We start from the raw sequence: 135181 nt of genomic DNA on the forward strand, positions 1-135181 counted from the left end.
ATTTTTAGCTAAGATGTTGTTTGGGGCAATTATTTGTATCCATGTTTCCACGCCCTGCATGCTTCTTGCACTCTGCAAGAGGAAAACCTGGTCTTAGTGTGGTCCAAAGCTAGTGCAAATTTAGACAATACATGATTTGGCCATGTTATGGAAACAGCACCTTTAGGTAGAGCATCAGAAGTAGAAATGTCCTAATCTTGCATTTCACTCATCCAACTCAGCCTTCTAAAATTTTGGGGACTTTCAGGGGAAGAGTTTTGAATTGAGTGGCATTCCAGTTCCATGGTTTCAGTTCACTGGGAGCAAAAGCATCGATACATCAGAGTTTAAGACTAATTCCTCAGATTTCTTCTTGAAAATAGTTTTTATCTCTTATTTTACTGAAAGATGCAATTGTTACTCTGGGTAAGAATGACTCTGTTATTTAAATCGCAGAATATGAGTAAGGGTTTATTTACATCCAGGCAATTCCTTAAATGGAAAACAATGCACTGATGTTTGTTCTAACGCATTATTAATTTCAGTCTGCTGGATTTCTATTCTAGAGTATGAACCTATTGTCGAGAAACAGCAGAATTTTGTATACATTTAAATATATACAGATTCCCTAAGTTTGAAACGATATGATTTGTGCTCTTTGCAATATATTTACCCAGAAAGGTTTGGCTCAGATGGAGCAGTTGGTTCTCAGTGTGTTCCTAGTTTTAAACTCAGTTTTGGTTTTGACATAAGACCAAGTGACAGAAGGTCACATATTGAGCCTCTGACTCAGCTGGAGTGGAGAACCAAGATCTTTCTGTCTGCGAGTCTGTTGCTCAACGTGCTGCAGAGCAACTTGAGTGCCCATAGAGAAGAGGATGCCTGTACAGGTCACCCCACGGACATCAGCACAGGAGCATATGAAGTGAGTGATGGAGACATGGCAGTCTTTGTGACCTTTCTATATAGAAAAGGCCATATATTAATGGTTAGAAAAATCATTGGGAGTCTCTAGGAGTTTTGTAGAGTGAACTTAAGTGTGCATATGGGTATGGTGCAGGGAGAGGGAAGACTTCACGGGTCTAGTCTGTTGTCTGTAAACTAGATCCGAAGAGCTGCCCATGGGGTTGTAAGAAAATCTAAGTACAGATGATTGAATCAAATACGGTAACTGCTTTTTTATTTCAGTTTTAAAGGGGAGACCAGGACGCTGGGACAGCTCTTCAGCTCTGTAAGTGCAGCTTCCCTTCACATGAATGCAAATGTACAGATTTAAGCAAGTTTGGGCTCTGAGCATTTATTTTTTAGCTATGTTTCAGTTAGAATTTTGTATAGTAAAATCATACTACTTTCCCAGAACAAGCCATATTGCTTCGGTGCTATATCTGCAAACAATTAGTCAAAAAAGGTACTTATGTGAGCTGTAATCGTCTTAATCTTCCTATGCTGGAGAATTCCTAAACCTTGAGCCAATATTGTGACAGTTTATTATTTGATAACACAGGCATTCTGTGTTACAACATTGTTCTGGATGTGGAGTGTCTTTTATTAAAGTGCAGGGCTAGAAACAGAAATTGCAGATGCATCAGCCTCATAAATGATAGGAAGTCATCAACACTGATCTGCTCTGCAGAAAGCACATAGTGAATCTAAAGTGTCTCTTTTTTTCCTCTAAAAACTACCTAGAGTGCTTGTACCAGCACTTGCCCTGCCACTTCCTTTCTCACCTTCTTTCCCTGTCTGAATTGGAGCAGATTTCCATAGTGCCTGATTAAGGTAAGGTTTACAATTGCATCTAGAATTACTAGAAACAGAGATGGTCCTTTAGGAAATACACGTGTGGATGTGACAGCTATGTGTTACTTTTTGGTGCAGACCATGAAGTAAATCTGGCATGTCTCTAAAATAAAGCACAATCATTGGACAAATTAGCTGCTTCTCCACTATTTTGTTTTCCCTAAAATTTGTTCTAACCTCCCAGCCACTGAGGAGTTTTAGGTAGATGCTGTTTCTTGACTATGGCACTGATGATGTTCATTTCTTAGCTAACAGCCTTGCTCTACCTAAAGGTGTTAAATCTTGCAAGACTGATGACCTGTCCTCCTGCGGCAAATTGAATCCCCACATACCTCAGAGTGTGACCATCTGAGCCTAAAAATGGCTGTAGTGTGAATGTGGTCCAGCTTTTGCAGTCATTAACAGCTTTGTAAGCTGGTTGAAGCTGTTGTAGGTTTGCTTTTCTTCTTTTAAAAAACAGTAAGTATTTAATGCACAGCATCATTGATGCAAATTCTACCAAGGGCATGTCAACACATTCAGTACTGTCCTCTAATGATACCTCATGGTGTGTGATATGCTTGACATTTATTGAATTTATCAACAACACATCTCCAGGCTTTGCACTGATGGGTGCAGGAGCTCTGATGATCACTCTCAGGGAACAAGAGGAAACCAAGACCTGAATGAATGCCACCTTGCTTCTGCAGGACTCAGCTGTGACTATGTTACTGTCAGCTTCTCAGCTTCTCACAGGGAACCCGAGGTGCTGGCTGGTGTTTCTCATCAGCAGCTGGAGCCAGCAGTGATGCTGAGCATGTCCATACTTTTTTCTCTGTTCTTCCTCTTCATTTTGGCATGCGTTTCTCAGCTCTTTTCCCTTTTGGGTGGACACAGTCATATCTTTGCAGGGGAGATTGGCCCTGTGGTGCCTGGGAGCTGTGCAGGGCAGGACCGTGCTGATCCTCTGGATCTTCACTGACCTAGCCAGGGGAAGGTGTCTTCTGGTTTAAGCTGTGTCTGAAATGGCCTTGAGCTTTGTCAGAAGTGCTCAGGCTGTGGCTGAACTGACTGGTGTGCTCAGCCAGCAAAGATCTTGTGTATGTGAGCTGGTGCGAGAGCTGGTGTGAGAGCTATCCGCTGGGGTTTGGCAGAACTATTCAGGGTGTAAAATGACTTGCTGAGGTTGGATTTTTTTTTTTTTGTCAAAGGCCTTAGGGTTAAAAAAATTCAGCAAACAAGTGCTAAGAGAAGAGAAGCACAAATATAGTCTTAATCACCCTTTCTTGAAGTCTGGTATCAAATCTGGTACTGCAACTAATATAGCATGCTGGAAATCCTTAAATGTTGGTTATGAACACTGATGGTCCAAGCAAGCATCATCAACCCTAATGTTTGCAGCCTTTGGGATGTGCACAGCATTTCTGCACATCCTGAGCTGGGTTAGCATGGAGAAGGTGGGACTGGCACATGGTGATTCCAGGTGGAGCAGTAGTGTACTGACATGGAAATGTCATTTGCTTTTTACAGACCTGGAAATTCCTGCTGATGGATTAAGTTTTGGGACTGCACAGGACATACCTCCACAGACACATTCTCTATTAACAGACAACTAACACACAGTATTTTATACTAATTTGGAAACTTATGTGGTTTTCACAGCGGCATCTAAAAAAATTATTCTCTGCTAACATACCTCATAAATTTCTATAGCACATTTATGTTCCAAATCTGCATTTAATTTAGGTTTAATAAGACATTTACAGCATAGCATATTCACTAAATACTAAATGATTATTAAAACCTGTGGAGGATTAACAACTTCATAACTCATACTGGAGATACCTACATCAGCTGTTAACTTGCTTGTAGACACACCACTGCTGCTGAGCTGGGCTGAGACCCTTAAACCAAAATCTTCCCTTCCAAAAGAGGGGCCCTGCACCATGCACATGATTTCCCTTTGTACCCCAGACCAGAAGAGCTGATGTGATGTCCAACCTTCACAGGAACAATGCAAGTTTTACCACTCAGTTGCAGAGAGCCAAGATTTCATCCCTCAGAGTCCCTCATTTTTCAAGGCACATTGCAGGAGTGTTTTAGTTTTAAAGGAGATAGCCCGGACTGGTGCTATAATACTGATATGATTGTGATTGATAGTTCTTTAAGAAACATGTTCTGCGTTTTGAATCCCTGTAAGCTCTGGAGGACGGGCAGAGCAGGGCAGAAATATCAGGGATTGTGTGGACCTCTGAACTGCAGCATGGTCTCTGTGGTGAGAGCTAGCTGGGCAGCTTCAGACACTTCTCCAATCTATGACATTACATATATTTATAAATAACATTAATATTGGAAATCTGTAAAATGAGGTAGTAAACAACTGTAGATGTTTCAAACCAATGACCCATTCTGCTCTTTGTTTCTCCTTGTGCTTAGTGAAAAACTGATGGACTTGCTTTGCTTCTGCCAGAAGGTGCTCAAGGGTCTGGAAGGGCCCTTGGTATCTTAAGACAAGCAAAATTATTACAGGTAAATTGCATGGATCTGCCAGATCGGGCACGGATATGTCAGGCAGGGTCTTCTGTCCCTGTGGGCAAACAGGACAAACACAGGGCAGTGCTGGACTTCCCTGGGGAGGGTGGGTGATCAAGAGGAGGACCAGGAGCACCCTGCTGGCAGGTGGCCACGTTTTTCCATGATAACAGGAGGATGCATATGGCCTAGTCCTTCAGCAAGGGGGAACTTAATCATTCTTAGAGCCCCTAACTGAAAGGTTTATAACACCAGGCTGAGCTGGTTCTCCTAACTGAGGGTCAGCAGGCATAACTGTAGGGTCAGTGTCAAGGCTGTGGCTGAAATATGCACGTCTGGTGTTAAAACTTCCTTCTTTAAGGGTTTGCATTGAAACATGAGAATATTTTCCTAAGTTGGAGTATATTTCTTCAATGCGCAAGTATTGTTTAACAGAAAAATGAAGTGCACAGTACGTTTTTGTCTCCATATTTTGCACGCTGTCACATGGGCTGCACTCCTGTTTGAACCAATCTGCAATACAATAGACAAAACATGAGAAGTATTAGACAAAATAACAGAGTGAAAACTTAAATTTCCTTGTCAAAATATCTGTTTATGCAACTCTGACAATGTCTCCTGGCGTGTGGCATGAAAAATGGGGATTATTTCTCTGGGTGCTGAAGAGGGGACACTGTGTCAGTCTATCAGATCTGTCCGGACAAGCCGAACTCTGCCCCGCAGCCCGATAACATCAGGTCATTTAATCCTGCAAAATACCTGCTAACAAGTCAGCAACAGGAAGCCGTTGAAGTGTGGAAGAAAGAGCAATATAGTCATCTCACACTGTTCATAAAATAACAACAGCTTTTTTTTTTTTTTTTTTTTTTACATTACCTAGGCACTAAGTAGCATTTCGCTAGCCAAGCTGGAAGAGAAGCTTTTGTTTAACAGCTGGAAAAAGTGCTTATATCACTCATAAAATATTACCGGGGTTTGACAAGTTTATCTAGTAGTACAATTGATATCCTCAGCAACAGTGTTTCTGCAGTGAAAAAAGAGCATTTGATACGAGGGTGGATATATAATTTTTTAAAGCATTAGTAGTAGCTCAATGTGATACTCCCATGCTGTCTGTCCTGAACTCTTAACCACATCTGTGATTACTGAGTTACTAAAGCTCCTGTCTTACCTGGGAGTGCAGGTTGTAATGAGCCAGACACGTATTTCCGAGGTTGTGGCTCGGCTGGAATTAACAAACCAGAGGGATGGGCTGTGCTCAAAGCCCCGCACAGAGCAGGGCTGGGGCCACGCAGGAAGCGTGGGGGGGACAGGGACCTGGAGGGAAGAAGGTCATAATCTTTGGGCACAATGGGGCACATACCCCAGCAGCATATGTAACCAGACTGAGTGTCTTGGGCCCATCCACCCCCTCCACAAAGCTGTGCAAGCACCTGCTGCTCGTTATGCTCCAGGGAAGCTGGCACCCTCTGATGAGCACTGAGTAGGTGGCAAGCAGTGAGATTTGTCTCCTGGCTCAGCCATGGGCTCCTGCGATGAGCTTAGCTGAGCTCTTCGTTGTCCTGTCCTTTACTGATACATCCATAAAACGACACTTTATGGTTTTATGAGGATATTGCACTATAAAGGACCAAGTTTGAAGCTAAAAATAACCAGAAGCCAAAAGCCAGGCAGTGCCATACTGGAGCAGGCTCAGTGCATCCGTGTGCGGGAACCTCACAGCTTTTGGTCCTTGCCCAACTGAACGCTTAATGTAAATGCTAAATAGTCAATTAAAATACTACTGTTAGTAGATATGCAACTACTGGTAACGAAGTGGGTACTGGAAAACAGAATTTGAGGTGAAAGCCTGGCACGGATGAGTGATGACTCAGTGCTGTTGCTGACGGGCTGACGTGCAGCGGGCAGTGGGTTGTCAGTTCCCCTGCCTGCTTTGTAGCTGGGTTGACACCCAAAGCACAGAATTTTGTCTACTGTGAATTACGGTTCAAAGTTGCACCTGTAAATAAATTGTAAGCGTGTTTTAATTTCAAACCATTAGAAATATCCTGATCAGCTGTAACTAAAGACTGAGGTCCCTTCCCAGGACAATGAATGTGAGTAATTCAGTAGATGCATTGCCATGAACTTGGTTGAAGAAATAATATTAAAGAAATTCTTTTTGTTATCAAATCTTTCTAGTCCATTAGGATTTATTCAGGCATTCAACTTTCATTACTGTCTATGGTTTCTGAAATTTCATTCTTGGATTTTCTGTCAGATGTTCTCGAACCCCTGGGACAGGGGAAGGAAGGCTCCAAGGAGGCATCTTTTAACCTGTTGAGGTTTTTTTTCTCCTTTAAAGAAACAGAGAATTACCATTGTGTAATATGCCTGAATGAGGAAGTCTGGGGCTCGGGACAAGCCGGTTCAGCCAGTTAACAACAGATTGCTTTCATTGCTTCGGCATGTCAGTGATTACTCTAATGCTGAGCTCTGGTGGGGGCTGGCTGAGGATGGCGAGTCCCTGAAAACTGGCCCCCAATTCATTATTCTCTGCAAGTACAAAGGTCAAGCGCCTGCGCCCCAGTGATTGGGCACCTTACGCAAAGTGCACGTCCTGGGAGGAGCCCCTGACATCTTTGATTTTTCCCACACACAAACTGTTGGCACAAGATGTAATCTGGGAATGAAAGGGCCGTGGACAGGATGATTGGGGACAGCTGCTCCCCAGAGGCCTCCAACAGCAGAGCCCAGCACTAAATACCCTCCACTTTCCATGGCCTCGGGACAGGAGAGGTGTCAGGCTACAAAGAGGCACAGATGGAAGTGAATAGGATTAAGCAGTGCTGATTAACTATAAGTATTTTTTCAGTAATGTAATGGCACTTAAAATAAAAAAAAAGGGAGAGGTGGGGATAAACAGAGGATATGCCCTCAGCAGCTTCTTCCATTCATTGCCTGAGGATGACCAGGTCTGCACTTGAGATGGGTCACTCGTGTCTGCAGGCTCATCCCTGCTGAACCATCACTTGACTTCAAAGAAAATGAGCCTTGAAGCAACCCTCCCTGCCCTGCCTCTGCTACTTCATTGATTAACAGAAGACATGGTCCTTTGTACAGATAGATCTCAAACCCACTTGAGTTAGCAGTGATGACTCTAGCAGGTTTTGGATTGAGTCTATGCAGTCCAAGAGCTTTTCCTTTTTTTTAACTAAAGCACATGTGCATTTTTTCATTTCTTCTGCAGGTAGCGGTGATTCCAGTGAGTGTTCATGGCTTCCCTGCTAGATCTCCTCTGATGGTAAAGGCCATGTATGGGTAAATCCTGCTGACCTCTAAGTGGAAAGACTTTTTGTTGACCACACAGAGTTCTCCCAATTTGATTTCTTTTATCAATCTTAGATATAATAAAGATGGATGAAGAATAAACAGCTTTTTCTTGATTCCCTTCTAATGTAAATGGATGACATGCAGGTTTTTTTATAATCAGTTACTTTGATACTGTAATAGCAACTCTTAAATCTGAGGAGGCAGAAAGGTACATTTGAAAGAATGGTATGAAGAATCGTAACGTTGTGATCAGAGATCTATGGAAGAGATTCCTGATGTGCAGAATAACAGAGCTGGTTTCTGACGATTAATCTGTGTCACATAATGGACTTTGGCTCAGACCAACAGCTAATTTTAACTATCCTAGAATGCATGTTTTCTGTTGGCACGTCTGTGTTATTTGTGTCTCCTCTCAACAGCTTTCTCTGTGCTCATGAGGTTCTGCAATGCTCTGGCTCTCAGCAAAATCTGGTATCGAAGTGGTGATGCCGTATCTTGATAAATTTCCTTTGTTTATGTCAATTCTTCCCACCCCCTTAAATAACTAGTTAGATCAGAATCAGCCTGTAAGTATTTTAATTTTCCTCTGTGCTTTCACACCCGGAGCAACTGGGAGCCCCCGCACTGCAGATCAGCTCTACGCTACCCAGTTGCTTCTGCTGCTGTGAAAACCTTCCTTGCACTTCACCATATACTGAAATGTTGCATAAAGAAGGCTGAGCTAATCTGGAAGAGAAGGAATTTCCAACTCCATAAACTTTACTGTAACCTGAGAAAACTCTTTCCAGATTGTTTGTGGGCAAATTGCTCTTGCTAATGGCTGGAGTGGAGCTGGCAATATTGCCTTTCCAACTGCCGCCAACCCCCTGCCTATTCACAAGCAGCCCTTGCTTTGCAGCCCTTATTCTTTCTAACTGTATGATTAAAAGGAGCCAGAGTAGTGTTGCTAGTGAGATGTTTAAACTTCTACAAGAAATGAGTTGGCTTTAACCAGGATTTTCTGTTTCATTTCTCCTATGCGTGCAGTGTTTCTGTGCCTAGGACAGTGAAGATCTACTTAGCAATAGGATATCTGTAGCTTGATAAAATGTAGTTTGGTTAAAAAAATAATACCAAAACACTGCAAACACACAGATGCTATCAGTGCCACTGAAATACCGGTGAACCAGTGAACCATGGTCTTGGCCATTTTTCCAACACTCCCAACTTGTGCTGATGATTTTGGGGGTGAACTATCTCATCAATGGGAATTAGATTATGAGTACATTTACCCTGGCCTTCACTAGCAAATAGACATCAACCAATAACGGCAGCCCATCTGTTCTCCTCTGTGCAAGAACATGGGGCCCACCAAGGCGCATCGCCGAGCAGCACGCTGGATGCTGCCAGGGCACAGGCAGACAAGCTCCTTCTGCAGCTCCTTTCTGATCATGGCTTAGTTTGTCTGCCTCATGGTCAGAGAAGGTGGGACTTACTATTGCTTTCCAATATTTTTTTTTAATTATTAATATTGTATCGACAAGGAAAGTACAATTTTGTAATCAGGTAATCAACCTTTTTTTTGGGGGGGGGGGGGGGTATATAGAAACAGCTAATCAAGTAAAACTGCAGTATTTTAATTGAGCAAATTCAAATTCATTTGTATCCTGCAGTCATTCCACTGCCAGTGATGTGGTGCTGGCTCTCTGTAAAGGATGACAGGGGTGAGAATCTCCAGCCTCTATTTCCCCATGTGAGACCCTCACATGGGTGACATTTCATTATACTCATTACACAGTAACATTATGGTTTTCAGATAACACGCTTATACAGAAAACGAGTTGCTCCCTAGGGGGCGTGAATGTATGATGAAGGAAACTTTCAAGAGGAGAAGAGTGTTGTTTTCATGAACTCAAGTACTGCACTTGCAAGTGTGTAATAGTGGCTGGTTTGATTCTGCATGCATACACAAAGTTGAAAAGGGAGCAGAACTTTCACCCTGAAATTGTTCAGCCACCATGGGAACTTGGTTTCCTCCAAGTTCTGCTTTGCTAGGTTGCTAAGAAGCAACAGTCTGCTCCTGTAATGATGAAAAACAAGTACAGAAAATCTCAGTTGGCATAATTATCATCAAAGCCTTGGGTATCTGGCTTTGCTGCATTCCAGCTGGAGAGAAGTAAAAATGGGGAGTTTTGTTTAAAATACACGTCATGGATGTAGCATGGAGGGAATGTGCCTGAACAGAAACTTGCAGAAAAACAACTCACGCACACATCTTCTGGGGAGACTGAGCGGTGGTTTCAGACTCAAAGTCAGTAACTTTGATCCCATTCCGTAAATAAACATGACAAACTCAGTGAGGCATCACGATTACAGACCAAAGACCGTTGCAGATGTAGGGGCAGTTGAAGTCATATAAATGTGGAGGCAGGACCTCTGTCACCAAGTACACTGTTGTCCAAAGCAACACAGGATTTCCAAATGACTGTGGTATCAAAGCCGCAGGAAAAATGCAAGACCTCCGTAAAAATCTGGGACTAAAGTACATTCCCACTGTGTAATGGAGTAACTTCCAATTTCTGGTTAAGCCAGGATAAGTTTGCATTTTGCTTCTTTGTACATTCATAAATTCACTGCAGGCAGAATCCCCAAATTACTATGCTATTTCCCAGGAGTTAGCAGCCACTTCACTTGGAAAAAGAAAACATATCAGTTGGATTAGATGATAAGATTTCCATCTGGAATTGTGATCATTTTGTCTTTATTATAAGAGGGCCAATGATCATTTTCCCCTTACTTAAAAAAGGCCAGCAATTTCCATAGCTCTAACTGTCAAAGTATCTTTCACTTTACCTCCTTGTTGGAAATGCCATTCCCTGATCAGGCAGATGATTTTAATGCAGGCTGGATTTTGAAAGGCAGAGTCCAATCACTGGATCCACACAGCATCTGGGCAGGAGTCAGAGCAAGTGGAGGACTAGAGCAGTGTAATTTATTAGGTTTAATAGCATGATTATTTTTATATCATATTACATAATGCTTATTTATTTATAGACAATTTAAGATCATGAAGTCATGTTTAATACAAAATCTGCTACTTCAGCTCTACAAACATACATCTTTTATTTATATAGGTATATATGGTGGACACATGGATGCCTTACTCCAGGGAAGGAAACCTCCCACTATGTCTAATTTATGATAAAGCATTCAACAGTTCATTAACATGTTTAATTTTGCAGTTCAGAAAAAAAAATTCCTAATCAGACAGGTCAGGGACTGTTTGGAGCACAATATTGTAACAATCAGTTATTTCTCTTGTGAATACTGTAAGACCAGTGGTTAAAGACACTTGGAAAACATTGCTTAGCAGTGGATTTCAGTGAAATGTCAGTTTATCTATCTACGAGGACTCTACAGATTTTGGCTTCCCTTTGCTGAAAGGGTGCTGTAGCCAGATCAATATATTGTGGACGTATAACTGCCAAATTTTGAACAAGTCCGGGGTGTGAGTAAGCCTTCAGAAATTTGAGGACTTTTCTATACCATCTTCAAGCCTTTTAAAGATGAAAGGTTTTCTTGAACAAGTATTTTTATAACATATTAGCAGTTATGAAGATAGCAATCAGTCTTCTTGGATTATGTCAGTAAGGAACAGGGAGGTTTGATTTAGTTCCTTCAGTAGCTTTAACTTCTACCTGCAAATGAACAGAAAGACTTGATTGGAAGCAAGTGTTTATTAAGAGGAGCCTGAGTAACATCTATGTATCCACAGTACCATCAGTTTGGATAACTGCAGTACAATCTGGTCCCCAAATTGACATGGTGAAAACAAGAACTTGGAACAAACATGTGCCCATTCTGTCCTTGAGGTGCAAGCAGAGCCGGCTCTGAGGTCTGGCTTTGGCAGTGCTCACAGGACTGCGGTTGCCTAAATACATCGGAGGGGGGAAATGTTAAAAATGGCAATGCTTTATCCACTGTCAAATATTAATACAGAAAAGCTTACTCTCTTTTGACAGTAAAATGTGTTTCTCCTGCCAACAGTTCCCTCTGCTCTGCATGGGTTCATCCCAGCATCACTGAAACTCGACTGGCAGTCAGCATAGACAACAGATTTCATGTAGGTCAGGCCATAAGCTAGGCTAAAGGTAAAAGAGGAAACTTTCCAAGTTGATACAATTCAGCAAAATACATATAGGAAACATGGAGAAAATGGAGGGGAAATAAAAGAAGAAAAAACAGAGGACTATCTCTGAAGTCATCAGGACCCAAGAAGCCCCCTATGGTGTCCCACCTTTGTACATTGCGGCAATGAAATACGGGTTGACAACAGCTCCTAAAGATGAATCCTTACAGATCAGCGATCAGGAATCTGCCATTATGTCTCAAAAGGGGCTTTTACTTTGCAGGTGGGTCCCCTGCATTTCTCTGTAGGTCATGGTGGAGATTACGTTTCAGGTCAGCAGCCTAATGAAGAGTTGCCCTGCCAGGTGAAGGAATGCCATATGGCTTTTTTTCCCTGCTTAACACATTATGAAATCTAAAAGAAACAGCGTTTGGAATTGTCTTGGATTGTTGAGAGTTTGTGGGGTAAACAGGACTATATGTGCGATGCAGTTTGTGAACAAACGCTAGCAAAATTAGTTTTGTACCAAGCAATATTGGTTTTCTGCTCTTAACAGATTCTGACAGTTACTGTTTAGCATAGCTTGGCAGCATATAAAAAGATTTGTTCTCTAAACAAGATCCCACTTAACTGTTTACCAGCATCTCCTTTTCTGTTTAATAAAAGTAGAGGCAGCTTCCACATTTGTTCTGACAAAGGAAGAAGGCATTGAAATAAGCCTGGTAGGTAGGTTGGCCTCCCAGACATTTCCAGGGAAATCAGTCACTCACGTACTGGACGTTCCTTGTCCTGTAAATATATTGTGATCAAAGGGCTACAAATCTGGCACACAGGTGCTGCATATTGTGGCTGCAGGAAGAACTACCTTAAGTTTGAAAGCGACAAGAAACCAGTCTGGGAGAATCAGAGATGTATTTTTGAGACTGCCTTGCGTTCAGCTGGCAAATACTTGGCAAAAATGTTAACAACTAAAAGACTTAAAAAATTAGACTTTATTATTATTTTTAAAAAATTTTACCAAAGCATTTTTTGGGCTCATTCTGTCTGTGAGTCTGTCTGTCTACTTCCCTCACTTTCTCTTTCTGAGTGGAGGGTTGAGAGGTTGGCAAAGGGATAGACTCCAGATGTCAGGGGGGGGAAAAAAAGGAAAAAAAAAAAAAAAAAAAACAACCCAGAACTGATCCCAGAAGAGAATGTTCTGAATCAATGGACTCTATAGTCTAACAGCCCGTGGACCCCAGCTCCATTTAACAAAGGCATTATCTGTGCCAGGAGCGATGCTGCCTCCTGACTGTATTTGTACTACAAGCTTATTCATATTCAGAGGAAGTGCCCTGGGTCGGTGAGTGTTCAGCTAGGTAACCCCAAGGTCAGGTTTAATTGCTCTAAAAGGTGGCACATGGCAATGAATGAGCTCTAATGATTTAGATAGTATCTATTTCACATCAAGAAGTTTCCACTCTGAACAGACCTAATCGAAAGTAATCTGAAAATTAGGGAAAATAAAAACCATGCCCACTATGACCTAAATACCTATTTCCTTGAATTTTATGCCCTAAATAACCTCATTCCTGGGAAGTTTAATTTTTCCCTTCTGCTAAATATACAATTGCCTGGGAGAAATGATTGGCCATAATCAAGCTTTTTAAAGCTGCAACTGTTAAAATATTATTGTTCTACTAAGAATTTTGGAGGGGAAAGCAGCCAGTATAAAGGGAGGGAGTGAATATCCCCAGGCTGTCAGAGTGAATGTCCATGGGAACTCTACTCAGGCAGTACTGCTTTTGCATTTTTATATATGTGTATGTTTATATATTTACATAATATTTGCATATTTATACATGTATGTATTTTTATGTATATGTGTATGTGCATATATACAGACCTGGTGTGTCTATATATGAATGCAGTGTGTGTGTGTTTATATATGTTTAGGTATGAGACATTTAGTATCCTCAGTTTCACCTCCTACTCTCACAAATAAATAATGATTTATCTTTTCAGAGAAAAGTGTGATTCTTCCTCAGCCTCACTTAAAGACGAAGAGTGAAAAAACAAAGGCGAAGCCAGTGTGCACATGCAGACAGTGCCAGTGCGCTGGGATGCAGCATGCCCAGGACTGGCCCAATGTCCCCATCACGAGTGACGTGTTCGTGTCCACCCAGCCGTGAGCCACCATCATCCCGCCACGCGTGTCTCACGCTCGTGCTTTACGCTTCCTCCCCGGCCTCTGCACCTGTGCATCTTTAGGCAAAACACGGATTGCATGATCTGTGTGGTGAGGAGAAGGCTGTCTTATGCCCACAGACAGATGGGGCACGTTTGCTGAAAGGATGCTGAAGACTTCCGAGACGCGTTCAGGTAACCCTGTCAGGATGGGCACCTCCGACCCAAACGTGTGCCAGCAGGGTCAGGACAGCTGCATTTTTTGCCCAGTGCCTTTTTGCACGTCAGATGCAAAGCTGTAGAAATCAGAGGTTTTGCACTGAGTCTGTGCCCTGTGCAGTTGCCCTACGCTATACGTTTGGTCAGGCCTTGCCAGGTAAACGCGTGACGCATCACTGTTCGACCAAGCCATGTCGTCGGATATTTTTGGACTTCCTGTGCCCTGAGTGACTGTGTGGTGCCTACGTTTGGGCTGGGAAATCCCGAGCAGAAACACGTTCACCCTCTTGTCAGGCACACAAACCTACACCCATAACCGAAGAGGTTGTGGGATTTGGTTTGCTAGCAATTAACATATTGAAGTATTTGTTTGGAAAAGCTAGTGATTTCTTTATGACCTTGAGCCATCAAAGACTAAGTATGCAATTAGTTTTAGCTGCAGCAAGGCATTTAAAGTCAAGCATGTGTTTTAGTGCTTTGATAAATCAGGGCATAGCAGAAACAAATTTGAAAATAAAAAATATACAGAGAGTTGAGGGGAAAACCATTTCAACTTGCAGTCATGCCATTTTTACAGGATACTCATGTTACACAGCTCTTTTGCTTGACGACAATATTATGCACTCCAGTGATGTGATTGCCTGTATGTGGATAAAGCTAAATACGCTCTGCCGTATCGCAGCCCAGCCAGAGCCCAAGCTGCACTAATCCCCTGTTGTGCTCAGCCCAGAGCAGTGTAATTCCGCATAGGGAAGCTGAAGGGCTTTGAAGAAGCAGAAACCCGATCTTGTATAAACCTGATCTTGTGTTGCCTTCAGGTACAGATGGAACTCTATCTAGTTTAAATTGTAATATCAATTTCAACAGAGGAAAATTATAACCATAAAGATGGTTATAACTCTATAATCATTATAATCATAAAGATAGTTATAACCATACAACCACTGTAACCATAAATGGCCTTAGGGTTACAAATAGTATCTTAGAACTTTCCTAAGAGAGTTTCATGGCTATTCATCTAGAAATTAACAGGATTTAGAGTTTCAGCAATTTGTCCAGAAGGTCCCGCTGTGGGGACAAAGGTGGTAATGGCTTATGTGCTAAACTAAAGAGACCTTGCAAGTCTCCATGGGAACACTGAAGATCAAGAAATGGAAAACACATAGAGCATTTTGGCTGGCTTCTGGAAGGAAGCAAAAGGGAAGTACACAATGATCGACCCTATGCACAGAAACGTGCTAAGTGCACGATGGGAAACCAAGGTAATCCACTTATTTCAGTGGTAATTAATAATCTTCTTAGAGTCTTTTATCATGTTGAATTTTACACTAGTTTCTGTTTCTCCCCCCCTGTGTAATGTCTTTGTGCTGTTGCTTATTTCTTTATGGCATTCCTAATACAGAGTCTCTCGGGAAGCCACCTCCTTCAGCTCATTCTGGGGTGGTGACGGTGGCACAGCCAGGCAGCGGCTCAGGGTCTGGTGTGGCAGCTGCCACTGAGCTCCAGCCTGCCACAGCCTCCCACTGCTTTAAGGAAACAAAAATGCAAGAACAATGAACACAACCCCAATGGGGGGAAGACATTGTGTTTTCTTTACAAAAAGAAAGAGAAATTTAGGGGACAGAGAGGCAAATGTCCTTGTCTGTCTGAAATCACACTCCTGTGCCTGGATGTCTGTCCTGCAGCCTGTGGACCAGTGATCCCTGGGCGTGGAGGATGCTGCTGGTGTGCAAACCTGTGACACAAAGAGGTGGAAAACAGGGCCATCGAACAGCCTTTCTATGTTAAAGTGTCCCTTTCTTTCTTCCTCTGTTACCATCTAGGCATCTCCTTGCAAAACATGGTCATCTTAAACTATAATTTGCCTTTGCTGAGCTATTGATCCTGATTGTGCCTGAGATTTGGGAGTTTCCCAAATACAATAAGTGTGTTTACATGCAGTAGTCAGAGAGGAAATTACATGTGAAAGCACTCAATAAGGAGATGGTATTTTGTTGCAATTATACATAAGCCTTGTGTTTACATGGGGTTTTTAAGGAGAATTCAAAGCATATCTCCTTTTTGTGATGCATCAACAAGCATATCAAATGATTGTTCAAAAAGCTTGTGCTTTTTGTAAAAATAGAAACCAAATGGCGGAGTAATTTCCAACAGAAAAAACCTGCTATAGCAATTCCATGGTCTATTTAAAACTCCTTTATAAAACCTTTTAAATAATAAAACTCTACACTCCCAATTAAAAAAAAACCTACTGGCTCTGTTGGTTTCGTGTTTCTAAACATTATACATTGTAGGGCCATTATATGAACTGCTTATTTTTCCCCCTCCAAAGATCGCATATTCCACTCTTTCTCTTCTGCAGTTGCTTCTCTGGCCTGACCCTTCCCTGATGTGGTTACGGTCCCACGGGGCACCCCACATCCCACACCCTTGGCACAGCTTTGGAAGTGGCTGAGTGTCTTTGCAGCGATTTTCTTTCATGGCACTTGGGCTGTGCGGTGTTGAGGACACGCTGACTGTCACCGGACGAGTCTCCTGCCCTCAGCTGAGCTGGTGCCTCTTGTAGACGGTCCCATGTGGGAGCGCTCCTTCTGAATCCTAAAGCAATTGCTGGGAACCCTCACTCTGACCTGCTTGTACTGTCTGCTTGAGGAGATTTCACTGACCTAGTGAGACCATCCATAGAAACAACTGCCCGATACACAGATGGTCAAAAAAAAGAAGAGGAGAGGAGAGGAGAGGAGAGGAGAGGAGAGGAGAGGAGAGGAGAGGAGAGGAGAGGAGAGGAGAGGAGAGGAGAGGAGAGGAGAGGAGAGGAGAGGAGAGGAGAGGAGAGGAGAGGAGAGGAGAGGAGAGGAGAGGAGAGGAGAGGAGAGGAGAGGAGAGGAGAGGGGAGGGGACGGGAGGGGAGGAGAGGAGGGGAGGGGAGGGGAGGGGAGGGGAGGGGAGGGGAGGGGAGGGGAGGGGAGGGGAGGCAGGGCGAGGCAGGGCGAGGCAGGGCGAGGCGAGGCGAGGCGAGGCGAGGCGAGGCGAGGCGAGGCGAGGCAAAGGCGAGGCAAAGGCAAAGGCAAGGCAAGGCAAGGCAAGGCAAGGCAAGGCAAGGCAAGGCAAGGCAAGGCAAGGCAAGGCAAGGCAAGGCAAGGCAAGGAAAGGAAAGGAAAGGCAAGGAAAGGCAAGGAAAGGCAAGGAAAGGCAAGGAAAGGCAAGGAAAGGCAAGGAAAGGCAAGGAAAGGCAAGGAAAGGCAAGGAAAGGCAAGGAAAGGCAAGGAAAGGCAAGGAAAGGCAAGGAAAGGCAAGGAAAGGCAAGGAAAGGCAAGGAAAGGCAAGGAAAGGCAAGGAAAGGCAAGGAAAGGCAAGGAAAGGAAAGGAAAGGCAAGGAAAGGCAAGGAAAGGCAAGGAAAGGCAAGGAAAGGCAAGGAAAGGCAAGGAAAGGAAAGGAAAGGAAAGGAAAGGAAAGGAAAGGAAAGGAAAGGAAAGGAAAGGAAAGGAAAGGAAAGGAAAGGAAAGGAAAGGAAAGGAAAGGAAAGGAAAGGAAAGGAAAGGAAAGGAAAGGAAAGGAAAGGAAAGGAAAGGAAAGGAAAGGAAAGGAAAGGAAAGGAAAGGAAAGGAAAGGAAAGGAAAGGAAAGGAAAGGAAAGGAAAGGAAAGGAAAAAGATAGGCTTGGGGTTTGTTGTTTTTTTTTTTTTCTTCTTTATATTTTTCTTTCATGGAGAAATACAAGCTTCCACAGCCACGGGGTCCCACAACAATGCTGCAGTTTCCCCTGATTGTATCCCTCAGCTGTGCTGACTTGCCAGCCTGAAACCGAAGCTTGTCTGTGCAGCCCAAGCCAAGAGCACGAAGTGGGGCTGTTCCTGCCGTACACGTGCAGAGAGGGTGGTGCCCAGAGCATGTGTTTGTGAGCAGTGTAATGAATTAATACCTTTTAATTAAAATCTCCTTAGTCATATTAACTGCCTTTTTGGTGACCACTACGAATTCTTTTTCAAGGATCACACTTGAACCTCAGCTAGTCACAGGCTACGTTCAAAGACACGTCCAACCTTTGGGTTCATATTACAAGAGGCCCCTTAAAAACAATTCTCTTTTTCCCTAACAGAAAGGTCTGTTAATTTAGCCTCAAAACAAACAAGTTAAACACATTACAAACTAAACCCATGATCTTTGCACTCCCATTACAGCAGCAGGCCAGCTAACATCATGAGTAAACAGGCAGATTGGCTAATTCTCTCGCACTGTAAACAGGATATGGTGCGTTGTGCAGCTGCATGGCACCTCTGCTTTTGAATCAGCCCTGTTCAGCAGGCCAGGATGTGGGGCGGGTGGGTGGTGGCATAGGCTCACTGAGAGTAAACAGATGGGATTAGATGCAGTTTAATCACTTACGTGGGGTTAAGTTGGTTGCCAGGTTTGTAGCAGTGCATGTACAAGCTGAGCTTTGAAAACAGCTGCCTGTGCAGTGGTGGATCTGCCCGTGCACCCTCGGGTGTTGGCTCAGGGAGGATGTCTGTGCCTGGCAGGTTGCTGTGCCGAGGTGGCTGCCCTGCGATGGAGCACTCCAAAGCATCGTTGTCTCCTCAGCCTGGCTGGGTGCGCTGCTGATCCCTCTCACGGCCTCCTTCTCACTGACACAGGGAGGTGAGCCGTTACGTCTTGGGGTCTGTTCCTGCTGGATACTTGGACATGGCCCATGGGTAGTAGAGTGTGTTGGACTGGAGCTGTTTTGTAGCAGAAAAGGTGATGAAAGCTTCTGCGGGCAACTCCCCATCAGGACAGCCTGGGCCTGTGCCCCTCCCAGCAGCTGGCAGGCTTTTGCCAGGTTCAGGGGATCTGAGCACCTTTGAGAATGGAAGTGCCCTTCCCACACCCGTCTGACCAGGGTGGGCAGCCCAGGACGTGCTTCTGGCCCTTCAAGCTTTACAAGCATTTTTCTTCCCTTCCAAGTGCTTTTCTAAAACCAACCTTGAGTCCAGACGTACACACAAGCAATCAGCATCAGGCAGAAAACTGAGAAAAAATCCAAGGTGTGTTTACCTGTGTAGGTGCACATTTATTTAAAAAAAAAAGTTTGTATCTTCACCAGATCTTGCACTGACAGCTGCTGCAAGCAAATGAGGAAGTCTCACTGTTACAGGTCTTGTGGTTTTCTCCTGTGATGATGTCTCCTGGTGACTTGGCACAAATTTCTATTTGAACAGTGAAGATCCACAATACTCATTGTAAGTCTCCAAATTTCCAGCCCACCTCTCCTTTTTGACTTCACCTCTTTACTTGTAGATAAGTGTTGCACACGATCAAGGCAAGCAAGGTACCATTCCATACAGCCAGTGCTGGTTGTAGTAATCAAAGGAAACTTTTGTGATTTAAATCTGGCATATGTTTCTATGTTTAATGTTGTTTAATGAAAGCTGCTTTTCTTATGTGCATGTGTACACACACATTTTTAACCATATTTTTCCAATTACTTTCATATAGCAGATCACATTCAAACGGGACTCTGAGTCTGGACTGATGGTAGCTAAAATCACATGGACCTTTTGCACGCACTTGCGATATGCTGAAATCTTTTCATTATTAACACAGCCACGTTGTTGATAATTTTCTTTTGCAAGGGAAGATATTTAGAGGTCTGGCTGTTTAGGTAAAGAGGAACTCCCATGTAGTCTCAGACTCAAAACCATAATATTTCCTTTGCTGTGTATTGGATGATTTCTCCTGGATGGCGCAGTGTTAATGAATGCTAATACCTCTACCTCTACTTGACTGAGGCACAGCTGACAGTGCAGGCCAAGACCTGGAGTGTAGTTTCCAGAGGAGATAGAGGAGACACAGTGCCATCTACTATCTCATTTGAAACTCATGGCAAAGTGCAAGTCACCTGGGTAGTCTTGGAGTGCCGGGCATCTTCTAGGATGGAGCAGTGCTCTTGTTTCTGGAGTCACTTTAGCAACCCTGAGCTCCTGAGAAAGTACCTGATGGTGGTGTCTATCCACATCTAAGTGCCTGCAGAAGATGGCAAAGCAGTGACTCAGGGCAGCTGATGGAAGTAGCAGTTATCTGTGGATGAAGACAACATATTATTTTCCAGATCTGTTATTTTTCCTTTCCTCCCTTCCATCTTTCCTTTTCCCCAGCAGATCCCCAAGTTGTGGAGTATGTCTCCAGCTCAGTATAAGTTACCCACTATGTATTTGATTCTCCTTTTCTCAGCCACCTCTGGACTCACGTTCATTCGCTCAATGTAGAGATACAGCCTATAGGAGACATACTGGGATGGGGCTGGCAAGCATGACCTCATCCATCCTACCCAACCTGCTGGCCCAGCAGCATTTGGATGCTGAGTGCCTGCTTTTCTTTGAACCTGAGATGAAGAGAAATACATATGTGTTCAAAATAGCTGTGCATCTCAAAGGGAGAAACATTTTTCTGATTAGTTTCAGGTTTATAACTTTCAAATTCAATCAGAGAAAGCATTTCTGCTTCTTAAAACCAGACTTTTCTGATCATCCTCTTTGTCCAGTCATGGTCATTTCCAAGCCGCCAGGAGCATGCTGGTGACTGCTGCTGCTATGGAGGAAGGGGCTTAGAAAGTACTGGGCAGTGTGGTCTCTAGAGGAACCTCATGCCAACAGCTTCCACTTGTAATTTTTGTTACCTAAAAGGGTCCTTTCCCTGGCAGTCCTTAGGAATATGTCAGCTTGCCCAGGGGCAGATACTCCCCCCTGCTGGTGGGGCAGGGTGGGTGGCTGCACAGTGGAAGGGCACTAAAAGCTGTCTCCTCCCACAAAAGCCCAGATGAGCTGTGGTCTGGTGTCTGAGTGCTCAGCTGGGGTCCCCTCAGTTTTGGCTCAAGGACCATGCCAGGCACAGCCCAGCCACTCTCCTCATGGAGAAAATGACTCAAGTGTGGTTTCTTGTACAGCAAACGCAAGGAGCACCCTTTTCTGATGGAGTTTTCATGCTCTGGTTGCAGCCGAGATACTCTGGGTAGCTGCAAAGTGCTCTTCTGAGCAGGCACGAGCTGCCGGGAGCCAGCACCGGGGCTGTGAAATAACTGCCCACAGCAGCACTCGCAGCCTTCAGCTCTGCCAGCAGCACTAAGACTCACAAATTCTTCTTTCCCAACCTCCAGCCCCCAAAAAAGGACAGGCACAATGTGTTCCATCCTTTCACATCCCCCACACTCCCCAAAATGGACTGCCACGTGCCAGGCTCAGGTTAATACCCCGATTTTCCATGCTGTTAGAGCTCTGGAAGCATCGTCCGATGGTCAAAGCAAGCTGCTCAGCCCATGCCATGTTTGCCTGCAAGGAAATGGGATGTTTATGTTTATTCAAATTGATACTGATGGATTACACTTTTGTTCCATTTAGCAGCTGTTTGGACCATTTTATACCACAAAAGGAGATTAAGATCCAAAGTACTGTAGGGCTGTGTTATGAATAACAGCCATTTAATAGCAATAACAATGAATAACAATTTGAAGTATGGCTTTTAGCTATTATTATGCCTAAGGCTAGTTTGTTTTTCATATATATAAATACATATATATATAAAATAAAAGGAATTTACCTAAGGGCAAAGCGATGTCTTTCCAGATAAAATCCCCAACTATTCTAGATTTCTCATCCTAGTCACTCATTACGGAAAATAATGTTTAAGAAGCAGTGTAATGTGTCTTGTGAATCTGTAGGTAGATCTGGGCTGGGGATTCCCATGGTGGAGCCGTGCAGAAGGGCTGCAGCCAACTCACACATGGGTCCATCAGTCACAAGCACATTGGCTCATAGCAAAACTAAGCACATTTTTCCATTAGGAATGCTTCTTAAATACTGTGTCCTGCCAGTCTGCCTTCTGCCTTTGGTACACAGGATTAGCTGCTTGTTCCACAGAATTAGCTGCTTGTTCATGGGATGCTGGCAATTACTGCTCTAAGAAACAGCAAATCTTTAACTAGCAGCAGCAATGACACTTCTCTCCACTGGAATTGCTGCATAGACAAATTATTTCTGTCTCTGCTCACCTTTAGGGCTGCACCCAGCCAGACGTGCTGCATGGCCTGTAGGAGATGCTGCTGGGGCTTCTGATCATCTTGCTCATATCTGGTGCCTAAGCCAGGGTCTGCCTTAGGAAAGGGACCTGGGCCAAGGTTTATCTCACCCAGCACAATGTGCAAAGAGGGAAAGACACATGTATTTGAGGACTGCAGCCGCAGAATAGTCTATTTATTTATGCCTATGAAAATCTATACTGTGCACATGATTAATGTGACTTCCCTGGACAGATGTGTACGTATGAAGTGCCTCGCCTGGCCAAGCAGTTACTGACCATCTAGGGCCAGAGTGGAGACAGTTTTCAGAAAGAAATCTCCCTTGACTTCTGCATGAAAATAAATTGCTGCTGACTATATAACTATAACAGAGTCTGGTTCCTTGTCATTATTGACTATGCATTGAAGAAGATAAGAATTGAAAATATGGCTTTAAATGTGAAGCAACCTTTTATTTTGTACAAATACTCTAAAATTAGACCATATAGAAAACAGTAAAACATATGACTATTACATTTTAAATGACTGGTTAAATCCAAACTAAAAACCCCTGGGTTCTTATCCTGTCTGACAGGTGGCTTACTTCTGATCCCACCTCTTAATCTTTGAAGTCATGTTTTCTTTCAAACTCAGTTATTCTGTTTTAAAAGGAGATTGGGTTACGCAGGACAACATATTAGGAAGCATAGGGTGCACTGCTGGCAAATAAAATATTTTTCAAAAAAGAAATTCAGGGTCAATTTTTATACCTGGTGACACTGCAAGACACATTCATTTCAGAGGTTTGCGCGGTTGTGGTTGGATAGTTTTTATTTATTTGCAGTATTTAACATGCATGGAATGGTGCACAAGTGATGAGCTACAAGAGGGTCTGTTGACAACATCCCAAATGTACCTCTGGCTGCTTTCTCTGCAGCAGTGTCCCCGGCAGCGTGTCCCACCCTGCAGGGACATTGTGCTCTGGGTGTGTGCGACTGCGTTCACTGCTGGAGTGGCTCACCTGCAGCACGATGACGAAGGAAGATGATGGTTGGGTGGGAATTTCCTGGGAAGTTCTGTGCTGATCACACAGAGTGCGGTCCTGGGGTTCAGGCTGAAGCTCTGCTCCTTACACAGTCCCTTACTTGCCCATTTAGCATTGCATTTGTCATGTTCCTCCTTGCATGCACAGGGCAGCTCAACCATCTGAAAGGACTCTATGTTGCATGACCTTTCCCTTCTGCTGGTGGGTGCATGCGATGTAGGAATATGTGGCTTCCACTTAACAGGATTAAATGGAAACCAAGAAGAAATTATTTTGACAAGATAGCTTCTGTGAGCTTCTTCCTCCTTGACATGCAGTTATGCTGAACCCTCCCAGTCCCTTCTCCCCTCTGTTGCTGGAAACTGCTGCTGCAAAGCAGCACGTGCTACAGAGGGCCAACCAACACACATTCCCTTTCAGGGGAGGTGCAGCAGTTGGAAGGTGATAGTGGTGGTGGTGGATGTGGCTGGCAGCCCATCCCCAGCTGTGGCTCTGATGGGAGCGATTGCAGTGCGATGCTCTGCCATTACCAGGACAAAAAACCCTGCCAAAACCAACTGGAAGCACATGCTCTTAGGCTCATAGTCAGTCCTCCAAAACCCAAGGATATCCATTTTCAGACACGAAAGAGACATGCTAACAGTTCACCAGCCTTTCTGGCTAGTGCAAGGTAAGCATGAATCAAAAAACCACTGGCTGCCCAAGATTTACAGGTTTATTTCTCCCCCTGCTCCTCATTTAACAAACCAAGATTGTTAAAACTCAGGAAAATATTTCATGAGGCTCTTGTTGGGTAGTGATTGCGTTGGTGTTGCTCTTGAATAAAAGTTACAGAGGAGGGAGGTCAGAAACGGCCTAGGAGGGGTACAGCTGTTTTGCCATTTAGTATTGTGAGTTACAGGTTATCCAACCTTGCCACAGCAGAGGGGATGGGGGAGATTAACTGTGGTCTTTGTCAACAGTCATCTGCTATTAATGTTACTGAGAGATCAGTGGAGGGTTTTGCAGCTCACACTGTACAGAACTACAGTATCAATAGCACAATGCAAACAGTGACTTTTGACAGCAGACACAAAATCTGTGGAAACAAGGGTCTGCTCTTTTTAACTCCTGGCACCAAAATAATGAGGACTTCTGGTTTACTTGCTCATTTGCTTTTATTATAGATGACTTGATGTTCTGCATAACAAGGAACATGCTCAAAGGAACGAGCCATATTTTCAGATATGGAAGAATTATTTGGATAAACGTCATGCTTCCTCTCATCTCTCTGGTCTCCTGCAGGCCCATAGCTCAATAGTTCTGGCCTGCCAGAAGAACTGATGAAGGCACCCAATCCTTTGTCAGACCTTGCAGTGTGCCAACACCCTCCATTGCCAGTAATTTTACTGTATGTAACAGGATCATTTACCTTTGATGACCTGAAAACATGTGTCCTTCCTCACATACCCAATCTTACCCCATAACCACGCCAGCCTCTCGCCTTGTGATCCTATTCTGCAAATGGCAACTCTGTGAATATCCTTTTGTTTGCTTCTCCCAGGCAATCTTTGTTTGTTTTTTTTTTTTCTGCTTTTTTTTTTTTTTTCTTTCTTGCAAGCTCCGTTCTGTACACAGAGTAAAGTTCCTGTGACAGTTACAAGGGTAGTTATGTCCCTCCCTCTAAAAGGTCTGTTTTGACATTCTCAAAATATTGGGCTCTTCATAATAGAAAGGGTAGGAAAGACTTTCGGTAAAACAGGCAGCACACCATCTACTACAGGTGAGATTTGTCAATGTAAGATTTTTATGTGCTTGCTTTGTATCTCTTCCCTCTCCTTACACATGGCAGAAGGTTAGGCAACTGGGATGATGGCACTGGACCCTTGCAATGCATGTGGGTGGTCTCCAGAGAGGTCTGGGTATTGTGGGAAGGCCTGTAACTAATAAGAACTTTTCCGTCACAAGGATGAATTAGGGCAGTGTGAATTGCTATAGGTGGCATTAGCGCTGTGGTACCAGCTGGATAACTCCTGAGATTCTTCCTGTTCTGTGGGGAGATGCACGATGAACCGAGCTGACCTCTGGAGAGCAAGAAGCCGATGGCTGGCAGCTTCCTTGATCCAAAGCCCATTGAGGTTGATGGAAACCCTCAGCACTGTGAGTCTGGCAACGTGGTGTCAATAGTTAACAATGCTGAGAGTTTGGAGAGTGCTTCAGGGAGCGCCCGCTTGGCTTGAGTGTGAAGGGTGACAGTGGAGCTTCTCCTGCCATTTCAGTGGGTTTAGGCAGTTGGTGAGAAGGCAGCCCACACCACCACAGACACACAAGCAATTATCGGAAATGTTTGCCACAACAGCATCTCCAGGAGACATATTTTATTACTTGTGTTCGTATCATGTCCTACGAAAGGTCAGTTTGGGAGTCTGACAATCTGCAGGTACAGCAATTGTCCTTTCGTTTTCATCTAAAGAGCAATGAGAAGGGTCACTTTTACCAAGAGGAGGGCGCTAAACACAGAGCCAGGACAGCTCCAGAATGTGTAGGGTGCTTGGGCTGCCCCAAGAGGACACTTTCACAGCTTTTTCACATGGGAAATGCACTTGGAAAGTGCACAGAAACTGGTCGGAAGGAGAACTCATCATGCTGTGTGTGCTACTACTAGTACGAAGGGTGAGAGTTCATCCAGTGTAGCACAATCAGGACATCTGCTCCAGCCAGTAGCAACACACGCACCACGGGGTCCTACTGCCAACACGTCTGTGCTGTCTAACAGCTGAGATCTGCAGGAATCCAGCTAACCACATTGTTAGTCCCACCTGAAAAATACTCAGCAGGGCTCTGGAAGGAATACAAGTGAAAAGTGATAATCGAGAGCTCGATGGAAAGACGACTGCAATGGGGGGGAGCAAACCACGGTGTTTTGAGAAGCATCGGACATGAGGACTGAGTCGTTTTCAGGAGATAAACTACCATATACCACAGGCCTCGTCTGATGTTGTTGCCTCTTCACACGCTACTGTACTCAGCTAAAACAATGAAAACAAATAGCAGAATTTCTTAATTGTTGTTAATTGTTTTGGCTGGATGTATTTAACTTCCTGTTCAATTTTAAGCATTGGACAAGCAAACTCTAGTGTTAATGTTTTCCTTTTTTTTCAATAGGAAATGTTCCTTTCTGTTCTTCGAACCGTATTTGGGACACTATGCAGAAAATGGGGAATCACAATGTTCTTGGTGATTTACAGGTTTTTTTCCCATTGCACATAGCTGAGAAGGTTATGAGAAGCTGTGACTCTTAAGGTCCCACATTACAAAGCAGAGTTACTTTCTCTTTGGACATTTGTGGCTAGTGCAGGCTTTCACCAGTGCTGGAAGCTGGTGGCCTGAGCAGCAACCAGAACCTTCCTGAAACAGCCCTGGATCAGGCAGAGGATTGTAGATGGAGATTTACAAAAGCATTAATGAGCATCATGGAATAAATCTGCCTGGATGTTAGAGGGGCAAAAAGTCAGTGGTTTTCAAATGGCTCTGTGATAGACAAACTACGATGAAAGTGTCTGGCAGTGAAACAGTATCTTGGAGAAACTGAGGTGTGTAGCTAGAGAAAAAGAAAAGTTTCCTTTGTCTCAAGAGCAGAAAAGTCACCTAATGTGATGAAGGTTTAATCCCTGCAGATGGTCTGAAGCCACAGCATCTTTATTTTCTTCTCACTAGCATCTGTCGAAAAGTTGTCATCACTGCTTATGCCAAACGCTGGACAGGGAACAATTTGTGTAAAACCTGCTCAAGATAACAAGCTTCTTAATAGCTTATATTCTCTGTAAGCGGCCAAGGTACACTTAGCTATGACAGTTTTCTTTCAGTGGGCTGGGGAGCTGTTATCAGCTGTGACAGGGCAGAACGGGTGGAATGTGGGGAACAAAAGCCCCACACAAAGGAAGCACTTTAGGTCTGGAGCGTGTCTGGCTTCCTCTGGCTTCCTAGAGGCCACACAGTGATGGAGTGTATGGTGAGATTCTTTACTCTAATTAATATTTCATTCTCCGAGTGAGTTTCAAGTTATCCCTTGAGAGAAGTTAAAGGTTTGCACATTTTTAGGCAAAGTAACAAGGCTGGTGAGCTTGAATTAAGAAAGTATGTTGAAAGGAGCTATTACAGTCTTTAACCTTGGGCAAGGGACATGTAAACCATACGGTATTAGTGCACTTTTTTATTGTATAACTTGTTCTATGTCCTATTTTATGCTCTCCTCCAATAAATTTATACATAAATGCTGCTAGGAAACATTCACCCCTTCTTCCCTTTCTACCTCCTCTGGACTGGGCATCTGATATTTCATATTCTGTGGAGGTGTTTGTTTTCCAAACCAACCCACTAAATATGTTTTATGCCAGCAATAAAATAAAGTGGCTACGTGGCTGGAATTGCTGAGTTCAGCAAAGAAAGTGAAAAAAATGGCCAGTGGCAGAGAGTTTCTGCTGCCAGCAAGTGCAAGCAGTCTAGATAAAGCGGGCTAGTGGCCATCCAGCCTTCACAGCGAAGAGCTGTGTGACACATGGGTGTAGGGCTGTACAGATGTGGTGTACTGGGCACTGCAGTCACAGAATCACATCAGCCACTACCAGCAAGATTATAACCACCTGAGCAGCTAAAGGATGAAACTGTGTCCCTCATCATGGGACTCATCTTTAGGGTTCTCTGTCCAAGGGAATGGAAAAAGAAAGGCTGTTTACTGGAAAAACAGCCAGAAGTGATTTCTCTGAACTTCTACAGCAAGTCACTGGCCAACCTGGGAATATCACCCGGCTTTCAGCTGCCAGCCCAGGATGAGCCCACGCTGCCAAGCCAGGCAGCATAGCAGCACACTTCCACTCTTTGCCTTGCGTCGGGGCTGGCCAAGGGGATGCGCCGGCTGTGGAGGGAAGTTGCTCCCTGGCGCTGAGCAAGAGGGAGACCCTACAAGCCTCGGTTGGTTGGAGCCATCAGATGGCTACGGCACTGTGTCAAAGCCGAGCAGCTCCATCCAGTGTTTCCTCATTCTCTTCGCCCCAGGTTACTGTTAGGCAGCAGTCTCTTAATCCAGCTGTAATTCCTCAGGATACAGTTTGCCCAAGAGAGCAAAGTAATTAGAGATCTTAGACTTGTAAACTGGAGGTACAGTAAGAAAAATTATGCCACTATGTGTTGAGTGGTTTACCTATGAGCTTATCAGGTACAATTTGAAGAAAGCCCTTCCTGGCTGTGCACAGAGAGAGGGGCACTTAATCCATCTAACGGCTCCCATGACATCGATATACCAGCATTGTTGTGTTAAGGACCTCTCGAGCATTCTGGTCATGCATCACTGGATGATATTATTCCAGTGCCGTAATTATCACCACTGGCACACCTATGTTAAAAAAGATGCTGCGGTGTGCCAGGGAAAACCAGTTAAATTATTATTGTCCATTCACCAAGGCAAAGCCCTGACCTGCCTGAAGAGCCATGCTCACATTATTTGCCCTGTCTACCACAGCGGTGCACTTCACTTGCATGAAGGGTCTCACTTTCACATGCTGTGTAGTGCTGCAGCTTCTGTTTTGAGAAGTTCTGAGGAGCATCTTGCTTGTTCAGCCTGCCATCAAATGATGGGGGTATCGGTCTGCCTGCTGCTGGAGGTACATCATGGCGCCACAAAAGAAAGGGAAAGGGCAGAGAGAAAAGGAAGTTTTGGGGTCAGGGGCTTCTCACTAGGTCTGTGAGTAGCACCATGTTAAAGAGGGATCCAGCTCTGGGAAAGGGACATTTGTTTCACAGCACAAATGCAGGGAAAACAAATCCTGTCCAAGATAAGTAGTCCCTGTAGTGTAAAGTAGACCAAGAATGAAGATGAGTGGGAAGGACTACACAAATGGCCTTGTGCTAAAAGTCATCTGGTGGTGTTGAAGAAACCAACACACAGACTTTGTGCTACCTTGATGCCTGAACCATCACCACTAACAGGCCCTGCACACCCGCGTAGTCCTCACAGACCTCTGCAGCATAAGCGCAGGGTCTTCATGAAGTGACAGCAGGTTTTTCGTGGCCATGAAGCAACAACTGCAAAAGAGCTGTGGCCACAGCAGGGGTCTGGCCCGTGGTGCCCACTGCCCTCTCCCAGCTAACAGCGAGAAATGAGTGATGAACACTGTTATGGTATGGGCACAAGGCTCGTGTGCAGGCTGGCGCGAGGAGCTGAACCAAAGATGCCCTGGTGACCTCAGGAAGAAAGGGTGCATCATGTTTTCCTTGGGCTGCCAAAGAAAGCTTTTTAAACAGTAAATGAAGGAGTAGTGTAAACACAAAGCCTTTTAAGATGTCTCTCCTTGTCACTTAAGTGACTGCTAATTATTAATTTGATGGAGTTGAAGGTGAGAGGAAGACTCATGGTTTGCAAATACTTCCCAGTGTTCAAAGGGGAGAGCCAAGGCGTGAGCCAAGCCCTGCCTGGCAGCTATAGGCTGTTATGTGCCTTTCTCTGAGAAGTGTGCCATGGAGCTAAATGTTTAGTAAATACAGTTAGCTGGGGGAAAAAAGTATGTAAAGTTTGACAGAAGAGTGACCTAAAATTGGACCTCAGAGTGTGCCTTCCCAGCAGACTGGAAACAGAAGGAAATCTAATTAATTATTACACTTTTAAGAGAAGAAGAGAAGCAGACTTTCTCTCATGATATACAGAGAACAACTTCAAAACTGTTTACACAAATCCTGTGAATTCTGTGGGGTGGGTACTACAAATCCATGTCAGATGTTAATGGAAAGAACGGCGTTTGTAGTGTGAGATGGCACCGTGCCACTGTCTTAAGTAACAAACATGCTCTCTGCAGTGCAGTCAGAGTCTGCCCCGAGCAGAGATGAAAGAGGAACGTTGGGTCTGCGAGATTAACGTGGGGCTATGCCAAATGTCCATTTTTGAATGATTCTTGTCAGTTTAAAGACAGAAACAGTAGAAACCCAAATGTTGTTAGTAATCGTTTGCCTGGAGCAGCCAACGGCCTCTCTACATACATGTGTGCAGAAAATACCTCCCTGGCAACGGCATCCTCTGTATATTGAGCAGCAGATTTATGAATTTTCAGTTGCCAGTCACTGTAAATGTAAAATGTAAGGTGCACTTATTGTCCCTCCTGCAGGCAGCTCCACATTGGCAAAAAAAAAGAACTATGAAGTATTTCACCTGAATCTGCAAAAGTGCCCAATACAGCACCCATTAAGCATAGTGAGACTACCAGAGGGTGGTAGATGTCCTCAGCCAACTTATCAGAAGTAAACGTGCAACACTCTGTGGCCTCTTGAAATGCCTGTGGGGAATGTAAAGTGTACCCTTGTTGTGTGTGGAGCCGGGCAGGTGGAAGGCAGCAGGATCTCCACAGAGCTGATCTTGGAACAGAGGTTTGGGGCAGTGTTCACCAAGCACAGTGGCAAGGCAGAGCAGGCTAGGACAGTCCAGGGGGCTGCTAGAGGTATCGCATGCTGACTGCAGGCTGCTGAACACAGGCTGCATTTTCAGTGTGAGATATTGGAAGGAGAAAAAAAGTGACTTTTCTGTCTCACTGGCACCCAAACGTCTTTCACTCATGCTTGCTTGGAGGCCTGCTGGAGAGCCCTGCTGAGGAGCTGGAGAGAGACTGGACCTGGGCCAGGTGCGCTTTGTCTCTGTCGTCAGCACGAGGCTGCTCTGTTGGTGGGACACACCAAGCCAGCCAGAGGGTAAGTTGGGGTGGTCACCCCATTTTCCTGTCTGTGCTCTAGTTTTTATATTACTTTTGTGTAGGATAAGAACTTGTCATATGCAGAGCCCTCTGGAGTTTGTCCAAGAAGGGGTGGAGGAGTTGTCTGGAAATGGTGTTAACTGCACAGGGTCAGCAGCCCACCTGTAGAGACAAAGACACTATTACACTTCTACCAACTGTGCGTGGTGAATGCCAGGATTGAGCTACACATCCTGTCAGCGAGTGCATGAGCAGATGACTGAAAGACACTGACTATTTGGGGGCACAGAGGAAGGGCAAAAACCATGCAGGCAAAGGAAGCAATAACAATTCAGGAAACAGGCAAGAGATTTGAAATGACTGGACAGAATCATGGACTGAGGAATGACTTGCAACAAGCCCTTAGGTGTTCTTCCTGGGGAGAAGACTGAAAAGGCCAAGATAAACCAGGAGTAAAATAGCATGAAGCCTCTAGCAACCCAAGAGGCCAGCAAGGCAGTCCTTTCTGAAATGTCATCATGAAATACCTGAGAAGCAGCACGTGAAGGATGTTTGTAGCACGTGCCTCAAACCTTGTTACTGCCTATGGATAAGGAAGGGTAAGAAATGCTTTTGAGAGTGTCATGACACTGTTCAAACTTCTGATGGCCACGTTGCATGTATTGGAGCCACATTGTCCACCAATTAAAGCTGCCCATCTCGGTGTCGTTTGGTGGTGTGCCTGGCACCCCAGGCCAGGAGGCAGGATGGGCTGAACAGTGTCCCACAGCAGGACAGCACAGGGGGTGCGTTGCCTGGGGACAGCCCTGGGCCTGTGTTGCTGGCAAAACCTCTGTGTGTGTAAATGAGGCCGGGCTGAGTTGCTGGTTAAGATGAAGCATTTGAGCTCTCCTGCCCGTGCTTTCTAAAGGCATCCAAAGGGGATGTTGCGAAAGCTAGGATCCTCCTGGCTGAACCCAGGGACGTGGCCGTCAGGTCTTGTGCTGCATCGTCCCATGCCAGCCCTGGGCTACTGCAAAGTGGAGCTGGAGCAGCAGCTGTTACCTCTTGTCGCTGGATGAGAGCTGCAGCTCTGTAGGGGTTTGCCAGTGCACCGTCTCCTTTGGACTGTAGCAGCTACGCTCTGTCATTGCTTACTTCTGAGGGTGTTTTCTGCACGGACTGAACCGGAGCCTTGCGGTGGCCTCCTCGGGCTGCTGGTAGGTGTACGTTGGAATGAGTCACAGGGCATCCTCAACTGCACTGCAATAAACCTGGTAAACAAAGGCTCTACGTGTCACCGAGTCTTAAGAGGTGCGAGGCGTTTTATTACACAGGTCCTGTTTCATAGGCTGTGATTGTTTCTGAACTGTGAACTCCCCCAGCTGGTGAACGTCTGCTATTACCATCAGCCACCTTCCCTCCAGTCCAAAATGTCTCTGGGAGGGCATATTGCACCACCAACCCCAAAAACTCACCAGCATCCGGAGATCTCCGTTCAGTCAGAAGCCAGAGGGGAAATCCGAGCAACGCGTGTCTGCAGAAGGATGCGCTGCCGTCGCCTGCCAAGACGAGCGGTGCAGTAGCATGACTGCCTCGTCTGTCGTTTGTGAGGGGGAACAGGGTCAGCATGTGGTTACAGATGTCATATGCTTGGTGGGGTTTGTCTGTCTCACAAAGTCTGAGCACCGTGGGATGCTGGATGGGAATGTGGGAAGAGCCAAACCGCCAGCAGCTGTGGGCACAGCAGCTTCTCTGTCAATGCTCAATCAATGTCCATGCGGGAATATCACGCTCAGACTGCTTTGAAGTGTGACTTCAAGAGAACACGGCCACAAAACCTGGCTCATGTCACACATTCCAGGTCACCTGCACATTCTTTTGGGCTTTGTACATAAGAGATAACAGATCACTGACCATCCCTGATGGAGCTTAAAGCCTTTATCCCCAACACATAAAAGTGTCAGGAACACTGCTGCACGGCATAAATGGGAAGGCAGCATGTATCAAAGAACCTGCTGGTCACCTGCTTGGCAGCACAGGCCCTCACATTGTCTTAAAGAAGCTGGCCATGCTGCTGTGGTTCTGCCAGCGTCCAAGCCAAGGCAAGAGTTTGCAGCCAGCAAACATCACACTCCTGATCTACTCCGTGTTCATGTGGGCACCCACCTGCTCTAGTGCTTGTTGGAGATGGAGGTTGCCAGGAGCCAAAACACCTTTCCAACAGGAAAATGAAACACCTATTTTGGCTCTGGGTGAGCTTCTCGCAAGATTGGTGAGTCAATGCCAGATGCTTGGTGGGAAAACACGGGCAGGAGTGGGTGTGAGGATGCAGGCAGTGGTTTCCCCACTCCTGCAGGGAACTCCTGAGTAAAGGCGGGCGCTAGATGTGATTGGGAGCTCATGTAGTGGGAAGCTCTGTCTATCCAAGCACTACCGTTTTGGCTCGTGACTTTTTAATGAGCTAATGGTCAACATTCGATGAAGTTCTCTGCTAGAAGGCAATGGGAGAGGATCAAACTGCTGCCTCTTTTGGTATGACCACCTGTGGCCTGGTGCTCTGCTCCCCACAGGAACATTCCCTGTGCCCCTGTATACACCTGCCATGCTGCCCTTGGCCAAAAGCTTACCCGTGGCTGAAAGTACCTTCTCAGCCTTCCTTCAGAGTCCTCAGTCCAAACGGGTTGTCAGAGCCTTCCCCTGGGGAGCACTGTCTTCATCCACTGACCACGTGTCACCACTGGCTGCCTGCTTTGAAAGCTGACAACATCTAACTGGGGTGAGTTTTGCAATGCCTTGTACTGCACATAATATCAGGCAACCACCTCTCCTGAGCACACAGGGGGTTTGCGTTTGCCTGCTGGGCATCAGAGACCCAGGACAGACACAGAGTGTAGGTATTTCAGAGGCAAAGCCTCCCAAAAAGGAAGCAATCCCTCGACAGCACACCTGGCCTTCTTTCTTAAAGAATTACTTACAATGAAGCTTCATCAAAAGGCAACCTGTTTGAAGAGTCGTGGCCAGTGAAAAGATACATATTATCCCATTGTGTCACTGTCATCTGGTAAGAAAATAGAACATGACCGGGGTTTGAGGCCATATCATGTTACCTCTAGGTAGAGGACTCTGCAAGACTAACCCGGAGCCCGCTGGGGCTGTCAGAAGGGGTAACGGGTAACTATGTGCAGCCTGTAGCTGGCTCATGTATAACGTGGCCAAGCGCTAGGCAGCGGCCTGGGTGTGGGAGATGTGATGGCCGTGTGTTAGAACTGCAGGAGCAGCAGGGGTTGCACATGTCTACGGGCATCATGCTCAGTCTCTCTTGTAATAACCAAGGGGTATTTGAAAAATGGCCCCAGGGACAGGAGGGTCAATCTGGAGAAACAGCTCAAAGTAAATGGTGAGATGTTTCAGTGAGTGAAAAGAAGGGAAAAGCCTGTAGCACCTGGTGACCTCCAAGGCGGAGGGAGGGAGCAGAGGGAATCGAGTGTGTATGCTTGTCAAAGGGAGGTGGGTGATGGAGCAGTGCTGGGCGGTGGGCAGACATGGCTGGGGGGACCACGGGGTATCCTACCAGGACACTCAAGGCCATGCCAAATTAGCCAGGGCTGCTTCTGCTGCTATAGCAAGCAGAGGACTTGGAAAGGGTTTTGGGTAGCAGATGGGGCACTGGCTCAGCACGCCGTGGTGTGCTTGCCGAGGGGCAGCGGAGCCCCCCACCTGCCTGCTCCTGCTGAGGGAGCGGGAAGAGGGCAGAGCACCGTGCTGGGCTGCCTGCCCTCCGCTCCCTGCGGGGGTCCCTGCCCGCTCCTCCTGCCCGCTCGGAGGGACCCCACGGCTGCCTCTGCTCCCCCACCGAGCCCACGCACTGCCCCTCGCCGACCCCACAAAAAGGCCAGGCCCAGGCAGTTGTGTACAAAACCTGAAATAGTTTACTTTGCTTTCTTTTTTTTTTTTTTCCTTTTTTTCTTCTTTTAAACTTTGCTCTAGGTTTACGTAGATTTTGTGAACTCGATACAAGAGCATTTGATATGAATCGGTAAATAAAACACCGTCATAGATAGATAGCCACGATAAACTTTGTTAGAAATGTACATGTCGCGAAAAAATAATAATACTAATAATAATAATCATAATAAAAAAAGCCGGCGTGACGCCCAGGCCGGCGCGGCCCTCGTGGCCCTCGCCCACGGCCGCGGGTGGCTCTGGTTCCCCGCGGGCGCCGCGCCCCGGTAATGTGTGTATATAAACAAAGCCCATAAGAAATGTACAAATATAAAAAGCTACAAACATTAATAAATTACATCGTCACAAAACACGGAAACACTCCACAAGGTGCTAGTAAAATAACTGTCTCCCTCCTCGTACAAGAAGTTACGCAAAGAGCTGGTACCGGCGGGCGGCGCCCCGGAGAGACTTTCCCCTTATAAAAAACCGGTGGTGGTTATTCCAAAAGCTATGTACAAGCTACATTCTAGGAAAAGGATGCCTCGGGAAACGCAGCTACACAGGGCGGCAGGGGGTTGCCTGAGAAACGCGCCCAACGCCTCCCAGCCCAACGCCTCAGCCCGGCGGCCGCCGCCGCCCCACGGCCCCCGCCCCGCCCCACCGGCCCCACCGGCCCCAGCCGGTCCCGCGGCCCCGGCCCGCTCCGCCCGGCAGCGCTGCCCCGCCCGGGCCGCCCCGCGCTGCCCCCCCGCTGCCGCTGCGCCCGAGGGCCGGGGCCGGGACCGGGGCGGGGGGGGGGGGGCCCGGCGCGCTCCTCCGCGGCCGGGATTAGTATTAACTTTTTGCGGCTAGTCACTCTCAGCACTCTGAGAAAGGACATCTATATTAAAAAATATTTATAGCAGGATTCTGTACACTCCGACCGCTGAAAGTTAAAGGGGTTCTTGTGGTGGTGGCCCAGAGGACGCGGCAGCGGCCCCGGGCTGCCCGCCGGCCCGGCCGCTAGAGCAGCAGCTTCCCGTTCCGGTGGATCTTCAGGATCTTGCCGAGCCGCTGCTTGGCCGTGGCCATCCCCTTCTTCGTGCGCTTCCCTGGAAGGAGAGCGGGGAGCGGGGTGAGCGCCCGCCCCGCCCCGCCCCACCGCAACGGCCCCGCACCGGCCGCTCCCTTCCCCCGGGGCCCCCCCGGGCCGGCCCTGCCCCCCCAACCCTCCGGTGCGGGGACCCTCCCGCGGCCCCCGGGCAGGGCTCGGCGGGGAGCACAGCACGGCCGGGGCTCACGGCGCCCCCACGCCCAGGGCACACCCCGCTCGTCTCATCCCCTCTGCTGGGGCTCCTCCTGCCTCCGCAGTGCCAGCCCCGCTGCCCCCTGCCCTCGCTCGCCCTGGCTCACGGCTCATGGGTGCCCCCTCTCCCAGCCCAGCCCCCCCGGAGCCCGTCCCGCTGCTCCCGGGAGAGCCTGCACGCACACACCAGCACCCCGCAGCTCCTGGCACCCGGCAGGCTACTGCCGCGCCCGCCTTCGCTCCCGGGAGCTCCGGGCACCTCTCTGCCATCCTCCAAGGGCAACCTGCGGCACAGGGATGCTGAGCTCACGTGCCACCATGAGTCCTGGCCCAGCACTGCCCCAGGGATGCCCGGTCCCCTGCCCGCCGCCCTGAGACCAACGCACGTACCATCGCAGCTCCACATGTCTCCTTGCCCTCTCTCCCCCTAGCACTAGAGAGACCACCTGCCTCCAGCCTTGCCAGCAGGACACTAAAAAGATGCACACACAGACACTCACACACACACACACACACACTTCCTACAGAGTCAGGCTAGGTCCAAGGCACTACAACACGCCCAAAGTGGACAACATTCCCTGTCCCCATATCGACGAGAGGACACTACCACCACGAGCCCAAGCCCCTGCTGCTGAGCTGCGTGGTTCAGTGAGGTCTGTGCTCCCTGTGTACTGGCCCCGGGACTGGTGCAGCTGCCCCACCGCTCGCCAGCTACCACGTTATGGCCAGGAACTCCCCGGGTCACCAAGGCACCCGGGACTGCCAGGAACAACACAAAGCCACGCAGCATCTTCTCTTCCCATCATGCTGCCATGGGTGCACTCGTGTGCACCACCTGCAGAGGCTTCGCTCCTCTCCACTTTTGCCACCTGCATTAATTGTCCCAGCCTTAAAGACCACGACAGTGTGGGTGACACTTTCCATGGGAAGTTCCCTCATGCCTCATCCTTTCGCCTCACTCTTTAAGACTGAGAGACCTTCCCTGAGGAGGTCCTAGAGTTCCCTAATTCTGCTTCATCCCACCATCTCCTTCAAAGTTCCTTCATTCCTAGTGATGCCCAGTCTGGTAGCCTCCAGGCTCAGGACTCTCCTGTGCTCCATGCAGAGATGCCCCGAAGTCCCCTTGGTGCCCCAGCTGTCCCAAGACCCTGCACAGGAGGCCCTGAAAGTGCTCTGCTCCCTGTGAGGTCAGCCACTCACTTTCTTGGGACATGGCTCCTTCCCTCCTTTGAGGACTGAGCTATACCATGGGCAAGGTGTGATCCACATGCCTACACAGGCTGCCTTCACAATGCCCTGACTGGGTCACCCAGCTCACCGGCCAGGCTGGGGTTCAGCTCCATTCAGGACTCCTCTTCCCATCACATCTTCCACTGGCTTGGACCTACTTCACTAATGCCACCATTTCACCACAAAGATGCAATTCCAGGCAAATACGTTCATTCCACTCCGGTTCTGCAGACAGGCACAGGTATGACCAGCTCCTGGCAGGACCCTAGCACCTACCACGGGCTATGCATGTCCTCTTGTATGGCCCATTCAAGCTGCTCTGACGTTTTACTCTTTGCCAGGACACCATGCACTACCTCTAATTTGCTTCACTCAAATATAGGGCAACTCAGGAAACATCTGCCATGTTGCCCTGCTTTTTATATCAGGGCCTCTCCCAGTGGGAGAAATTCCAGAAATTCCCACTTAGTCTTCACACTACACGGTGCCTGTCCCACACACCTGCCTCTGTCACGCTTTCGAAGCAAAGTTCAAGCAGAGAATAGGAGGTTCTAGCCCAGACTCCAGGACAGCCTCAGCTTTCTAACGCTTTCCCTATGGCAGACAACAAGCGGCCTCTTCCTCTCTCCTGGCTTTGGTTGTGTAGCTGTGTTACTCCCAAGGTTTGATATTCCTCTGCTCCCTTGGGGCAACTCTCAAGACAGGTTTGCAGAATTGCACTGCTCTACACCCACTGGGTAGCATGTTCTTACGTACAAGTCAGCACAGGTATACAACCACCACCCAACCACAGCAGTGCCTGAGCTAGCCCTGGGCAGAACAGCCTTCATGGATGCATCTTCCCCCAGACAAGGCTTCACCAGACAGGCTGGGCTGTGATGTGACCACCAGGTGTTCCTCAGGAGCCTCAGGCAGGCTCAGGAGTACTTTCTAGCACGGGATGCCTCACACCCTGCAACAAACAGCCCAGCAGCAAAATGCATGCTTGGGCCCACAGTGCCAGGACAGGCAAGGCCACGGGCCCTCTCTCTGACCAGATCTGACCTGCCACAGCACTTCTACACACCCATGGCAGACACAACACGTGAGGGCCCTGCAAAAGGCACGGATTACGTGACCGGTTCACCCTTTCCCGGTCCTACACCATAACCCCAGGCGTTTCCTGGTACCTTTGGCGGAGGCATTGTTCTGCGAGGATGATGAGGGTCTCCTCTGTGTGAGGAAAACACCGGGTGCCATCGGCTGCGATCCCCTGTTAGGCTGGGCGACCCCAAAAGTGCTGGCCCCTGCGGTGTACTCGTGATCTGTGAGGCTGCTGGCATGTGACTCCAGCTTCGGCTCTGGTGAGCTGCCTTCCTGAGCCGGTTTGTTCGCGTTGTTGGTTGACAGCTTCTTTTTGGTATTTTTTTTCTTCTTGCCTTTTTGTTCCTCCTTTAAAATGACAAACATGAAGCTCAGATTAATCCCCAGAAGACCCTTAGGTATGGCAAGGGCCAGCGGCGTTGCTTAGGGTCCTGATACAACGAAACCCCATGAGGTTTGCCATGTACAAACTGCTGGGGGTCTGTTCCGATACCATCTCTCTCACAGCTCTCCCTGCTGCACTCACACATTTGCCTTTCTTGCATCTATGTATGTGCTTTGTGCAGAGCCTCCTTGTTTGTTACTCTGCATACCCTGCGGTGAATGGGAGCCAGCCAGGACCAAAATGACCCTGCCTTGGGAGAGCAGCGTAGTTTTGCATGAACAAATCTTTCGATGTTCCACAAAAACTGGCACCTCCTATCTTCAGGTATCTTCATACACTTTCACAATAGCATGGATGATATTAAACATCCCATTGATTCACAGACTGCCTCCTGCTAGGACACACACATTAACTCTCGACCTGTAACTGCACACATACATACACACATACCATGAGAACAGTGCTCCGCCACCATCCTGTTTCCCTTGCCTACCTTCAGTCCACTTCTTGATGAAACCCTGCTACCATTCTTAGAGCTCTTCTGCTCAACAGAAGCCCAATGCCACCAAAACCTGCACCTCCAGCAACTTGCCAAGGTGTCTCACCAGCCTTGTTCCAGCAGACCTTGTCAGCTTTGCGCCTCACGGTGTCACATTTGTGGGGCTATGTGTGTTAGGTGCTTTGCATCTCTCTGACCTCTTCAGAGACCAGACTCTTATCAACATCCAAAGTGCCTCCGTATCTTCACTAAACTGACCCATAGTTACCCACAGTTCACCAGATCTTTAGAAGCAAATCCTTACACTTCCCAGCAGCTGATTTCCACAGACAAGGCAATCACACCCGTCAGACTCTCAAATACACATCGATACGCGGTTCATGCACACTCCTTTCGGGCAGCCTCCTCCTACCTTAGCCTGGTAGCTATGCTCACACTTCTCTACACTTCCAATACATCGCCTGCTCTGCGCTGCGGCGTTGTCAGATATGTTGTGACTATTGGACTTTCATCCCATTTATTTCCCTTAGACTGTTGAGCCCTGTGGCACTGGCATGAATAAACACTGAGGAGGACTGGCACTGCACTGCTATTCGGGCATGACTCTGTTGCTGGGGGAGAGGGCTTTCACTTCCTGACAGCTACTACTTCTCAAGCAACCTCACCTGTTGTGACAACTTTGCGGCAGCAGCGGCGAGTCCAGTTTCAATGGAGGCGACTCTTGTGCCCTCTCGCACCGGTCTGTCTTGACGAGGCACCGAGGGGCCAACTCGTGCTACAAGGAAAGCAGATGCAGGTGAACCATGCAGAATGTGCCCATGTGAGCAGCATAACCACAGGCTGGGCAGTGAGGCTCTGCCTTCCTGAGCAGGGAGGGCCAGGGATGCTGCAGCCTCTGCCCCATCCTTCCCCAGGACGCATGCAAAGGCAGGAGGTGCCAACCACCGCCAGTCACAGCGGCCTGGGGAGAAGCTGCCAATAAAGATGTAGCACAGCTGAGCAATTTCACTGGCAGTTGCAGCTGCCTGAAGCCAAAGCCACGGAAGGGTTCTGCCTACACTACAGACACGAGCGACTCCAGCATCACTTCCAAATGGACAGTGTTTACCGCCCCATCAGCTGGGGGTGGACATGCAGTGCCACAGGCTGATGAGACATGGGCTGCTTGTCACACACACAGCAAGCCGAGGAGACTCCCTTGTTAGTGGGCCACAGCAAAGGTGTCTAAGGACCCTCTGGCCTGTCACTGCCTCTGGTGAGCCACAACAAAAACACCCTTCCAGGCCAGCAGCTTTGGCTGAACCTGTGGGAGACTATTCCCACACTCTCTCGTTACTCTTTACACAGTCAACACCTAAAAGGCACGGCAACTCAGCTGTCTGGGGTTTCACTGTTACACCGCTGCTAAGGTGGCCACCAATTGTTCCATCACCAAGAGTGTGAAGAAAAATAAACGAACAACACACCAAGAAATTACTTTTTCCTGCCAACTGATTGACGGAGGAAGGCTAGCACTGCTCAGCATGAGTCCCAGCACATGATACCACCTCCCACTGTGCTGGAAAGGATTAATCCTTCACATGATAAACAAATCGCTAGTTCTGGTCTTACCATTTCCACATTCTTTGAAAAATCGCTGGTTCTTTAGGGACCTGCATGATTTAGCCTGAGTCTGGGCAGCATGGACCATATGGACTTACCCGTTGGACTGTAAGGGGCATCATCTGAACTTTTCCTTTTCTTTGATCGGGATTTGAATACAGGATTATCTTCATCTGATTCGAGAGAAGGGTAAACTACAGCAGGAAACAAAGGCAATGGTTTCAGTGTAGGAAACAGCTTTACCCTGCACAGAGGCCCACTTGCTCTGTACAGGTGTGGTGACTACAGGCATCACAGCTAGAACAGCAAGGTCCCCCAGGGTACCACGGAGTGGTGACACAGCAGCAAGTCAGGGGACTTTCTCCTGCTCCCGTCTACACGCTACACTTGGAGCTGCTGTCACTAAACTGAGACCAGGTACTTTTAGGATACACAGAGAAACTTCTCAGACAGGAAAAATGTCTTCCTCTTGTCTGTGGAGCAGCAGCACAGCTAGAAGAGACATGAGCAGGTTCCCTTATCTCAACATAGACTGGTACTGAGGACATGTCAGCCAACCACTTCATTCAGCACCACACCTTCCTGGCCCGTATGACTCCCATACAGTTAGGGAGAGACAAATGAGACAGCGTGAGTATCCAGAAGATGAACATGAACCATTCTACCCTAGGACCCTTCACAGGCCTCTGAGATAAACACCAACTTATCTGTCTAAACTTTGTCCCAGCCTGTACTATGAAGTTTCTGCATTTTTTTTTTCACATGCGTTTGATTTTCTTGCCAGTTGCCATTTGTTACATCACTGGTGATTTTGGCATTACTGTGGCATTTGGCCACTGACACTAGAAGTCTGCTGATCAGATGTGGCACTAACAGAGCCTCTGGAAACCAAGCTTGCTCACAACAAAGACTCTCCATTCACTGGCAGCACAGACAAATAATAAGCAAATCCACCCCTCAGTAGAGCAGAGTCTTGTTCATGCACGGCATCTGTCTGTAAACCACAGCCCTGTCCAACAGCTTCTTGGAGCTGCCCTTTCCCAAAGCACCTTCCACCAGCACTACAACTGCATCCCAGTGCATGCAGCGCACTCTAAATGGCTGGGCAGCCTTCTGCAACGTGTCACAGCATCCCCATTTTGCCTTGGTGTCTCTGTTAATACTGTGAAAAGTCAGACACCACTTTTCCAACCATAACAAATGATTTCTGATGGCCATGCTTGCCAGGCAGACTTAAACACACACATAGACTCTCCTGTTACGGAGCATAAACATCTACCAGCTTCCTGCCCTCTTTGGGACTTCAGGCTTTCCAGTCCCTATCAGTCTTCACATTAACGCTTTTCTTCATTTCCTCATTTCTTATACTCAAAAATGCTTCTGCTGATTATTATGGCAGAACTGATACAACTGGTGCAAACTGGCTTTGTGCCCATTTCTGCTTGAGATGCTTGCATTCTCTGCCAACACTCAACATACCATTGGATCCCTTTTCCCAGTACAAATTCAACTTCTCACTCACCTTAGCTATTTTATTGCTATTGTGCAGACAAGGACATTTCTGTCACAAGTACCAGTACCTGACACACATTTCCGGGATAGTTTCCTGTGTCTTGGCTGACAGCTGCACTTTCAGTGGGCTTCCGTGCTCCTTAAGATCTTTTGATTGTGACATGCCTCAAATACAGTCTACCTGGGTGGCTCTGTAGTCAGTCTACCTATCATACAGTGTTTGCTTAATTTTGCCGTGCAGAACTCTTGCTATTTGCACTTTCCAAAATACCCAGTTGGTTTCAACGTGACAGAAAGTGAGCAAGCGTATCATGAGAAACATGGGGGATATTGCAAACATGCACAAATATGTACATGCACACCCAGGCACACACTCACTCAGACAGCTTCCTTTGTATTTACCGTAATCTGAATCTTTAAAACAGGCATCTAAGTGGTCCTGATCTTCATCGTAATCTTCGATGTCAATACTGTTCTTTGTGCTTTTCTTTAGCAACCGCTTGCCAGCATTTTTGTTGCTGCCACCACCTGTTTTTTTAGAGTTTTGTGTGGAGATGGAGTTATTCTTCGCCTGATTGGTACCCCACGATGTCTGGAGGCAGGACTCTGACGACTGGAGGTTTGCCATCGACAGCATGCCCTGGATTGCTTCTTGCGTGCTGGGTGAGGCAGGTGGCTGACTGCGGGGAAACATTGAGAAATGAAAGAGCTATTAGCAATTCCAGAAAAACACAAACCCCTCACAAACAGTTGACTCCTTTCACTGCGCAGTACTGCTAGAGGAGATTTCCTGATTACTGCCCTTCGAGCAGCTGGGCATGCCGCAAGTGACACCAGTTATTTTTATGCTCACAGCAATATCACACACAGCATGTGAGATTTGGGGTTGCTGCCCCGGCAGCCGGGAGGCTGTGCCCCACGTGGGCAGCTCCCTGCGGGGGGCTGTGCTGTCGCTGGTGGGTGAGGACAGGGCTCAGGTAACTTTCCAAAGCCTGTAACAGCATTCCCAACAACACAGTGCCTCTACTAGCGACTCCGGGGGCTTAGGGGTCAGCCCTAGAGGGGAATGTCCTGGTGGGCTCCTGCTACATGCTGCCAAGCAAGTGGAGGAAGAATTTGAACAACTGGAAGGAAGCTCATGACCACGGGCCACAGTTCACACTGGGGGCTGTCACCTCTCCAGGATCTGCTGGAAGAGCAACATGGTAGGGCACAAGAAATGCAAGAGATTTCTGCAGTGCATTGGGAGGGTTTTCTGATGTGGATGTGGGATGGATTGATTATGAGAGATGCTGGAGAGATACAGACTGAATGGGTGGACTGCAGGATGGGTGGAAACCTTGCTTTCATTAAACTTGCTTTTTGGTATTTTATTGCCAGTTGTCAACAGGCACGGCACATCTACTACAGAAAGAAATACATTCCTGCAGAGTAGGCTGAAGTCAAACGATGTGTAAATACTGACTGGCATGTATGCTTAGTGAGGTGGGAAAGCACGCTCCCACAACATAGAAGAACATAGAAGAACGATAATCTTGTCAGAGAACACCATCCATTAATTCTGCAACAGGCAGAACACATCATCAAATATTTCCAGAACTTTGGAGTTTGGGCAAATACTGAAATGCAAAAAAACTTGCTGTGGTAAGTTATGCAATAGAAGCCACTAACCTACAGCATTTGCCAAGCAAATTAGCAGCACTTTCTCTTACTTGATCTTAATTTAATCGACTTTAAACCATTACAGAACTCCAGATAGAGTTAATGTACAAGACATAATGGGAATTTCGGACACTAATTGCATTTATAAATAATCCTGAAAATGAGCTAAGACTGGCGTTAGCAGCTAGCAACTCAACGAATAGTTGAATATCGAAAAACGTATTTAGGAAAGAGACATTTTAATCCCCTCATTATCATGCCACATGCCTCAGCTTTCTCCCTGTCAAAGGCGTATTTTGCACCATCTATAAAAAATTAACATATTTTCTTTCCATTTTTCCCCCCAACTGTTTTTGCAAACACTGGACCCTCAAAACACTGCAAACAGACCATCAAACACTGACCACTAAATGGGCAAATGAGGGAGGAACTGCCTTAAGCAACACATGCTTCAACAAATAAATTGTGGTTCTGAGAGTCAAACCGCAACCTGAATGTGTGGGTGAAATGTCTCAAAAAGACAGAGCCGCACACAGGGCAAAGTGTTTCTCATTAGGGCATGTGCTTGCGAGTACTTCCATCAGAAGTATTTCAGCTTTCTAAACCAAAAAAAAAATCAAGAAGAATCAGGAAGCAATTTTTAAACTCTGGAAGGCCATATCCCCTTTCTGTAGCTTCAGCAATGATTTAAAAAAACCCACGGAAGTAAACTATCCGTGAGTTACAACTATGACTTAAAAAACATTTAAAATGTGCACTAGAGCAGGAGCAAAGCAGCCAGAGTGCTTCTACCCCTGGCTCCCTTCTCGGCAGCCATCTGGCAAGGGTCCTTCAAACACAGTGAGGTGGCACTTGGTGATAGCACAGACCCTGCCACTGCTCTGCAAATCCCAGCAGCTTTGCTCTCCTCAAGCTAAAAAATTACGTTGTGGATGAATCAAGAAAAGGACACTTTAACAAACTGACCGGTAGCAGTTTGTGCCTTCTGCATGGGCTCCACTCCAGCATTTTGCATGGCCTCCTTTTTTGGGGTTTTATTGTTTCCTTTTACTCTTGTAAAGACAAGGACACATGATTGAGAGATTAGTTTCCTGCAATAACCATTTGCTGCCTAGCAAGCATCTGGTGATTTTCAGCTGTGTATAGTGCAGGAACTGAAAGATGTCCTCACTGGAAACTGCCAGCTTCCCCTGCAACGCCCAGCAGCATGTGGTAAACCTTGGGGCAGACGCTGCGTGGTCCACAGGCAAAAGAACCACTCAGACGGCCAGAAAGGCACGGCCAAAGCAGCATGGTGGCCGCCTGAATGACCCACAGGGCTGGGCTGCGGAGGACGAGTCCAAGGTACGCCAGGCCCAGCTCCCACCGCCGAGCTGGTACGGAGCCTGGCGGGCCAGCCTGCACCCGCCCCGAGCAGCCTGGGCTCACAGGCGTGCTGAGGAGCCACGGGCATGGGCACCACCAACTGCCTTTCTGCTGCTGCTCCCAGAGTTGAAACCGGCAGCGCGTTTTCACACTATTAACAAAGAGAAGCACCATAAAGGAAGGGAAAATTTGCTGTTAAAACTCATCCCAAATAAAATCTCCCCCAGGGCTGACCCTGGTCAGGACAATGTGATGAGGAGCAGGGAAGGGCAACTCATCACAGTGGGAACGTGAGGAAGATGACATTGGTCTGCATGGCACGGACGGCCTTGCGCCCTGCAGTGGTCTCTGCAGCTGTTTGTTGGGTTTAAGCCTTGGTGTCTCAGTGTCCCAGAACAGCTTGCCATTGCTAGCAGTATCTTCATCAGGGAAGAGCATAAAGCAGCCCTTCAGGCTACGTTTTTGGGGCTTTCACATTGCCTGCATTACCCGTCAAGATTTGACAAGAGCATCCCTTCCCTGACAGCATGCTCCAGAGCGGGTGGCAATAGGCAAACAGCCGTGATCGTGACAAGAATACACACAGCTCAGCACCAACAGACGAAGGTTTTACCTCCTTAGTTGAGTGTGGCCCCTGCACTGTCTGGGCACAGGAATGATCCCAACACCCTGAAGCTAAGAGAGGGTATCATGCAGGGAACTGGTGCCTCACTTTTCACGACCAATTCTGCTACTTCCATCTCTCTCTGAGGGTTTAACATCTCAAGGCAGGTCATCTCCTTCTTTTTGTAGGCAATTACCAAGCCTTTCACGCATATCCTCATATTTAGAAATTGAATTTATTAATTTCAGCAGAATATTACTCATTGGGAGGTGGCTTCTTCCCCATTCTCCTTGCTGCCTACACAGATGGCTGAAGGCACCAAAGGGCAAGGGGGAGATGAGACACAGTAAGCTCACCAATGTCTCACCTTGCCTCTGAATAACTATCGCCCAGTCTCATCTTAAGGTTAGGGGAAAAATAGGTAAGGGCAAAGGAAAGTCACAGGAACCACTAAGCATTTTCTAAATGTAAATAAGAACTAGCCTGAAACAAGAACTATCTCATGGGGTTACAGAGAAGACAGAGTCAGACCCTTCTCAGTGGTGCACAGCAATAGGATGAAAGGCAGTGGTCACAAGCTGCAGCAGGGGAAATCCCAGCTCGACACACAAAGAAAAGGTCCATACTGAGGATGGCCAAGCAGCTCACACAGAAAGGCTGCAGAATTCCCATCCCTCAATATATTTAAAAATCAGGGCAATGCCCTGAACAACCGGGTCAAACTTTGCAGCTGGCTGTGCTGTGAGCAGGCGGCTGCACTAGGTGACTTCCTGAGGTCCCTTCCTGTGGGAAAGAAGCAACTGCTTCCAACTGCTGTTCCTCTGGAATACTTCAAATAAGAACCACTGAAAAACAGTTGTGCATGTAAGGGGAGGCAATAAATCACCATCCTCTCTTTGTGATAGTATTTCCCTGTCATTTCTGCACTTCCCCTTGTCCTACCTGTGGTCAAATACAAATGAACCACAAAGAAGGAGTGGAGTCAAGACAGTAATGACTTATCAATACTTTGGAGAAGTCATGGTTGTATAAAACTATGGAACTCAAATAATTTCAAGTACAAAACCAGTATTTCCTTCCATTTTTGAATCAGACCTGGAAACAACAAATAATTTTGCTCAGTTCAAGATCACATGACTACCAGTCCCTTCAAGCTTTTTTCCATATTCCATTCTTTCAGACTGTTTCCACATTTACAGTAGCCTTTCTGCTGTTGTTATCTCTCCCCATCTCCCTACCACTGACACAAGTACGGGAGATGCAGCTCTTCAGAGCAATCTAAGTAATGCCAGCAGGGCATTTGGTTTGGTCAGCTGCAAATGACAGTCCAATATTTTACAGAATAAAGTTTCACACAATTCAGATAAGGTTACTGTCACAAAAAGCCCTGACCTGCTTTTTAAGTTACTGCTGGGGTTCAGCAGCTCCACCACTGGTCTGACAGGGCTCCATGCTTCCCACTTGAGAGCTGGCTCTCATGTGCACAGACCACTGTGTAAGCAAAGGAGATTCCACAGAGACCTACCTGCACTACAGCTATGTGGAGTATCCAGAACTTACATATATATATATATATTTGTATATGTATAAATACATACATATGCCTACCCCTTATCTGCCTTACAAGTAGAGAAAGATGGAAATTGTTCCTGAGAGTCAGACATGACCACATTGGCATTATGTTGCGACACAGTATGTTTGCATATCATGTTTCTTCCATTTTTTAAAAAAAAGCACGTTATGGCCATTTAAAAAGCCTAGCATAATTATGAAATGAAACATAGTAATTTCATTTATCGGGAGCTTTTTTCAATCAAGCTGCAACACACACTGCCAAAGCCTAATTGTTTATACAAGAGCCAAAATTGATATGACACATTCCCACTGAACTGCCACAAACAGTGTAGTAATTTATGCAGAGTTTAGTTACGTGACTGCGTTTGTGACTTTGATTTCAGAAACCACAAAGTCTTCAAATACACTAGGTACACAGCCCAGGCTGAAGGGAATAAAAATGAAAGGCCTGAGTCCTACTCCATTACTGAGTGGCAGTTTGAACTCATTGCAGACAGCAAAAGACACCTCCCAAGCAAGGAAGAGAATCTTTGAGGGCCGTTTCTTGAACCTGTTTTTTCTGCTTACCCTCTGCATTTCCGCACATCCTAAGCAGGCAGCAAACCATGTCATACATGGAATGGTTAGTAGTGTAAAAATGGCCAAGGCAGATTTCTTTTATTTCTTACAATGCTTGATAATTTTTCTAATTTTGTACCAAACTTCAATATACCAAATATACCAAACTACCATACTACACTGGCAACTTTATTCCCAGAGTTAGATACACCTAACTACCTGCTGACATGTCTAATTACCCGCCAAAATGTAAGCGCAAATTTGACATAAACATTAGTTCCATGATGCACCACAACACAGGATGGAAAAGCAATTCACAGGAATGGTCAAATAGACAACAAGTGCCAACGCGATTACTTCTTTTGAAGAGCAGGTACAGAGTTGGGGCCAAATCTCAAGAGATCAGGAAAATCTATAACCACTGACCCACCTGAGCTCAGACAACAAAAAATATTCTATTTCCTGGGAGCTGCAGACACATCGGTACCTTTCCCCATACTCTCTGCAATCACAGGAGGTGGTCGGCTGTTTTGATCAACCACTCACAGAATCACAGAATCATCTCGGTTGGAAAAGCCCTTGAAGCTCCTCCAGTCCAACCATAAACCTCACTCCGACCATTCCCAACTCCACCAGATCCCTCAGCGCTGGGTCAACCCGACTCTTCAACCCTTCCAGGGATGGGGACTCCCCCCCTGCCCTGGGCAGCCCATTCCAACGCCCAACAACCCCTTCTGCAAAGAAATCCTTCCTAAGAGCCAGTCTAAAACTAGCACTCCTTGCTAGGGGGAAGGCAGCAATGGAGGAAAACCATTGGATGACTAAACTGAGATTAGATCTCTTCCCTAGACATAGCGGCCTTGTCAAGATAAGCCTTCTAAGGATATGTAGTGACTATGTTACTATTTTAAAATCATTGGCTTTTTCACCCCAATTAGGAATGAAAAGAGAACTCTTACAGGAGACTCACATGCACACCTCTGTTCCATACAGAGTCACTGTGCTGCAACAAGTAATACTCTAAATGTTGATGCACAAAGACAAGACTGTCTTTCACAGAGCTGCCTGGTACTTCACAACTGATGGACTCTGCATGAAGCCAGTATATATATGCTTTAATCTCTTGCAAACATCTAAGCTGTGAAAGAGACAGTTGCCTAATAAATTGAGAACCAGATGTTTCTGGTTCCACAACACTCCCTCCTTCAGATTTCTCTGTAGCTCTGTCACCTCACTGCAACCTTAAAAAATTCCATCTTCTCTCTCAACAACAAAAAAGCTATCTTTTTTTTTTTTTTTTAAACTCACTGGTAAAATTTGCTATTATGGTTTCCCTTGGTAACTTATTCCGTATGTTCCTTTTTGACCATGGGGCGTATCTTTTGGAATTCTCAGTTATGGCTTTTAACTTCCAACCTTTCCCAGGTTTAGATAATATCTCCCTCTCTGAGAGGACCTTCTAATTCCACTTTAACAGGTCCTTTCAAATTTGCAAGTTGCACTTTTCCTGGGTCACACACACCCAACACCCAGCAAGGGCACAGCACAGGTGAGAAGGACAGCACCACTCTCTGTCCAGTCTGATCTCAACTCTCAGACCACCCCTACAGCTATTCTACTTCTTCCACAGGTTCTGTGGCTTTTTACAGCCAAGGCAGACCTACAGAAAGATGCTGTTGGGGGTACCCCAGCAACCACTGAATATGGTAACTGGCTTTACTACTCAAAGCAGATTGGTTTTGCTGCTTTGCACATATAAAGTGGTGCAACGCATCTCTTGCTTCCATGCAACACCTGCTACATGAATCACCAGTCAGGTAAATGCTGCTTCAAACGCCAGCCTGGAGAACCAACATGTCCTGCCTGCCCGGTGAAGGTGGTTTTCAAATGAAGGCAGAGCAGAGGTGGAACTGGCTTATTAAAATGCCAAACAAGAACAGCCTTACCGTACGTTTCACATCATTTCCCACATCACCATCTAGCCTGTCATTCTCACCTTTCAGAGGATAATTCCTTTGTTTGCGTAACAGGCACATTTAGAGGCTAGAAACTTGTGCCAGCAATTTACCAACAGCCCACAGCTTCCAAAAGTGCCAAGGCTGTGGTCTCTGTGGAGCAGTGGAAAGTGTTTAGGTGAATATCTCTGGTTTTCTACAGACAGGGGACAAATCATTCAGTTAAGACTGCAGCAGCAAAGATCTACTTAACCAGCAGACTACTAGGGAGCACAGGGCATAAGATGGAATGTGTCCGCAGTGCCATTCTGTGCATGGAAGCCATAAACTCAGCTGACATTCCCAAAACCCCCTCCCAGGGACTTGTTCCTAAGGTTTGAGTTAAGCAAGACATTTCCACATGTAGAGAATCCCATTAACTTCTTTCAAAATGACACACATGCTTCTATTACCTAATTCTCTATCAGTAGTTTAAGACTTGGCCTGTAAAGAGTGGAGGTAGTGAACCCATACATTTGTTTTGAGATGGGTCCAAACAAAACCCTTGTTCCAAACAGTCCTGAACTGCAGGGTTTGAGTCTAGGAACTATATTTTCCAATTTTGCATTACTTTTCACTGCTCACTGGATTACTAAAAGATTGAGTGCTGTACCTTATTAACCTTATTCCAAAACATCCAGTGTCGACTTCAATGTCCACCTGTGGTGGTCCCATATGAAGCACACCAGGCAAGCACTTCCATTTTAGGGATAGAAGTACCCATGAAACAGTTTGTTTTTTTCCAAGCGAAGTGTTTTGGTGAGGAGAAGAATGATGACCAGGGGTGTGAGGGAGGGTAGACCATTTCCTATTTTCTCCTTTCAAACATTTGACATTCGGGCAACTGCGCGACACCTTACAATACCTTATGGAAGGAATGCTGGTCATTTAGATTACTTTATTACATTATTACTACATTAAAAAACATTATTCATGCCCTCAAGCTGCATTCACTGAGCTCTCTCTTCCTTTTGAATGATTCATCTATTATAGTATTATTGCTAAAATGGATGTTCAGCATTTACAGATGTGAAATGCGTCTATTTGTTTAAATTATACCACCAAAATCTTTCCCACATGCTTTCCCACCTCTCCCTCCAGATCACAGGATCAAGGAAGAATTTGCTTACTGGAGAAAAAGTAGTTACTGAGCTGCAAAATTTATTCTCTCACTCAGACGCACACAACCACAAAACAGCAATTTTTGCTTACAGGCAAGAGGAAAAAACATCCCTTGGTGCATACCTGTTGGTGTTATACTCTAAACCCCCAACTTCCTTGCTTGCCTGCAAAAGATCAAGAATTCCTGCTGAACTTCCACTCTCTTTCTTTACTTTGGAATTGCGTCCTGGCTTTGCCTCTGTGTCAATGTGAAGCAAATCTTCATCTGACGAGTCATCGCTCTGCAAATACAAGTAAAAGGCTCAAAAAAGTGGAAACTCACTGAGTTAGTCAACAAGAACAGCACAAAAAATTCTGTAGCCTGCTGCTCCTCCAAAGATACAGGGCTAGCACTCATAATTTGCTTTCATTAAAGAAAAAAAATAGCAACAAACATAACCAGGTACACAGCAAAAAAACAGTTTCCTTGCAGCCTGTAGGCATGGTGGGTTTTTCTTTCCTCTCCAAACCCTGGAGAACCGGCTTTGAGATCTGATCCTGCAGATGGCATCAAACCACCCTAACAGTGGTGCTTCCAGGTGCTGTGTTGTCTCCTCAGCCCTTGCTCCTGTTCTTGAGGCCATGACCACGTAGCAAAAGACGTGAATGTGTGGCCACACCTCTGTCAGCCCAGATGTGCATCAGGGCACAGGTCTGTATCTTGCAAGACTAATAACACAGCCAATTCAGACACAGGGACAGACCCACTTCTGCCACCCCTATGGCAAGAGAACAGGAAGATCTGACAGAGGACTGGGATAGACACCTATAAACAGCGGCATCTGAGGCCACCGAAGGAAGCTACCTGCATCTAACTATCTTTCTGGGGCTGGTATCTCTATGCACTGTAGTCTAGAGTATAACAGAACAACTTTTTTCCCCATTCCTGCCCTTCTTTCAGGCCTCTAAAGTCCCAGCCCTTATTGCTTAGACTGCCAGTCAGTGTTCTCTCCAGGAACTGGCCTCCCGCCGTAAGCTTCTGCACAGGGAGATACCAGCATGCTTTTTCCTTTTCTCTGCACCGGTCTCCAGATGTCAACTACTTGCCTTACTCAGGCAAGGAGGTCTGCACTTGCTCTTGAATATCCCTGAGCCAAACCACGATGAAAAGGATTCCTTAGTTTTTAGGGCCAAACACCTACAGTCATCTACAGTCCTGTGTTAACAAGCTTCCCATCAGGCCTGATCATGTACAAGCAGTTCAAGCCACTGTACCCAATTTTGCTAGTCCTGGCTATGTCTGAATGCTACCTATTCTGGGCAGGCTGTGACTGCAGAACGAAGGAGAGGATGTGACAACAGCCTGTCCGAAGGCTTCGCTACTGCCGTCACGGTACTGCCCCACGTACTGTTAGAGACATACAAGGGGTGCTTGCTTGGGATAGGTACAATAGTAACCATACCTTGTATGATACCGACTCCACCTTTGGCTTCTTAACAGGAGTGTGCTGCAGAGTGTCTTTTTTATCTGATAAAACTGAATTTAAAAAAAAGAAAAACAAAGTCATGGTTCTTGCCCCTTCAAAAAATAGCATTCCTAATTCACTTATATTTGACTGACAGTGAAGACATGGCTTTCTTTATAATAAATCACATAGATTTTAAAGACTAGTTTTGGACAATCAACACCTAAGCTTTGTCATGCAGATACAGACAAAATAGGAAACATTCTTACAAGGTAGTTCTCTTTTTGTAGTGTTTTTCTTTCTTCTGATTGGAAACTCATCAATTTTTAGTTCACCATCATCTGACACGTATTCATATTCATCTCGTACAGGTTTTGCTTTGTCTTCTTTAAAATTCTGCAGTGACCCAAACACACTAGTATTCAGCTGAGTTTTCACTCCCTTTGAACTGAAAAAAAAATTACAAATCAGTAACAACACTCTGACTGGAAAACACTTTGTGAATTGACAGAGAGGAAGACAACGAGTATCCTTACGCAGAAATCTCAAGTCAACTTGAATACTTCCAGAGGTGCCACAGCAATACAAATAATTTTGCAAGCACTTTTCTGAACCTAATTTATATCTCAAAATATGATGCTGACTAGAGTAGCCTTGGCTGGTTTCAAATAAGGACTATATTATTTAAAGCTGTCTCAATGCATATCATGATATGCATAATGCAGCATGGAATTTGGGTTGGCAGAGTTCATTTAATGGTTTCTTAAAAATGTACCCTGAATAGGATCTGCCCCAAAACCACTTAATATAACTTAACTAGTAAGAACCTGAAGTGCCAAAACATGAGACATTGCCTGAATACTGAAGACACTATTCTCAAGCAAACTACCAGCCTCAAAGATAGGCCTTTGCTGTTATGGCAAATGAAACTGGATTCTAGGTAAAATAAATTCTACAGTGAAGAACTTTTTCCATCAGTGTATTTTCTACATTGATGAGAAAGGCAGATTTTCACCTTTGTGTATAAAAAAAACCTATAAATAATGACTTTTTAATCTGCTTTTTTAGTTGATGTGTATTGTCATATTTTTTTACTTACCCAAGCAACTTCTTATTAGAGAAAGAGAATGTAAATTTGTTGTCCTTATTTCCTGATAAAGGCGTCTTTTCTGATTTGTGTTCCTCTTCCATTTTTAGAAGTGAATCAGGTTTACTGTTCTGAAAGGCAAAAGACCCAAAACAAAACAATAAAATCAGTTAAATGACTTCTTGATATTTCAGAATCCTAGGCAACCTCAGAGAATACATTGATCTATATGCAGAGAAAAAGACATTCCCCCAGATGTAGTAAGTAATAGAGAATCACACTCTTCCATAGACTAACATGGGGTTTATTTCAGGGACTTGTCCCCATTCAAGAAGCACTTCAGCACCAGTTTAAACAGTGCCCACCACAAACATGATGCCAAATTTAAATATTACTCTCTTAAAATGGTACAGACTGAGGTAAAATACTAAACACACATTTTGTGAATCAGAGCACAGGCTAAGGACACTGCTCAGCAGCACCATGCCTGCGTGGCTAAGGAGGGAATCTAGCACAGTGCCTGTAACCTCACAAATACAACTGCATTTTATTCCTAGGCTCCATTTGCTTCTTTCACACCTTCAGAAGAGCTTGAATTATGAATTCAATAATATCAAGAACTTGAATTATGAATTTAATAATATCAAGAACTTGAATTATGAATTTAATAATATCAAAGTCATTCAGTGCAATGGAAACCTTTAATTATTTTTTAAGCATCTCCTTAATACTTTCCTAAATTGTACTGGTACATATTGATCTAATCACATAACAGTGACTTTTTTTAACACAAAAAATTTAGATGTCTCTAATGTTAATGATTCATGATTCTTAGTAGTTTCCCCATGTGAAAAAGCATATACTTTTATTTTGGGGAATCTGTTTGCACCTTTGTCATTACAAGTTCACAAAGCAAGCAAGATTCAGACAGATATTTCTGTGAGAAAGCCTAGTGTCACCTTGTTTTAAATGGTACCTGGAGAAAAAAATGTATTATTCTATGAATGAATTTTACTCACCCTACATTAGCCCTCCAGGAAGGCAGGCCTGGATTTTAATTCATGTGGCATAATTCATATTTCACTAACTCTACTTTTACGCCATCACTTCTCTGGAACTACTCCAGACTTAAAGTAGTGTGACTATGTTAAAGATCAGCACTGAAAAATCTCACTGAAAAATCAGGATGAAGACGGACAATTCAACATATGCTTTTGAAGAATCCACCCTTCCTCCTTTATCAGTGATTACTTGATTATTTTCTGCTCAAAATTTCTTCTTTGGGAACTGAAAATTGGTGCCTTATACTCTCTGCTTAGGTAGACCTACGAACATTTCTCCACCCTTGACTTATCACTATGTGGCAGAATCGGCAGCAGAATTTAACAGGAGACATTACCTTATATTTCCATTTGGCTTCTGTTTTGCTTTTATTTTGCTCTCGAACTTCAAATTTCTCCACCTCATTCTGCTTACTAGCAGTTTCCTTATTGGGAACACTTAAAACATTCTTTGCAGCCTGGGGAAAAAGTCAGCATGTACTCTTTATGAGGATGGAGTGCTGGCATGTTACAAAACCACATTTTTTAATCTGGAATATAACATGATATATTTTTGAAAACTCCTCTTCTGATTCATTCTTTTTGAACCCAAATATGAGATTCAATTAAATATTGCTGCTTCAGAGAATGCAGAAGACTAGCTGCATTTCTCCTTGATATAGCAACATACAAGAGCATGTAAGAACATGCAAATCTCCCTGCCTATTGCTCTATGGACAGGCTTTGCAAACTGCATACAAACTACTAGGGAATTCAAAAGCATTTTAGAAAAGACTTATGGATACTTCTTAACAAAGCGTACAATACATTACTCTGTCAGTGCCTCAGTGAAATCCTGGCCCCTACTGAAGACAGCAGCAAAATTCAGGTCGAATTAAAGGTCATCAAAATGAAACTTGTCCTACATGGGCAAAAATGGAAGCAAACTATTGTTTTATCTTCAATAACTCATTCTAGAGCAAAACCTCATGCAAATAAGATGCTTTAGAAATGAGTTCCTTCATCTTTTGATAACTGATAATGGAAATGCACATGAGTGCTAGTAACACTTGAAATAAGAATAAAATAGTTCAAGAGGAAAAAAAAGGCATTAAAAAATGTCTTTATTTTCATCTCACCTCAGTTTGGGCAGGCAGTTGGCAGTAGGTTGCCAGACTTGGCTTGAATCAATAGGTTTCATGGAGGGTCCATATCAAATGAATAACCAAGCAAACAGTCAAATCAAACTGAACAGTCAGGTAAAAAAAGGGCAAGAAGCTAGCAGATACAAAGCCTTCATGTACTTCAGTGGAGACAGGGTTTCACACTGTGTTGCTTAAATTGTTTTTTTCATGAGACCTAAGGAGTGATTTTATCCCCATTATGGCGAGAGAACAGGGAGAAGTTAAGATATGACCCACCTTCCCCTTCTTTGGCGTCTCGATCTTTGTCAAAGCCTCCTTTGTGTGTGCCTCCAGCAAGTCGAGATTTGGGATGGCTGGCGGTGGACTCTCTTTTGCCTTCTTTCCCTTCTTTTTTCCTTCTCCCTTGACTTTCAGTGTTTTGGGAGGCTTAGGGGGTTTGGGTGGCTTGGGAGGTTTGGGGGGTTTGGATGGCTTGAGTTGTTTGGGGGTTTTCACAGTTTTGGGAGTCTTTTTTTTAGGGAGCTTTTCTACAGGTGGGGGTGGAGGTGTCACTTGGACAGGTGATGGTGCCTCCTCCTTCTCCACGGGACAGATCTCCTCAGCATTTGTGTTGGCACTCGTGTCTGCTTTGCTGGCCTTCGAAGCATTCTGTAGTTTAGCACGAAATGGGAAGGCATTCAGACCCACCTGTCTCATGTTAGATATTCACCTGCACCCTCCCTTCCCTGGGGAAACAAACCCCAAAGTTCCCCCCTTCAATAAAGGGGTAACTGCATTCACAGGTCAGGCTGGACAGGGAATGAAGACCACATCACATGCCACAGTAATGCTCTGCTCACCACTAATTCCCACCTCCACATTGCTCAAGCACAAGTTTGGCCTGGAGAAACTCCAGTGGCTTCATAAGGAATGTAACCCTCACCAGGTTATATCATCAGGTAGGACTGTTAAATGGACAGCCCATAAAAACAAATCTATAAAATGAATGGTCTTTTGTTTAAAATGCTTATCAGCTTGAGCACAAACCATTTCCATTTAATTCAGATGTGATAAATGCAGCAGAATCATGTTTCCTGCCCTCAGGAAAACCAATCAGCAAAATAGCTGCCCAATTAAAAGTAACACTGTCTGACTAATTGAAAAGAAATTATTTTCTGCTTAACTTGCCATTCTGACAATCAAAAAACTTATATACTACACCAAAGAGGGTAAAAGGAAAAGACAGATTTCCGTTTTGAGGTCTTTGGAGGAATGTAACACAACATCATCTTAAAACAACCGAACTAGCTATTGTCACCTTGCACTGTCACACATCTCCACTAAGTGGAATATGATACCAGACTTAACGGATAACACCTCCATGCAACCTCCTTTTTTGGGTTTTTTTGAGTTGATTTCTGTTTGGGGGGAGTGTGTGCGTTATAATTATTATCGCATTTGCTATAGTAACTCTGCCTAGAAGCCAGCCAAGAGCAAGGCTTCCTATTGGGACAGTGTACTGAATAATAGTCCCACGATCAGACAGTGTCATAGACAAGACTGATGAACGTAAGGAAAAGGAGATACTGTGTAGGGAGCATGATCATGGGGATCCCAACAGCGTTCTTTGAGTTCTATCATATTTTGGGGTATGGAGTAGCTAAAGTGAAAGAGAGAAAAATGATGGAGAGGGGAGTGTGGCCAGTCCAGCTAGGAGAAGGTGGAGGAGAAAGGATGTAGGACAGGCAGGCACAGCATAAAGCTGAGGAGAAAGCAAACAGGAGCCTAGAACATGTGGTGAGTCAGCCACAGACAAGAGTCCTGAGCAGTCCCCCTACTGCAAAACCCCACATGAATTCTTTTAATGAAGAGAGTGGAAAAGGACCCACAGTATAGTTAATATTATCAAAAGAGCACAAACCTCACTTAATCTTATTTCTTTGGCAAGGTCCTTGATAAGTTGTGCTGGTTTGAAGTTTTCTGGTAGTTCATCTTCATGCTCTGCTAAAGCCTAAAACACAACAAAGCCAGACTGCTGTTTATGTGCATGTTTTTTACAAAAATATAAAGAACCTCATTATGTGACAGATCCATAGTTTTCCTACGTACCGAAATCAATACATCAGTAGTCCAAATAAGGAAAAAATATACTTTTTCCCCCTTTTTGATGTTATTGTAAATAGTTGTCCTGAGAGAACGACAAAGTCAATAGTCGTTTTCAGATATTATTGCATTTTCACAACTGTAACATCACTTTGCTCACGCCCTTATACGAGATTCTGTGAGAAATTTCTACATCTACAAGGAGAGATTGTCTCAGGCTGGTGTCTTCAGTGAGTATAACAGGCACGTACCTTGTCAGCATAGCGGTTTGGGAGCTCCCTGACAGGACGGACAACATTTGCATTCACGTGTCATGCTATAATATTCAAAGTTCAACTTTACCTAAATGCCAACACACTCTGGCTTCCTTTGACTCACTACTTCTCATCTGCATGGCAAGTGGAAAAATAAACAGGGTGACATGGAGAAGAGAGCTTCTACACCAGTCAGCCCTTCTACAGGAAACCAGGGAGCAATTCTGAATTTAGGCTCAAGCACTGTCTTTTTGCAGTAGGCGCAGCCAAGTCCCTGACTAAATCTGGGACAACCACCCAACTGTGTATGCAACATTGTGTACGCAGTTCCTCACCCCTTCTTAAAATGTTGGAAGTTTCCCTGTTCATGTTTTATGATTGAATGGCCTGTCTCCTGCAGCTAATTCCCCAAAACTTTAGGAGCAACACAAGCAAGAATGACACTTCTGAAATGACTGCAGCAGGAAATTCAAGCTGCAAATCCCTTTAAGCCTTCTCTCCAACCAATACGTGTTTCCTGGCTCAATTAACATGTTGTTTTGCAGGAACTGGGCACCTTGTACACACAAAAATGCAGGCGTTATTCTAGGCCTCGCTCACATACACAACCTCTGCTTAATTGATTTGGCACATGAAAATGCTCAGAGTCAGGGAAAACATTCATTCAGTATCCTTTTGGTCTTGCGCAGAATTTACTTTTTTTAAACTCTGGTGGTACCTTTTTTTCTGCTGACTCCTCACGTGGCACTACGAAATCCCAGCTATTGACCTCCTTCTGCATTCTCCCAGTCCCTTCTCTTTGGGATTTTAGAATTAGATGGTTTGCTATGGAGATATTATTTGTTCTAGCATATGCTCTCTGTTCCAGCGACTGACAAACACACAATATTAAAACAGGCTTCTTCTCCTACCTGTTTTTTAGTCCATGACCTGAAAGCACCATTGAGAATTTTTGCTCCTTGGAGTAAATGAGCAGGAGGTTGTTGCCCAGCTTTATGCAAACCTAAGTAGAGGAAAAAACCAATGCCATTCATCATGGATAGCTAAAGTTGTTTTAAATAAAGTTTTTAATTTGAAAAAGTTTAACTGTGAAAGTTAAGTCTTTGAAAGTTGGTCACCACAAATGATTCCCTATTATAACTTGATGGTAATAAGAAGTATATTTACTGTGTCATAAATCCAACTCAACCTTCCTACACTGTGCTCCTGTAAGTTATGTCTACACTGGCAGTCCTTCCAGTTCCTTTCTTGGTCCCATACTCAAGCTAGTTTCCATGTTCATACATGTGGGCTGTGGGAATAAAAAGGTACCATCAGCGGTTCTTCTATTCTGACTGGAAAAGCAAGTACCAATACATGGGAACAAAGGTTATATTGGGCAAAGCGTTTCACTTCTCATGAGTACAAGCTTGCCTAAACTTTTCCCCTCATTACAGTTTTTGTTGAGAGTTGGTCACAAGGGGGCCCCTTCCAGGCAACACTCAGAGAGACCCCTCACCTTGTTTATTAATTAGATGCATTTTTCTCATTATAAAAGTATCTGGTGGGTGTCTCTAGACACATTCTGTAGTAAAAGAAATAGAGGCAAAGAGCAAAGCAAGCCTGAACCTGTAAAAAACATACATGCATGGATGTCTGGATCAACTCTGAAGGAATATGATTTGGAAGATTTTGAATTTCACAGAAAACTTTGCTTTAATTCTCAGTGCCTGTCAGGCAACTTCAATACATTTTATGAGGAAGATGAAGCCTTCCCTTAGGCACAGGTAAGAGGGACAGTTAAGGTCCTTCCTAGAGTGAGATGGCAGGATATTAAGGAGAGGAGAGCTGGACCAGACCAGCATGTTCTGCTGGTATGTTAGAAGTAGTTTTCAAATACTAACAAGACTGATTTTGGCCACCTGTCCATCTTCTATGTGGTACATTAGCAGAAATTAAGAGTAACTACCTTCAGGCCCCCAAAGCTAAGCAGTTAAGGCAGGCAAAGAAATGCAGTTTTACCTTTGAATGTCTCTAGTAGATGCTTTCCCATATACCAACATGCAGTTTCAAAGTTTGGAAACTGGGTCAGACTGACAATTTTCAATCGCCTTTCTACTTCATACGCCCTGCAATACAAAACCACATGAACTGAAACATAGCAGGTCACAGCTAGGTTGTGCACTGCTCAGAAATGCCCGAGGTTCATTTTGCAGTGCTTCTTTTCTTTGTGCTGATACCATGTTTTCTGGCATCAGACCAGAAGCAAAACGTAAAATTAACACTAAAGAAAGTGTGATAGAGATGTAAGATAGTTTTATTGTATTATTTGTCCAGTATCAGTAACGAACTACTTGTGTTGTCTTATACTGGGCAAAGAGCCCAGCTGAGCAGGTGGGGGCTTATCCAGAAGGCAAATGGCATGTTCTAGGGTAAAACTCCTGACAGTTTTTAATGGTTCTTCCTTCAGGACCTGGCCACATCAATCCAAGCACCTGACAGATCCTTCCACGTGCTATGCAATAGGTGTAAAACCAGCCTGAGTTACTACTCAGCACAGGAGAACACGGTTGAAGGGGACAAACGTGGGTACACTTTCCAAAATTGCCCAGTAGCGCTACATCAACATTACTACAAATGCAGGCTCATTAATAGGAGAGAGGATGGCAAATTTATTAAAAACTGAGCCTCTACCTAACTTTAGATTTTAAAGACAGGTTACCTCATCTGCATTTCAACACTTAGACTATGTAGAAAATGTCCTGCAAAGGCCAGGCAGTCTACAGGTGTTAGAGTTGCATAAATCCAACCTAAAAGAGAAAGAGAAGAGTCCTAAGGATAAAAATGGAAATGACAATAACAAAGACTTTATTCACAACATGATGTTTATGCTTCACTTAGCAACTTGCTTCCTAGGTACCAATAGAGCTCTTCAGTCTAAGTCAGCACCAGAACTTCATATGCTTTGAACAAAGCTGCATCTGGCCCCTTGTTTGTTTTGCATGATAAAGGCCCAGCCCAGGAAGGTGTTATGCACCTTTGACTCCCAGTCCCAGGACTACCTTCAACGGTGGCAGATAGTGAAAGGGGACATACTGCTCACACTGACATTACTTTCTTCTTACTGTGAAAAGCAGCAGCAGCTACATAATGGAAGCTGCTTTCACATCACCATAAACATTTGTGACTGTCTTTATTGTAGTGTCAGGAACAGGTGTTTTCCAAACATCTATTTTCATACAAAAATCTACTCAAATCAGTGAATCTCTATAAATTGCTTGGTGTTTAATCCACCATCTGCTCCACATATGGTCATGAGAGAAATACCTACTTTCCACTTTTACAGTCAAAGTAAAATTCAAGTGTGCAAACATTCTGTGCAAGAATATACTCACACACAGAAAAATGGCACTACTGGATGCTGCCTCCAAAAGACAAGCACCAGCACTGTCTGGAAGCCTCAACTCAGATTATGGATTGAGTGGGCAGTGCATTGTTTAAAGGCACATAGAGGGAAGAAAATCCCTGTCCCAAAGAGATTATAGTTTCAACAGGTAACAGGGAGTGCTGGAAACAGCAATGCAAATGCAACTGTTAATGGTGAGAAGAAGGTGAGGAACAGAAGCATTCACTTAAAACTCTGCACTATCTTCTAATCAATCCCTGTCCTTACAAAGATCCTCCAAGGAACTGAGAAAAACAAAATCCACCATCCCTAACCTGCATGGAAAGCCCAAGTCTATCAAGTAACCCATAAAAGTCTGTGACACCCAGGTCTTCAATCTCATGTGAAACTATAAATGCACACTCACACATGTGCAGGCACCTGTAGTTCCTCAGTGCCACCGGGAATCAATGACTGTGAAAAGGATTTTATGTGGAGTCATGGTCAGAAAGTAATTCAACGTGAATCCTCTGTTAGATGGCAAAAAGCACCAATGTCATGGCTGGATATAGAGGGAGAACTCATGAGCTACTACAACCCAGCTAGACAAAGAGTGGAACGCTGTACCTACTAGTTGTATTTTTAAAAGGCTGCTAGAATATTGATAGAAAGCAGTAAAAGTTCTGACTTTTTTATGTAAACATATGAAATTATACTTCTAATGAGAATTAGACTTCATACTTTATCAGAGAAAATCATCAAATCACATCCCTCTAGCGTTTTGGACATGCTATTTCAGCAGCTCTAAAAAATGTGCAGGAAACCTCACCTGCAACAGCCTGCTCACCTGATGGAATGAAGAGTGTCTGTCCTTGTTTAATGGTGCATTTGTAACATTTATCTACTTGGTCTGCAAAAAACATCTCACTGTGGTTTGCTGCCGATTGCCAGCGTTCATAAAGAGAAATATTTGCAGAGGCTGGTTTGATGAGATAAAATATCTTTTCTCCCTGAATTAGAAAATATAAAATTAGCAACAAGCAGCCAAACCAAACAATGTTGCACTGGCACAGAAACATGCACACACACAAATATTTGTCTAACTATATATATAACATTACGTATTTTAACACTCTTTAAATAAAATTTAGTAGTCAGCTTTGTACAGAAGGGCTGAAATAATTAAATCACTAGCTGACCACATTTGCTCAGGTTTGTGCGACTGACGGTGCAAAAAGTTTACAGTTCCAGGTTCCGTTGCCCTGCAAAAGTGGGATGTAATATCCTTCAGGCCTTAGGTGACATATGTGCAGAAGGCACTAAACAAACACTAAAATCCTAATACAGTGAAAATACACAGACAACTTCTGCACTCCAAGTGGCTTCCTCACTCAGTAGACCCTGGCGCTGCTGAGAGCGTACCCCATTACAGCAGTTAAAGCTCTGCATATTACTTATGGATACAACAGGACAATGGAGAAGAAAACTGAGGCCTGAATTTTTGAGAGAATTTTAGGATGGTCTTTGCATATAAAATTTGGTTTATTACAAGATACACTGCAAAAGCATGACCCCTCACCTTCAGCACGTGGTACCATGCAGAAGCTCCTCCTGAATCTATGTGGAAATCTGTGTAGCTGTCCTTCACACAGATCAGGCAGTACTTGGTAACTTTTGGTTTAGCCAAAAGAGCATCGTCAGGCCAATAATTTTCCACCCAGGACAACTTCTTAACTATATCTGGAGGCTCTACAAAACTGGACATCCTTTACAGAGAGAATTGAAAACAAACATGCATCTTTTTTAGAAAGAGCACAAGGACCCTGATAGAACAAAAAGCAGAGTGTGTCTCTAATGCTTGGATGGCAATCTGAAGCAGCTCCTTACGTGCCAGTGGAAAATTTGTGAAAACTGTTTACAGAGAGAGATTTAAGGCTTTTTAAGTATGATGACTTAGCAACAACCCTTTGACTTCTTTCAGTAGCAGTATTTATGATCAAGTATATGCTGTTTGTACGCTTCCAGTCCCTGCCTCTTGCTATGGATGCTCAGTTATCCACAGCACTGTTATCCCAGTCACTTTTCCAGCCCCCTTCAGAAGAGAAATGTGTGCACTCCTACATAAATGGTCTGGTAAATCTTAAAAAGTTGCAAGTTAAGCTGAATATTAAAAATCTTAATAACAATAACATTAATATTTGAGAATTAAGTCTTGATCTGATGCTGAAAATCACAGTAATCTTTTTATTTAGACTGACTAAATTACATTAAAAGCTCAGAAGGAAAAAGTCTAATTTGGGTTGATAATGTGAATATATTTAAAATATAACATATATAATATTTATTTATATAATTTATACAAATGGATATATTTACATTGAGCATATACTCATATATGTTTATTCATAGAATCATTATTTTTATATTACATATATAATATATACTATAAACCACAGCTAAGACTTCAGTGGCATGATAAACAGGTATTAAAAGTGTTTCATCCCAGAATGTGCTAAATTTTGTATTTATATAGTCCAAAATTTGGACTAACATTTGCAGGGGATGGAGGTTCACTGTTGGACGCTCTAAAATATCACGTCAGTAAGAGCATCTACACTTCAAACTAAAATTAAATGCTCCCATGTGTCATTTATGCTCACTGTCAAACACTGATAACAATAACTCCATTTAAAATGGCAGGGGAGGATGGAGCAGTGCATTCAACTGAAGTGTCACTGCCTATGTTAAGAAATAAAATATTTGCTAGTTAATGTCTAAATTAGCAGCATATGAGTGACAGCTCCAGCAGTCCTTCAGAACAAAAGACCTCCCGTTATTCTGGGATAAATGGCAGAAAGCTAAAAAAAATCTCAACTGGAGATACTGGTAATCTTTGAAGCCTGTAATTACTAGAGATGCTTTCTGCAGAAATGGGTGTGCACTACTAAAACACTAGCTATAGGGCTAAAGGTAATGGCTTTAAAAAAAACCGAGCTTGTAATTATTCATCAGCCTTCTTTTTTAAGGCTACTTTAAGTCTTCTCACTAAAATGGAATGCTCCCCAAAACAACCATTCTTTATTTTTATGTTGACACTCATCATCTTCTGTGTAGTGTTTGTATATAAAGGAATCTTTTCCTCCTCTGACGCTTCCCTTCTAGAAGTACTGGCTACCCAGAAGGATTGCAAGCACTGTAAAAAAGATCTGCACAGTTGCATGAAGTTCAATACAGTACAGACTCATCTGCTTACTTCTGGAATAAAAGCACAGCTCAGGTGATGAACACAGTTTTATAAAGCACAAAGCAATAACTTAAACTCTTAGGCATTTAGATCAGCTAATTATCCTATATATAAAACATATAATATAAAACATGAGGAGAATAGTAGGGTTCCTGTCATTGAGGACTGACAATATTCACATAGCCAGCACCATGACCTCTGGCTCACCGCATCACTAAAGCACCTCAGCCTCACGTGCAGCGTTGATCTGTACCATCACACCTGGTAAGGTGTGATACCAGCTCCTGGTAAGGAGAATGCAGGAGGAGGGGGTGGTTAGCGGACTATCTAAAGAGATAAAGGGACCATGAAACACAGACAGATACCCTGGAGCTGGAGTCATGGCTCCAGGCAGTCAGCATCACTCTAGTTCTGAACTGCTGTCATACAGATTACAGGTTAACTCGCAAAGGCACTAAAACTCTAACACATGGTATAGGATTACAAAATTACAATAATTTCAACCTTTTTCTCATTCAAGGCCATCCAGTGACGTTACACTACGCCTAAAGCCACACCTCATGTATTTACTCACTCTCTGCTGTTTTAAATGGAAGATTCAGTAAGCAATATATGCACTCAAACCAGTGCTATACAAGTAGGATGCTCACTGCTGTACAACGCATTTTGAAAAAGAATGCTCCAAGAAGATCACCATGTTTCAAGATCACCTTAAGTTGGACGAAGGGCTGTTGTTGCCTTATACCCATCAGGATTCCCATCTCACCAGAAAAATAACAGGATATTAAAAAGTAAGACCCCTTATGTCCATGTTCTCCCATATACAGTGTTATCATACCTCTGTGGTCACCTCTGTCCTCCTTTCTTTGGTCTTACTGGTATTTATGAAGTGCATCTAAGCACCTAAGATCATACCAGGAACATACTATGTTATCACTCACTACCAGGACAAGGCAGAGAATTCGCTCCTGGAGCATCAAGTTATGTTCTAGTATATAGTTGTACTGAATTAACTATACCTATACTACTAGAGTTAAAATAAAACTGAAAGGTACCAAAATGTTCTGTTCTGACATGCGAATGCTGATGGCACACGAATGCTGATGATATGCAGGCATGAATTACCATGACAAATGCCAGCCCTTTTAGTCTGCTGGGTACCGTTCTCCTCACACAGCAGCTAGCACTTTCACTTCTGTGCTTTGCCTGCATATGCAGTTGGAGGTCAGAGCAACAAGAAGCTGCTATCCCAGGGTTAAACAGCACTTACTAAAGAAGGAACCACCGGAGGAGGCAGCGGCTGTTCAAACTCCCCCAGGTGACCCCAGCCATGTACCCCAGCCACTGCGCAGTGCAGCAGGCTAGGCTCTTACCTTGTGTCTGAGAACTCCAGGTTGGTCACGTTGAGGACCCTTTTCCTGTTTGTGCTGTAGTAGTAATCCACAAATTCCTTGAGCTTCATCTTGCAGTCTTTCTGCTTGGTGACATCAGTGACATCAACACTCCTCTCTGGTCCTACAGATTAATTCAATGAAAAAGAGAGTTTGAAGGGTAGCCTGACTTGCCCCATTTTGTGTGCTTGGGGGTGAGTTAATATTTTGAGAAACATCCCTGACTTGCTCCATTTTGTATCCTTGGGGATGAGTTAATGTTTCGAGAAACATCTCAATCTTTTGATTTTCTGATCTTCTTAGCCTTTGTATCTTCCTTGCTGTTTATATATGTATATACATAGACATACATGCATAAAAGATGTGTATATACATAAAATGTATATGCATAAAATGGTGCTTTTGTATTCGTGCCCCTGACATAACTATTTCTGTAGTTTTTATTTTTAAAGGATTAATATTATTTTGAATCTATTAATTTCATTATTGATTTTATTTGCCTGGTGAAAATTATACGCAAACACTTTTATATACACAGAGTAAGCCCTACCCACCATGCTGTAAAAGTCTCGTGATTGTAGACAGAGAGTAACACCGTACAGGATACCTTCTCAAACTGATTTTCCAAAACTGTAAGTTCTCTTATGCTCTATTTTAAATTTTTGCTTACAAAATCTATAATCAAGGAGGAATTTTGCAGGAAAATTCCCATTTTTTAACATGATATTTCAGGTGTGCCAGAAGAAATGACTTTTTGTTATTTTATCCAAAATTACACGTATCAAAAATCCATCCCCTCTGCATTAGAGTACAGAGGGTAATCTGCTAGTACTCTTACATTTCCTCTGACAGACAGTGTTGGATACAAATCTCCAGTGTTAATACTAAAAGTGTTAGTCAAGTAGTTGAATTTTACACTGGGCAAACCAGAGAACACATCGAGAAGGTCAGAGCTTTATAAAGAGTGGCCATTTCTAAGCACACTCTCTTATCTTTTCTGCAAGAAAAACATCTCTCCAGTCTTTCTTCCTTTCAATTTTAATTGGCTGTATTTTTCCTCTCCCAGTGTTTCATTGATAGCTTTTTTCACATTAGGAGGGGGAAAAAAAATCAATTTGTTTTTTTCATGAAATGCCAGAACAGTAATGATGTATTTGGCAGTCTTGTTTGTGGTGTTTTGTCCTCTGCTACTTACTTTAGGTTGTTTCTAAAAGACATTCAAGGTCCAATAAACTACAAAACAGTGAGATAAACCCCTGCCTGGGAAATCCCGTTCAAGCGAACTAACTCCATGGAAGTTAGACCAGCATGTATTTGTGCCGTTCACTTTCAAATCTGGTGCCAGCTTCAGATTAAACAACCCGTGTTCTTCTCTCCAGCTTTTCACTAACAGTTCTGTCGGTAGGGTGGATTATTTCAGCTAGAGGCTGAGAGAAAGCCAGCAGATGCATAAGGAGCACCTAGGTCACACAAGAAATCTGCTAAGTGTAGCAGATGGGCAAGGAAAATATGTTTCCTGTAGAAGCAATGGGACAGAGATAACAGTAAAATCAGGGGTCTGAATTCTCCTTTATTCATAGTTATCTCACTGCACATGATCACTGCAAAAGCAATAGATACAGCCTATAACAGCAGCAGTTGATGACAGCACCCTCCAGTTTGGGGAACAGGTCAGCGGCCTGGTAAGGAGAGTGCAGGAGGAGGGGGTGGTTAGACTGTCTGAGGAGATAGAGGGACCCTGAAACATAGACAGAGACACTGGGGCTGGAGTCGTGGCTCCCAAAGGACGATGCCTTGCCTGGCAAGACAGACAATCAGACAGAAAGTGACATAGAGGAGGGACAAAGGGAGAGAGGACAAGAGACAAGATCACACATGCTAAAGGAAGGAGGATGCAGAGACAAGACAAGCGACTTCTGAGCACTTCTGTGGCTCCTGGCCAAGATATGTCTTTCAAAGTGGGAGAACATCGTGATTTGTGAGACGATGCGGTACAATACTCTGCTCAGGTTAGAGACAGGAAGATGCCAAAAGGAATCCAAATGGTCAGCAGCAACGAAAATAGCTCTCACTGACACCAGTGTTAAACAATGAACTGCCTTTGCAAAGTGGGAGTCTCAGTCCAGTAATTCCTTCAATACAAAGCGAGATGGCAGTAATCAATTAAGACCTGGCCTGAAGAAACTATTTCTTGATACTACTATGACTGTTTCTTTTAATGAAATGCTATGGAGTACAATGCAGTCTGGCTCAGGCTCACTGTCAAGTTGGTACAAGAAACAAGAGTGAATTAATTGCTAATTACAAGCTATCACTACATAATACTACCACTACATAACAAATACTGAACTCAGCATAGCTCAAGACATAGACAATATTTTAAAACATATTTTACAATTTTTTATACAAATAATATATGTATTTTTCATAAAAAGCAGCTGAGCTCCAAGCAGTACAATGCCACCTGCTTGCCAGATACACACCAACGTAGTTTTCAACATCGCTGACGTAGAAGGTGGGTGCGGGTACGGACAAACCCAGGCCATCCTTCTTCGGGACGAGGATGGGCTCCACAAAGCCATTTTCTTCCAAATACTCTGTTGTTAGCTGGCTGCCTGGCACTTTCACGACTATATCTTCAGCACTGAAAAAGTAAACACAGATTCAATGGTGAGGTGCTTCCACGTAGTTTGGTGTATTCTGCATTTCACTACTGAAAGGAAAAGTTATGAATAAACAATTATATGCAAAATAGGTGCATAAGACAAAAGCCAGAAAATCATTTATTGCAAAACACGCAGGGCACACTAAAATTGTCCGGAATCAACTAGCTCGAGCCTCATGCACCAACTACTGGAAACTCCTACAATAACAGCTTACGGTGAAAGACTGTTTTCCTCAACTATAGGGATCTGTTGAGTTACCAGTGATCAATGTTAAAGAAATTAGTGTTAAATGTTCCACTCTAAAGAAGGCAAGATTAGAAATGCTGCATAATCTCAAATAAATTGCCCAGGAAATACTCTGCAAATCATTTTTAAGTAGTCAAATAAATGGCTCGGGAAATATTCTGCAAATAATTTTCAAGTCACTGGGAGGGCTTCAAAGGGACTAAGCAAAGGGCAGCTTCATCAGATGACCAGCTATTTGCACTGTCAACTCTCAAAGCAAACTCAAGTCCAATCTCTAGATCTTTTCAAGAGTAAAACACTTTGAATTTGGAGTGAAAAGTGCCTGTATATGAAAGGCCATCAGTCCCAAAAGTGCTCTGCTGCTGTGTGCTGCTTGTCAGCCGGGCTCCAAAAACCATCTGGCAGGCCAGGGCCACGGCTGCTGGTGGGGGGAATGGCAAAATCTGGGTGTTCACCCCAAAAAGCACTGCCTCCCTGGGCAGGTAAGACTAATACATGACTGCCCTCTCCTGCAGAAGTTCTGAACTACAGCTGACATCTTCATAACGGCACCAAAAACCGGTGGGAAAGAGGCAGAGGCTGCGAGTGCCGCCATGGCAGCTGGCACGCTGGTGCCTCACTGCCTTTGCCACCCCATGCAGCCCAACCTGCAGCAGAGGCCCTGACACCCTTTAGCTGTGCGGGCTCCCCCACATCCTTTCCTGGGGGTCTCCTCCTTCGACCCCACCACGCAGGGGGAACCCCCCCACCCTGGACCTTCCCAGGCCGCCCCGGTGGAGTTTGAACCCTGGAGAACAAGATGACCAGATGCAAATAGGGAGAAGCTGTAGAAACCCAGCTATTTGTGGATGACCCCAGCCACAGTGGGGCTGGTCAGGAAGCAAAGTTAATTAATTATCAATTAAAAGAAGCATTCCTCATTTATGTGAGCACTGGTACCATGCACCAGCAACGTGCAAAGAATTAGCTGGAGTTTTTAAGGAGCAAGAAGCAAACCATGATTTACCACTAAACCTCTGCACTTACTTTACAGTGCCCATATATATCTCACATACTTGTTCAAGTCTGATTTGCTTCTATATGTGCCATAGAAACTTACACTTAGTCGTAAAGAGAGATCAGTACCAGAGCATCTAGTATTGATCGTGCCAAAATGAAGAGTCTGGCACCTACACTGAAGTACATGAACCATCAATTTCATTATTATTTCTACTACTATTACTACTCGAATGCTATTTTGGCATTAAACATTCAGGAGCAGAATGACATGAATTATATTTTTTGCCTTTTTGCTCTCTTCACTGTTCCTTTTGATCCGAGCCTCACCAAGGGACTAACCATGGGTTATAATTTACTGTCATGTGCTGTGAATCAGCAATGATGTTTCTGTCTCTGAATTGAGCCCCCCTTTTTTCATTCATCACATTCTGACTGACGAGTTTGGGTTTTGTTCTGTGAACATCTGCAGATTTCATTAATTTTCTTCAGAAGAGAAAATTTCTCAACAAGACTTTGTTTTACTAATGGCACAAGTGTAGATGTCTGAGGCCTGAATCTTGCAGGCATTCTTTTTTGGCTACAGACTCTTCTTTCTCAGAAACTTTAATTTGACAGCAGGATTTACTTATGTGCACATTTACGTGAGAAACAAACAAACAAAAATGGGGGTCCATATTTTTTTCACAATTTGGGAGTAACTCAGAGATATTGCATATGTGAGTGCAATCCCAGAGGCCATCCGAGCTTACTGAAATCATTCTGCCTAAGCCTTAAACCTTTTTTTAACAAACTAGCTTTGCAACCTGTCAAATTGCTCTGTATACAAAAACAAAAAAAAAAGGCTAAGACAAAAATCTAGCAGGCCCAAATAAAACTAGCCAGGCAAGTAAAAATACCGGATCCTGAGTTCAGTGAAAGACATCTTTAAGCACTGCAAACACTCTGCAGAGGTATTTTCATCCTTTTCCTTAACCAGCCTAAGACCAGTATCTGAAATTAAATGTGCAATTAAATTATCTGTGAAAAGGAAGAAGTTTTGTGTTTACCAAGTACACTTTACCAGTCTCTACAGATTCTTCTAAAATAATTAGTCATTAATAATTAAGGATTTATTTGACTAAGGCCTACATTAAAGAACCAGAAGAAAATCATCACTCTTACAAATGGCTGTGAAGCAGCCTAATAAAGTGTGGAACATGTCACCTAACAATTAGCACTATTCATTACCCCAAATAAGAGAGCCTTTGTCACTGTAGCGACTGAGGATGTCATTGTTCTTCTTTTTAAGATGGAGACAGACTTCAGCAAAACCATTAGTATTTTTGAGTACTGGATAATTCTATGCAATAAATTGGTTAGTTTCTTATGCAAGCGAATGTTGTAGGGGTCAAACACGTTCTTGTTCTTGTCTTCACAAATACTAGCTTCTATGGAAATCCGCAGGAACTGGGCTCAATCAAGAGTAGATTTGAATACGGCTGCACAAATATAAAAAAGGGAAGAGCCTGGGACATCTGCAATAAAACACTGTTCATTTAAACTTCAAAGTTCTGCACTATGTAATACTTTCAGCAAGGACCATCATCAGCTTCATAGGAAACTGGCTGCGTATGCTTTACCTCAACAGTCCTGTCCACGTGTGCAGCTGAACAACCTACCTTGGAAAAGTACGACTTCGAAGTTCTTTTATAAAGACTTGGCTCCCGTTCTGTACAGGTTTGACCTCTGTCGTCTGTCCAGTATCGTGTTTATGCCAATTTCTTTTCTTTTTCACTGAAAAAGAATGAATTGGACAGTACCATATGTTAAGTAGAAGATAATTATTAAGACATTTGAAGGAAGGACAAATCTTCATTTCATTTCTTATGTGAGCAGAGAAGAGGGAACCCCCACTATATTGCACTGCAGATTTTCATATCGCTCTCAATTCACCATTAGACAATTATACTGCAGCTTGAAGATCTATTACATACTGAACAGTGTTCGTTTTGTAACATAAGGGCAACCAGACAGATAATTACTGAGCTGCGCAGCTACCGCAGGCTTTATGCAAACAAAGGCTCTGGACATTTTGTACTCGACAGACTACACAGTCCTTATCATAAAACTCTTAGAAAGCCACTTTTCTGCCTTCTCAATATGCAGTGTAGATCTTTATGAACATATTTGTCATGAATTACCTTAGTCTAAAGGTCTGTCCAGCAGTGGCAGATTTGACATCAATTTTGACAAGCTTTGAATTATGCCCTGCACACCGCATGCACATAAAAGGAAAAAGAAAAGAAAAAAAAAAAGAGATGCAAGGGCATCATAAATGCAATTTTTAGAACTCTTCTTATTCCTAGGTTTCGAAAGACAAGCCAGGCCTAGGCCTTAAGTTGATGACAGCAGACCGAAGGCCCCTCGACTGTGCTCCCAGTGGGTGACAGACATATAGGCAAGTTCATAATGGAAAAAGGGTCAGCTGGAATAAGCACAAATAAGTAAGTCAAATGTCAATGTAGTTCCGCCCTGCCTCTGACAGCCAGATAATGCAGAGCAAGAAAAACTGGTCCAGCTTTTTCTCTTAGTCAGCACTATCTTTCTCAGCTGTTCCTACTTCCACAGTCTGTCTGGACACGCTCATTTTGGTAGTAAATTGTTTTTTGTCCCAAGTGCATATTTGTATCATTTCAAGCCCTGTTATTAGAATTTTTGTATGTCACAGCTCACTTTTATTTTTCACCCTTGTTTTACATCATAAAACTCAGTATTTTACCCCAAAATCAAGATCCCATATGTTTTTCTTACTGTTCAAAACAGCTGGGGAAGGACCCAGACTCCTCAGTAACCATGCATGGATGGCACTCTTTCCTTGTTCTTTGCACAGGCCCACACACACAGATCCACATACTTTTTCATTAAGAAAGGAATCTGGAGGCCACAGCTATAAGACATGAAGTTTGGAAAAAGCTAACTTTGTTTTCCCCACCACAATCCCAGAATAACTCAAGTAAAGACATCTCCCAATGAATCCATCCCAGGTTTTGCACAAAGCATGTTGGTTTATTAGTTTCATGCAGCTCTCTAGCCTAGCTGGATATATTCATTAAAGCTGCTAGTTCTTTATCTTAATGACTCTCAGGCTTAGTGTATTAATTCAATGCTCCTGGTAACAAAGGAAACAAGCCCTACATGAATGCCAAACCTTCCTCCTCTCCTTCCCTTTCCAGTGACTGCCTCTTCCCCCACTCAGCAGATCTGAACCAACACAGGGACTCTCAGCACAAGTCCCAGCGAAACAGGTGTCACTTGACACAGTGAAAATTAAAGAGCTTATCATATTAGTGTGTTCTTTTATTACACTTCAGATAGAACGGATTATTGAGAAATAAAAGCGGCAAATTAGCGCCGAATCAAGAAATTCACTGCAACTCTTCAAAAAGCACCGGGGAGAGCTCTGGCAGGCATTCACCTCTCACATCCACCTCTCACGTCCACCTCTCACGTCCACCTCTCACGTCCACCTCTCACGTCCACCTCTCACGTCCACCTCTCACGCAGAGGCAACAAAGATGCCTCTGCCGCCAGAAACCTCCCCAGGAGGTGCTATCTCCTGGATGGCAGCAAGCTGCTGCTCTAGTCTATTATACTACATCAAACAATCAACATTTAGCCCATTTTCAGCCATTCTCTTTATGTTTCACCATGAACACCACAGTAAGAATGAAAGGCCCACTAACATGTGCAACAAATACTAGCTTTGGCCAGAAAGGCCACTTTTTCTTAAATCATTACACATTTCTTTTTCTGCAGAACTTTCTGATCCAAATTTGACCTTTGGAAAGTATAACCCACTCCCACAGAAAACCCTCCAGAGGAAAAAGGGAATATATATTTTATGAAAACTGTATCTCAAAATGAGTAATTCTAGACTTCAAAGGTATACTTACATTATGTCAAATGTATTTATGAAGAAGGGATACCTAGAAGCACCCTGTTAGTTCTCTATGATTTATATTAAAGGTTGTAACTACTTGAAAAGTTTCAGCCTGACTTTGGTTTGCTTGCATCTATGTAACTTCACTGATTCCAAAGAACTTCTGATTTTCACTGCCGCAGAGGAGACAGCAATCAAACTGAACATTTCAGATGGTGTTATGAAAATGAGTCAAGTCTGCCTAAACAAAGCACTTCCATTTTACTTAACTGATGTCAGAAAATTTTGTATGAACGTGTATAATTTTTCCCAAAGAGGAGTCCCTACAAATTTCATTAAACCAAAACGGCTTAAAATGTCATATGACAGGAAGCAATCTTCTGAAATAGTAGCCACTAAGCCACACTGGTAAAAAGGAAAAATGTAAGAAGAGGAAAATGATTTTTAAATTTGACATCTGGAAAGCATATATTGAGGAATGCGTGCTCCAGAAATACACATATATTTTTAAATCCAGACGAGTTGCATAACAGACAATTGGTGTCTGTGTTTCCCTTTGCTAATCTTGCAATAATTAAATCCTACCAGTGATCTACTGGCTCTGGAACAACTCTTACTCATTTATTACAAAACTGACAGTGCTAGATAAGTAATTTAAACATATATTGTAACAGTTAATAAACAAACAAAAGTGATCATCTCACAGAAGTCCCAGCAGAGCCCAAGTGCCATGTAGCACGATGCCCTGCATACAAATGCCTGACAGGATGAATGCATTAAGCCAAGCTGTTCCTGCCTTCATTTAATCAGTCTCTTAACTTTCCTGGCCTATTGCACTCCGCAAGGAGGGGCTACAGGATAACAGCCTCAGTTTTCAACAGGATTCACGATTCTACAAGTTAACGGTGAAAATGGCTATGCAGCTTGAGAACCTGTGATCTTGCACTTCACCAACACTCAAGGTAAGGTTGTCAATAACTAATGTTTAAATGCTCCTGAAATTTTCACACTCGGCTACTTTGATGATTGGTTTTGTACGTCATTAAACTTTCTGCAATGCGTCTGAGGGGAGAAAACAAAGTCTTTCTGCCGTACTGCAGAACGATATAATGTTCTGTATTCCTACCACACTGATAACCTCACACATTGATAAGCCTATAACTAGTGACAGCGCTCCAGCAGCACTTTCTGCTGTGCTGCACAATGCAGACTGAGGGATGTACTGCCAAGTCGGATTTTTATTTGGATAAAAAGAATTGGATAGCCAAAAATCTTCTTAAAGTACCAGAAGATTGTTGTCGGTTCAACTCTCCTCATCTTAACTGGTATATTAAACCTGTAATCTTTTCACTGAAACTGCCATTTCTGGAATTCTTAAGATGATGCACCACAGTTTTTATAGAATTGATATTGAATTCCTGATTATAGACTTTTGCTGCTTCGGTTTGATTTTTTTTCCCCTCGCACTGAAAAGTAGGTGTTTTTCATCATTCATAATTCAAAGCAAAGCGAAAGAAATCAAAGCATCAGACACATCTCAATGTTATACAAAATTCACAGAGGCTAGAAATCCTCTGCTGCTGCTTCTATACTGGGTCAGTAACAGCCTGGGAGTATCTGCAGTCATACCCCTCTTTTCAACACAACCCATTCTAATACCAAACTGTTCACTTGAAGATGATTTGTGGTTATTTGACCAATTTCCAGTGCATTTGTCAGAAATCTTCCAACAAAACATTAGAAAGACTGACTCTTTTAAATCAAAACATTTTGTGGGGACATATTGATCTTGTTAAGTCTTTCAGAACAAGCCTCCCAAGGGGGTTTTCTGCCAGCTTGCCCAATTTGTGGGTGCCCTGCTTCAGCCAACGTTGTTAGCAGACCATCTGGGAGAAAGGAACAGCTGCAGGTCATTCAGGTTTCCAGTTCACACTTGATTTTGAAAAAGTCAAAGTGGAAAAATTATTCCCGTTTTTGCTCCCAAAACAAACCTTGCAGACTCCTCCCCTTGCCCCCTAGAAATTTTTTAAACTTTAACTTTTAAGACAGTGCAAAAATAATTACTTGGTGTTAAAATTACTGAATTTACTGAATTACACAACAGAAGTCAGTTTCCAGCCATCCCTTATTTCACCCTAAAAAGGGGATATTATGATTTGTTCAGCTCCTGGGAGATGAGAACAGTGCTCTTCCTCTGTGTGTTGCTGTAAGGTTGCAAAGCAGTGAGAACCTCCACATCATTGTTGCTTATTTACAATAAATGGCTTTCAAGTAAGGCATTTCATCTTTTACAGAGATTGGTTTCTTTTCTTTTTTTTTCCCCATTGTATAACAGAAAGAATTTGTGAATTAATCTGACCAAAGCAAACACATCCTACAGTTCTTTCCCAGACAAAACTCCCACTGAGATCAACTGTCACTTTTACTCAGGAGAACTTTTTCCTGTGAAAGAACTGCAAGAATTGGCACCCTCAGTGCATCCTACAATTTTGACTGCCACTTAAATCGCTACAGTTTTATATCCAGGCCAAGCATAACATACTGTTTCTTACTCTTCTCATCCAAAGACAAAAAACACCATGTAGTTTCCAAAAGTTACTGTATTAGAACTAGCTGTCTCTGTAGGATTTTTCTAGCCCCAAGTACTAAAGTGCCTTCACAATTCCTAATTCTGTGTGGAGAAGGAAGCATCATGTTCATTGCTGGGACTGGGGACTGAAGCTCTCCAGGTAAGGTGCCTTGCATCAGCTCGTGCACACTGCCTGAGGCCAGGCACGGAGCTGCATCCAAAGCTCCACAATCCAACCCATGGTTTTTTCCTCCTAACATCTTTTTCCACCTCATGGTTTGAATTCTAATATTTATGACACATGATATTTAGGCGTGTCTTTTTGTAACGAAAAAACCCCACCTTCTTTTGTTTAAACGTACAGAATCTGCTCTGTATCTAAAGACCAGCTGTGCAAGTATACTTACAAGTAGACTTTCCGTGGGTTTTCTCACAATTTGGACAATGATAGATGTCGATATCTGGTGCCTCTTCTTCTTCAACACCCACACAGCTGGAATATAAGAAGGCAAATATTACATTAGCTTGAGTCTATCTCCAAACACACAAGCATGCAATTAATAATGAAAAAACCAAACCCCCATAAGCTGTGCATTTACTATGCAGCTGTGCTGACTGCTAGCAGCTAGCAAAGCTTACATGCTTTTTACCCTAGTACAGTCAGACTGGATTTTTTGCAGCCTACATTCCTGATGCGGTGCTAAAAAGGGTGTCAGTCAGAAGCCCACCACCAGCGCACTGTGGACCTCCATTAAAACGTGGCAGAGAGTCCCAAAGATTTTTTTTTTCCCAAGGACACCATTTTGTATCTACATAGAGTTCTCCAGGCACCATCCCATGTAAATGTAATTACCAAAACACATCTTCTTTACCAAGCATGTATGGACAGCTGCTAGGTACCAGCAAGGTATCTTGGCAAGGTATACTATCTGCAAAGACTTCTACAGGTTCCATACCTATTACGATATACAAAGATGAGGAGGAAAAGAAGACACATAACTCACAGCACTTCTGGCTGCCAAGAGGATGGGCTGTATCAAGGCAGCAGCTTAGAACACCCACTGAGATTATTTTGGATGGCACAGCATATGCAACAATACAGCGCAGCCTGTGGGCACGTGGCGTGAATGCAATCCAATGGCAGAACACAGCGCTGGGGAGAAACAAAACTAAACTGCAAAGGAATGAAGTACCCAAGATAAGAAGTTGTTGCACAGTCGAAGTGCTGAGCATCCAGCCAAATAATCAAACTCCAGACTGGCACTGTTCCTTCTGATGGAGGAAGAGCAAACAGGAGTCTGCTCCTGCTTGCTTGGTCTAAAGTAGCCCAGGCTGCAAGGCACATTTGCAGCACAGGAAAAGTGTTTCAGCTGGGTGCTGTGAGATACAGCCTTGTGTCATAGCCCCATGAGAGCTCAACTAGGCAAGAGGATCCATGAGAGGCAACAAAGGTAGCTTCACCTTAACCACCTGCACAAACAAAGCTACATCACATCGCGAAGCCTGAAATGCCTTCTCAGCGCTCCTCAGTTAGCAAGAAACACCGATACATCGCTCCTGCCAGAGAAAGGGTTTAGGCACGGGTCATGGCAATGCCATCTCCATGCATATGGTAGCGATCAGGCTCCTTGCATCACACCAGCAGTGCAAAGTGGTGATTAGTGCAGGAAGGTTCTGGTTCTGACCCACAGGAAGCAGAGGAGAGAATGTTTGCTCCTCTCCCACAGGCAACAGGGTGGGTCAGTTCTGCCAAGCGTCTTACAGAATCCCTCCAACCGTTCTCACTGAGTTCAAGCTCTTTAGGACAATACCAAAGTGTCCAAAATAAAAAACAAGCTAAATAACTGGAGAAACTCGTGTAGGTTGGATACACCAGCAGTTACTAAATGTGATGGTCTAGATGCGAGAAGGCCCTAAACTCCTGGTTGTTGGCAGACAGGAAGGTGCACGGATAAAGGAAGGATAACGTGTGATCAGGCATGCCCACCTCCTCTATGTTTTTTTAAGCCTTGCAAGTCACTGCTGTTGTGAACCAGCTACCTGGCTCCGTGGAGCCCAGAGCTCTTTTGATGCCTTTGGCAGGGGGTGTACACTTGTGTGCGTGCACACGGTGCATGTGAGCACACACGCAAACACATGCACACTTGGGGCAGGACGAGCAACTGTCAAAATGCACTATGACCCTCTCTGTTTACAAAGGTGGGTTTGAAACCACTTCTGAATCAAAGGCACACAGTGATGTGTAACTGTGTGCATCATGATTACAAACCTCAGATCTACTTACTTTTAGAAAAGAGCATCAACAAAACCCATACTGAGTCTGCAATCAAGCTGGAAAAAGCCAAACTAGCTAAGATATGGAAACAAATCTTTTTTAGAAGCACTGTAAATGATTTGTCACAATAAGATTCTGCCAGAAACCTTTGTGGATATTTTCATCCTGTTGCAGCTGCCAGAGTGCGTATGGGACCCAGCTCCCTCCAAACCAAAGAGTACAGGGTGAGAGAAGCTTTGCAACCAAAGGCAGAGAAACTGTCATTTTTGTGAGTTCAGCTTGTGAACGGGCTGGTAAACAGGACATTATTTTGGAATTGTGTAAAAGCAACTGCAGACTTGGCTGATTTTTTTTTTATTAAACAGTTACTTGACAAAATACAAAATTATTGGGTCTCCCTGGGCAGACAGCATGGAAAACTGAAGAGTAAGTTTGCAGACAGGAAAAATAATCACAACAATCCAGTCCTCAGAGTCAAGTACATACAGGCAATAAAATACCAGATTAAACAGTAGAAAATTTAAACAAACCCTGGCAGATTAGAGCACGTGTAAAAGAATACAGAGGATTCCTCTACCCATAAAGCTGTGTCAGCTGCTTATGCCACTGGATTCAGCTTGTTAAGCTTAGTAAAGGTATGGATTAGGCTCTACACAAGGGCTTGAAAAGTCTATATTTAGCTAAACTAAGGAGATGAGGCCTTTGGGTGCTGCATGGATTGCTACAGGAGGAGGTATGAAAAGCTACTGCACTGGGCAAAGGCTTCAGTGCGGTGGGAGCTATTGTTCTGAGAGCAAGTAAAAATATTTAACTAGAACAAAACAGAAAAGTAAAAATAACTGACCTCAAATTCAATCAGTCCTCTAAAAGATGCAGTCAACTTTTCCAACTACAACATGGCTTTTGAATAGGCTTGGCCATTTACAGCTACTTGTAGCAGAAGCTGCTATCCTCACTGTACATGAAACTGCAAGAACAAACTGTGCCAGAGATCACCCCATCGAAATGCCTCATGTGATCTTTAACTGAAATACGAACCAGTTCCAGTTGTGCCCCTTCTCTCAATGAGTAGAGCTTGACTTGACAGGTATTTCCACCAGCAGAACTGTTTGTGGGCTTTCACATGAATACAGGCATACAAAATTGAATTTCCATAGTTAAAGACAGATTGACAGACACAACCCTTCAAGAACATTCCTGCCCGAAGAGGAACGAGGGTTTCTTGCCAGGTGGATTGGTTTTATGTGGCAAGGTTTTGGCAGCAGGGCAGCCATCAGCTTCATGACAGTGACCTACCCTTGGGTCCGTCTCCAGAGCATTTGCACCTGGGAATGAGAACCAGAAGGAGATTGCCAGCCTAGGCAGAAGTCAGTGCAGAGTCCTGAAGCGGTCTCCTGCCTAATTTACAAATGTATTTTTTCTCAGAGTGGTTAATTAACAATAGAACAGAATCAAAGCATTTCTGCAGCTGGAGAAAACCAAGTCATCTATAGCAGCTGAACAGTGCTGTCCTTCCCCTCAACCCCCCAATTTGAGCACAAATGGTGCTTTGTGTTTTGCATCTATTTTTTTTTTTTTTCGTGAGAACACTTCACTTTGGTCCCTCCAGTTTCTTTTTTCAGCCCCATTTGCCTGAAACACAAACATAAAAAAGACTGGAGCCAAGCATTTGACCCCCTACAATGATCAAACGGGTTCGGAGTCAGAGAGTGCAGAATCCCAGGCGGTGTGCTTGGGAGCAGCCTCCAGCAACGGGCCCTGCCGCAGCCAGCCCCACATTAATCTGTCAATATGAGCCCTGGATGTGTTACCATCGACAGAGGAGGACTGGAAAAAGCTCTCAGGAGCACTTTTGTGTGATTATTCAGATCCGCCAATGAGATAAAAAACGGACATAAGAGGTTCAGCAAAGGAACTGCAAGGCAGTTTTCAAGGCAGAGCTGGAAGCAGCCTTGTGAACAACAGCAGGAGCAGATTTATTTGCTTCATTTGTACCAGCAGTCCCAGAATCAGTTTCAAAAAGCCCATAGACACCCCAAAACAGTGCGCTGACATCCCAGCAAAATCCCACTCTGCTGCAAGAACTCACAAATCAAGTAGTGCAGCATTTATGCGCCAGCAGCCTGTAAAAGAGATCGCTAAACACGTCCTCCTGTTTGCACAGCAAAGGTACCTCACGGGCACCGGCGATTTCCCGCTCGGAGGTGTGCGTGGGTACAAAGCGTGTGTCCTCCACTCCTTAGGGGTGGAGGTCTCTAACTGTGAATTATCTCCAGCTGATGCTTTCTAACTGCGTGACAATGAAGGCGTTTGGCAGGACCAAACACATTCTTGGGGAAAGCATCAGGTTCCCAAAGCAGATTAAAAGGAGAAAACTTTTACCTGGTGAAGGATAAGGAAGCAAGGAAAGAAAACTCTCCCCAGAGACCCTGCAAAGCCTTGCGCTTGCTGTCCCATCAGTGTTAACACGTGAGAGGCTGCAGCCATAATGTGCCAGCTGGGAAGCGGGGATGCAGCTGGTGCGCAGGGCCGGGATGCAGGATGCCGGAGCATCAGCCCCGCGCCCGCAGCCGGCACGTGCTGCTCTACCGCCGTGCTCATCTACGGAGACCTGGTCCCACCTTTTTGCCCAGATGCAGTAAAGATGGCATAAGAGAGTAATCACTGTGCATCCAAGACTATCTTGTTGGAACAATTTAAAACAACTTAATGGTTGATTTTTAAATGGTATTTAAGTGATTTAACTCTGGTTAGGGCAGTGTAAAACTAATCTGATAATGAGATAAAAGTGAAACATTACTACTGATGTATTCGAATTTTACCAAAACTGTTACAGGAAAAAAAATAATAATCATGAAAAGTAAAGCCTTTGATATTCCAGCTGTTTAAGCTGATATATCATACATTTTACAGTGGCTTAAATGAGAATTAGCACAAACAGAAGCATTTGCAGTCAGAGGCTACAAATTACATTTTTATTAGAAACTCGGCCCTTTGCCACTTTAAAATGAAATTGCTTCTGTGTACACAATGAAGAGATGTTCAAATTTCAGTATCCTGACAAAGTTAACGACAATTTTTTATGCAGTCAACAAAAATAAAAGGTGCATAAACCAGAACTGTTTTTATAGCGTGAATGTTTATGAGGACCTTGGTTTGTCATCTTCAGTGAGATGACATTTTAAGTAATTTTAGGAGAAAAATTAACCCATGTAGTATCCATTCTATCAGAACCATGTAATCTCCATTATCAACCAGAAGACAACTACAGAAAAATACCAAAAAATAAAACAACCAAACAAAAGGCTATTTGATGGGAAAGAAAATAAAATCTAGTAATATATAAATAGAGCAGAAGGAAGCTAACATCTTCACTTCTGAAAACAAACCAAAGCCACACATTTTATCCAGTCCTCAGAAGCACTCTTCAAACACAGCACAAACATGAAATAGAAGGTGTTCAAATAGACAAGTGGGTTTGTAAGAAAGGTTACAAACCAGCACAGATGGGCATGGGGGTGGCTCCCCAGGATGCTCTGTACCTGCAGGCTCCTGGGGGTGATGCTGCACCCTTTGCTCCTTGCTGAATGGCCATGGACCACACTGCCCTCAGATGGGAAGGGGCACCCTCACTCTCACCTCACCCCCCTAATTCTAGGTCCCAGTTTCTGGAGTGGGGAAAAGCCCACCTCTCCCAACATCGTACACTTTATCTACCAAGAAGGTCACTACAATTGTACCGTTTTGCAGATGAGGACTTTGTCACGGGTGGGAGTGGAGGGGTTTGCTCAGGTTACCAGCAGGCCAACAGCACAGCCCAACACAGGGCACAGCTCTGCAGTGCTCATGGCCCAGTACAGCAGTGCCTGCCGCATCCGTGGCCAAACATATTGTTCAGGATTTGGAACTAGCAAATAAATCACTCGACTAGTTGTTACGTTCTGTGTATTTAACTTAAATTCTGTTTGCAACCTTTACCACTTTACCAGAAGCACGCTGAAAGCTTAGGGAATTTTAACACTGGTAAAAAAATGACACTTCAGCTCTTATTTCACACAACCATGTATCTGCTTCTGCTTCTCCCCCTGAATCAGTCCAAATCCAAATAACTTTTATTCCCAGCCACAAACCTGGGATACAGCATTGCATTAAGTCTTGGAAAGTGGTGATTGATTTCACACTCCTCTTTCTCTTCTCTCAGAAGCTGGAGATAGTGTCAATGGTCTCTAAGCCAGGAGAGCAAAGGGTTATGCTGATGGGCCCATCCTCCAGCATGCTCAGGGTCTGGCAGGCGTACAGGCAGCAGGGATGCTCAAGGCCAGCTGCCAGCTCTCAAGCAGCAAGTGGCTGCTCCACCCCAGTACATGAGGATAAAGCATCAAAATCCCGGGTGGGGCAGCTATCACAGTGCAGAAGAGGTATTCATGGCATTTTTATAGGCAATAAAGGTCATAGTTAGTAATTAACCTGAGCTCATCCCTATCCCTTAACAACAAGGTGTCATTTGTAAGGAAGATACCAATCCAGTTTCTGAAGTGTCCACCAGCTGAAAAAAATTACAGGTACTGCGGGAAAATCAGGACTTCCCAGCAGCAGAGACTCGTGCTTCACGTTTTGATGTCAGGCCAATGTTACGTGACAGCAGTTTCTTGTGTCCACATCACAGCATCCAGAAATGCAATGGTCAACATCACAGACACAAGAGATGTTAAGGAAAGACAAAAAAGGGAAAGAAAGAAGCCATCCCAAGAGCAGCGAAATGAGCTGTTTCTTGGATCTGTGTCTCCTGTGCTGTTCTTCTGGTGGCTGTTACAGGGTGAGCTCTGACCAGGGCTCTTCCATGTATGCTCTCCGGTGTCTAAGGAGCAAACAGACAAGCTTTTTCCTAAGCAGAAGGATTTGTCTCATCTAATCAGCCACATATTTTCCCAAAACATACAGGAATTTTTGAGACCTCGAGCCTGCTGTCAGATATGGTTAAAGCTGAACAGTGAGTTCAAAAGTCATTTGGGAGAACAGAAAGACACACAGGTCAGTGTCACTTCAGTAGGACGCCCAAGAGCACACAATGCTGGGAGAAAACCTGTATGTGCTGGCTTGGGCACACATGGGAGTGTCCAACACAGGGGACTTGTTGAATTAGGGCCTAAACGAGAGATAACCCTGACTGTACTGAATAGCTAGTATTTCCCATCACCTTACATATGCTCACCCTCAGTGCACTAGAAATGTAAATTTAGGGGGAGAGACCTCCTTTCCAAACCAAACTGCATCCGTGTGGTCCCCATTAGGAGCACAGCAGTTTCGGCAGCACGTAAGGAAAACCTGCACTATTCACCAGGTTGTTATGACTGTCTTCAATCTCAAGAAAATTACGTAACGTCTTTGACTCAATTTCTCCACTTGTAAAGCAATATTAATACCTGCCTGATAGCCTCGAAGGCTGCTGTAGTATAATTAACAAACATTTGGCTCGGTGCTTTGAAGATGACAATCTCTGTGCAAGCGCTGGGTTGTGCTACCTACATGCACAGCTTTTGTTTTACAGGGTCTGTCTCTACTGCCTGTAAAGTCTCCTTTGGGAATTTACAGACAAATGTTCTCCCTGTGACATTAGCCTTTCCTGGGCTTCACAACTCCATGCATTTTCACAGTTACTTTTTTAAACTAAAATTTACTTTTGGGTTTCCACAATTCTGGGCCCAACACTGGGCCTTGTATAAAGCAAACACACTGTGTATTTGAAACAGGAAGAATTACCCTCCTCCAGCTTATAAAAATCTTGAAGAGGTTTCTTTTCTATTCTACACAATTTTGACCATGTTCCTTCAATCTGAAGAGGTTAGAGGAAAATGTAGGAGAAGGTGCAGGCGCTATAGCCAGCAGAGAGTTACTCCTGGTGATTGCACACTGTCTAAGGGATGCTAACTAAGGACAACCAACTATGGACTAACTATGGACTGCGCCTTAGTGGGGAAATGTCCACACGACTATTGCCACCAGGCTACAAACACATGCATACAGCGGACACCAGGAATGCTGTGCTAACGCAGGACACGTGTTCACGTTACTCGAACAGCACCCATGCTTCTGAATAGGTGCCTTGCCCATAAAAGCCACAAAATCATTCAAGTACTTGGAGGCTGGAGGCACAACACTTAAAAAGTTTTATTCTAGCAAACAGGCACAACACTATCAGTCCTGCAGCTTTCTCCTGACTGTGTGTTAAAAGCAGGTGCAGCAGGTAAGGGCGGTGCAATATGCTCCAGCCCCCCAGATCGGGAGGGCAAGGGGGGGTCCCTGCCCTGGCCGGCCCTGGGTGTCCAGGTGGGATGTGAGGTCAGTGCCAGCACCCCAAAGCAGTCCCAAACCAGCCTTTCCCAAGACCCATCTCCAAACTCCGATGAAGAAAAGGGCATGAATGGGACCACTGCTAAAATCAGGGTGGACTGCAAGTGATGCTCTCCTTACTCTTCAAATATGCTTTTCCTTTGATGTGAAAAGCCTGGTCCCACCACCCCTTCCAGCACCCAGAGAGAGGGCTGTGCTGCCTCAGGGGCACAGGGTGGGATGTATTGCCATTTCTCCCTTATTTATTATTTGGGAATTCTCTGGGGCATGGGGATGTTGCCCACTTTTTTTGATGTTTGCAATTGTACTGGAAGTTAATTGCTTGCTTATAAAGTAGGTGCCCTTTCCTTTTAGAAAGAGGAACAGAGTAAATCTGTTTGTTACAGTCCAGTTGAGAAATGCCAAGAGGATTGAATTACAGCAAGGAGCTGCTCTCTCTGCTTCTTCATCCCTGCACTTCAGCCAGTTGTACAAGTATTGCTGTCTTGGATAAACTTTGCTCTTTGGTTGACTGAACCACATTTTGCAATTTTTTTTTTTCAAACTTGTTTGCAGTTGTGGTATGCAGCAGAGAATTAGCCCTTTGGGAGAAAGCATGAAATACTTGACCTCTATAAAACTATTTGTAAAAGTGAGTGAAATTGGGACCTCCCTGAAAAACAAATGTTACAGTCAACTAAGCCAGCTGTAGAGTATTTTTGTAATTGCAGTGCTGAGGGACTTCAGGGATGTTACTGGCCAGTGCAGGTGCTTGGCACCTCCTTGATTAAGAGATAATAATCTGACCTGTTTCTGGTGTGAAGACCCTATCTCTGCAGTATGTAGGCATTCAAGTGTACAGTCCACCTACATGTTTATCACACAGCCACGTCTGCAAAGGGCTCAACATAAATCTCAAACCCCAATGATGTGAAATAATCGGCTGCTTGGGATAGGGACTTGCTGCTCTTGCTGAACGTGGCAACCCACACCAAGCTCTCTGGAGAGCAAAAATCACAGGCAGAGTTTTAAAAACATGGATGGAACATTTTTCAGAGGTGCACCCCAAACTGCAAGGAAAGCTAAAAGTAAAGTAAGCATAGAAACAAAATGCAGACATTGAGAACTTAAATTACATTCAGAGAATTACAGATTTTATGTAATCAACAATATCCTGATTGTTCAAGACTGAGTCATAAACCAAGTTTAAAACCACCAGAAACAAATCATATTTAGCAACAGAGGCTATTATTATAGGATATATTTCCCTAAGGTATAATAGTTTTGTCTCTATTACACTGAATGCTATTAATGATAATCTGTCCTCGGTTGCTATTTTTGTGAACAGGTTAGTTGTTGTGGAAAAAGACATCCTGTTTTTTGAAGGCGTTATATCTGGTCCACTCGCTGAAGTCCCCACTGATTTCTGTAATCTCAACAGATTACAAAGGAAACAAAAGCTTAGATCACTCTGAAGAGTGTTACTATTTTTACATTGTTGCATTGCTGTTATTCACAGGCTTAAAATGCTAAACTACTCCAGTGGCTTAGATGCATAAAACCCATTTTCTGACTCTACCTACATTCAAAATACCGTAAGAACATAAATAAAAACCACTTCATAAGAAAGTACATAAATACCACTTCTAAATCGATGGTAAGGAGTCCTTAAAATACACTGCACACTACACCACTACTTCACCTTAGGAAGGAACATGTTAGAAGAATTGTAATTTTGTACCCCAAAAAGAAGCAGTAAAAAGCTATATGGGGGAAAAAAGGTTTTTTTGTCTTGAAGCAAGCAGCTGAATGAAGCTGAAGAAAGGGGTGTGATTTTTAAAAGCATCCCTGAAGCCCAGGTCTGATTGTCATTAGTGATATTCACACTCAGAAGCCTCTGAGTCATATGTTAGTTACTATATATTCTCATTAGTGAATGAACTGCATGAGGCATTTGGTGCTTACTAAATTGCCAGTCCCAGTTATGCGGAGAGACAGTGAGCTCCACCATCCAGCCCTCTGACCACGAGTCTCCATCCCTCCGTCTCACTCCCCATACCTTTCAGGCTCTGCAGAGCCAAGTTCCTTACAAAGCAGCACAGGTTTGGCTGCATTTTTCTTTCCTTCAATCGTGCAGTTGGATGTCAACTACGAGCCAGATTCTGGATGCTGTTCCAGTCTTTCTGGGCTGTTCTTGGGGCACAAAGTACCAAAAAATTGCCCTAATTGCTCAGCTGGCAATTTTTCCAGCACAGGGGAATGCCCCTGGGTGCCACAGAACTAGCCTGCATTACCCAATTTCATATCAGGTAACAAAAGTGCTCAATAATGTACCAAACACAAGACTAATTTAATTTTCCTTTCTTAAAAACATATAGTTCTCCCAATTGGAGCAATGTAGAGAACCACAATCTCCACATATTTAACATACAGAAAGAGGATTGGAGTCCCGGTGAGCTGTTACAAAAACATCTCTTTATCTCTTTTAATATCATGTTTAGCTAATGTAATTACTTAAAAGTGGTTTCCCAACCTTTGCTGGTCTGTAGAGTCCTGTATGTTTTCCTGACATCCTCCGTAAAGCAAATTTAAGCCTACTGACATCAGGCTCTTAGATCGAAAGTCTGTCAAAAATGGACAATGATTTCAAGGGGTTCCTGGAACATGCTGAACTAGAAGACTCTTTTTTCTGACACCTGGAGAAACTCAGAAAGATATGAAACAGTCTAGGTTTTGGCCAGCTAATCGTATAAGAAACTCAAAAGCTGTTTTAATTAGGAGTGCAACCATGCCAGCACATTCATTAAGGTACAAACACAGCCACACAGAGATGTCAGTGCCTGAACCCAACAGTGTCAATATGCCCTCAGCTACGCAATCTGGATATCCACAGTGGTGCTGACATGATCCTGTTGTAGCATAAAATCTACCCGTCCAAATGAATGCTTTGTAATTACCAACAATCTGTCCCATTTACTTGACAACAACTTAATGGTTGTCAACAACTTGATGGTATTACAACTTAACATGGTAATACTATTTTCTCAACAAACTATCCCGATTTGAAGTTAATAACTTTGCTGTATTAGTTTTATTGCGAAGTGTTTTCCTGGTGCACTCAAGACTGCTTCGTTATTGCAGCAGCTCTCCGGGATTTGAACACAAGTCAACACGCAGTCCACACCTTCCTTCTGGCCTTGCTATCTCTCCTTTGCATGCCAAATTCCTCCTTGTTGCAAGAACCAGCCAACATCACCGTTCTCACCCAGTTATCAGGAAAGCCTCCAGGAAGAGCTGAGACAGTATTTTACAAATATCAACTTGCATAAGAATTCAGTCTTCCTGGTTCTGTATTTAAACTCCCACAGCACTTAGGAAGCACAAATCTTTACATGAGGTGTTTAGTGTCAGGAAAACTCGTGGAAAAAGCAGATTCTAGATTTATGTTTGAGACTATGCCCAGAGAAGGCATTTTTAACTTGTAAACTAGAGATTTTGCACAACCTGAATCTAAGAATTCACCTACACCTAGCAGTTATACTTGTGCAATCCTGATACACACACACATAAAGAGACTTTATGATCTGCAGAGTGTCTTCGTGCTGTAGTCACCAGGTGAAGTTACCTGGAGGTCTTCCTGACCTCTCCTGTGGACACCGGATTTCAAGAGCTTCACCTACTGCTTCTCTGCAGAGGCTGGAATCAAATGACTCTCTTGGGTCTGATTACAGGGCGGCACGCAGCTTGTTCACGTGCTAGAACAATACAGCTTCAGCAGCCAACGCTCCGCTCAGGCTCACGTAACCTCCAACAGACCCATCACACCAGGGCAGCGCTGCATCCAGGGGCACCCGGGGCAAACTCTGCCTCACGCTCTTGGGGAGCTGGAGCAGCCAGACGGCTGCCGCTGCACCGTGAAGCAAGGGTGGCAGAAGGGGGGAAACCGCAGCCCGCTTATCTCTTCAGCAAAACGGCACCTGGCGCTTCTGCAGCTGCAGCCTCGCAGCACCCACGCTAGCACCAGAGCCTGGCACTGCGCTTGGCCCTTGGCAGCACTGCCCTGCGAGCCATCGTTAGCTCCGCTAGCCCCATGCATGCTCAGACCTGCACTTCTGCTCCCTCCAGGAGCAATGACAAACTGTAAGCAGTGGCTGAATAACCTCCTGAAAGCAAGCACTGTTTATTTAAAATAAACCTCCCTCCAAACTGAGTGCACACCTATCTTTCCCTAACTGTTTCCTCCCTAGAGTAATGTCCAAGAAGCTTTCTCCCTGTGTAACTTGAAAGCCACCGCTGTTCTGCTCTTAAGAAGGTGTTTCAATGGGTTTAAAGTTCTTTTGATCTCTAAGTCCTCAGATGGCAAAACACGGCCTGAAAGAGAAGAATCCTTTGAGTAAACAACTGGCCTCTTATTTTTCAAGGGTGTACTGGGGCGTGCCAGGGTGTCCTGGGTTATTCTTCTACAGTCTTCTCTGACGATAAATTACTACAGCTGTTGAAAAATTTTGATAACCCAATAACTTCTCACTTATTCATGCAATTGTTAAAAATAATTATTAATAAATCAATGCAGATGCACTTCTCATCTGTCACAGTTTGGTCAAATCAACTGGGATACGTTTAACTTTGAATATTGAACATGTTTGACATAACTGTTCAAAATTCACAGTCTTTGAAGTTATTCTGGAAAGTAAGGAGCTTGAAGAATCACTAGTATTCACTGAAAAGGTTAAGCTCAGCTTTTGCAGCCCTGACAATAACGGAGGCTATGACTCCATTGCACGTGGGTACCAAACCAACCTAGGACCCTGCGCACCTACAAAGGGCTCAGGGCTGCGGTGAAGCCTGGGATACTTGCTGCTCGTGCTGGTACTCACACTGACCAATCTCCAGCTGCTGCTGGTGAGCTTACGTACGCCTCAGCCTGGCTGGAGTGAAGCCACTCCTGAGGGTCCACGTTCTGGAAATCTAGTACTCTTGGAGACACAGGTGAGTTTCTAGATTTCCAAAGGCTAACCCATTCCTTCCTCATAGTACCCAAGAACCCCAGTATTTCATCAGGAAAATAACAGGTTTTTAAAGATGGATGTTCACTAAATTGCAGGCAGCAATATAAACACTGTGGATGCCCTTCCAGTGAAACAACAATCTTTATCATAAGCAGCGTGAAAAGCACTCTATTTAATATACAGCTCAGCGTCCTGTCACAGGTGTCTCTGTGCTCATTTCAGCACGCTACAGGTCACTAACTACCACTTTAATTTTCAAAACATTCCCTTAAAAAAGGTAAGCAATTCACCAAGGAAACACTGGTGGTCTTTGCTTAGGTGTGCATACCAATAGATCATTTCACTCCGCAGCCCATGTTGACTGGAGCTCTAGCTCGGTTTGGATTCAGGTAACTTCTCTGATATTAGGAACGGGTGGCAAGGAACAGAGGCACAACCTTGGCTGCCACCCCCTGCCACTGAATACCCGAGCAGTTCCTTACTTTTGTACTCCATGAGAAGCCAAGAGGCAGAGAAACACAATTCTGCTTTTCTGAAGCAACAATATGAGCCAAGCAGAGATGTAATCTCACTCTCACTCTTGCTTTAAGCAAAACATGTAAATTTACAAAATGAAAACAGTACCAAAGAGATGGGAAGCCCATGTAGAAGACAAAATATTAACATAAATAAACTGTAAAACAGCCATACACAGCGATTCATACAAAGAATGTGCGTTTCCTATTGTGTTCTATCTTACAGACACCGGTGTCATGGCATCATAGAAACAATACATTTCCAATTACCAAAAAGGTGTTAAGTTAAAATGCTTTGCAAAATGCAAATTCACACAAAAATTTTAATAATCTGAGCCAATTTCTGCTCTTGGGGTCCATCCTCTTCTATGCATGTGGGAGCTGAATTTGGATCTACTTATGTCTTATTAATAGAAAGAAAGCTAATACGAATAATGAAACAAAAAAAGGAAAAACACCTGTACTGAGACAAGGTAAAAGCATGCCAGTATACACAGATCTACCCCATGTCTTCTCATGACTCGATGTTTTATTCTCTGTCAAATACCTTTCTCCTGGGTTTCAGAGAAAGTTCTATCTTACAGTCCCTTTTGTCACAGTAATAGTCAAACCAACTTTTGCCTTCAGTTTAGCTTCTGATTAAGTTGTATCATTTTATTATATTTTTTTTTTTAAAAAATCACTACAAGGTACTTTAGTTTCCAGAAGATAACTCTATAAACTTGGATCCTCCGACATCAGCAGTGGAACTTGTCAAATTTATCACCTATCCTCTCAGAATTAAAAAAAAATAATTAAAAAATCACTTCTGTATCTCTCCACCACTGGAGACACAGGTACATCCATACGTGTATAAACCTACATAGACAGACACAAAAAACATTTTCATGTAACTAGTTTTGACTCTAAATAAACTCCATGAAGTCCACCAGAAAATTACTATTGATTTTATCTGGGAGATGCTCAGAGGCTACCATATTTGAGAGGAACCTAAGAATCTAAGATAATACATACAGATGACAGACATTAAACTGCTTGTTGTGGCCCATCTAGGGACAGGACTAGTCTATTCACCCCAACATGTACTGCGCTGCACCGCTGACAAGACTTGGAGGCAGAAGATCCAAGATCAAGGTATTAGCCTCTCATTTTTAGTCAGGAAGATTGTAAATATCAGCAACATAGAATGCTCATCGCTTAACATTGAGGCTAGTTGCGGTCTGGGGGTAGAGATTGACACAGCAGAAGTGGCAGATGGAGGAGATCTAAGAATAAAGCATCAGATACATCAGTTATTGACAAACTCAGTCCCCGAATGAAGCAGTCCTTCAGCATGTACTCACCACTAGCTTCAAACAGAAGGTGAAGCGCACTTCTGTAAGAAAATTTTGCACAGTCTGGGCTTTCAATTGCAGCATTTTTCTACCAAGTAGCACTTGTACGAGGCATAACTCTCCAAGCAGCAATGCTTAAGTCTTTGTTTAAAGCTCAGCTGTGCTCCCCCACCCCTTAAATAACTGTACAGTGGGATTTGGATAAGGATGATGAAAGTTCTCCTCACTGTGCTTGGTAAGAAGGGGCTAAATATTGCAAATCACCATCATATTTCAGGAGAAAAATCAGTCTGTAGTACAGTAATTCAACCAAGCTGGACTAGACGGAAAGCTTAGCCACTGTGGTGTCAACCACACCCCATTAAAGCCCATACGATGAGTTGGCTGTGATGACTACCACACCCCAAGCCTTCTGTAAGAGGATGATTCGTGAGGGTTGCGGGGTCTGTACAGGTCTACGCTACCCCTTTGTTAATGTGATGTGCCCCGAGGTCTCTGCCTCGTAAATGTCATTGCCATCACTTGAATTCCTGTAACTTCACTGAAACACAGTTCAGGATGGCAAAGGTTTTTAAAGAGTGAGTGGACCATCCACCTTCTCTGTGTGTTGAAATCAATGCCTGTGGAGAAAATCTGACAGCTAGTATTTCTTAAAATCAAGCAGTCCTGATCTCAGCATGCAATTAAATTATAAAAGCAGAGATGTGTATCGTCAACACTTTTTCAGATCCACCAAGAAAACAATGATGTCTTCCTTCAGTTCTTATTGTTGGGTCTTGATGAACCATTCATCGTTGTGGAGTTGATGAGGGGAGGTCTGGTCTTGATCGAGACAACTGAGACCGAAACAAAGCCAAGGGTCCACCTGCAAGACTGACCCTCAGACTGAAGGGTCCTCAAAGCAAGCTATGCTCCAGCAAGGGCGATGCCCGTGGGCAGGTCCCTGCCAGCCACCTGCCAGGCAGGCAATGGCTGCTTGCAGCACGGCACCGGTCCTTTCCAAACGGCATGTGCTAAGGGCCCCTGAGCCAAATACAAAAATGTACGGCTGGTGATTTTGTGCTTTGCCTTGTTATAAATAATAAGGTTACATATTCTTCATAGATCTTTTGATTTTTTTCCTTCGGGAGACTTGCAGGTTTTAATGGCATTAATTCCTATTTGCCAACCTTGTCCATATAAATGAGGATGTTCATTAAATTAACGTTAAGCGATGAGCACTATAATTAGGACACATTTAAAATGCAGCACATCTAAATCAATCCAAGATGTTCTCTTTTTTATTAAAATAATTCGAAGGAGGCTTACTGTTTAGTTTAAAATGAATGATATTTTCCAACAATCTCTTCCCACTAAGGCAACGTACGGACCAAGGAAATACACCACAGACTGGCTCTTTCCAGTTGACATTTTTTCACATGCTCTGGGGTATGACATCGTTCATTAGCTATTATATTAATATTGAGTTTACTGTGTAATTTTTTGCCACTGATAGCAGTAAAGAAAGGAAAACAAAGAAACATGAAATAGTGGGCTGCACATAACTAAAATAGTTGTGATTTTGGGAAGCAAAATGTAACATCACAACTTTAATGAGAAGTTGCCCCGGTTACAGCACTTGTAGTCTATTTTATCTCTCTAGGAACAGAGGCTCACTGAGGACACATTAGTCAGACACACCACCCTTGAGGAGGTATCAGCTAAGGTACATGTAAGTACACCAGAGATAGAACAACTTCAAGCCAAGGGCCAATTCATTCCTAGAGCATCCTTTGTGTTGTCCCATGGAGACACCTCAGCAGTGCACCAAGCCATCCATGTTTGCCATTTTAGGCCAGACCGTTTGCAGCTGCAGACCAATTTTAATCTTTGAATACAAAAGTTGCTTGATGGGGCTCACTGAGCAGAAACTGCAGAAAATCTATGGCAGACTTAAGAAGCAAATCCAGCTCTTCCAATTCCTACTGCTGAAAGACAACTCTCTCATAATAGACCAACCACAAATAAATTTAGGCTGAGAAGAAGGTTTCTAAATAGGGGGTGGGCGTGAAAAGTGCCAGATGAGGCTCTTTTCCCCCTTGTTATATCAAATCAAAATTCTATTTCATCTCACTGTCATATAATTTAAAATAATTAGAGGTTTAGAGATTGACCCCGATGTTTAGTCACACAATTCCAGCTGACTGCAGTGTCAGTCATCTGGGTGACATCAAAGGCAACACCTTGAAGAGATCACCTTTACCAGAGACAACACAAGGAGAATGGTTTATGCAATTTTCTTGCACATCAACATATCCCCATCTATATCCAAAATTCATCATCTTCCTGTGACAACTAGATAATCAGATCCTGATTCTGTTTTCAGCCACACCAGGCTGTCATGTAGGACCATGCTAATTGAAATCAAGGGACTCATCTAAATCCAGCTGGGATTAGAATTTAGATTTTACTATTTCACAGTTTCTTTCCCAAATCTGTGCCCTAGTTACGAAGTTGGTCTTTGAGTTTCTTTGCGTGACTGTTGCCCTCTTGCCTTGTGTTCTGGCAGTGCCAGCCTGGGTCAAACCCTCCACCCTCTGCCACATGCAGTACTTGCACTCGGCGCAGGACATCTGCGGAGATAACCTGTTACCGTGCCAAGGATTCACTGCTGATCACACAGCCTGTTTGTTGGAGTAAGTGCTTGGCCCTGTGTGATTACAGCTGTTCTGATTCTTGTTCTGCCCCTTCTCCTTACTGGATTTCCCAAAAGTAGATGGGAAAGAAGCCAAGAGGGAAGGAACCAGAGAAAGAGGCAGTGGTAAAAAGCAGGAACAAAACAACACTCAAGGAAATAATTGCAAAGCTAGAGTGAACTAAAACCAAAAGGTCAAGAAGTACATTAAACAAATAACACAAAAATAACCCTCCTCTCAAAATCACCCTCTTATTTTTCAATTTATTCTTTGTGTAACTCAACTGAAAGAAGTGGCACCAGTCCACAAAGCAATCTGGCCACACACAGTACTAAAACTTGCATTTTTTTCCAGGCTGCGTGGACATAAGGAAATTGCAGGGAGCCTAGAAGTGCTCATCACGACCTAGTTGCTGGGGAAGGTTACAAAGCCCAGCGTGCTGGCTGGCAGACCACATGCACAAGCGTTCAAAAGCACCGCATCGTATCTGAGCTCTGCAACAAAAGATGTTGATGAGGGCAAGGAAGCTCCCCGCTTCAGGGTGTAAGCTGATAGCCTGCAGGTGTGCAAAAAAGAATTGGTTGCACACATGTTTTTTCTCTGTTGCTTTCTTTCTCTCTCCCGCTTCTTTTGCCAGTTACCTTCTGTTCTTTACATAGGGTTTTCCATTTCATCTTCAACTGATGTGCCAGGTGTTAGCTAACGACCGCAAAACAGACACCAGCCAAGACACCCTGTCTGACTCAACGTGACAGCATCTCAGTTCCTCTGTTACAAAATATGAAGGAGATACACCTGAATTGACCATTTTTAGCACTCTGCAGAAGAACTCAAAAGTAAATCAACAGGAGTGGGCTGCACACCTCCTGCCTCCCTTTGCACACATGCTCCAGTGATACCCAGGTGCAGCGCAGGGTCCCTTCTCCCCATCCTGGTGGCACTCATCTGTGTGACCAACCCAGCGTTCCCTCCACGCAGGGACCCAGGTAGGGCTCTTGACCCAGCAGTTGAGACAGATGCAATAACCTCAATAACAGCAACGTGACAGGAACCAGTAAGGAAAATCTGAACTACCTTTTAAATAAGCAAAAGTGGCCTGATCCAAATTCCATTAGATCAGTAGGAATTTTCCACTAAAATAAATAGGTCAGTATTACCTGAAGTTTTACATAATGGGCCCACAGATCAGCAACAGAATGAACACCTAATGTGATCGCTCTTCAGAGATGTTTTCAGATGCAACTTTTAGATCTTTTAAAATTTATATTAAGCAATACAGAGAAATAGAGCATGAAACCCCCCCACATACTTGTACCTCTACTAGTGACAAAGGCTGAAATCTCTGCAAATGTGTTTGTCCTCTCGGTGAGCCTCTCTAAGTGTTAAAGACAAAAACAATAGTGAAATATAATTTTTGTTAATCAAACTTGCATTCACAATCACTAAATCAGCTTCCAAAACCACAGCATAAGGATGGGTCTTCTCCACTTTAAATTTGTCCCTTCCAGTCCTGATCAAGATCTTAGAGAAAAGGCCATCAAGGACTGCGAGACCTAGGATTAAAGCAGTAAGAAACTCAATTCCCATGTGTGTGTCTGCAGCATATTTCAGTTTGTTCAGGTAAAAGAGCTTAATGCTTGCCCAGTAGCATCCCATGGGATGGAAATGCTCTCCTAGCCTGGAATCTCTGAAAGCACCAGAATGTTTCTGTTTATTTCTGCAGGCACCAGTTGTGTCTCCTGTGTCAACACAAATACTTTGTTTTCTCAATAGGCCTAGCCTACTGCTTTACACATGTGATGACACACACTGTTTGAATCCAGGTTTTGTTGGCTCTACATATATAAAACTAAAAAATTTTTGCCTCTGCCTCCTACACGGGGACCAAGTGGTTCTTGTTGGTAGCAGTGATGCATATACTTTTCCAGGAAACAAGAAAAGAGTAAAAGAACACTGTGGAAGGGAAAAACGGTCTCATCTGCAAGAAAATGGACAGGTACTCTGGAGATCTGCATTAATGTGCATAAGTCATTTCCATAAAATGACATTGAAATCTATTTTGGTTCTATCTTACAGATGAGAAGCACTGTTGAGGAGAGACTTTCTTCTAGTCTCAAACAGCACAGCAGACCTCAACCTCAGGTGAAGACTAGATGCAAGACTGCAAAAAGTAAATAGTACACATATCTGTAGGGTCTCATACAGTTCTCACATTTCAGTACAGCTTCCTCATGCGTGACCTACAATCAGCAGAAACCATGGACCTTTCCAGCGCAAGACTTTAAACTACATTCTGCTATTCCTGTTGAGGTTGAGCAGAAACAACTCAGCTTCCAAGAATGACAGAGCAGAAAGAAGCACAGGAAGTCACTCAAGAAAATATTTTTGAGAGAGTAAATATGCTTGAAGTAGAGCACTTTGCCCTGGAATCTGAGGAGTGTTTCTGTTGTGTATGGAGAAGGAGACTGGGCCTCTTTCAAGGACAGGTCATTTCATGCAATGGAGGTTATTTCAAATGACACTCAACCCCTTTTGCTTTGACCGAAAGAAAGCAGCAGCTTCACACTCTTCAACGAAGTACGTAGCTTTAGTGGTTGTTACCAGTCTACCCCTGGACTAACCTGATGTTCACCTTACAGGCACAATGCCTTCAAACCTGTCATCCTCACAGGGTACTCCTAATAAAAGTCTCTTGTCAGCAGAATAACTCCTCACACTAAGTTTCTTGATGGCGGAGATCTAAGAAACAAATGGAGTAAATACTGAAGCTTTCCCACTGAAGTCACTAAGAGCTTTACATGAGTAAAGAGCACTTACAAGCTGAGTACCGGTCCTGGGGCTCAGTCTGGATTTAAACTCTTTGTTGTTTTAGTAGCAACAAATGAAAAACTGGACTCACTCATAAACCTGTCCTTTACTCTTCCCCCCTTCAGCTCCCAGCTCGCTACCAGGCTGCAAATCCCCTGTCTATCTCCACACACACTTCAAAACTTCTATACAAAATCAGGTGCTGATCAAAACAAGTCACTATATTTCAGCTGCAAATAATCAAGTGATGAAGTGCGTTCACTGAGAGTCAAGTGCAACCGTAAACAAAAAACAAGAGCAATGTACTCATTTTCATGTACACGTTCGAAACCATAGGCTGATTTCTGCCCAATGCAGAAGTAGGTAGGAAAGGGATGTCTTGGGGAAAAAACTGCATCTTTGCTATATTGTGATCAACAAAATTCCATGTCTCAGCACTACTTCTTCCTCACTCAATGCATCAACCTCTGCTATTTCTCACTGCTCCATAGAAAGCTCCAGCATGCAGCCCATATGAAAGTTACTGTCAAAATAGTCTTGTATTATAGCCACTAACAAACCCAGCGTAAACTGTTCTCCACAAAGAAGCACTGCAATTTAGCCTTCATTTGTTTTCATTAATAGGACACCTTCTGTGTGAGTACAGGTCAAAATTGCTTTAGAAAAGTGTCTATTATTAACAAATGCCTTTTGTTCCTCAGAAAAAACAAACTGGTATTGTATAAATGAAATATTACATATCTTGGAAAAAAGGAAATCAATCAAACAAAAATAAATAAAGTTTCTAGATCACAGCAATCTAAAGCTACTGCAAAATCAAAATCTCTGCCAGCATCATACTGTTAAGTGGCCTACCTAGAACTGGTGCATGCCAGCAACAAATATATTTTCCAAAGCTGAAAGTCAGAAACTCAACCATCAGCAATACCACACTGTTTGGTTTCTTGAGACCCCACAGACCAAGGTCACAGTCTCAAGGTTTAATATAACACATCACACATCCACAATGGACGAGGAGGATGGACACTTTCAGCTATCTAGCCACGATGTAGGCAAGACCCCACAGACTACCAAGACTGACTCCAGTGGAAGACAAATCTGAGACCTGGAAGACACCAGCCCACCCCAGCAGCAGACAGCACTGGGAACAACGCTTGATTTCACCCTCAGGCTTTCTTTGCTCTCTCAAGGATTCGAAGATGAAGAGCCTCTCTACCAGGGGTGCCACCTCACAAGTCACTGAGTAGACAGGCCACCTTCCTGGGAGAGCCCCAAGGTTGCCCTCAAGGATACGAGGCAGAGGGGACACTAAAAGCTGGGCTAAAACCAAGAACCAACGAGTGGGAGTGGGGTTCAGCTGAGCCAGCTGAACTAGTTTATTTCTCCTGTAATGCAGCACTGCAACATAAAACAGTTTAAGTACCACCTTGTAAAACATATTCCCTATTTCTTGCCCTCTATCATTCTAGGAATTAACTTTTAAAACCAAGCACATACAAATAAACCATTGTGTAAAAACCTTACAAATCAACAACAGTCTTGCTATGACCCTGTCATTTTGTTTCCTCTTCCAACAGGAATGTTACTGCGAACACTACTGCAACCGTGCCCTGGCCCCACAGTAAAACCAGCCACGCAATATCCACAACTTATTAAAATATCTGTGACACTGGCCTGTTATAAACTCACATTCGCAATCTGGTAGATCCCTCAGTAATTTTTAATTTTGCAACTTGTCCTCCAAAAGCCATAGTACTCAGCGCAACACCGTTCCCTCGCACTGTCACTGTGCTGGAACTAAACCCAACCACGACATGGCTCAGCTGGATGAGCACAAGAGGGACATCACACACACTGTCACTGGAGATGCCCGTGTCACTGCTCAGGGGTTAGCATCTACTCCTGCTTTCGGCTGACATGCTGCCAGCGTCTCAGGATAGGCAGGCATTAGATCTTAGCGGGATGTGGGCAATCAGGGTGGCTGGAAGGTTTCCATTAGTACTCTGCGATGCGTCTCGAAGTAACTTGCTAGCTTTGGTAAACAGCAGGAAAATTTCCAGTTGATCAGCTCTGCCTAGCAATTAAGAGACCAACATGAATTTAAAGGCAAACTCCATATAGCTGAAAACAAAATTAGAAAAATATACATTAAGACACTCCAGCCAAAACACTGAACCATAATGCAGTGCTATTTATTTATAAAAACAATGTACCTTATCAAACCAAGTATGTTAGAATTATTAACAAGATCATTACCGTGTGCAAAATGTATTTTACATTCCTGTCTTTCTAGCAGTAAGCAAGAGGCCCGTGCTTAAACTGCTCTGTCCCCTCATGCACATCTGAACTGCCAGCCCTCTGATATGACTAGTTGGGAGCAAGTAATTTTGCAGCCTGAAGACCAAGAGAACTTAACAGAAAGTTTAGACAATCAAATCCAACTGTTTGCAGGGAAAAACTTGCATTCTCTCTCTATACACTTGTTTCCTTTGAAAGACACATGGATCACACCTTCAGCTAATGTAAATTGGCCCAGCTGCACTAGTCAGCTGTAGCAATCTGCATCCATAAAAACCCAAGTCCAATTCATTTTCCTTCCCACTTGTTTCATTTCCTACCCCCACTCCCAGCCACGTGCACACAAACCCTTCCAGCACCCTTGCCCTGGCCGCACAGGGGCCAGCAGCCACTCCTTGGCTCGGCAAGGAGACCCTCTGCAACACCAACTCTTGTCTCATGCAGCCAGCCTGCGTGAGGTGCTGTGAATGAACCTCTGGCTGCCTACACACAGCACCACTACCAAATTTTAAACACGTTAATTTTAAACTCTTTCTGGGTTGCAAGCTGTGGATGTCCAAGCAGAGGAGGGAGGAAAGAGAAGGACTGGCCCAGATGGCTACAAGCGTGTGTATGTACTTGCTCCCTGGGCATGGCTAAAAAATGTCCAACAAACCTTGATTTATGAAAAACTGTGCTTGTCTATGGTTTTCAACACCCACATTTTCAGTAGCGTAAAGCTGTGCCTCAGGCTGATCTTTCTCACTCTTGCTTTCTTTTAGGGAATAATTTTCAGTTTCTGTGGATAATTTAAGATAAAATCTCCGTGCCTTTTGAATCAAGAATCGGAGAGCAAACAGGGCTTTCTCCCACTGCTCAAAAAGAGTTCAGATAATTTTCCTGTGCACAGATAACAAAATGGGTTTGGATTTCAACCTGGATGGACACAGCTGCACTTACATTTACATTGGTAAAGGTGAGTTTGCAAATAATCAAGCTCTGAAGAGGGGAAATATGTTTGAATCAGATGGTTTTAAGCTTACTGAAATTAGATTATGTCTTTGCCTTCCTGCACACCAGACTGAGGGCTCATTTATACAGAGCAATCTATGAGTAATTTTACGGCTTAAATTACACTGGTATACGATCTTCTGGATTAAACATCTACATGGGAGGTCCATCAAGTCTAAATTTTAGTACTTCAGTTACTGAGGCTACATAAATACTTCAAAATAAAACAGCTGATAACTGTCATAGCTGCTCTGCCCTCTGAAGAAACCTTTGAAAAGGCTCAGAAAACACTTCTTCCTCACTGAGCCCAGAACACTGTTTTCACAAGCATTTGTGCACAAATACAATCCTAGAAAAGGGAACGCTTTGCCAACCCCATCACCAAGGCAGCCACTCTTTAAACGAATGATCAAATGCTTATTTCTCCAGCAGCCACCATGCACTGTAATATGCAGAGAAAACCACTATTTTAGGAAGGCGGAGTTTGCCATATTCCTTCTAACCACCCATCCACTGCATCAAGGATCTGGTCATTCTGCATATCACACACAAAGTCATACGTACTGCAAGAGCACACTGGAGATGTGCGATATCCGTATGTGATTAAACTACAGATAAATGTAAATAAACACATTACAAATAAACTAAACAGCAACAAAGCCCCAGGCAGCATCAGTAACCTTGTACAACAATAACCACTTGTACCCAAATATAAATACAATTTTGAGTACCTCATGAGTTTGATTCGCTTTAATTGCAATGTTCATTTATATAACTTATTTTTAAATCTGAGGTAACTTATAATTGGAATTTGTATAGGCATTGTTATGCTAAGATCTCACAAAAAATACACATCAACATTTGGTTGGTTTCATTCACAGTTAACACTTTTATGTATTCTTTATATATATATATATAAAATATATATATGTATTTATAAACACACAGCAGACCTAACAGTAAACTGACATTACCTTTTCATGCTCTACTTTGCATGTCAAGCAATCTGGGCCAACCACTATGGGGAAGCTCCAACAATGAACTGGTGGTATAACAAGGAGGGAAGAAGGAAAGGGAATGATTTTCACTGTCATATTTATGAAGAACTTACTACATTAAAACCAACAACAATACAATTTAAAAATGATAAATTATTAACAGAACCCCTCAAACCATTCTTGACTATTTCTGTTGCTGAGTTGCATAACCTGCTTTTCTATCTTTACTTCATTAGCTTTCAGCACTTCAAATACATTTTTCGAAAGATTAACACCAGGTTTCAAATGATCTAATTACAGCTTTATCATGTTTTATTCCTATTCCAACATGGTAAGTAGGCTTTATATGCATACACGTACATCCGTGCTGCACTCTCAATGTCTTTCCTGTGCAGTTCTCTGCAACTCTGGCTGACTCACCTCACAACAGTTAACCAGTGTGACAATATACGATCCTGCTGCCCACACAATGCTCTGCATTGTCCCATTGCTGAAGACAGCCATCGTGGAGATGGCACTTCTCCTCTGATACAGCAGATAGCATATATGTCTCAGAATGATGGATAACTTATGTGATGATGGGAAAAAAAAGCAAACCTGCACATTTAGAAAGAAAAACATGGTAGTGATATTTATGCTATCCAGAGGCATACACTACATAGGTTTCCTAGGACCAGGCATTCAGACTAATCACTGCGCTGGTATAAGACGTTGTCCTTTATGTCCACGGACTCATAATGATTTGTTCCACCTGGTAATTCAACCCTGAACATAGACACTTCGCTGGCTAACTGGTACTACTGGTCTCCTTCCTGGTCTGCAAAGGGATCGATTTCACTTTTACAAGCTGGATGGTGTAATAGGTTGATGATAAAGGATCAGTCAACGGGGCTTGATCCTGGGGACCCTTTTCTTCCTCTTGACTTCAGCAGAACCTCTATTTACTGAAACAGGTCGCAAGACACCGCTGCTGGATTCCTTCTGTGTACTGCATTGTCTGGGGTTTATTGTTCATCAGCAATTTTAGAGCCCATACCTACACACCGTATCAACATGCGTTGCAGTAAGTTGTTCGTTACAGCTTTCACAACAGCATCTCATCCAAAGACACCATGCCTTGCAGAAACCAGTAGCCCATTAGGCACTGTAGCAGTGCAAACTCTCAGGGATTTGATAAGCAATTCCTAGAAAATGAATTCACTATAAATTAACATTACATTTTACAAAACTGTTCTTTTAAGCTCTATTTTAGGATGAAGTCTTAGAGCTTGACTCAGCAAACAGACAGCGTTACTCTCATGACATGGAGCTGAACTGGAGCTTACTCATGTGAGAAACACGGCTTGACTGCAGACGTGATTGCAGCAACGGGGATTTTGATTTCCCAAGGAGGGAACAGAGGTTCATGCTCATTTTAACCTAGGAAGACATGTGGTGGGATATACAAAACTGTTTAGCATGCAATGGTCTAACCAAAAGCCAGAAAAAATTGCTGGTCTCAGCGGCTCGTACTGAAGCAGGGCGATACCGAACACTGGTGAGAGTCTTGCATGCAGTGTAAAGCTGAAGTTTAAACAAACTTCCAGAGTAACACTGTTACTCTGGAAGGAAAGTTTGCCTAAACTGAACTGTAAGCTAAACCAAAAAAACCAGCAGGAAGCAGACAGGGGTTTTCAAGGTTCTGGGCAAGACACCTGACAGACTCAAACCTCCTCTAAATACATGGAAGAAAGAATTCGTAAACTCTGTAAGTATCAGAATTTGATTTAACCAGGCATTTTAAATGGAACCATGTTCCCAGTTCCTCTTCTGGGAAACACGTGGCATTCTCTAGGACGGCACACATGGCCCAGAAGCAGCAGACCTGCCCAGCAGCCAAGACCACCACTCCCAGCACTGGCTACCAGCACTTCCCAGGTTACACCTTCAACTCTTCCCTCTTTAAAAAAAAAAACCAAACCAAACCAAACAAAACCCAAAACCCCCAACAACTTTAATTCAGCTGAAATGGACAAACAAAATAGTATCTCAATGAAGCTCCAAGCAACTTTTAAAATAGAAACTTCCTACTCCTCATTCCCCAGTGCGACAATTTACTCCTATGTTGGTTTTTTTTTTAATCTCTTTGTTCGCTACATTTCTGACATTGTTGCACAAGCCCATCTTGGCCAGCCAGAACAGATACAATCTTGTAATACTTTCTGTAGTCTCAGTGGAAATCAAAAGACAAGCTTCAAAAGTGGCTATTAAGTTGCATTCATGTGCCATAATGGTCTTATTCTGGCAGTCAAACTAGAGGCATTTATGATGCTTTTCTTCGCTCTTTTTATCAACTCTTTTATGTGGGTTTGTGTCATTTAAAAGCACAAAATGTTTAAAAGTTTAAAAAGTAAATTTGAAATCAAATATAAGCAGTAACACTCAAAGTAACCTGCCTAAAACTGATTTCCTTAAGTTTCATGTGGTGCCATTACTAGTAAATAATAATGGAGACACTCATTTGTTTCCAACGGGAAACACATGTTGCAGTCTCCTGTAATTTTTAGTCTATTTTCAAATTACTCCAACTGTGTTAGGAACCGCTAACTTCACATTTTTGCAACTAATTTGGTCCAAACTGACACAGGAACCCCTAAATATTTCTTAATAACACATTATTTTGAACTGCAGAGGACCTAAAATACACAGCAACATTCAGTGTCATTAGTAACTGAATGTGCTCTGGAGATTGCCCATTGTTATGGGTGCAATGTTATGCTGTTGAAAATTGCTATTTGCTTCAGCTGATTCAGACGTCTGCAAATCCACAAACACTTACTGCACACAATTTATGAAACAGATTTCCATTTACCAAAGAACTGTAAAAAAATGTAATCACGTTACATTTTGAGATGCGGATTAAACGTCTCCATAAACACAATGAATGGCTTTGATTGTTCATACACCTGGAGCTTCTGGGTCTTTCAGTCTACAATACTTAGCACATGGTACTGAGATTCAGCTATGCTTCTGCAAAGTCTTAGATGAAGTATTGTTTTCATTCTGATACATATTTCTAAGCACAATTAACATTATATTTATGTTTAACATTATGCATTAAAATTATAATTTTAAAATTGTAATTTAAAAATTATGTTGCACATATCAAGGCAGTACATTTACTGGAACTCATATATAAAAAGAGTAGGAAGATGCAAACTGTTACCAATGGCACTTATTTCCAAAGCTCCTTAAGTTACTATATGGGAAGTAATACATTTTCTCTTTTTCTCCAGACAGTTTTTATGCCTTTTTACAAACTTGACATAAAGTGTTAATATTGTTTTCCTGCTTGTGGCTTATCAGCACAAAATTAGAGTTCAGTCTTGCTCTCCTCAAAGGGAAAATCTTACCTAAAGAGTGAACGCTTCCAGTTCACACAGGCTGAGTTCCCCTAAGATACTCCATCGTTCCTTAAATGACTGTGACATTTTCTGTGAAATTTCCGTCCCCCTGAAGACCTGTGGCAAGAGCAAGACCTGGGACGGAGCCTGCTGCTCTCGCAGGCATTTTGCCACGGGCTTTGGTGGGAAGGCAGAGGGCCAGTGCAGCTGAACCTCCCCTCCAGCAAGCCCTGCCAGCCGTGGTTTGCATTTAAAGCAAACAGTTCTGCTTTGAGCAGAATTTTGGAGCTCTGAGAATGCAAAGAAACACAAAATTCAGAAAGAACAAAGAAAAAGCAGCAGCCAGCAGGTTTAAACTGTGACCACCAGCAGTCAGATGGGCTCTTCACTGTTAAATTCCGTTTAAGTGCTGTTCAGAAACACCTCCTTGAAGTCTACTTTTCTTCCTAACACCATTTGCCAACTCCCTCACCATGAAAATGCAGAAAAAATTATTCTGAATAGCACTTGTAGCAAGTACTTAGTATCTGTGAAAAACTTCCTTTTACTAAAGCATAAAATGATGACTCTGTTTGTTCCGCCTCCTAAAAAACAAAACAAAATAAACAAGCAAACAAAAAACCCAACCAAACAAAAAAAGTTCTCTGCCCCTCCCAGGCAAAAGCATAGGCTTGACAAATTAAAAACTTCAAGGTTTGGCTCGTCATTTCTTTAACATAAAGGGTAAAAGCATCTCTGATTACAACTGCTATGTTGAGTTGATCATTTCCTACTGTCCTTTATTTTGGAAGCATAAGGGAACAACTCCAACTACTGCTTATTCCAGCCTTTTGTGTATTTTTCAAATAGTATTGAAGCAATTTAATTTCAGCATTTTTAAAATGGAAAAATCTAGCAGTATTATAAAAAGTGACATAAAATGTATATGAGTAGTTGGAGAGTTGGTGAGCAGCCTGGTAGTTGTCTTGAAGATGACTTATACACACAGTGTAACAGCTTTATTTACCTCTCCAGGCTGCTTGTTCTGCCACGCTCCCCCCCCTGCCCTCTGCAAATTGTGGACAGTGGCTGCGCACTGCAATGCCCTGGCCAGGCAGCAAGAGCATCTCACCCCCCCAGACAACTTCAGAGCATCTCACCCCCCCAGACTGCTTCAGAGCATCTCACCCCTCCGGACCATCCAGAGCACGGCGAGTGAAGTGCCCACAGCCACAGTGTCCCAGAGCTCGGGCCATCCTTGACTGGTGTTGGCAGCTGATGCGCGTTAAGAGCAGGCCCGGTTTTAAGCAGGACCAGAGCACGCTGCCAGTAACAAACTCGGCGCAGGACTGAGCTTTCCCCCACTGCTATTCTCCACATTTTAACTCATGGCTTCACTGCGTGTCTACCATAGCCACCCTACGGACACCAATTTTCTTACTACTCTCCCCACATGATACAGCTTGCAAACATCAAAAGTGAATCTGAAACACAAACATCTACTTTATAGTAATACCCATAGTACCCAACAACGACAATGGACTACATTCAGCTTGAAAATCGAAAGAATAAAATCACATCACCTGAGAACCAGCTCATGTATTTTTTCCCAGTTACAGTGAGCAGTGAACGTGCAGGAGGAAAACACAGCTGATAAAACCAAACTTTTGAGTTATGTAACAAGTAAAATCAGTTAACGTTTGCTGAGAAAAAGTGAAACTCAAAATGAAATCCAAAAAACCTCCAGAAGAGTGAGCATCACCCACACTTCTGATAGCAGCATTCCAGAACCCACAACTTGTACACAGATTTGTTGATTCAAGCAGCACGTATAACGAGAGCTAAACATTCTGACACACACTCAGAAAAATCACAGTGGATTGTCACTTGTCTGCTAGGCCATATCACTGCCAAGCTGCAAAGGAGCTCAGCATATTCAAGACACACATTCTGCCTTAAAGGAGTAATTTTCTTAAGATACCAAATAACAGAGGAAGACTCTGTGCAATTACAAGTTTGCTGGGCTTCTATGAAATAAAAATACTGCAAAGGTTGTCGATGCATACTTGCCACAGAGTGTAGGTCAGTGCCAGGCATAAGGGGAGCTAAGGGGATGCCTGTAACAGCAAACTCAGATTCGGAGGCGACTCAAGTGGTCAGGACGGGAAATCCAGCCGAGACCACGGCACTGCTACCAGACCGTCCTGGTCCTCTTCTGACTCTGTCTTCCAGAACAGCTTTCACTCCCCTTCCTCTTCCAGAAATAAACTATTCATTCTCTTCATTATGTTATGTATTACATTTAAAATATTAATGTATTAATTAATGTGCATCCACGAGAGAGAATTAAACAAACCCAACCACAGAGAAGTTAACTGAGTTGACAAAAACTTGGGAGGAAAGGAGGAACAAAGCCAGTGATGAAACCTTGTAGTCTCATCTCTCTGTCCTCTGCATTAATCTCTGTGTTTAACCAGTATGTCTGAAAACATAAATGTCAAGTATTTAACACAGAGTTCTGACTATAACATTACACAGCAACTTTAAACCCTGAGTATCTTTACACTCCACAATTCTACAAAATACACAGAGACAGCTGCAACAAATCAGTGTAGGGCTGCATCGTACCGTGCATTTCAACCAGAACACCAGGCCCACTGCAACGACAGATTAAAACACTGAAGAACCAAGGGAAGCAGAAAGCAATGCATAACTCTTCCCAAAAATAAATTTTTAGGCTATTGCATTGAACAGAACTTAGCATTACAAAATCCAGTCTGGGCAAATCACCAGAAAGCACTCTAATGACTGCTGTGGCCACACCACCAGCCTCCTAGCCACCGCGGAGGATACCTGCTCAACAGCACAGCTCCTTCTAGCATGGCACGGGGTAATTGGTTCCATACTCACCCCAAAGGCAGCACGTTATTTACGGAATCCTCGTTACTAGTTTTACCAACAGTGTGGGCCTCTCCTCTGAGTACTGCTCAGCTTTTACTACTTTGTCCCCAGGATCTCTGAAGACAATAGCTATAGGTGCTGCGGAAGGAAGGGGTATGTTTCGATGAATACAGCAATGTCATTAGTAACCTAGGATTGCTTGAAGATGTGGGAGTAAAACTGCAAGGGACTATGAATAATACCACAGGGTGAAATGCAGCTGTGGATGAAAAAACGTTACTATTTCTGATGCTGTTTATAAAGCGAAAACTGGAAGACAGAGTCAGTGCAGAAGGAACAGTATGTCAGGACACACTGTTCTGAATGGATAAAGAAGGCTCCAAAGAAGTTAAATACATTATTTCTCTTACTTCTTTGGAAATCTAGAGAACTGCTTACACAGAAGTCTTACAAATTAAGCAAGTATTTCAGAGACATTTCCCCTTCACCATTTCAGCGTGCCTTTTGCAGGGCTCGGGAAGGTTTATTCTCCTACAGCACTGTTAATGCCCTGCTATATTTTGAAGTTTTATCATCAAGTTTTACCAGAGCAGACTGACTAGAGAACATGAACAGCAAGTAATTTTCCCCAACTACCACAATATTTTACACCTGAAAAAAGCAGACAGTTGGGTAATGCTTTAGAGTCGTGATACCTACTAAGCCTGACTGAGAAATACCAAGCTTTCCTGCCGAACTGATGATACACTGTTCCCTCAGCCAGCAACTGCTGAGAGCTACTGGGTTGTAGCTCTGCTACAGTGACACCAGGGTTGTGACTAAATGCAGCATGAGCCCACACTGGCAAGTGATTTCACTTCTCTTAAATACTCATACTTTGACTTATCAGTGCTAGCTCACTGTACTGGAGAGGGTTTTTCTTTCTACGAAAAGCAGTCTTCTGCTATTATTCATGAGCTAAATCAAAAACCAATTTCAGAACCAAGTTGCTTAAACCTAGTAAACCCATATTTGGCTTCTTTAAAATGCTTCTTTCTGAAGTGACCATGGAAAAAATACTTAATAGACCTACAAGTTTGCTCAATCAGTATTCATTCGGGTATCCAGCAGGATTCCTCACCATGACAGCATTCTCTAATTGCACAAGAAATATTTCTGGGATAGAGTTCATATGCTATACCTATAGCAGAGCTGGATGTTCAAGTGGTCCTGCTCCCGATTAATGCCAGCCAATAAACTGCATGTTTTAGATAAAAAAAAAATTAAAAGTACACTAGATACATTCTAATTTTACATTCCTTAGCAACTGCTGCAATTGTATTTAAGGGCATTTAGTGATCACAAATGTAGTGAAAGAAAATCACAAAAGGGTAGCACGGTGATACAGAAGACACTCTCCTTGTTCAGACAGAGGCCAAGCAGCAGCAGAAGTCTGTGCCCTTTTGCTTTCCCCTCCTGCCCTTATCCGGAGATTTTGGTGAGATGTTCAATAGAAGGCCTTAAATATTGCTTATATTCTGGCTATGGGGATTGTATTCCTGAATAATGATCGCTGCCTGTCTCATGTGCTCCCACGTTATTCTGCATTCATCTAAAAACATAATGAAAACCATTTGCAGTCTTTGTTGTATCTGGCATCAGAAGGCAGAGGGCTGCGCAGTGCCCAGCGCTAGGCATGTACAATGAGATACTGTTCTGCACCGTAGCAGTAACAATACAGATAGGAGCTGAAAGGGTAAATCACAACCACATGGCTCACATTTAATGAGTGTATTTTTATACACATGAACAATCACAAATGCATACTATAATAATTCGTACTCCATTTGCAAATCTCATGAAACCAAAGATATCATCTGGCCAACCGAGATCACTCTGCTGTCCACACATAGTGTCAACATGGTGCCATAGTGCCAAAGGAGCACAGGAAGATTATTTTTTTTAAATAATGAGTATGCATTAACTAGGGATTTTTAAATCATTATAATTTGGCCATATCAAATCCAGCTTTTCCAGACCAATGAATGGCACATACAACATAGGAACAGTGTTCCTGACAACTTTCACATTTCCATCATCTTCCATTGAGATGTTAACAGCAAAAAAAGAGGTTTAACAAAAAATCACAACTAATGACTCCTAACAGAAAGGAGTCACTTTTTTTTTTTTTTCACTTGTTATATCTTTTCAGCCTGCCCGATGAAAACTTCAATGAAAAATGCTCTCCCTGAGGGTAACTTTTGCTAAAAGAGGAAAATGCAATGAAATCGATAAGCAATTTAATAAAAACAAAAAGGCAACCGCAACTCCAACTGCTGTCACATAGTTCTAGATTAACAGATTAACAATTGCAAAGAGGAAATTTAAAAATATTTTTGTTTTTACATTTTATTTTTTCCTGTAAAAAAATGCTATTGCTTCACTTTCTGCTTGTTTCAACTACTTGCTAAAGCTAATGCATAAAATATTAAAAATTGCTGAATATCCTGTTAGAGGCCTACACCAATTAGCTGTGCAACTCGAAGCACATAAACACCGTGGTGAAACTCAGTGTCCTCACATCTGCCCAGGTCTGTAAGTAGATTAGTAAACCATGGCCTCATCTGGAGAAGTAGCACCCAACAGTTTGGGGGGATGTGCCTGGGAGGAAGTAAAGAGCAGAACTTCTCCACGGACTACTGGCTGGGTTTCCTTCACACATTGTCAGCCTCTTCCAGCAGCTCTACCCAAGGGCCAGGAGACTCAACATGGAGGAGTCTGCAGTCTCTAAGACCAGCAGAAGACCATCTCTCATCACCCTGGACACACCATGGGCTGGGATCCCAGCGCCGGAGAGCACCAAGCACCTGAGCAAAGCAAGAGGTGTTGCAGTCTATTCACATCACCCTACCAGACACCATGGTCATGGGGGAACCACTGTCCCTTGGAGAGTGTTCTTCAGAAGGGGTTGAGCTACTCAGTCATCATGTGGAGTGGGGGACAAACCCCTCAGGAACGAGTCCATGTGAGAGACTTTGTGAGATTTGCTAAAAACCTTCGTATTGACAATATATTCTATATGGAAGGTATTGAGATGCAATGAACAGCTAGGTATCATCCTAAAATAGATTGTGCATAATGGCCTAAAATAGACTGTGCACAGGCCTATTGTTTTCAAATACAAATCTAGAAAGGAATCACTATTCCTATCACTCAGCAAGTGTAAGATTTTCTAATATACACCCACACTGCGGTGTTCCCAGCCACAGATAAGATGCATAAAATGGTTACTATGCTGCTAAAGTGCACCTTTATATGATAATTTTAATGTCACAAACCACATTTTAATAAAATGTTTTGAGGAACTGTAAAATATTTTAGATACACAAATTTCTGATGAACAGGAAAATAAGTCATTACAACAAGAAAGTTACTGCCATTTAGCTGATGGAGTTTTGTTCACTGGAATAATGGAACACTGGTAGTGAGATTTAATACTTGCTGTGATCCAGCATTCGAATATGTTTTTAAGTGTAATAAAATTTTGCTAATAAAGCTTTGAGCAAAAAGATCATTTGCTTTTGACAGTGAAAGGATGTTCTGTTCATGCTGGACAAAAGGCCGGCGGCCTCAGCAGACTGCTCACGCACAGAGCACGACAGCACAGCCTCTGCACATGCCCACACTGCAATCCAAAAGTGTAACCCAAATTCACGATGGCAGACCAAAGATGACTTTACACTCCTGGAGGTCGCACAGCTCCAGGCACCAAGTATTTACAGAGAGTCCTTGTGCAGTTGTACAAACTGTCCCTCGGCTGAAGCCCACGCCTGCATTACTACAGGCTGCCACGCAGGAGACGCCATCCAGGGAAGAAAAACACCCTTAGGTTTTGGTGTACACTACACTACTACTATAAAATGTATATCAATCAGAAAGAAGAAAATATATTAAGGCAATTTAAAGGTGATGGGGTTTAGAAAACTTTATAGTGATTCTGGAACACTTTTTCTCTTCATCAGTTTCTCCCCGTATATAGTTACACTACTTTGATATTTTTTTCAAGACATTTTTATCCATTTCCTTCATTATAGAACTATTCATCAGTAAGGAAAAAGCACTTGGTAACCAAGTCCCACTTTGCTTGCAGAACTGATTTTTCTGTTCTGACATTGCTTTAACTTTTCTGATTAAAAGCCAGCACGTGGTAAGGGTGCAGTCCTGCTGCTGCTGAACTTAACAGGTACCTGGGTGCTTGCGGAACTGCTCACAGAACACAGCTGAGCTAAAGGTTTAGGCTGCTGAAGAGCACTTGGTAATTCATACTCTCTTTCAGATTTGTCTTTTTTAATTTAACATGAATTGTGCTTAATATCATAACATTTTATCCTTTCAGAGGTAAAATCTGGGTAAAACCCTCTAAAATTAAAAGAATCTTTATACACAACACCCTTGTGTGATCTATACTTACTCTCAGGTACCAGTGTACCAGACAACCTACTTGCAGGCCAGGTCTTCCCACATTACTGCCCAGACTTAGCGTTACGTAGACTTGGATTTTCTAAAGCATACTTTAATTTGGAGAATAATTCCATATCTTCTGAGCTGACACATCAAAACCTCGATGTTAAGGCCAGCTAAGCACTCCTGATACCTACATTCCTATTTGCATAAACTGGAGTAATCAGTTCTTTTCATAACTAGACTCAAATGTCTCAGCTAAACACTTTTTCAAACTGAAACCTCAGGGTCTTCTAAAGAGCAAGTTTAAACACAAGACACTCAGGCACCGTAAACCTAGAGGTGTCTAATAGTGATGCTCAGTCCTGCAGCAAGGAACCGTTCAAAAGAGAAACGTTTGTTCTGCTTCAAAGCCAGCTTTGTACACCTAGATGTTGCATGGACATCCACGGAAAACCCACCCACTACGTGGGCAGTGGTCGAGAAGACTCAGAAATGGGGAAGCTGATGCACTTTTTGCATGCGTATCTAAATACGGAGCCTGTCCTATCGTTTAGCAGTAGAGTGCTGTGCCAAGTGCTCTTCCTGGGGGTGTCAGCATTGGAAGTGAGGGTGAACCTCAATTTCCATGCAAACTTATTTTTTTGAGTAAGAAATCAATCCTTTTAATTTACACCAATTACAGGTTTTCAACCCTCTAGCATATTTTCTCTGTAAGATAAAACTGCAAATAAAACTTTGTGTCTGGAAATCTGCTACACAAAATGAGACTATACTTTTAACAAATACTTGCAAAATACTCTTGCAGCTGTGATTGATACTGCAACGGCCCAGGAGACTCTCTGAGGTCAACTGAAAGTTTTAATGGCATACTAAAACTCTGACATAGTTTCCATTCTGAATCTCAGGCTCTTTCTCAGAGCACAAATGGATGTGAAATGGTAAGACAAGAAGTTTATTTAGCCATGCCAAAGGGCCAAGAACACAACACTGATTGGCAACATGCAAAACCGACTCGCTTTACCATCCGGCCAGACTTCTGGTGCTCTGGAAGTTGGTGTTAATCATCACTGACTGTGGGACCACATAATAGTACAAGGCAACAAACCCAGCATCAGTATTGGCACAAGTGTGTCACGTGTTTCTACCTCTATGCAGCCCTGGACGTTTAAAAAGAATTGAAAAAATATATACAAAAGGGATATGAAATGAAAAAAGCTTAAGTTCTCTGAACAGCTTTCAACTTACAGAATAGATAATGCTATGTTACTGAAAGGAAGATTAAGATGACAGCAATTTCAACCTGAAGACGACAAGGATTTTAACAGTTTTATCTTAAGTTCAAATCTTGCTCACATTCCGTACTGACAACTCATGCTTTTTTAAAAAAGTAGGTGTTTTGGTTTGTTTGGGTTGTTCTCCTTCTAAGGCAAACAATACCCACTAAAGTGTCCATGCAGACACTTTATCCAGAATAATTAGGGTGCTTTGTGGGCTCTATAAAATAATTTCTAAACAACCTGGTTTTCTTTTTTTTTTTTTTTTTTCTGGAACAGAGCACAAGGGAAAGAATTCTGGTATAGGTATTAGCATGGCTTATCCACGATAGCTGCTCTGGTCAATCTCCCAGTATAACTGAGGCTGTAGTGTTGACCAACTCTTCAGGAAAACTTGAAATAATCTTTAATATTTAGTTATTGGAAAAACTTACATACCTTGTTCCTATTTGAACTCTGCACACTAAAGGAAATCATTCTGTGCATAGTACAATTAACCTTAGTAACTCCCTCTGCTGTGATAATACTAAGGCAAACAGCAGTGTATTTTTAGGATTATCCTCATCTTAAAATTTTACCCGAATCTCCAAATTTGGCCATAGTTAGTGATAAGTCTACGTAAAAGAGAGGAACTAGGCACTGCCGTACAAAACTAGACCTATTTTTAAAAGGGACAATGCTGAACACTCCAGTAGGAGAATAAAATCTCCCCATACACAGGGTTTTTAGTTTTGCAATGGAACAGACAAGCGCTTTCCTTAACCCGGCTAGAGTTCATATTGTGCACCGAGGCACCTTGACTAACACCCATCATAATTTTATGCTGCTATGGCAACTGCATGAACTACTTTTAGATAACTAAACCTTTTGTAATTTTACTAAGTTATTACTTCAGCTATGCCTGGGGCAATAAGTTTCAAAGTTAAATATACATGGGGTAGAAAAATAAATACAAAAATACTTGTTATTTTATTTAGCAAGTGATTGTATGATCACAGCCTATACAGCACCAGGTGCATGTTGTAAGAACGGGTAACAAAATATCCACTGCAGAGAAAATAAATAATTCACCTTCCTTCACCTACAGCTGTAATAAATAACCCAGTACAGATTTCTAGTTGAACAAACTTGTACAAAAGGACTTGCCTTGCCTTGAATATTAGGTTCTGCAACGTGCCCATAGATGAGATACTTAGAGACCTGTTGTTAAATATGACTTCTTCCAACCCTCAGCCGTTTACATTCACAACCTGCCAGCCAACCCACCCTCGCTGCTTTCAGCCGCAGCAAAGGCGCTTCGGAACGGAGGGTGTCCCTGAAGCGGGCAGCTCCTCAACCACATGCAGCTTTGGAGATCATGACCAGCATCCCTGCCCAGAAGCAGAGGTGAAGGCAGTGCTCTTCACGCAGCACAGGTGTGACGCGCTTTGGCCAAACCGCCCCACTGAGCCGGTGAACCATCTAACGCAAGCCTGCACAGTCTGTGGCACAGAAAACATCCCCTGCGGCCTGCAGCGCTGCCCGCACAAAGCCGTTTGTCTAGCCAGGCCTACAGATGAGGGAGCAGAGTGGCTACCTGGGCACCTGCTGATTCTCAGCTTCTCCATCCATCAGCACATGGTGCAACTCCCTCCTCCTCCTCTCCTGGCCTTCTCCAAGTCCAAAGAGCCATCTCCTGTTCCAAGAGGCTTTACAGCAGAGGGCTACCTACAGCCCCGGCTACTGCTACTGCTGGCAGTCCTGCTGCTGGGTAACGTGTGGAACAACGCCAGGAACTCATCAGGAAGGGACCCGAGAGGTGAGGACACACCACAGACGTGCTATGACAGAGCGATGGAGGAGCCAGGAAAGCATGGAGCACCGAGGTTGGCTTTTTACAGCAAAGGACAAGAAACAGTTGAGGTGTGTGGGATTCCATTAGCCTGAACAGCCACATCAAAGAATGTACAGTCTTCACAATAAAAGGAATCAAACAACCCCACTGTCTGCTTTAGCGTTATGCTCTTTTTGCCTGTAAGATCATCTCCATCCTCTCCAGAGAGAGCTTGATGCTGCTTGTCTCAAGTTGCTCAGGCAAACAGAAAGCACAGAAATGACTGAAACTCAATCAAACGAAAAGCTACAAACAGCATTCTGCGAACATATTGGTGGCTCCATAGCTCAACACACTTCATAAACAGTGTCCAAGGGTCTCCGATGATGGGTAACACGGAGTCATAACAGAGGGGCTCAGAAAGCTTTCAGAAAGAAAGGAACAGAGCTAACAACGCTAAATTCTTTACTCTTTCTTCCTATAGACCGGCAACACTACACGGGCAAGACTACCAAAGGCTACCAACCTACAAAATCAAATCAAATCCCTAATCTTTGTCTGTCAGAAGAAACCTATCAGGCATATGTATCAATTCGGCCGTACAGTCTAACGCAGCAGCTTCACTGCATGTAGACCTAAGGCCGCAACGATGGCAGGTGCCCAGGCAAGAGCAGCGAGCTCTCTGAGGTGCCGCCTTCCCCGCCATGCAGATCAGATCCAGCGGTGAGGGACCACCTGGACGTTTCTCAGGATTAAGTAATGATTCCTACGGAAAGATCTAACACCACAAGAGAAATCCTCCCTGAAAAAGATAATAAAAACAATTAGCAATATCTAAAAGCCCCGCAGAACCCTGAATCCATCTCTGGCACTCGTACAGGGAAGTGACACAGAGCAGTGATTTCCAAACTGTAGTCAGTGGCATGTCAGCAAACCGCCGAGTACTCGGCGATGGTCTGGAGAGCGCTCGTCCAACCTGTGGTGATGGCCCCATCTCCTCATTTCCAACTTCTGAACTGCATTAAATAAGTTCAACATACGTTTGAAATTCCCATAACATCAAACTGCTGAAGTTACCCAACTTCAGATGTGAGGGAGACTATGACTGCTATGTGAATAAAACCATGAAAAGCATCTCTTTAAATATTTGCAAACTACCATCAGAAAGGAAGCATGAAAACACCTGATCTGCTTCTACAAAATCAAAATAGAAGTGGCACTTTTTTTTTTCTGAAATGCACACTGTGTGTCATGTTAAAAAGAGACATAAGTATGATTAAATGATTAAAAAACTGGGCAAGCCTCCTTAACGGTACGCAGCTTTGCACACTTGCTTATTTTTGGTTGCAGTACAGTTTCTATATAAACATTAACACTATGAGTGCTTTGAGTGTCTAGGAGAGAGACAGGACGATTTTTTTACAACTAAATCCTGATTTTTAGTTTTCTTTGTTGAATGTTTATTTGTTCATATAATACCAAGAAAAACAAACAGGGACACATATAAGCTGTTTTCTACTAAATCACTCAACGAACTTCTCCAATACAATTATCTTAGGTTTTGACATGGTGAGAAGTCTTCTCCTTCTCAGTTTTCTTTAAAATCTATCTCTGGATGCTACTGTAAGCTAAGCAAAAAGGGTACAACGCCCCTGCAACAGAGCTACGATTTGACTCTGTCCCTTTATACCACAAATTGAAATACCTTTCTTTGTGCATGCATAAGATATTGCCCCTGAGCCGCCCACAAAATGGTCATTTTCTTGATCAGTTACTACTAATCTCTTTTCATCAGTTTTAATCAAAATTCACTGCCATATGCAGACAGCTTAACTCCTTTCGCTGTTTACCTTTTCAAGAATCCACTCTATCACCACTTTGCATGAAAATCTTAATTTTTTCATGTTCTTAAGTTTTCTGAGTTTCAAGCACACAACACTTGAAGCTTCTCTCCAGCCTCTAGATCAGCCTCACCTTGTCATCTTTGCCTAAGCCTTAATCACCACGGGCCAGCGCGCGTCCTGTAAGCCTCACGTCCAGAATCCCACGCGCAGAGCACCCCGCCGCCAGCGCTGCCACTAGAACTATTTATTTCGTGTTCTGCTTCATGTTTCTACACAGCTTTGCAAATAAATGGTGGAACATGATCCGTAATGCCGCAGCAAAGTTTCTTTAAGTTGTTTGAGCACGCAGGTAGTTTTGGGGAAGATATGCAGGGCCAGGGCCTACTCGGGCTCCTTCATGTCCTCCATCAACTATTTTGAGGCAATTATCGGAGCTGGTTAAAACGCAAGAGTTACAGTTTAACCTTAGTGAATACCTGTCATAAAAAGCGCTCATCCAGGTGATCTACCGGATTTTAATTTCAATTTGTACACTTTTATCACCCGTGGAGAATTGCTGCAAAGCCGGTAACGCTCCATCCTCCTCCTCCTCCTCCGTAACACCCGACGCAAGGAAGACCTGCCCGCCCGGCCGCCCTTCCTCCTCCACCTGCCCCTCGGACACGGTGACCCTGCGGTGCCGCCGGGCCGGGGCCCCGGTTCATTCCCCGAGCCTCCTCCGGTGGCAGCCCCGCGACGGCCGCCGCTGCCCCGCCAGCCGCCGCCGCCGAGCCGCTCGGGACGCGGCAGCTTCCCCTCGGCGCCCGCCGCAGCTGCCCGCAGGACGGTGCTGAAGCGGCTTCCCGGGCATTTCGGTGAATTTTACTGATCGCGGCGTTCCAGTCCCCGACTTCCCCATTTCTCACAGAGCAAGAAAACAATAATACACGTTTCTGAAGTTGCGCGCCGGCAACTCCAGCGCGGCCGCCCTCCCATTGTCTGCCGCACCGGCGCTCCGTGAGGACGGTTTGGGGGAAAACGAGCTAAAAAGAGGAGTCCTCCGCCCCTGCCCGCCCTGCTCAGGCTCAGGCTCCCCCTCCCCCGCCGCCGCCGCCCGCCGCCTGCCCCCGCCCGGCGGCCGCCGCCGCTACGGCAGGCCCCGGCCCCAGGCGCTGGGGCGGCGGCGGCAGGGCCGGGCCGGGCGCGGCGGTGGCGGGCGGCAGCCAGACCCCCGCCCGGGCCGCCCGGCGCCCCCCCTCAGGCCGCGGCAGGGCGGCGGAGGTCCCCGTCGGCCGCCTCCCCGCGGGGCGGGGGGTGCCCTGCCCGGGCTCAGGGGCGGGCTCTGGGCGAGCGGGGTCTTCCCCGCCCGGCCCTCCCCGCCTCAGGGCAGGCTCTCTCCCGCCCCGCCCGGGCTTCCCCGCGCCCGCCGCCCCTCCGCCAGGCCGGGCGCGGAGCCGGGCCCCGCCGCGCCGCCCTCAGCCCCCGGCCCGCCCCGCCAAGGGTTAAGCCGCAGGGCTGGCGCGGCGATGGTGGCCCTGTCAGCCGGGAAACACCCCGGCTGCCCCCCGCCCCGCTCCTCCCCGCTCCCGCCGCCCCGGGGAGCCGCGGAGGGCTGGGGAGGCGGGGGGGGGGGGGGGTGCCCGGAATCCTCCCCGGCCAGGAGGCCGGCCCGGCCCGCCGCGCCAGGCGCCGGAGCCCGATGACAGGGCGGCGGAGCCCCGTCTTCCGCCGCCGCGGCTCCCTGCTGCCCCCGGCCGCCCCGGGCGTGCCGCGGCCGGGCCCCCCCCGCCGCCCCGGGGCCCGTCCCCGTGAGGGAAGCGGTGTGGAGCCGCGGCGGGGGGGGCAGCGCGGGACACACAACGTCCCGGCCGTACGAGCCCGCCGCCGCGCCGCGCTGCCATCGCCCAGCCGGCCGGCGGGAGCGATCCCCTCCCCGAGGAAAGCACAATGGCCCCCCCACCCCGGTGACACCGGAGCCCCGGGGATGGCGGGAGGGGGGGGGGGGGGGGGAGCTTTGTGCGGGGAATCCAGCAAAATTTACAAAACAAAACACACACAAAAAAAATACAACGGGGAGAGAGCGAGCGAGAGACGGGGGCAGAGTGGCTCCTCCTCCTCCTCCTCTCCAAAAAGGCCTGTTGGAAAACTGCACACGGCGGCGGCTCCGGCAGCGCCTCTCCCCGCGCTGCCCGGCGGAGAAAAGGCGGCGAAAGGCGGCGGGACCGCGGCGAAAGGGGGGGAAAGGCCCGATCTCTTTGTGTTACCTGCCGTGAAACCAGTCCTTGCAGGCATCGCACTCGATCATGAAGCGGGTTACGTCGTAGGGCAGCCTACAGATGCAATAGACGGGCACCGTCGCCATGTTAGCTCCCTTCAAAACAAGGCTGGACGCCCGGAGGAGCGGAGCGAGCGGGGCTGGCGGCGGCTCCTGCCGCGGGGTCGCTTCGGCGGCTGCTCCTGCCGAACCGGCAGCGAATTTGCGATGTCGAGGAGACGGGGTGGGGGAGAAGGGAGAAAAGAAAAGGGGGGGGGGGGGGGGGAAGGAGAGGGAAAAAAAAAAAAAAAGAAAAAAAAATCAGATAATGCAATTACGGCTCCTCAAGGGCGGGCGAGCAATGTCAAAAAAATAATAAAGGGCTTCCCAAAGTTTGGCTGCATGGTTCCTTCGGCTCTGCGAGCGCCGACCGGACTGGGGATTTTTTTGTTGTTGTTGTTGTTAAATGATTATTATTCAAAATGTTTGGCGAAATGCATTCTATTGCGTGCCCCCTGGTGACAGTACAGTACCGAGGCTTTTCATAAACACTCCGAAATGTAGCCCTTTCCTTGTAATGTCCTTACGTCAGCTTGCAACATTGCAATATTTCCTCTGCCGGGGCCGGGGCCGGGGCCGGGGCTGGGGCTGGGGCTGGGGCCGGGGCGGGCGGCGGCGGGGCCCGGCGGAGCGGCCGGCGGGGAGGGTGAGCGCTGCCGGCGGCGGGCGCGGGGGTCTTTTTAGGGGGGTGGGGGGGTATTTTATCCCGCCTGGCTGTCAGGAGGGACTTTTTTAAAGAAAACGGCCCGGGCGCGGCTCTGCCCCCCCCCTCGCCCCAGTGCGGGGGGGTGTCTGGCCGCGGGGCGGCAGCGGGAGCGGGGCGGGCAGGACCCCGCCGCCGGTGAGCGGGGAGTAGCGCTGCTTGCGCTCCCCCCTCCGCGCAAATACAGCGCGGGGCGATGCTAAATGCGTGTCTGCGAGAGCGAAGCACAAAAGCCCTCTTTTAATGACAAGCCATCACGGAGCAGGGACGCTTAAAAGTAGCTGTAAGTATCGTCCTGCCCTGCCAGAAGAAATAACGCTCTGATGGTCTGGTGTCTAGGTGGTAATGGCGGGTAAGGGCCTATAAACATGCACGGGTGTTGATTTACATTAAGAAAGAAAAAAAAAATGACCTTCTTTTTAGTTGGTAGAATTATATTACAGTTTTTAAAGTTGACTCACCTCTGCCTGTGGCAGCCCTTTCGCTGTTGCAAGTAGGGCTGCTGCACCAGCGATGGAAATCCCTCGTGCCTCTGAAGGACCAGACGGCAGCGGGAGGGTGCTGGGTGTGTGCTGTGAGGGGCCACTGGGACACATAACGACCGGGTACCCCCAGACTGCACCCCCCAGCCACCAGCTTCCCCTCAGACAGACATGGGGCAGCGGCAGCAGCAAAGGCAAAGAGGAACCCTCGAGTTTGAACCGAGATTGAGGATGCAGAACCTCGCTCCCCCTCAACGCCGAGACTCTGAAGGTGGTTAAAGCGATCGTGCTCTGGGGCATTTTGCAGGGATCTGTGTCCCGAGAGTGTTCAACAGCCACTGGTACACTTCCCTGAGAAGTGCAAGAGCTTCCTACAAAGTACTCACAAAGGGAATCCCAGCTGAGATGTGATTTTAATTCCAGTTATGATGGATTCAGCATCTTGAATCCATCTCATCTGAGAGGGGAAAAAAAGTCTTCCGTTTATCTTAGAGCAAAAAAAGAAGACAGACGTTTCTCTGCCTTTTTTCATCAGTTTGCAAAAATCCTCAGAAATCACCTGTGGAGAACAAGGGAAATTCAAGGGGCCGAACAGATATATGTTGTTGGTATAGACAGAACCTAGGACAACTGAAGAGGGACTGTCAAAATCGTTTGCCTTGCCCACTGAATTTACATGCCACAGAAATGACTTTCAGCTGGTGTTCGTGCAGAGCTACCTTTGAACTAGCATCAGAAATGGCATGCTCTGGTCCACCATGGATGTTTATGAGAGTGAAATTAAATTTCTGACATAGCTCAAGGTGTGGTAATGTGGGGGGGAAGATTATAGGCCTGCATTTTAAATTGTGACTCAGTTGTTTTGAATGACGTGTTTTGAATGCCTCGAGACGCACAAAGGGGCCTGTTTTCTTCATCACGCTGAGCGGCCTAAGTATCTGCCCTCTAAAAATCAGACATCTTTTAAGTTTAAATTGATGTATCGTGATTTTAATTGCTTGGAGCTTCAACCAGAAAGCAGACGAGCAAGTCTAGGGAGTAAAGCAGGATGAGGAGGAAAGGCTTGGGAGCCATCACGAGAGATGAATGCACCTTCACAGGCTCCGTTCACTGCTCAGCAGTGCCAAGTGCATCTACGAGCACCTCTCAGCTCAGGGTTTAAACAGAGCATGCAGCGATTTTGATGCCCTCTGGTATGGGACAGTCATGGGGAAATTGGGTTTCATGCCTCTGCACACCCGAAATGCATGCTGGAGTGCCTTCTACCTTTTGTGAAACCAGTATTTTAATTTTTAAGGAGCATGGAAGCACTTGCAGGTATAGCAGCTCATCACACCGTGTTCTGTGCTCGTCTCCCTCTCCCAAATATTTTACGGGCTGTGCTCACACCAAGCCCATTGCCCTATGAACCGTAAAAAATAGTATCCTCATCACCTTTCCTCAAGTCCCATGAGCATCTCCATGAAAACAGCCCTATTTCCAAAGCATCACCCAAAATTCTCGTGTCAGCATGTCTCCACTGCAGCCACTGGTGAACTAGACCTTCTTACTACTGTGGGGATTTTGGTGCCCACAACTGGGACGTACGAGGGTGTAGCCAGACACTCATCTGCAAAGGAGCAGTGTAGGGCTTCCCAGCTGTCCCGTGCTGCTCCTCGGGTGATGGTTATATCCAGCAGCAGAGCTGTGCTTGCAGTGTCAGTATTTTTACTCCTTTCCTCTGGAAAGTCAGTTGGATCATCTTAAGTTGTGCTGGACGCTGCTAGACCCGACATGGCCAATATTGCATGGGAACAAATTATGGGAGACCTGGTGTCTCGGACATCTTACTAATCATTTTGCCAGGGATTAGCAGGTAAAGAAAGTCATCGGTCAAGCTGTGTCACTGTCTTGACTCTTCCATGAGTATTTCCACCTAGAAGCCATGCAAGGAGGGTGTTTGGCTGCTCTTGGGCAGGGAGGGTAAGTGGTGAAGCTGTGCTGAGATGCCTCAGCAAAACATAATTTGATCATTGAGTTAACTTTTTTGAAATTCTGAAGTGAGTTTCTAATAAGTACTTTTAAACCAATTGGGAAAAAAACCAGCAGCTTAGGCTCAAATAGATACCCAGAAAACATCTGCATGGTGGTCGCAGACCCTGTAGGTGGTAAACAGCTGGATGTCTGCATGGGCTGACACAGCGCTGGGAGCCCAGGGGCTACATCACATGAAGAGATCTGCTGCTATCTTGGAGCTCACGGGAGAGAATGGGATTTTTCAGGAGTATTTAAATGACCCGGGAGCAGAAGTCTCACCGATGGTGACATCCTGAAGTGGGAACTTTGGAAGAGCCTCCATCTGCTCCTTCACTTTGAACAGCTGTGGCTCACAATACTGAGCCCTCAGGTCCCGCATCTGGTGTGGTGCTCAGAAAGGGCTCATGTGTGATCATCAGCACAGAGGGAAGGGTTACTATCATTTCTTGAGCTTCCCAGTTTTTCTCACCGTTTTGTAGTGTTCTTCCTCTGCAGCAGTATATAAAAGGTGCCTCTATTTTGTGACGTCCTGTAACTCTATACACATTATCCCCATAGTTATTTCCATGCTATTGTAGAGAAGTAAACCAAGTTATCTTTTTTCCCCTTGACCCTATCTACTCTTTAAGTAAATGTTTGCAAAGAAGCTATCTATGAAACCAAACTTGAAACAACAGGGATCACTGAGCTGCAGCAAGAGAGGGGCCAACAGATGACAGCGTACATCCCTTCCAGTTTTCCCCTCTGACACCAGATTTCCCAACTGCAGTAACTGGTTTGATCTCACACCACGCTGTACTGTCCTGTTTTGGTCCTATTTCAGTTGGCACGAATGGGCGAGCAGCACCCATCAGCCCACGGCTGTCCTGCGGGGAACCCTACAGTAAATACACAGAAGTGGTAGTTCAAATCTGCAACAAAAAGACCAAAATAAACCCAAACCCCAAACCAGGAGGAATACTGAGATGTGCAGTTTGAAGCAAGGCATTCAAGGATGTAAACAGCATTTTAAATTTAAAATAGTTAAAGTCATTAAAGGAGACTGGTTTGAAAGGGCCTTTCATGTAGCAAATTAGTTTAAAGACCTAGTTAAAGAATTTATTTTGTAATCATAACTCCTAATGCAGTTTGCATTCAACAGTCCATACATGTACCTCCTCACTTAAACACTTCTCTCTTGCCTTGTATTTTGGCACCATCTTGACATGGAGAAGTGTGGTGGTTCGAGCCCAGAAGGCAACTGGGCACCACAAAGCTGTTCACCCACCCCTTCCCCCCAGCCCTGGGAAGGAGAAAATGAAGCAAAAGGCTCAAGAATCAAGACAAGGACAGGGAGGGGTGGCTCACCCGTTATGGTCATGGGCAAAAGACAGGCTCTTTAGGGGAAGAAGAAGAACACTTTAATTCAAAACACTCAGAACAGCAACACTCAACACACAGAGTGGGACAGTGAGAAGTGTTACTACATCCTAAAAACACCTCCCCCCACCCCTCCCTTCTCCCGGGCTCAGTTTTGTTCCTGATATCTCTACCTCCTCCCCACAGTGGCACAGGAGCAGGGAGTGGGGGGTGCAGTCAATCTGCCACTTCTTCCTCTCCTGGGTGAGGACCTCCACACATTCTCCCCTTGTTCCACATGTCTCCCCTCTCATGGAAGAGTCCTCCATGAACTTTCTCTGTCGTGAGTTCTTCCCACAGGCCACAGCCGTTCCCATGCTGCCCCGGTGTGGGTCACCCCTGTGTGCTGCAGTCCTCAGTGCTGAACCACAACAGCGGGGGCTTCTTCTCCCCCCAGAGTCCCGGCCTTCCTCAGGCACAGCCGCCTGCTCCGCTGGGGGCTCCTCCACAGGCAAATCTCTGCTCCGCTGTGGATCTCCGTGGGGCCGCAGGGGAGTCTCTGCTCCAGCGCACCTCCCCTCCTTCCTCCTCCTTCCTGCCACTGACCTCGGTGTTCGCAGACGTGTCCTTCTTGTAACTCCTCCTCACGACTCCCACAACTCCTCCCAGGTTCCCCTTCTTAAATACGTGATTGTAGAAGCGCAGCCACCGTCGTTGGCTCGGAGGTGGGTCTGACTTGGAGCCGGGGGAGCCTGGAGAAGCTTCTCACAGGGGCCACCGCTGTAGCCCCCTCCCCTGCTACCAAAACCCGCACCACACAAACCAGCGTTGGACGTCAGTGTCATACTGACATTGAAATTTTGTATTAATTGTCAGTCACCAGAATGTACAGGGTACACAGACAAAAATCTGAACTCTGACCATCCCATCAGGTGTCAATAAAAATGTATCAGTCTCTCGTAAAAGATTTTAAATTTTCAGATATTTTATTTTATTTTGTTTTATTTTATTTTATTTTATTTTATTTTATTTTATTTTATTTTATTTTATTTTATTTTATTTTATTTATTTTATTTTATTTTATTTTATTTTATTTTATTTTTATTTAATTTAATTTTATTTTTATTTTATTTTATTTTATTTTTATTTAATTTAATTTTATTTTTTAATTTTTCTTTTCTTTTCTTTTCTTTTCTTTTCTTTTCTTTTCTTTTCTTTTCTTTTCTTTTCTTTTCTTTTCTTTTCTTTTCTTTTCTTTTCTTTTCTTTTCTTTTCTTTTCTTTTCTTTTCTTTTCTTTTCTTTTCTTTTCTTTGTTTTATTTTATTTTAATTTTTATTTTATTTTATTTTATTTTATTTTATTTTATTTTATTTTATTTTATTTTATTTTATTTTATTTTATTTTATTTTATTTTATTTTATTTTATTTTTATTTTTTAGGGAAAACAATTGTAATAACTCAGAAAATTCACAGTAACTGCCCCATACTGCTGTGCCAGAGCGTCGGGGGCACACTTGGGAGCAGGCACAGGGAGAGGCAGGAGCACGGGGCAGGAGCCTGCCCGTGGGGAGCAGCCGGCAGCGCGGTAGGAAGCAGCACAGGTAACTCCACCTGGGCACCAGTTCTACTCGGCAGAGATCAGGCAGGGTAACTGTTAGAGGTAAGCAAGCAGGCCAGGAGTCCTCCTCTCTGCTAGTGGACTCGTAGTTTCTTCATGATACATCTTTGTTAGTACGTTTCTGTATTTATTTGGGGGAAAAGAGGACCAAGAACAACACGTCTGCACCTCTTGGTGTTACGGCAGTGGAAGAGCACGTCCTCGCGGCGCGTGGCTGAGCCCAGAGATGCACTTACTCCTAGTTCACTGCACCTGAGCAGGCAATGGAAGGAAGAGTGCAAACAGGTTTGAGACAAAAACATGAATGTTGCATTTAATATTGAAAACATGTGATGTGTTATTTGTTCCACGGCTGTGTAGGCGATTAAACAGTCCTGTATTAAAGCCTTAGGAGGCCTTGAAGCATCACCAAGTTAAACGGGAGTGTCGATGTGCATGAGGACAGGGAGGTTCTACAGAGAGTCCTGGATAGATCGGATTGGTGGCCAACGTCAACGGGATGGGCTTCAACAGGGCCAAGTGCCGGGTCCTGCACTTGGGCCACAACAACCCCCTGCATGGCTACAGGCTTGGGGAGGGGTGGCTGGAGCTGTCTGGAAGAGAAGGATCTGGGGGTTCTCATTGACAAGCAGCTGAACACGAGCCAGCAGTGTGCCCAGGTGGCCAAGAAAGCCAACGGCATCCTGGCTTGTGTTAGAAATAGTGTGACCAGCAGAAGCAGGGAGGTGATAGTCCCCCTGTGCTCTGCAACCTGGAGGGTTGTGTCCAGTTTTGGGCACCTCAACATGAGAGAGATCTCGAGGTGCTGGAGCGAGGGCAGAGGAGGGCAACGAGGCTGGTGAATGGCCTGGAGAATAAATCCTGTGAGGAGAGATTGAAGGAGCTGGGACTGTTCAGTGTGAGGAGGAGAACGCTGAGGGGAGACCTCATCACTCTCTACAGCTCCCTGAAAGGACGTTGTGGAGAGGTTGGTGCTGGTCTCTTCTCACGGGGAATTAGTGACAGAACAAGAGGGAACGGCTTTAAACTGCAACAGGGGAGGTTCAGACTGGACATGAGGAAAAAATGTTTCCCAGCAAGAGTGGTCAGAGAGTGGAATAGGCTGCCCAGGGAGGGGGTGGAGTCCCCATCCCTGGGTGTGTTTAAGGGTCGTTTGGATGAGCTGTGGGGGGATGTGGGGTAGGGGAGAACTTTGTAGAGTCGGGCTGAGGGTTGGACTCGATGATCCCAAGGGTCTTTTCCAACCTGAATGATTCTGTGATTCTGTGATCTCCCAGACCATGCCCTGCAGCCTTTTGGGTCGGCGGCAGCAGCCTCTGTCGGTTCTGTCCGCAGGAAGCCCTGGCTGAGCAAAGCCAGCCTGTTCTACTGCCCAGCACTGCCTCACGCAGGGGCTGGCCGTGATACTGCCGAGACCTGGGAACCAAAGGTTCCTACAATTTAATGAACAGAAATATCTCTGAAGTGGTTTTTGCCTGTATTTTACAGCGGTGAAATGTAAAGCGGTGAAATGGCTGTCATGTTTTACCAAGCTCAGCAACACAAGCAAATGTTTATTTCGGCAGCAGAAATATTTCCATTAAATGCTGTCCTGAAGTTCAAAGCCCACGTGGCAGGAGGTATCATGCCAGTTATATCTTTTCACTCACTGTTCATGTTATGTGTGCAGTTCTTCACTGAATGTAGCCTTCAGGAGAATAATTTAAATAAAATGAAATGAAAAAATAGACCCAAGGAGTGCCCCATGCCCTCTGTGCTAGGGGCCGGGTTAAAAAAGCAAAACCTCTGTATAGCTCCTGGCTGCACCCAGGGAGTTAAAAGGGCTGTGGAGCCTCATTTGGAAGGGCAAAAATAAGGCCGGAGTAGGATGGCAGGAGGTTTGCTTTGGCAATGCAAGCAGCAGGGAGCAGAAGACATGGGCTGGCATGGATGGAGGGGAGATGGGGCACGCCTGGGAGCCGGCAGTCTGGCTCAGCCCCTGGCTGCTGGCCCCAGGGTGCCCCATGATGTGGCTGGGATCGGTCCCAGTTTACACTGTGGCCTGTGGTCAGGGAGCGCTGAGCGGTCTGATGGGACCGCTGTTCCTTTTGGGGTCCTCTCTGTGGGACCATTACGGTACCAGGCTGGTGTGGAGGGAGCTCTGCAGAGACCCTCAGGCCCACCTGTCCTTAACCTGCATCATCCCTGATCGCCTGTATCGGGTGGCATCAGCTGGGAAACACTCACACCCTGAGAATCACTTGTAATCCCAGAAACCAGCACCCGCGTGGCACCCACAGCTGCACTGCTCGGAGCCGTTCGGTGCAAGGATGTCACCGAATCACTCTGCTTCATCCAAGGTGCTCCTGGGCTGGAGTTTGCATACGTGCTCCAAGAGTTAGGCAGTTTCCCAGCATGGATGTTATACTATCCTCATCATTTGCTCAGTGAGTTTCATGCACACTAGAGGATCCCCAGTGCTTAGAAAGTGTTTTGATAAAGGTTGTGGGAAAAAAAAGAAAAACAAAAAAGGAAGGTGTGTACATGTTCCGCTCTCCTGACTGTCCCGGGAGCGCTGCCCATCGCCACCAGCTCCTCCCCATCAAGCACAATCGGGTTAGGCTCTGCAGCCCTCTTCAGGCTCAGTGAGCAAATGTAACGTCTGAAGCACTGGTATTTCATTTACATTAAAAAAATAAAAACCCCAAGATGTGATATTCCAGCACATCCCTCTCATGCCACCCCCAGTTATCGCCTCTTTCTTAAGTCCTGGTTAAACTCTTCTGTTTTCTATAGCAACGGCCCATTAAGGCAGCGCAGAGCAGCTGTAAATCCAGATGAGCAGACTCAATAACCCCCCCGCAAACCACAATAACCTCCGCCACCAGCACGACCGAGCTCGCCCGCAGTGAGAGGGGCTGCGGCGTTTGCCCAGCCAGCACCAACAAGGAGATCTCCCTCAAAACTAACCTGCTGGGGGAGAGCAGCAGTGATCCCCTCCGCTCCTCCCCTGCAAAGGCCCTGCTTCAGCTGCTACACGGTACGTCTGAGCCCCCCCCCACCGTGCCTGAGCCCCCCCACCACACCTGAACCCCCCAGAACAGCGGCCTGAACACACCAGTGCCAACGCAAAGTTAAAACCAGAACAAAGGCCCCAGGCAGTGCTGCAGATAAAAAGAATTGAAAGGCATTAAAAAAGGGAAAATAAGTTAATATTTATTAAAATGTGTTTTAATAAATCTTTCTCATGGTTGATTCTGGGAGCGAGGCCAGCCAGACTGCTCATCACTACCATCGTAAGACCAGGAGCCACTGACTGAGTACGAGGGCTGAGATGCAGCAAGTGCAAAAACTATTAGAAGAGATTCAGTTGCAATTGCTGTAAATCAGTACTTGGTTGCCACAGTTTGTGGGAAAAAGACATGTTCTGGGGGGGAAAATACTAGGCTCCACTGGGGCTCGTGCTGCAGCTCTGGGCACAGGAGCATCGTTGCTGGCTCAACTGCTGCAGCTCTCCCCAACATCCGCAGGCTGCCAACCCGGGCAACAGCTTTCAAAAAATGGTATTTGAAAAAGGATTTTGGCCATGGTTACTCAAGTTATGTGGCCACTGTGGAGCCTCATGAAAAATGTTTTTTATAAACATTTAAACCATTTGTAAACAAGGTTTCATAACTTGGCAGTCGGACTCAATTTTTGTTATTTTCTACCCAGAGCACGCTGCCGTTCTGGGAGCTGCCTTCTGTCTTCATCTCTCACACTGCGTAGTCCGAGCGGGACCGTAAGTCTGAAACTTCGTAAAGGAGGCAGATGCCTCCATCACTGTTGTCAGTCTAATCCAGTCTAACATTTATTTCGCCTCTCCTCACTGTGTTTTACTAGGGATCAGGAAGCTCATTTATTATGAAACCAAAGAAGCCAGAAGTTTACCAAGTAAAAAAGACTTTCAAAGTGTTTATAAGTTTTCTCTTTTGGTTTGCTAAGAGCCTGTTATAAAAGAGAAGACATATAAATAAAGAGTATGAATAAAGCAGAATTAAATGTTAGAGGAACATGACTCTGACAGAGATACACAAAGCAAAAGGACGTTTGCATTGACAAGGTTTCCTGGAAATGACACTTGGGGACACTTGGAGCTTTGCAGGGAAGGTGCTGCCTGGCCTGAAACAAATGGCAAAATCCGCTGCTGACCGCAGACCTGCTGAGACTTCACCCCGAGACACAACCTTGATGCCTCATCTGAAAAGGCAGGTGAAAATCAGGTGGGATCTGCAGACCTCCAGCCCAGCAGCAGCCAGCTTGCTCACCCAGCCTGACCCACGGTCTGGGGTTTCTGCCCTCCCCCTCGTCCCCTCCAGGAGGCTCTGGGCACCCATGGGTGCTGTGCCTCTGGGCTGGCACCCCTGGGAGCCGCCTGGCTTCAACACCACCCTCCAGCAGCCACTCAGCATCCTGCTGGCTATGCCAAGCCATGCCATGCCATCCCGTCCCGTCCCTGCAGTGGCAGTCACACAGGTCCTTGTTCCTCTCCCCCCCCTCCTTTCCCTCTGGTTAGCTCTTTGCCCACGTCTTCCACCCTTTGCGCTCACCAGCTGCACCCAGCAGGTATTTAATAGGTCTGATAGCAGGTCACTAAATGTTTTATTACAAATACTGTAACAGAACCACTATGAATTAAGCCGAATACTTGGTACTTCATGACATTCCCACTTTTCTGTAGTACCTTGCCCAAATTTTACTTAATACTTTTGTTTTCATCCTTCACTCGTGTTTTTTTTTTAAATTGCTGTATTAGTCCACATAGTGTGTGTGAAGAGTCGTGATTTCAGCCAGGAACCAGGGCACACTGTCAGTCATGTATCTCAAAATACACCAGCCCAGACCTAAATGCCAAACCAAGGGGAGCTTGCAATCCCATAGTACTTCCAGAAATACACCTTTTCCTGCCAAACCCCCTGAATTCCTCATGGCATTAGCATTGGATGGAGGAGAGCACGGGCCTGTGGCTCAGGTCAAGGTCTAGGACGGGGCAGGAGTGAGGATGAGGCAGCAGGCGAGAGACCCACAGCCCTTCCAGGTCTGGAGGAGGCGACTGCAGGAGCAGCCACAGGCACTCGCACTGGCCCAGAGGAATGGGGAGTGTTGCCCCCATAACTCATCAGATAAGGAGGAAAAAGGGGTCACAAAGAAACCCCCCGGGCTCGGGGCAGTGTCCAGAGTGGGACAGAGCAAAACCTGCTGTAACAGCAGGCAGGAAGGAATTACACGCTTGCTCTGCATGGGTACTGCCACTGGCTTCGCTGAAGTTACCAAGCAGATTTAAGCAACGTACTTCTTTTAAACAACGGTCTTCCAGGGAATGATTAATGCACAACGACCTCTTTCTTTTTATTAATTTGTAGTAGTCACAGTTAGAGATGGGGGGTGAAACTCTGATGTTTTTGTTAGATTTAAGTTTTCGGTTCTTAGTATACCTTTCACAGAATTTCACAGAATCACCTAGGTTGGAAAGGACCTTGAAGATCATCCAGTCCAACCGTTAACCCAGCACTGACAGTTTCCAACTACACCAGATCCCCACACATGGGATATGGTGTAGTTGGGGGCTACTAAATCCTGCCACGCTCACCCTGAGGGTGCAGGTGGACACGGGTGTGCGTGGCCGTGGCTGGCACGGCCCCAGCCCTTCACGCTGCCCCCAGGAGAGCTGCTGCTGTCGAGGCTGGGTGGGTGGGCTGGACGTCTGGGGGGCGGGGGACACCAGTGGGGCACTGGGAACCATCCTACTTCAACCCACTGCGCAACCCTGGCAGTTCCCAGGGGAGAGCGGTACCGTGGGGAGCGGGCTGCCCCAGGACAGGGATCTCACCTCGCCCAGGGCTGCGCATCCGCCAGCACTCGCCTGCGCTCCCACCCCGGCTCTGCCTGTTGGTCGGGCTTTCGGCGCAGTAAAAAGGATTATACAGACTTTCACCGAGGGAGCTGTAATCTGCCTCAGGTCTGGAGAATTACACTCTTAAGCACTGACTGCATTGGAAAACGTGCCCGCAATCTTACTTTTAATCCTTTCACAGCACAGGAGCGATGGTTGCACCACCCCGTCCTCGCTGCCACCAGGCAAAGGGCCTCCGGTGCGAGGGGCTCTGCTTGCGAGAGGTCATCCGAACCTTTTACTGACGGGGTGGGAGCACCCTCCCGAGCCGCTGGTTGCTGCAGGGCTCTGCTGGTCGCAGGGCTTTCCACAACCCTGAAAAACTCACCCCTTCAAGACTTCGTAAGGAGGATCTGGAAGGTAGCACGGTGGCTGCTGCTCCCTCCGTCAGGCTTACACCCCGCCGGCCCGTGACGCAGCCATCAGCGACACAACCCCCGCCTTAAATAGCACAACCGCCAGCGCAGGAAATAAAATGGTTGCGGCACTTCCTCACCCCCGCTGCCTGCCATCCCTGGTGGGAGGGGGCTGTGTGGCCACTCACCATCCAGCAGATTGCTTAAATCTCATTTTCCTCTGTCCGTAACACAAAACTGCACTTAGGGTGTGAGAGCCAAGAACAACAAACACTCTGGGATGCCCGTGCTGGGCACCCCCTGCACAGACACTGCTGCACCCCTAAATCTTCTCTGCTGTCAGTAATTACCCACCTGCCTGTGTTTAAGGACTCACTGAAGACTGGATGTAAAAAACGCACTAAAAGTGATTGACTGTGGCACACATAGATCATTCTTAGTCGTTAACAACACAGTTAAACAATTAACGAGGCCAGCCCAGGAAGGAACATTGATGCTTTAGTTGCTTTCAAGCAAGGGGCGAGCAGGACTCTGCCCTTAGCTGACAGCTAAGCCCATTGGCATGGGATGGATGGTGGCCACACGTCCCCACCAAATGACCAGTTCTCCCAGTTTAACTCTTGTCTTGGAGATGGATAATGAAATATTGGTCACATAGGAAGCATTTCTTTACCGAGACAGTGGTCAAACACTAGAACAGGCTTCCTGGAAACGTGGTTGATGCCCCAGGCCTGTCAGTGTTTTAAGAGGCATTTGGACAATGCCCTCAATAATTTGCTTTAACTTTTAGTCAGCACTGAATTGGTCAGGCAGTTGGACTAGATGATGATTGTTAAGTCCCTTCCAACTGAACTATTCTATCCTGAGAGGTCTGGGAGACATCATCTTGATTTGTATCGGTTTTCACTTTAGAAATAAAAAGGCTCACTCCTTGTAGAGCCCTTTAGCTTTTATAAATAACACTAAGCCCCTCTGCTATTAGGCGCCCATTCCAGGTGCTGCACCCACAGGGCTGTGCTGACATGCCAAGACCTGCTGCACAGCAAGGAGCTGGCTTCGGCCTCCCCTCTCAGTGCCTGAGACCCTTCTCTGGGTTGCCAATAGGAAACCTTCCGGCACCACAGAAGAGCGGAGACCCCGCTGCCCCGCCCCAGGGGCCCCCCGCAAAACACGGCTCGGGTCGGCAGCATCACCACCTCCACGCTCAGGGACCAGTGCTGACAACCAGCACTCCACAGTGTTGTTACAGGAGATGCAGGCAACCCGTCTACACATGGAGAATAGATTATTAAAGAGTGTTAACTATTTTAATTGGTACATTAAAAAGGTCCATGTAACACAGCTGATATATAAACACACATGTGCAAGATGTTCTTCAGGAGCAAGCCCAGGCAACAGATGGTCATTCCATAGGATCACAAATTCCAGAGCCAATTTAACTTTTTGGAAGAGGATTAAATTAATTTGAAATGCATCTTTTCTCCCGTAGGAAGCTACTCAGGACAGGAGGGAAAACTGGCAGCCTCGTGCTTGCCCCCAAGGGGCAGAGACTCTGAGAGTATCTCTCGGTTCTCCCCAGCCTGCCAGCCCCCACTCAGCCCCGCCACACCATCCCCACCCTCAGCTGCTGACCTGCACAAACCCAGTGCAGAGAGGGCAAATAATAGACCCAGTGCGGGTTCAGTCTGACTTCGATGGTCCCAGTCAGGGAACCAGGGAGCTCTGGGACCTGTGAGATGTCCCCACCGCTACCAGCAGCTGAAAGCTCCTCCTCCTCCCACCCTGGTGTAGTTCCTGACTAAGGAGCTGGATTTCAGCCTCTCGGGACAGTGGCAGGGGTTTAAATGGGCCATGAAGAAAACGTGTGCTCCAGGTCAAGTACACATACGTCATGCAAGCCAAACTTTTCCGCCATAATTTCTGGAAAAAGTAAATGCAGCACCTTACATTTGTGCCAATGAACTAGTTAATTTGTTGTACTTTCACATCCTAATTTTAGTCACACTTGTGTGGATAGCTTGTCACACTTTGGCTGCCCATGATAAAATTTTGCTGGCATAGTTACATTGAGGAAAGGAGCGAAGTCATTACACTCGCAGTACACAGCACACTGGTGAAATCTCCCATGCACATTTATTTTTGTTGATACTGTTTATTCCATGCCCATAACCAGGTTATGCTGGAAAAGTGAAACTGCTGGGAAAGAGGGCAATTGGTGCCTCAAACCTTCACCAGAACACCAGGGTGGATAATATTTCCAGAACAGACAAGCTCTCACAGGGGGCGAACAACACTGCATCAGTGCAGGGTAGGAAGGGACACAAATCCCACCAGAATCTGACAGCGGGATCCCCTGGATAGCTGCCACGACACCAGCACAACTGCTCCTCTCCAGCTTGTGTGGAGAAGGAAGGAGAGAGGAAGACTGATTGCCATCATTCACACAAAACAGCTGCGCTGCTATAAACTGCGTCTACACCCAGAGCGCAGAGCTGTTAACACCACTCCTGTAGACACAACACCAGATCAGAAATGCTCGGGGCCAGCCTGTGTTTAAGAATGTGTGTCAGGCACTAGAGTAAACAGATGAACACTCAGATAAAGACAGCAGACAATAAGGGCGTGCCCAGACAAAAAAGCTCTCCTGATATCAACCAAGGTATAAATTTATAACTCCTGGTGTTATGTCAGTATAATCCATGATCTAGAGGAAGCTCCCGCGTAACGGAGTGATTTATTCTCAGCTACAAGGAGCTGAGATACAGGCACTGTCGATCCTCTGATATTTCAAACCCTGTGAGCACCTGGGGTTGGTCTTTTTCTTCTTTAAACAACTGCCTCTGTTATTTCTGTCTTATTTGC

General features: G+C 44.8%; 1 protein-coding gene across 4 annotated transcripts; it reads right to left on the minus strand.

Annotated features, from left to right (window-relative positions):
• Positions 1 to 34766: 34766 nt before the first annotated feature.
• PHF2 (PHD finger protein 2) lies at positions 34767 to 120109 on the minus strand. 4 transcript variants are annotated; one of them, XM_074836729.1, is made up of 22 exons: positions 119845 to 120109; positions 77140 to 77225; positions 71903 to 72017; positions 68817 to 68977; positions 66316 to 66457; positions 63278 to 63464; positions 62546 to 62708; positions 61036 to 61123; positions 60336 to 60442; positions 59246 to 59337; positions 57899 to 57988; positions 56275 to 56646; positions 55213 to 55332; positions 53826 to 53944; positions 52996 to 53174; positions 52724 to 52797; positions 51405 to 51562; positions 42804 to 43081; positions 40988 to 41083; positions 39953 to 40062; positions 38490 to 38751; positions 34767 to 35896 (listed from the first exon to the last, which is right to left on the minus strand). In XM_074836729.1, the coding sequence occupies exons 1-22, from the start codon at positions 119940 to 119942 to the stop codon at positions 35808 to 35810; spliced, it is 3186 nt and encodes a 1061-aa protein (XP_074692830.1). In that variant the 5' UTR covers positions 119943 to 120109; the 3' UTR covers positions 34767 to 35807. The 4 variants fall into 4 exon arrangements, with proteins under 4 accessions (XP_074692830.1, XP_074692827.1, XP_074692829.1 ...); XM_074836726.1 differs by lacking the exon at positions 55213 to 55332 and having other exon boundaries at positions 119845 to 120104; XM_074836728.1 differs by lacking the exon at positions 38490 to 38751 and having other exon boundaries at positions 119845 to 120104.
• Positions 120110 to 135181: the final 15072 nt, after the last annotated feature.

Source organism: Strix aluco, chromosome 11 (genome assembly GCF_031877795.1).
Source record: "Strix aluco isolate bStrAlu1 chromosome 11, bStrAlu1.hap1, whole genome shotgun sequence".
NCBI lineage: Eukaryota > Metazoa > Chordata > Aves > Strigiformes > Strigidae > Strix > Strix aluco.

Excerpts from the sequence above, each read along its gene's own strand:
- PHF2 (XM_074836729.1), bottom strand. The coding sequence starts at position 119,942 with ATGGCGACGGTGCCCGTCTATTGCATCTGTAGGCTGCCCTACGACGTA. Across the intron at positions 68,978-71,902 it reads CGAAGTCGTACTTTTCCAAG|TGCTGAAGATATAGTCGTGA; the intron begins GTAGGTTGTTCA and ends TTACTTTTTCAG. Across the intron at positions 57,989-59,245 it reads GGTCATGGACTAAAAAACAG|GCTTTAGCAGAGCATGAAGA; the intron begins GTAGGAGAAGAA and ends GTTGTGTTTTAG.